A 144,179-nucleotide genomic window follows, 5' to 3' on the forward strand; every position below is an offset into this window, starting at 1 on the left:
ATCAACCCATACTGAATCTTTGTCATTGGATTGATGCTGGTTGAACAATGACACTTTGGGTGACCGTGCCAGAAACAACCTAGAAATTCATAGACCGTGCTAAAACCATCGCGTTCAGCATAACCATCAACGTAGTAGGGACCGATTTTCACTTCACTCCTGTTCAGGGCGTGCTGTATTGATATATTCTTATCGGAGGCCACATATTCAAGCCACTGTATTGAGCTGTTTGAGAATGTCTTCTGACAACGGTTGTAGTTGTCTGAGGGGACCAATGCAATGGTGTCCTTGGTGAGGAATCTGTTGCAAGACTTTCATGCAAGCCGAAGCAATCGTAATTGACCGGAATGGGTCGACACCACCACACTCCAGGAACTCGAGTCTGTAGCGCATACAACCCTCTCTCAAGATGACCACATCATTCACGCAGTAAGCCTTTATTTCATCCTGCATGACAAAGGGGTCTGCGGAAACAGTTGCATACCATTGCAAAAACTCATCTTTTTCTTTAGCCATCATGGTATTCACACCATAGTAAGCGGTTCCGGATGGGGGCCAACATAGTTCTCATTCTCCTTGATGTTAAATTTGTAAGGAAAGTAGCCTTTTTTCGAATCCTTAAAACCCATAGCACGTGGCAAGGCTGACAGCTTCATAGGTAGAAAGCAATGACTATCAATGTATCTCTGATTGAATGTGCTGTCTGTAAAAATCATGAGCTTGCTACCATTAGCAATAAGTGTCGTGCCAATACCATTGTTAGCAAGGTACTGCATCAAGATGTAACCATCGAAAACTTTAGAGTTGTGTGCTATAAATGTGTAGTCATTATATTTCGGTTGCCTAAACTTTTGAAAAAAAGCAGTGACACAACCATCTCCGGCTGAACACCACGTCTTGTTATCAAAGCTTATTGCACACACAAAATTTGCAGTGTGTACACCATTCACCGGATTGGCAATAGTCTCAAAATCATAAAATATGTAGCGCTCACTGGGGTCCTCGGGCTTGGAGGGTTTTATAAAACACTGATGATTCATTTCAAAAGCCAGATCCACATTACAATTGGGGCACATGTTAGCAATGCACCGGTGTGCTTTATAGTTGGTAATACTGACATTGTAATAGCGACCACAATCGAAACAGTATTTCTTCTGGTCACACCTGCTAACCCAACGATCCACACTTTTGTGGTGCTTCAAACGTTTATGCTGGCTATAACAAAAATCTGAATAACATATCCGTTTACAGTCAAGGCACTGCTTTGTGTTACGGGGTTGTGTATGACAATCTTCATGAAGACAGACACTACAGCTATGTTTACAACCATGATCACCACGTGTGTTGAAACCGGTATAGCACCAGTCACAAACATAAGACACCCAGAAAACCCTTCAGATTCATGATACCGTAGAAATGGTTATCGTGTAAGTACATAAAGACAGTTCTAGGGTGGGTTTCCTCGCTGCTTTGAAACTTGGTAAAGTGACCATCCCGTGTTCGGTGAAAGACAACAATTTTACACCCTGTCATTTCTTCAAACCGAACAATATCTGTGAATGACACACATTCATCTAACGCTAAACCAGCCCCCTTATGTAGCTCACGACCACTAACCAGGGCCTCAGGATATGTGTACTGCGGGTTCAACATACCCATCAAACAGAAAAACACGTAGAATCATTATTCACAGCCACATATAAATGTCTTCTTTTTTTATTGATAATCTGATCTATCAACAATGTTTGAGCTTTACGTCGCGGGGCACCACCCTCACGGTTTTTGACTATTTGTACCACCAGTTCTAGTGATTCATCAATCATAATCTCTGCATTACTCTGCATAACACTTTCAAGTAAATTACCAAACGTGCGTTCATTATATTCATCCGCTCTCATGGTCACATGTACGGGATCTATCAGAGATTCACCAATCAACTCAATCTGCAGACGATCACCAGGCCCTTGTACAAAGTCTGAGGCTCTAACAATCAAAGTATCCAAGCCTGCCATAATACTTGCGTAGAATGTGCCAAAATCACCAACTTCACCAGTATTTTGTAAATTTATCAACTGTCGTAATTCAACATTGTCAAACGCATTACGCTGTATAACTCTAACATCGCCATCACTGCACTGAGTTTGCATCAGAGAGCTCGAAGGAGTGTCAACTAGATTGTGTGAAAAATGGGGGGTACTAAGCTCGGTTAACAAGCCTTGTATCTGAGGATTATTGTGCGCATCGCTGTGTAACAAAGTAGCGGTTGGTTCATTTGTATTTTGGGGTATGGTCGATTGATTATTTGTAGAGGTTGTTGGCTGTTCCGTGTCTGGACTGTCGTTAGCATTATCTTTCGCCATTTCTCTGGTTTAACGTGTAAATAACAATCCACTTTTCAGATTTGAATATTCTAACTCAAACATACATTTACATACAGCACAGTTTTGAAGAGTTGGCTGTATTACCTTCAGCTTTCAAGCCTGAAAGAAAACAAAAACCCCCTCACGCTGTGCAGCCACAAGGGTGTCCGTAACTGACCCCATTGTGGTAATGTACTTTGTCTCATCACCCGGCTGTCCTCAATCTGTTGGAATATAGAATGTTGTACCAAGGGTCAGTATACATAGTCATAATTGTTAATAACACTTTAGAACATGACTAAAAATGTCTGTAAATAATTAAACTTACACAAAGTATCTGCTCAGGTTGTGTAAGATCACAGTCTGACCACCCAGTCCAACTGACGCAGATGCCGGTCACTTGAACTAAATACAAATAGGATTAACAAGCGTATACAGGTAATTAAAGCTGATTAACAATAATGTCAAAAGTCTACTTACCAAGATTTGGAGGTCCAAAAATGTGTTTACCAAACACGGTCGGTGTTCAAATCCGCTCAACCTAAACCAGAGATTTAAACAGGCAATATGAAAGACAGCTAAAAATGAATGGATTGCGCAATTGTAAAATTGATTTACAAATTCTTAAAAAGTTGCATCACAATTAAAATAAATTACTTCAAATAAAATAACTTGTACTTTCATCAGAAACGATATACTCCACGCTTGAAACACCAGCTGTCTTTTGCGGATGCTGCGGGGTTTAATTACTGTTTTCACATCGCAGCCGGGGCTCCTCCAGCAAGTCACGCCTCTTAACTTTGTCATTGGTTACATGTCATCGTTCTTCACGTTAGATTCAAATTGTGTTAGAACTATACATGCTGCAATGATACAAATTCAGGATAAAACTTAACTATTTAGTTCTGATTTTTGTAGCCACTTGGCAACCAAATATATTGCTATATCACGTCTGGTAGAACAGCCGTTCTCGTTAATTTTCGCGGCTCAGCCGTGACACACGTCATAGAATTGTATATATTAACGATAAACTCATCTGCTTACATATAAACGCTTGCTATTGTCACCATATCGCCATTAATCAGTTCAACATTTAACAAACACAGGACCATAATACAGCAATACAAAATCAGATTTCACGAGTTGTTCATTAAGAGAATGCAACACATCTTCACCCGGAAGTGACAGCATAACCCCATACTAACACAAATACTATAGTATTTTTTTAACCAACGTTGCCTATTATTAAACATATCTACCAATGTGTAGAAAACAATCTTGCGTTGATCTCTGTTGTACAATTTCAAAAGACGCCTTTACGAATGTTTTAATTACCTGAAATAACCTATCCTTACCTGTCAACGATTCCCCGTTGTTCATGCAAATTTATACGCGACCTTGCTGGTAACTTTGTAACGTTTTGCCTTATAATGCAACTTAGAAGTTAATGCTGACATAAACAACCATTTTTATTACAAAACTCAACATTGCTCATACATACACTTGTTTTTATTTATAACAATATTTTAAACCCCCCCCCCCCCAACCACGACATAATCCACCTTTGCGAAATGTGTGGTTGGCCTGGGGCCATGGAACCTCCTTCAAAATAATAGCATTGCTCATGCGATGTTAGTTTGCTGTAATGCTGTGTTGGACTTCAAACCGTGAGACACGGGATGGTTTCTAACCTGCATATACTACAGTTTGTATTAGTGGTTATTTAGGGACCATTACTACTGGGCAGATATAACCTTGAAGCCCATCTCTTGTTAAAATGAATGTTGGGCTGAAAACTATCCGAACTCGTAAGTCCCGTCCCATCCCCTTCTTTATATCTTATAGAAAAACAAGTCTCTCACGTGTAACTCCGTGTTTGTGGAAAAACACCACATTGCAAAACATGGAAGTTTACATCTGTACCACAACGCATTGGAACCCTGGCCCCCTTTTGTTTAACACCAAACACCTTACCGCTGACACAACACTTATTTACTGCCTGGGAATTTAACATTCCGGAACCCTAAGCCCCATTTGTTAATCATCAAACATAACCCACCTGTTGTAACACTAGTCTGGTTTGCTCATCAGGCGTTGTAAAACATCAAACACTGACACATCAATGTAATCATAAATCACAAAGTCACATACGTCACTCCTGAAGTCCCACCCTAACATACGTCATACCGGAAGTCCCACCCTAGCATACGTCATACAGGAAGTCCCACCCTAACATACGTCATACCGGAAGTCCCACCCTACAAACCGGATGTCCCACCCACCTGTCACATCAATATGGAAGTCCCGCCCCCCAGGGCCATAAATCACCATTCTGACACAATATACCCTACACTAACTACTGTTGTTCAACATCCAAAGGGCCAATGACTCAAACATGTATGTCCAGGAAGTTGGCTTGTGTCTTGATCATCCTCCTGACTTGTAGAGGGATGTATATGAAAGCGTTTTCCCAGGGTTCTGTCCTTCAACCCCAGAGATGTGAGGAAGCCTAATAGATCCAAAATTGGATGCAACACCGTCTCTGTAAACACAGAAAAAACATGTTTATGTAATTGATTAATTAGGTGGCATTTCTATACATTAGGAATATTTGTTATTGTTAAGTGTTTGTAATAAATCTGACAATGAAATGCATGCATGTGAGTTGGGAATTCTTACTTTAGAACAATGCATAGGAAATGGTGTAATGTACAGTAACAGGTGAGTCAGACCAACTAAACTGGGATGTCAAAAATGGCACAAACTGAAGAGACTACAGATAGAGACAACAGTAGGGTAGAGAGATCACGTGACTGTAAGGGAAAAAACTTATTTCACGAAATTCTAAAACAGGCAGTTTTTTGCTGGGTGTTTAGTTACCAGGCCATACACACAACCATGTTTGCTAAAACCATGTAACATGGGTACTATTGCAACTAAGACAGTAAACCAACAAAAAATACATTGTGATGTATTAGGCTTCACAACTAAAGGCATAACCGTTATCTAGCTAGTAGCTAGCTAAAGCCAGATTTACCTAGTTCATGAATGTAACAATCTTAACACAGAACGTTCTGCACAACACCTAAAACCAAGAGTAGGGAAGAGATGTTAAAAGACTGTCAAGAAAAACCTTGCATCACTGAATTCTAAAACTGACCTTTTGCTGTTACCAGGCTATACACAACCACGTTCCCTAAAGCCTTGTAACATGGCTAGTATTCCAACCAAGACAGAAAAGCCATTGGCAATAACTTTCAGTCATAACTAAAGGCACTATTTATCTAGCTAGCTAATGCCAGCTTTCCCCAGTTTATGAAGGTGACAAACACTAAATTTAACACAGAACGTTCTGTTTAGCATACAAGTGAGAGCAAACCAGACAATCTAGCTACTTGATTATAAAACGATTAAAGCCACTTGCAGTAATCATCACGCTAGTGAGCTAACCAGCTGTAGTTAGATAAATGTTGCAGCAGTTCAATGTAGTGCTTCAGAATGAAAATACATTTTTAGCTTCCCCACACAGCAGTAGACGCCTACGCGGATCCGCATCCAAGTCGCGAAACCCGCGTGACTGTCACATTCGTTTTGGCACCGCCCAGAGGATCCGCTCCGCCTCCGGGCAGCGCGGTGAATTCTACTGTCCCACACTGGACCCGTGTCGGATCCGCTCCGCCTCCGGGCAGCGCGGTGAATTCTACTGTCCGACACTGGATCCGTGTCGGATCTGCAGAAGTGGACGCGCCTTTACTGTAAAGGTTGAACTACAACCTCTTGGTGTGCTCTTGCTACGCCGAGACAAGAGTCATATCAGTGGAGATTTTCTTTCCTGGGACACGGTTACGCTGAACTATCTGAGTAAGTGTATTGATTTATTGCGACATTCACAGCAAACATAGGCCTTTGTGTTTTTTTGCTCATCATGTATAATGATTGTAATGACGTTGTTTGATATTAGGACTTTTGTGCAACATGCTATTGCTAGCTGAGAGATTTTTATGATATTGTAGCCCATTTGATTTAAAATGGGATAGTCATTTCGGCAGAATATGTTATGGTAGTGTGATAAAGACTGGTTTGGTCTGTTTTAATGTGTCGCTGCTATTCATATGTAGCTTATGCTATGTTAGCAGCATGTAGCTGCTAGCTAGCATGCTGCTAGGCGCGATTGCATCATTTCGCAAGTATTGATAATGCCTATATATAGCTATATGTTTGAGTTCACGTTTGCGATGCAAACCTATAGCTGATAAATTGGCACTGGTATTTCAGTCAATGAAGTGGGGTCAATATTACAGCCAGTGAAGCACTTGTCTGCTATGATAGCTAGCAGGTACAATTTTAGCATGTTTAGTTTCTAGCTAGCTGTGCATTAAGTTTGCATTTTGTCAAGTTTGGTCTCATGTGTAGTGTCTATCTGCCATCCTCTTTATAATGAAAAATCAAGCTTCGGTATTTTTAATCACTGTTTAAGTCGGTTCAGACAACTAATGGGTATTGGCGCCTGTTTGAACGTCAAGAAGTACGGGCTTTTCTGCTAATGGTTGCTACCGACCATTACTTTGAAACCATTCAGCAAATACACAGTACAAATGGAGATTTAACATCACCGCTCATTTTACACACCGTTTAAAATGAGCGGCTAGTAATGAGTGAACATTACTAGCTAGCTAGCTAGCTACGTTTTTCATGTTGGTTTTGAGCGGTAGGCTCCCCCACTAACCTAGAAAATAGTTTTTAAAACAGTAAAATTAGCTAGCTAGCTAATACGGAGGAATTACTCCATGCAGCGGGGGAGTCAGAGGCAGAGGGACAGTCACCGCAGCGTTAGCTAACGTTAGCTTCTTGTTCCTTTGGGGTCTAATAAACAGTCTAGTACCTTCCTTATACTTCTTCCCACCTTGGGGCACCATTCAGGTTAACTTTCAGCCCATCTAACTTGCTTTATTTGTATACATTGTAGGCCTATACTTGTGCATGCTTTAGTCCATGTTATTCCTTTTTTGATGATGAATAAATACCCTTTTTCTTTCTTTCTACATTAAGGATGCCTTTTATCATCATAATTGAATTTCAGGCAAGCGAGGACATTGCTTTTGTGCCAGTTGACTGGTATGATGACGTGATGGTGTACTGGCCCAGGTGAACGTGTGAAACGGGCAGCTGCTAACGAGGAGAAGCATGAGCCAAACTGGCCAAGATATGACGTAAAGGTCGTCAGAACTTGTGGTATGCAAATTCATAAAATTATTGTTTAAAAATAATTTCATGGTTGCTTCTCCTTATGCTTGGAATAACAAACCCTTTTATTTTCTGAAAATGGACATGAAATTGTCTTTGCCTTGCAATTTTTAAAATGTTCAATTTATATCTGTTGATGATATTCTTGGCCAGGTCTCTCTTGTAAGAGATATTGTGTTCTCAACGAGACCAACGTGGTTAAATAAAGAATAATAATGATACTAACAATTATCATCATCAATAATAATATTCTGTGCAGCTCTACAGCTAATTTGAAACTCATGTTCATTTTAACATATTTCATTTTAGACAACTACAAAGACGCCATCAGGCTAATGAATCAATTTCAGACCGGCTGCAACGCCTCTGAGCTACAGTCTGAGGCAGAGCAGGAGGGATAGCTGCCAGAGAAATGATTCAGGAAGCCAATGTAAGTCGGTTCGGTCTTGTTTTTGTTATGTTTCTACAGTAATAGGAAGGTTATTTCCTGTAGCATTCAAAAATACTATATGTATTATATGTATATTTGGCAATTTTGGGATTGCAATAACCAAAATGATATGGTTACTTAACAGCCATCGTTTTGGGGACTCTGATGAGAGTGAAGAAGAGCCAGAAAATTCGGCTGGTGTATCAGTTGGAGCCTCAAGCCCAAACCAATTACACTGGCAGAAAAGGAATAATCTCTTAACATCAAAATAACAAAATCATAATATTAATAATATAGATATGGTTTACCTGTTAGTGCTAAAGATATTCCCCTCTCCCTTGTATCCATTCCTTCCAGCTCCACCATCTCACTGAGTGCCATGCAGCAGAGTCACTACTCCTCAACCTGGAGGAAACTGTCTAGTAAAGGGGCCCCGTCTAGATTAATTGTTTTTCACTGGCACTGCACCTGTATTTAACATGATGGAGAGTTACTCAAGGTAGGGACTGATTTCTGAAATATTAGTGAATTGGAAGGCCCCAAGTGTATTATAAGTCATGGTTAACAGATGACTACCATTTAATTAAAAAATAATTCCCACTCTCTCACACCACCCAACTCACTATGGGCCAGGAACGGCTGTCCCTCCTCAACTCCCTCCACCTCCCGCACCGGCCCTCAACATGAGGCGAACAGAGGAGCCCTCTTCAAGCCTGGCCTACAGACCAACATGGCGAGGGGGAGGAATGACCGATACCATTCCCTGCTCTGGTGAGCACTAAACTGACAAATCCATAGGGCATTCTGTGCACAGATTTTGGAAAAAACATCCCACAACCATCACATATTTTCAAAACTTTTATCATTAACTATTGTCAATAACTAAGGTTAGTATTATGAGTAATGAGGATAAACACTGAAACGTGATATATTTTATCCACTACATTTTAGCTATATTTCTTGTGTGTCAACAGCGGCTGAGTTCCACATCCTTAGCCTGCTGGAGACCATTAAACAGCAACAAGACCAGCTTGTGGTAAAGGTGAACTACCTCAGCAGCAGGCTGAACAGCAACCCGGGGCCAGATGTTGAGATGCCGGACAATATCCAGTTTCCCCTGGAACAATTGGAGGCAGTGGAGGCATTTGAAATGTTTTTAAAGGAACCGTCAAATGGCCCAGCTCGACAGAGCGTGGTGAGTTTTCTTACTTAATATGAATCTTGCCTTTAGGTTTATTGATTGTCCATGATTATTGCAAATGTTCTATTGAACAGCCCTGAACAGGCCTGTCCTGATCCGCCTTTTCCCAGTGGTTAGATTCTGTCAGTGAGTGACAATCTCCCTCGTGGAGATGCTAATTTCCGGCACAGTCTTGGGCAAGACAGTGGCATACCTGTATTTGTGCGTAAGAGCGCAACTACGGTCGAAATTTGGGGGTTGGAATCACAGTGGATTGTCATGTTATCGAAGTAAATGCACGCAAATGTATTGGCTGCCTGGTGGTTGTGATAGCTTTGCTCGCGTACATTTGTCTTGGCTCTCCATAATAATAATAAACACTGATGGAATGCAGTTGTGTGGTTTGTAAATGACCATGTGAGTTGTATTTTAATTTAGTGTTGCTTTTGGAATGGTTAATCTAACACTAAGGTCTCTGCTGCAACATATAGCTTGAATGTTAAGTTGCTTTGGATAAAAGCATCTGCTAACTGACGTAATGTTAACCAGGGCTGTAATAGAGACTAAACGCAAGTAAATGGAGTTTACCCACCGCTCAAATGTCAGAAATAGAGTTTATCCATCTGTTAAGAGTTTACCTCCAAATAGAATCTATGTAGGACCCTACCAAACTTAAAACATTACACAACCACACTGATCTATCCACATACAATTGTGCTCTGATCAAAAACCATTTAATACCACTGATATTGTTTGAACATTTTGGATGTCTTTTTTAAACATCCGATAGCGAAAGGTGTGGCAAGCCTTCGTTGCGGATCCGTCACTGAGCTCTAACAGACACCGATACAGTTCCGCTTCGCGAGTCCGTTCCGAAAGCCGCAATACCTCCGCAGCGGTTCCACCGCGGAGTCCTTTTGCTGTGTGGGTCATTACTAACACAACATCTAGCTAGGAATACACAGCTCTAAAACAATCTTAATACATGTTGTAAGCCAAAGTCATGAGAACATGTCCAACATACTTACAGATGGCTTGCAGTTTGGCCAGCAGTTTTACTTGCTGCTGTTCTTGTTGTTTTTCCGTGTTTCAAAGTTGTTCTCCTCAACGATTGGTTGGAATCTAGCCATGTGATTGATGCAATACAAGGAATTGAAACCAAACAGATGTTAATAACGGCGTTAAGTGATACTGAACGCTGTAAATTATGTCGCTTATTGACATCAACAACTGCCCCGCAAACGCTGTGTAGAACCAGGGAAAAGGCATTTTGGACGTGTTGAGATAAATGTAGTTTAAATAATGCTGATTTAATAACCATGTATTCTTATGTTTTTGTTTTATTAAATTGTATGCTGCAGCCAGGTTAGGGAAATATGATTGAATACAATAACCATAAAGTTTAGAACTCCTTAAATTACACTCAGCCACACTCACTCAGACTTTACACCTGGCTCTGATAGAGAGACAGGATTAAAACCCCACAATTAACATACAAATGAAACTGCCCCCTATACAGCACAAAAAGACCTTCTGTCTCCAGCCCCCTGATGTTCTAGTCTAGGTTAGGACAATAGAATGTAAATTACTGTAACCTGGTTAAGATTTCACACCTGTATGCAAAGAACCTGTTGATCTATGACCGAGAGTTAGAGCATGTCCGTCTTCATTGGATTGGATTCGTCCAACATATCACCATGTCAACAAAGAACCAATAAGGATGGGTTTTACTCACGAGAGTGAAAAGTAACCGCCCCTGTGGCGGGAGTATTAAAACCAATGTTCGATCTTTGTTCGGCGCGAATATTTTGTGGAAGCTTGAGGGTTGAGCAAATATTTGACCGCTGCAGTGTATTTCATGTATTTTGACTTATCAATTCTTATTAATAAATCTTTGTGCTAAATTTCAATTTGGACCGGAGCCTCGTCCTTCTTCAGAAACTCTGATACACGTAAAATTCTTAACAATTGGTGACCCCGTACACGTGATTTCTGATAGGAGGACGGAGGAACGAGTAGATTCATAGGACTGAAAGGTTGATTCTGCCGCTTGACTCTTGCATGGGCCCATCTAAAAAAGGTAAGCCATTCCTGTTTAATCTAATTTGGCGTAGGATTATGTAGAAATATTAGATGTAAGAGTCAACGGCCATCAACCCGTAAGTCTATTCAAATCTGTAAAAGTTATTGATAAAAGTAATATCCAATTGAAAACTTTGTTGAAAATGATAAGTCAAAAGCAATGTCTGTGAATTGTGTGTGATTGTTTGTGATTGCCTTAAAAGCCAGAGGAAGGGTGCCTGGTAAGTGCGCATTAGAAGTCCGAGAGAGAACGGCCAGGGTACATGCTTAAGTTTGGATGTATGAGATCTTGAAAGAAATAGGCCTTGTTCAACATACATAGACCCTAATTTCATGTGATACGACCAGGGTAAACCTGTGGGGATTCCTGATTTTGGGTGGGCTACTCTGTTGAACATGTATACATTTTGAAAACTTATGAGATCTCGAAGAGGAGGCCTTGGGATGCCTGGAAAATTTCAGTAAATGTTAAAGGTCCGGATTGGGTCGGCCGAGTTTAGACTCAGTGAAATTTTAAATAAAAAAGACCGCGGGGCGGCAACAGAGTAATAGTCTCTGTTAGGCACGAAGATAAAACATTAAGACTTTTTTAAAAGCGAGCTGAAAAATAGTTGTAGGTAATCTACTTATTACAGCTGTGGAAGTAAGGACTTGGTAACGCTGACGTTGGCGTGACGACGGACGTAGATGCGCCATTGGAAGTGCTTTCAGTTTTTTCTCTCGTACTTAATAGCCAGAAATAGGAATCAATTTGAACATAGGTATAGTCGAATTGTGTGAATATACACTTAGGAAATGTACAGAGGCCTACTGTAAATATTTTGAAATAGAATGGTGTTGATAATTTGAGTCCGTGGCAGCGACTCGTGCAGGGTGTGTTTTGTGATAAACTGTAAATAACTAATTGCATAAATAAGATTGGGTTGTTGAATTGGGAGCGAGCGAGCTCAAGCAGTGTGGTTTTAAACAGGAGAAAGCGTCCATTAGCGCCAATTCTGTAGTGACTGGGGAATGTGGGGAGGATTTTTAAACTGGAAAAACTTATCAGAAAGGTCTGTTTGAAGTAACACATTCACGAAGTGAATTAAGTGTAAGAAAACAAACAGATCTTTGAGTTTTACTCTGTGGCAAAGGGGGTGGGGAAGTGTGTGTAAACTAATTGTGTATCGTGATTGGACTGGAGCAGCAGACTGCGTCTAGACCTGTGTGAGGAAGGTGTTTCCTCTTATGAACAAAAAGTAACACTGGGAACAGAGTGGAATTGGCTTAATTTACTCGATCCAAACCAACTAAAATAAATATTACAATCCAAATAGGAAATACTCTAATGTTAAAACAACTAGCAGTTAAAGGAGCAAACATTTAATAAATCTCCCTTGGGATTTACAGACAGAATCCCCTGATCCCCATTAGTGTGAACATTAGAACATCAGACCTGGAAAAGTAACAGAAAGAGGTGAAATCAGGCACCAAACTAAGATTTGCATAAAGTTAGAATCCTCCTTGAATTAGTACATGGCCTTTAGCTTCCTTTCCTTATTTACATAAATGTTCTAGTTTCTATCATTTCTTTAAGCAAATTTTTATCTAAACATAGATTAATGCTCGTTTAAATATCCAAGTTAGATCAATTTTACGTTTTGTTTTAAATTTCTTTTCTAGATTTCCACAATAGGTTAATTTCTTCTGCTTCTGTTTAGAATTTATTTGTATTTTTTAGAACTCCCTAGTTTCATTTATTTCATTTTATTTAGCAACTTCGAAAAAGAAAAGAGAAATCATAATAAAACTCACAATAGATTCATTTTACATTTTTGTTTAAAATTTTGTTTTGTTATTCCAAGAACTTTCTGGCCTCATTGACTTTTATTATCTTTAGTTTCAAAACACTTACTGGTCACAGTCTAGGATAGCACAATGGTGGACAAACAGCCCCTAGAGTTATTCCCAAACAAAATGACAGAAGACTGGAAGAATAGGATTTCCAAAAAATTTAAGAGGAATATAGGGAAAATAGTAACTTCAGCCATAACCAGTTTCAATACTAGTGTTGGGGTGTACTTGGAGTGTAAATTGTATAAATATGTTTGATGTGTTTGATGTTGGGAACGCGTTGTGGTACGTCTTTGGCGACAAAGTAAGTGTTTATTTGTTTGGACATGTGAACAAGTGTTCTTTTGAGTTTTATCAGGGTTTCCGGTGACTGGTGTTTCCTTTCGGTGACGGATGCGCGGCCTGGCAGGCTGTTTGGAGGCAGATGGACGTGGTAACGTATGAAAGTTGCAGAAGGCACAATATTAAGTTGTTTGGAAGGCGTAGGCTACGGTATGTAGAAAGTGGTGACTGATGGAAGCTTTGGGAAAGTACAATTTTCATATGCTTTAGCAAATTATGTGGTTGGGTTTAGTATGTCAGATTTGAGGGTTTTGTGGAAGTTGATAGAGGGATTTGAGAAAGTGTGGAAACTATAGGTTATTTTTGGAGTATTTTAGTTATAAGCACCTGTAATTAGAATGATGTCGTTTTGTTCCATGTCCTGACAACCATTCCCTTGCAGCTAGCCTATTGCGTTGCGATTAGTACAGGATTTTAGGCAGTTGGACTGCGAGATGGAGAAGTTGAGTGCTCCTGTATATAGTTAAACTTTATCTACCTCAACATGAAGCTGGAACTTATCAAGGAAACCTGATCACCTTCCTCGGTAATAGCCAAGCTTATTTAATTAAATATTACATGTAGTTCAAGAAACATTTGAATGTTATATAGGCGTTGATGATAATGTGTAAAACCGTAAGGCCCCAAGGGGGGTCTCACGGAAAAGTAGGTCTGCCTTAATCAAGGCCTACCACGTGGTACCTGACTGTTGCGTGCGGAGCTATTCGCTAGCACAAGTGGGTACGTCTGAAACCTAGTGATGAATTAGAATTTGGTACAATGATTTTCTAATCTGGTAAAATAGTCTCATGGTTAACGTATTATTTTCACTCTCCTCATATATTGAATAGGTGGTAGAATGAAGTTTATCCACATGGGGATAAACTTGAACATTAAGGAGACACGCTGTGTCCCAAGAGGACTGAATTTGAATCCAATATAGTCATAAATCTTAAAAGGGTAATAAACCTAAAGCGAGTTTACTCCCCACAATCAAAAGTAGATGTATTTTAAATGCTGAATTGAGTTTGGTTAATTAATATAGTTTCACTTTGTTTTTATTTACAATTATATCTGGGATAATACTGGTGTTTTCAAACCAATGCCTGATACTCGTTAATGGAGTAAATTCTAAAATGGTAAATTGACAAATGCACATATGGGGTATAGATGTGGAGGGGTTTAAGGCCTACATTGAGTTTCCTTTGGATTACTTATTGTACCTTGATTTTAGTGATGTCATGCATCTGGTTTCTGCCTACATTACCATTCTTACGAGTTTTCTTAATTTCCACCCTAATGTTTAATTGTTGTGTAGAAAATGATTAGCACATTTTTACAATCTGCAAAAATACAAGATGGGTTGGACACTAACTCAAAATCATCAGTTAACGAACATTGTAGGCTAAATTGATAGTATAGACTGAGGACCATAAACAAACAGTTGGCCTTTTTAATGACAATAATAAATGTGTGGAGCCCAGAGCTTCAGGAAGGGGGGTTAAATCAAAATCGCCTATTACTAAGGGTTACATTCAAGTGTTCAGTCTGGTCTCATCTATGGTCATTTCACCAACACAAGTACATTCAGTTTTGGGATAATCAAACAATAAGTGGAAGCTAAATACATTTTCCTCTCAGTAGCTTTAATGTTGACATTTATGATTTCGAATCAAATTGAAATAAGGGTGGAGACCTTAAGTCATCCAACATTGTTAATTGCTAGTACAAATTTGATGTCTTTGCATGACATATACATGAAAGTAGCGATTTTGGCTGTCCGCCACTAATTTGAATAACATAGACATACATCTGGAGTTGAGAAAATGCCCTAGACGTTAGGAGGTAAATTGAGTCATGATGTTTGTTTAGTCTCAAATTCGTTTGGCCGTTGCCTATGGAAATGCAAAATGTGTATATGCTAATTTGGCCTATAGGTTTTCTGGGTTCCTTCACACGAGCGAACATGTGGCATATTTGTTTTATTTTCTGATTTACATAAAGTTTTTGTCATTTTCATTTGTTTTTGTTACATTTTCGATCAGAAAATTTTTACTGAATGATTGTTGCTTTCACTTGGATCGTAAAAGCAAAGGGGGGAAGATATGAAATAATTGTCTATAATGAAAAAGAGTTTAACTTAAAGTTCAAAGGGATTTAAATAGGTATTTAGAGAGTTACATGAAGAATTTTGTTTTTTGTTTCATAGTTATAGCAGATAATTGGTTGCTGAAAAAACCTACATCCCTTAATGTCCGTTCACAATTTATCTAATTCGGTTTTCTGAAAAGTTTGTTTTATACAAAATCTAACATGGTTATGGTTGAGTAGAATACATCTTACCATTTTGAAATGGTTTAGCAAGAATAACTAATTTGATGGGATTGTTCAGGTATTTGATATTTGATTAGAAGTAATCCTTTTAATCTCATCCACTAGGGAATAAGTGGGTAAAAAGGTGCAGGGAGCACATTTGGTTATTCGTTACAGGTTTATACTGAGAAAGTAATTCTGCTTAATGAGAGGTACAGACCCCATGGCGTGCCCAACTCACTGACACAAAACCAGTGAAATGGGTGGGGGGCTGTTCAAAATAGGTCTTTGTCTTGTTTGAGCTATTAAGGAGAGAAACACACTCAATGGGGACATCAAATTTGGTATTCTAACTCCAGGTTTATTTACATATTCAATACCTCTTCATTATTTTTATTTTTATCATTTAAGTGAAACAATGGTGAATTCGAACACAATCAGATGTAAATTATATAGGTGAACTGAGAATTGTCCATGAACTACTCTTTGAGAGTGATACTTCAATGTAAACAAACTATCTTAGCTGATGAGTAATTGAAACAGTGACGGGAAATGAGAAATGATGTACTGTTATTATTTGTTGGTTGGTAAACTAACTATAGAAAAGAGTGGAATTGTTGTTTTGCTACACTAGCAGAACAAGAAGCACCAGAAATGTTAATGTTTTAATGATACTGTTACTGTTTACAACGGATCTAATCTATTTAGTCAAAGGAAGAAGAAAGACATTGGGAATACGGTTTTGAGTTTTTGATGGAACTGGGTTACAAGCTAATGTCATGGACCTATTGGTGATGGTGTACTGTGCAGTTACAACTAATCTTCTCAAGGATGATTCACACTTCAGGTACCGGACATTTGAAAACAATTCGACTGGTTGGAGCCCACAGAGACTGAGCTTGGCTTAAAGGACAAGAGGCAGGTGGGCAGAGATAAGATGGACACACAAACAAACACACACTCACATACACACAGACTGGTCTACAGCTGCAAGCAGAGTCTACACTGAGGCGCCGCACATCTACAGAGAGGTCCCGGGTTCCTGTGAGCTGGACTAATCCTAGTCCTGACGATTCTGCCGTGAGATGGAGAAGGCAGCATCCAACCGAGCAGATGGGGGCTGAAGGAAAGCGCCGGTTCTGAACAACATCTACAGGGGCGCGGAAAAGATCTACTGCACAACATCATGCTACGCTGGTTGGGTCCATACCAGGTAACATCTCATCTGCTGTCCAGGTAGCTAAGAGAGGAACCTGGGGACGACGACACACTCTACAGGAGGGCTTCGGTGTTTAAAGATAAGGCACTGTGAATTAAAGTAATTACTTCCGACCTGGCCTGCACCTATAGAGCCCTTAGATAAAACTGGTCATCTTGGCATTCACAAAGGACAACACACAGATTCTCCTGGCCTGGCTGATAAAGCAGCTGGAATGAAGACAACAACAGCTGCATTGGAGCTATGAAGGACAACACCTTGGAATATACATCAGATTTTTATGTCCTGTTACACCGGTCTACAAAGAAATGGTTCACAACTGACTATCTGACATTTGGAGGAGCAGTACATTTGGGATGATCTAATTGGAGTCCAGAGAGAGACTGAGTACTTAGTTGACCATGCGGTGAACAAGTAGGTTTTGATTGAGATAATGGTGAATTTGGATTAGACACAGCAGAACCAGAAAACCTTTGTCTCTCTTTCTGGTCACATTGGATGCAGGATGAGGAGTCAGATAACGAGGTCGGAGAAGAAACTGAATCTCTTGTATAAATCATGGTGTACTCTATTCTTTATAACTTGTTTACATTCCTTTCCAGCAATCTACCATTAAGTATTTTTACAACTGGTCTACAATAATTGATGTTTACATTTGTCATATTTCTGTTTAGGTAATGATCTTATTCTCAGTGACATTTATAGTTATTTTCACACCATAAATGGTGTGAAACGGGGGATTGTTGAGATAAATGTAGTTTAAATAATGCTGATTTAATAACCATGTATTCTTATGTTTTTGTTTTATTAAATTGTATGCTGCAGCCAGGTTAGGGAAATATGATTGAATACAATAACCATAAAGTTTAGAACTCCTTAAATTACACTCAGCCACACTCACTCAGACTTTACACCTGGCTCTGATAGAGAGACAGGATTAAAACCCCACAATTAACATACAAATGAAACTGCCCCCTATACAGCACAAAAAGACCTTCTGTCTCCAGCCCCCTGATGTTCTAGTCTAGGTTAGGACAATAGAATGTAAATTACTGTAACCTGGTTAAGATTTCACACCTGTATGCAAAGAACCTGTTGATCTATGACCGAGAGTTAGAGCATGTCCGTCTTCATTGGATTGGATTCGTCCAACATATCACCATGTCAACAAAGAACCAATAAGGATGGGTTTTACTCACGAGAGTGAAAAGTAACCGCCCCTGTGGCGGGAGTATTAAAACCAATGTTCGATCTTTGTTCGGCGCGAATATTTTGTGGAAGCTTGAGGGTTGAGCAAATATTTGACCGCTGCAGTGTATTTCATGTATTTTGACTTATCAATTCTTATTAATAAATCTTTGTGCTAAATTTCAATTTGGACCGGAGCCTCGTCCTTCTTCAGAAACTCTGATACACGTAAAATTCTTAACAGACGGCGACATGAGTGAGTGAAGAATGACGCACTTTACAAATGCCGTTTTACAACAGCGGAAACAACGTTTTGGATGGCGGTTTACTGGGGAACGGCGTATTTTGTGTGTCATTGGACGACGTGGGACGCCGTAATGTCTCGTTTTTCATGGGGGGGTGGATTCTGCCACAGAGATCTAGATAAGCGACCTACCGTCTACCTGCTGGCCTTGAACGTCGCCGTGAGCAAATCTCTTTGGCTTAACGTCGCCGTCAGTGATTACCTTTGGCTTTACGTCGCCGTGAGTGAATCTCTTATGCTTTAGGTTGCCGTTAAAAGTTTCGTTTGTGCTGATGCAGTGTTTAATATATTAGACATTTAATTTTAGCTGTCACCAGCCCCACAACCTGCTCCAAACTGCCTCAAAATAGGCTCAATCACTTATGCTTGTGCCGCTGAAAGGTTAGTTTGTGCTGCTACAGTTTTTGTACATACCTATTCCTACTGGATAGCGCACTGGCTTTACTCTCTTTCCACTATAGCTCTGTAACTATCCGTAAGAAAGCAGTTGCAGTCGAGTCTGACTCGAGTCACAATTTTCAGGACTTGTGACTTGCTTGATTAAAGTATGAAAATGACTTGACTTGACTTTGACTTGAGAACAAGTTACTTGAGACTTGACTTGAAGTGGAATACTCGACAATGACTTGAACTTATAATAAACAAACAGCAATAAAATTATTTTATATGTTGTGACATCAGCACCACTAATCAGCGTATGTGCCTTTAACGCTAAAAATTCAAACCGCACCAAACATGGCAGACAGTAACGTTAGTCGAGCTCCACAAATAGTATCGTTTGGATACAAGGACTTTTAACTGGACCGTGTGAATAAAAAATATTTGCCAGATGCAAAATATGCAACAACGTCAAATTTCATTCGTCATTTTAAGAACCACAAGGAAAGGTAAGAAAGTACTCTCTTATATATTCAGTTTCACTAAGATCTATAACGATTTTTCTTGTTAGAAATGTGACCATTATCATTACTGAATACGTCTGGTAAATAGATGTAAGGGAATTTGACTATAACAGTGGCATAGCCTGAATTTTAATGTTGATGGGCATCTTAAAATGAGCGGGCATGTATATTATTACACGTAGGCTATAATGTCTGTATTAAATGTGCGCATTTTCAAGTGTTTGTGGACTGCGTGTGGAAACTAAAAAGCATTGTGCTTACACCATAACAGTTAACTTTACTGCATGGAAGGCTAACATGGAGGCGCCGATGTGATTACTAGCACCTAAACTTTTCGAAAAGGTTTTTTTTTTTACTCATACAGACAAGAATAATGACAGCGTAATTACATATTAGGCAGTTTTTCAGTCACAGTAATTAGTTTATAAGGTTGTTATTATTAGCCCTTATTACATGGATTGGCTGAATTCCAGTGCAGAATGCTTGTTATTTCTTGATAACAGACCGTTGCCATGAAAAACAGCGCGTTGCTATGGACGCAGCAGGATTCTAACCTGAGACGGAACAGACTATTTTCTTCAGAGGAAGCAATACACTCGTTTTTAAATCAATAAATTCCTTTTGAAATCAATATTTTGCCATGTAATAAGCGGGATAAGGTATAGCAAGGCGGTTGTTATAGCGAATACAACCCATTCAGGCTGATTCAAGATCCCTCCGCTTCGTCCCCCCAAAAAATTGTACCGCGGAGGAGAAAAATATTTGATTTTGAAATCGAGCTTCGCACAGAGCGCACGTCAGAAACAGAGGACAGTGTGTGTGTGTGTGTTCATCTCTTTAGTACTGTGACTTGACTTGAAACTTATAAGGACTCGACTTGCTTAGGGTGAACCTTTGACTTGACTTGACTTGCTTGATTTATCTGAACTGTGACTTGAGACTTGACTCGAGACTTGATGGTTAAGACTTGAGACTTGCTTGGACTTGACCATGTGTGACTTGTCCCCATCTCTGGTGTGTTCCAACTATAGGGGGATCACACTTCTCAGCCTCCCCGGGTAAGTCTATGCCAGGGTACTGGAGAGGAGAATACGGCCGATAGTAGAACCTTGGATTCAGGAGGAACATTGTGGTTTTCGTCCGGGCCGTGGAACACTGGACCAGCTCTATACCCTCTACGGGGTGCTGGAGGGTTCATGGGAGTTTGCCCAACCAATCCACCTGTGTTTTGTGGATTTGGAGAAGGCATTAGACTGTGTCCCTCGCGGCATCCTGTGGAGAGTGTTTCGGGAATGTGGGGTCCTGGGTCCTTTGCTAAGGGCTGTCAGGTCCCTGTACAACCGAAGCTGGAGCTTGGTCCGGATTGCCGGCAGTAATTCAGACTTGTTCCCGGTGCATGTTGGACTCCGGCAGGGCTGCCCTGTGTCGCCGGTTCTGTTCTTAATTTTTATGGACAGAATTTCTAGGCGCAGCCAGGGGCCGGAGGGTGTCAGGTTTGGGGACCACACGATTTCGTCTCTGCTCTTTGCGGATGATGTTGTCGTGTTGGCGCCATCAAACCAGGACCTTCAGCATGCACTGGGACGGTTTGCAGCCGAGTGTGAAGCGGTGGGGATGAGAATCAGTACCTCCAAATCCGAGGCCATGGTCCTCAGTCGGAAAAGGGAGGAGACCCCGGTGAAGACCTAGGACACGCTGGCCTAATTAAGGAGTAACACAAACTATCCTTTATTTGAGAAGGACAAGAAAATGAAAACACTCATCTCATTTTTAAATGTGTAAGGATTTAAAAAGATCTACTTACTAGTAAAGTTAAACACTGTTTTAATTGCCTTTAATATGCTTGTTTCGTGTGTTGGTTTCAGTGCTGTATCTTGTTGTGTGCTAAATGTGCTGGTTGTACTGTAACGTGTCTTTGAGTAGTCTAACATGTAAAGCACAATATAAATAACATTTTATTTAGCCTACTTTGCCATGAGTGAGCAGAGGGAATTAATGTTCCTCGGGAAGTTTACCCTAAAGACTGCACATCAAACACAATCAACCATATGTGGACTGTCTGACCTTGTGTCTTGCAGTGTCCGGCGACACAGTCACTCACCGGCCACCAGACGATGATCCAGTGAGTATTATTTATTAAAAGCATATGGCTTGGCACATCCTGTCAATACATTCTATTTAATATGGCAGGGGGAAGGGGCCTCTGCATCACGGGAAGGGGCTGCTGCAGCTGATGATGAGGAGACTGTGTCTCTGGACTCCGGAAGGCCTGAGGTATCATGTCAATCTTACAGAAATGCATATTTAGCCCTAATGGATGAGAATTCAGTGATGTAGCAATCAGAAATGTATGTATGTAACAGGATCCATATGCAGTACAGTCTGACAGCCAGCCTGGCGACATAGTAAGTATGGGCTAATGGAAATCTAAATTATGCACAATTTCTGCTGTGCTAATCAATGGGTGGTTTACAGAAATCACAAACTGTAAGATATCTGTATACACGACATCTGAAAAATCAAATAGAGCTGGCAGATGCACAGATTGCTGTAAGCAAAAGGACTCCCAAGGATCTGGACCTTGGTATAGAAATCAAAAAGAAAACACTGAGGAAACTGAATCTGGAGGTACAGAAACTAGAAAATGTTAGTGACTTCAATCCACACTGTAAGCATATCTGTAAAACAATGTATTAATCATGTTTTTCTTTCTCACCTCCCAAGCTCCAAACTGACAAGTGACAGCACTAAAATAAAAAGCTTAAGAAACATTGTGGTGTTCCCAGGGTGATGAATGTACACTACACTACACTATGCAAAGTTATTGGTTCAGTGAGGTGAGAAGAAAATTGAGGTTATGAAACCAAAGTAAGCTACTATAATATCGAATAAAACATTAGGCCTAATTAAGGAGTAACACAAACTATCCTTTATTAGAGAAGGACAAGAAAATGAAAACACTCATCTGAAATAATTAATGTATTGGTCTCTGACCAGCCTGCCATTAATGTCATCTGGGAATATAGCTGCATTGTCCCAGTCAATCTCCGGTGCCACTGCTGGAACCCTTTCCTTCCTCAGACAGGCAATATTATGTAGGACCGTGCAGGCTACAGTAATGTCACAGGCCCTGTCTGGGGTGACCCTCAGGTGGTGGAGACACTGAAATCGTGACTTGAGAAGGCCAAATGCCATCTCAATTTGGGCCCTTGTTCTTGCATGGGCAAGATTGTATCCTTGCTGTGTTGCTGTCTGAGGGTCTGCAAGGGGAGTGAGAAGGTATGTCTCACAGGCATAACGCTTGTCTCCCAGCAGAACGCCAGAGAATTCACCTGAGAATACAAAATGTAATCATTACAACTACACTTAAGTAAAACCTTTGACGCAATTGTGTTTATCAGTGAAATGTGTGTGGCCTACCTTGTGATAGTCGCTGGGAAATGGTACTGGACCTAAAAACTCGGGAGTCATGGACGGACCCAGGCCACTTTGCCTCCACATTGGTAATGATGCAGGCAGCATCACAGATCATCTGAAACAATGCAATGTTTCCTATTCAGTATACATGTCATGCACAGAATACATTTGGGCTAGTTGACAGTAACTACATTTTTACCTGAACATTGATACTGTGGAAGGATTTTCTGTTGACATAAATAATATAAATACATGCCGCACCACGCAGTGCCACACAGACCATCTGTGGGATGATGAGAGCATGGCTTTGCGCTGTGCAGTGCTGAATTTTGGGACCCAGCAGTCTGCACAAATAACAGATTCCAAGCTGTAACACAAAATAGTCTGAGTATATCCTGTGACTGTTGTAGTGTAACACGTTTTTGTAATCTGTAATTCATGTTACCTGCAATCTTGTAGAAATCTCTTTGATGAAGCACATTCTTCTGTGGCCAGCAAAGGTAATAAAGATGTGTGCCAAGGTTTTCAGAGCCAAACACACTTCTGATACAACGGCAAATAGTGCCTTTATTTAGAATTTCGGCATGTCCCACGGCATATAAAAACATGCCGCTTCTAAAAAAACGCAGTGCCACACAATAACGGATTCCATCTCCAGTAAATCGATACCTCTCATGCAGGTACTCGTCGGAAAAAGCTAAAGGGTCTGATATGTCCCGAAACACCCTCTCACGTCTGAAAGCACGTCTCAATATCAGCGCTTCTTCATCCAAAACGTAATTCAGAAATGGACATGCCATGCTGCAGGGAGAAACACAGGTGAATGGGATTTTATATATTGCCCTCATCACTGACTTCATTGAAATCACTGTTGCAAATTCATCAACCATTTCAAGCCATCTAAACTGCAATAGCAGGATTTAAATCAAACTCGTCACAGCAATAGTGACAAGTAATGCATGTTAACAATAAAGCAGAAAACATTCAGAAGACAACGGAACGACTGTTAAAAACGTTAATTTCGGATCAGAGCAGCAGCTGATTTAACACATAGGACTCCAGGATTAATCTTAGCTGCAAAGAATAAATCTCCATGGTTACTTGGCTGGGTTTAATTCAACCTGCTTTTGTGCAACCAAGTCAAAGCTAAATTCATCCAGGATAACCTGAATATCCCGGCTTAATCCCTTATCCTGGTTTTGTGCAACAGGCCCCTGATCCACGCAGTCAAAACTCTTCTCTGTCCTGGTTCCTCAATTTCAGGAAACATTTCTGAAAACCTTCCTCTTCAATGAGTATTAGACAACGTCCACAATCTATGTTGTGTTAAAAAGCTGTGTTATGCCTATTTGTATGATCTTTTTTTCCAGCACTACTTTTGCCCATTCAGTGTCCAAATATTGAATGCTTTTACTACTGATTTGTCATTGTTTCACCTAGAATCTCTTAAATATATGCACCTATTGTAAGTCGCTCTGGATAGGAGCATCTGCTAAAGGACCAAAATGTTAATGTAAATTGTGCTATGCTGCTGCTACTAAGAAAGGTCCCCTCGGGGATCAATGAAGTTCCATTCTATTCTAAATGTGACCATTAAAACCCATGATACCAAATACCCACCCCAACTAAAATCCCCAAGAAATGGGATGTAATGTGAAAGATAAAACATACTTTAAGGCCTTGTTCAACCTGTGGACATCCTATCATTGTTGACATGACAGATTTTACAGTCTGGAAAGTTTTTATTACAATGTAACAGTTGATATTTGGTGGCATGACAAACTTGGTTGGTGCATGCATCATCTGTGCAGAGGACCAAGTAGTGTAGGCTTTGCCAGTGAATGAATGACAGCTGCCTGAAGACATATAATTCTGTCAGTTCTATCATGTTTTGGGACAGTAGGGAAACCAAAACTGTTATAAAGATAGAACTGAATTCAGCAATAAGGCCTGCAGTGTAAACTAGTCTTCCAATCATTACGGTGGACAAACTAAGTCATGTATTCTTGCGATCTTACCCGGCACAGCCAGAAGAGGACTGGCCACACCCCTATGAGTCTGTCCCTACTCTAGGTTTCTTCCTAGGGTTCTACCCACTAAGGAGTTTTTCCTAGCCACGGTGCATCAACCTGTTGTTGCTTGCTCCATGGGGTTTCAGGCCGAGTATCTGTATAAGCACCATGTAACATACTAGCCATGTAACATGGATAGTATTGCAATCAAGACAGAAAAGCCATTGGCAATAACATAACAGTCACAACTAAAGGCACTATTTATCTAGCTAGCTAAAGCCAGCTTTCCCCAGTTCATGAAGGTGACAGACACTAAATTTAACACAGAACGTTCTGCACAACACCTAAAACCAGTGTATGCTAAAATGTAAACGCAAATTAGGTACTTAACTATAAAACGACTACAGCCACTTACAGTAACCATCAAGCTAGCAGACTAACCAGCTCCCTTTAGATAAAAGTTGCTGCCGTTTAATGCAGAGAAAACGTCATTTTAGCTTCATTACTAACACAACATCTAGCTAGTAATACACAGCACTAAAACAATCTTATTACATCTTGTAACCAAAGTCATAAGGATGTCTAACCAACTTACAGTACAGAGTGCAGTTTGGCCAGCAGTTTTACTTGCTGCTGTTCTTATTTTTCCGTGTTTCAAAGTTGTTCTCCTCAGCGATTGGTGGAAATCTAGCCATGTGATTGATGCAAAATCCAAATAAGGAATTGAAACCAAACAGATGTTAATAACAGTATTAAGTGATCCTGAACGCTGTAAGTTATGGTGCTTATTGTCATCAACAACGGCCTCGCAAACGCCGTGTATAACAGGGGAAATGGCGTTTTGGACGGCGACATAAGTGAGTGAAGACACCATAAATGACGGCGCTTATTGCAGCACTTGGACGGCGTCACAAACGCCGTTTTATAACAGCGAAAACGCAGTTTTGGAACAGCAGTTTACTGGGGAATGGCATATTTTGCGTCTCACTGGACGAAGTTGTTCAAACAGCCAGTGGCAAAAGCTATCAGTTCATAGACACATTTGTGGTGGAGGTAAACTTAGTAAGAAACGTTAGTCAGTTTAACTGTATCAATATCATTCACGAATGGCCAGTTAGCTGTTAAAACGGCCAGTGGCAAAAGAGGATTTGTTCATAGACACAAGGCTATACTGACACCTGTTGAATATAGATCTATGCTCGAGCTCTGTGGTGTAGTGATTAGTGACACAGCCTTTCACGTGGGTGACTTGGGTTTGAGTCTCAAGAGGGCAATACTCTCTATTGCGGTCTAATACTTCTCATTAAATGTATTTAGATGGTATGTGTGCTGTATTGTATTAGCTATTTATTATAGATATAAAATATATAAAGAACAATAATATGTATATTATTGTGCCTCCTCCGGGTAGGGAATGAGGCGTTACCCCAAGTAAAGGAGTTCAAGTATCTCGGGGTCTTGTTCGCAAGTGACGGGACAATGGAGCGGGAGATTGGCCAGAGAATCGGAGCAGCAGGGGTGGTATTGCATTCGCTTTACCGCACAGTTGTGACAAAAAGAGAGCTGAGCCAGAAGGCAAAGCTCTCAATATACCGGTCAATTTTCCGTCCTACCCTCACCTATGGTAATGAAGGCTGGGTCATGAAAGAACCGAAAGAACAGTTTAGACCAAAAGAACAAGATTGCGAGTACAAGCGGCTGAAATGGGTTTTCTCACAAGGGTGGCTGGCTTCTCCCTTAGGGATTGGGTGAGAAGCTCAGCCATCCGTGAGGAACTAGGAGTAGAGCTGCTGCTCCTTTGCGTCGAAAGGAGCCAGTTGAGGTGGTTCGGGCATCTGGTAAGGATGCCCGCAGGCGTCTCCCTAGGGAGGTGTTCCAGGCACGTCCAGCTGGTGGAGAGGTTATATTTCGACACTGGCCTGGGAACACCTCGGGATCCCCCAGTCAGAGCTGGCAAATGTGGCTCGGGAAAGGGAAGTTTGGGGTCCCCTGCTGGAGCTGCTGCCCCCGCGACCCGATACCGGATAAGCGGATGAAGATGAGATGTATACAATATTAATATACAACCTTTTAGACAGTATAATTATCAATGTAATATGAAGTCAAAAGACCCTTAATGTTAATTCAAACGTCCTGGCACTGGGACACCAAACGTTTATGCCACAAAGTGTGCAAAGTGTTGTAAATGTAATTTTTCTAACATCATATTATATATGTGCAGAAAGCTTAGAATCTCGTGAATCTAACCGCAGTACACAATTTAAAGTAACTATTACGGCGATTAACTCCTATGCAAGGTTTTGAGTATAGTCAACATCCACAAAAATGGCACCAGGTTTTTGCTAGTTTGGTGTCTGATGGTAAATTGTGTACTTACAATTAACCGTCTTCTTCTGATTTCTTATCTTGATGGTCCCAGAGATATAGCCAAGCATTGTTTTGTTTGATAAATTCTGTTTTTATAATCCAAGACGATTCATGTTCTCCACAAATTCCAACTCGGAGCAAAATTATTCATGATATTCAAACCTTACTAGGTTTTAACACAGCAATAATTGGTATTCCTGAAAAGAACAGAGTCTCTAGCATTTAACCAGACATAGTTTATCCTTCTGCGTTGCCTATATGCTTCGCACCACGTAAGCAAAGACATGCAGTCTGGCACCGGTTATGCGCGAGCGCATGTCTTTGGTAGCATGTAGCTCCCTCAAATGACGACCAATGGATTTGAAACTCGCTAGGTTGAGAGCACACAATCCACACTTTACGGACATTTTTGAACGATCACTGTCAGACACACACACAGGACACACCAACAGTGCGAACCATAGACATCATATATAAAGGCTAGATGTCTCATGGCGCAGTCACTTCCGGCATCACCGGTGGCCATCTTGTCACAGGCAGGCTTCCTGGCGGGCTCTGTGGTACCTGATGTAAGGTGAGTGATCAGCACTAACACAAATACTCTTATCTCGCTGAAACCTTGACGGATTTACAAACGGTTTGGTTTCTTATAAACTTTATTAACGTGGCTATAATTCTGAATGCTTGAAAATGTTGAAATTGCAGCTTTTCGTTTCTAAAAACGTCTAAATCGTGCATCATAGATCACGGCAACTTGCGCAGATATCAAGGCAGATATCACAAACGAGCTGTTCGATTATAAAGGTTTTACTGACACCAATAACGATTTTATGCCAACTAATCTTTTGTCTAAATTACAATATTTGCGGATGTGGTTGTAGTTATTTGCTGGCTAATAACAATAAGCTTTGAGTGAGACCTATGGCAGCTAACGTTACAGTTTAGCTGCTAACCAGCAAAGTTGCACATGATTTACAATCCGGTTGGTTCCTGTACTGCTTGAAGGACAGCAATATGTCCTGACCTACAGGTTCAGCCAGGACCACTAGGAGCTTCTCTTCAACTCCATCAGAGCATCTGGTAGGGTTCATAATTTATATTTACCAGCCGCAACACTAAGTGACATAGTGTCCGCAAATGCTTGTATTGTTTTCAGTTTGTCGGTCCATATGTTTTTTTACTTTTGGTAACATGTTTTCTGAAGACACACCCTAACCCTAATACACAATACCTGGAAGTGTCACAAACCATTTTGAGTATTTAGAAAAATGCCTGTGTTTGACTATTTGTTTGCAGAACTTATCATCACTTATACAGTCTGAATTGTATGATAATGTCATTCAACCTATTTTATGTGGAAAGATCATTCAGGGGTGGCTAGTTCTAATTAGTCTTTTTGTGTAAAAACGTTTTAAGCATAAAACATTTTAAAGCATGTATTGAATATCTGTGTACTATACTTGTATATCTTTTTAAAAATGTATTCTTTTATTTTTAAACAATGGCTGGAATAACAACCCTAATGCCAGCCAGTTCAAGTACATCTTTAGGATGTAAAGCTGATGGCCCAGTGTGGGGTTGTTAAACCATGCAGAGGCAATGTGACAGCACAGGGTGACACAGAGTCCCTACCAGCTGTCATCAACACCTCTACAAGCCTGTCAGCTGTAGATGTGTCCTCTGCAGCAGGAGGAGAAGATCTTCCATCCCCGTTTGCTGACATTCCTGCCCTAGTACATGATCACAGCTACCTTCCCGTCCACTTCGATGGTCTTGTGGACAACTCTCATGTACATTTCAGGTGAAGGCTAACTGAAAGTAGATTTTTCCCTATAACCAAAAGTGCCAATAGTCACAATCTGGGGAAAAACAATCTCACGATTGTCCAAAAAGAGAAGTGTTCCCTTCATTTCCCCATGCTTATTAATGATTATTGTTATAATTTATGATATTACTAACTCAAATTTAAGGATTTGTTGTGAGACAGGCTCTGAAGAAGCTGTCGTGTGATGTCTGCCATGCCAGCCTGGTGACATGCTGCATCTGCCATCAAGGACCAGAGCTACCACCTGCTGACTTTTAAAAACATTGGAGATCTGGTGATTCCATCAGAGGGAACCGTGAGGGTCGTCAGGGCAGCACAGTGGGTCATTCGGCAGTCATCAGGCAGTACAAAGACGATCACAGTCCATCAAACTGCTTGAGGTTGTTTACATTGTCTGAAAAAGGATCGGTTCAGAGGATGTTTGTGTTGGGATAGACAGCCACCACTATAGGCTGTTAAAAATAATTCTGTCCCTGTTTTTTAAATTAAGGTTGCACCACATCGCCAGAATTACAATCCTCCGCTTACAGAGCAACAACATGCAACAGAAACCTAATAAAACTGTCCTTTTCAAAGGGCATTAGCCCAAGGTATGTGTTTTCAAGGTACTGTCCTCTTTTACTTCAACAGTAGTGTAGTTCTCTCTACAGCATTTCTTTTTTGGATATTTTTAAAGGGGAATCATGTACCTATTTTTTCTTTTTGTGTGCAAATAAATGTCACTTTTATAATAGTTTAAAAATAGAGACTTGTGTAATGATTCCATATTTTTTGTAGTCATTCTATATCAGAACTCCTGACATACAATCCAAATAGTCTACAAGTAACATCAGTGTTACCTTTCATTTGATTTCATTTCATTATGCTTCTACACGAAGAGGTTGCCACACAGTAAGCCTTTTATTGTCAGCATTTTGTCTGACAAAGTCCTATGGGGAGTTTCCATTGGGCATTTTACTATACGTATGACCATACCTTGGCAAATAATGGTCTAAAGTACTCAATTTAATTCTATATTTATCTGCTTTTGCACACAGCTTCACAAGACCTGGTGCTAGGGCTCAGTTGTATTTCTAAAGTCATATCAAGTGACCTAGAGGGCTGAAATGTGGTCAGTTGAGAGATGCCTGTAGTAATTAAAATTAATTTAAATTTTATTATAATAGTACAAAAGTGTATATGTCTTGTTGCCATTCTGTAGCCTATTTATTGATTTAACATAAATTCCTTGTGTTTGTATATTCATTACACCTATCTGGTTCTGTTCAAGGATATTTTCATATGGAAGTCTGTGGTTTTAATGGTTCATATGTATGCCGTGTCATAACTTCATCTCTGACGTTTATAACAAACCAAACCGTTTGAAAATCGGTAGAAATATTTTAAAGTTATGGTTATTTAAAAAGTACATGCACCATAAAACACGATGTTACGAGTGAGCGAGCGGCCCGTGGCAAGATGGCCGCCATGTGCGGACGTTGACCTCCATTGGCCAACAGCGCGGACAAGGTATCTAGCCTTTATATATGATGTCTATGGTGCGAACCACCCCCACAAATCTTCAACCAAACTTGACTATTGCGCAAGACGCATAGCTGTCGTTGCTCACGACATTATACTCGGCATTTAAAGTTTAAATGGCTACTCCTAAGTGGAAAAGCAACATAGGAGACCAATTTGGACTTGATTTTTAGAAGAAATCATGGACTGTGAGTCAAGCAACTTGGTGAGTACAATAAGATAGATTACCCAAGACATACAGTGTATTACCATTAGCATATTTGGCTATGATAGGCAATGTTAGGCTATGTCATATAGTTTCTGAGCATTTACTGTCAATTGGGTCATGTCATTATAGTAGATTTCAGTTCATAATGTCCTTATATGTAAACAATTGTCTGTGATTTGGCAATTGCATTTTGTGGCTGTTTCTTATGGCCTATTCATCCCCATATTTCTCCCTGAATAACCAACAGTGATTCAGGAGGTCCCTCTGGCTCTTGACCCTCACCCCACTGTGACACCATCATCTCACTGGCCATTTCAGAGATTTCCCAGAAGTCGATAAGTCTCCCCCTTCTTTCTCCTATTCCCTTCTACACTTTTCCTTTCTACTCCTGCCAACTGTTTGCTTACTATCTATGTGTGTAAGGAGGCATAGATACCAGATATGATCTAACATCATATGTGGTGATCTAACATATGATGCAAACACCACATATGATGTTAGATCACATATGACGCAAAAACCGCATATGATGCAAACACCAATTATGCTGTTAGATCACCAAATATGATGCAAACACCACGAGTTAGATCATTGGACCCGCCTTCTTGTGGCGCCTCCTGTTAGTACCTTTATGAAGGAAAGCTAATTTTCCATCATGTGTAACATTCCTGGGAGTGTGTAACCCTTATATTAATCACTTTTGCACTGTTGTATATTCTGGGTATGTATGAACTTGAAAATTCATAATGTGTCCAAATTGTCCAATTTGGCACAAAGTCTGGAATCCGGAAAGGACACTTTGGCCTTGCTTTACAAAAGAGTAAGTAGATCACTGAATCTTATATCAAATGGCCATGAAACTCTAACCAGATCCTGCTGACATCTAGTAGATCAAGTGGAAAGTACCTCCAGATTACTAATCCATGTTTGGCCTTCTCCACTGCAACTCAAACATGATGAGGAATTTAGTTTTGTACAAAAAAATGCATGTTTTTGGTTTGTTTTATCTTCTGCCAAATCTATTGTGTTATACGTTCCTGCATTCATTTATAATTCCTGCAAACAAGAGTGTCTCCTTTCAAATGGTACCAAGAAAATGTTTCTACTATATTCAGGTTATGAGCTACAAGCATTTAGATTTGGGTACATCATTTTAGGTGGAAATGTGTGCCCTTCAACTAACAGGTTAAATATTAAATAAAGATGTTATCTAGCATTTTTATATGTTCTTAAATAGGAAAATTGCGAAAGAAAGGGGGGAGAACAATAGACAGTGGGCCCTATTCGCTGCAGCTGGAACACCAAGTCTGCCGATCACGAATCTCTATGGAATTATGGAATTGTATACAATTAACTGTATATTTTAGAGTACTCATTAAATATAGAATACTTGTATTTCAGACATAATGGGATTTGTTTATATCATTTATTTTGCCTGAATGATCAACATGTTTTTGTGTGCGTTTGTACTATACCATTATAGGTAAAATTCGATACTGGATCATCCATGACTGGTGCTTTTTACTCTGGGCCATTAGCTTGCCATGGATACTGTGGTATGAATATAGCGCTTCACATGAATGGTTGTGGTAACTGAATAGTTTGACATTGTTTAGACCAAGGAGGAATGTCATTGTTATATTAAAATAATTTATATGAGGACATTACCAATTTCATTTTAAAGTTAACAAATCCAGCTCTTGGATTAGCTTCATCAACACTTCAGATTTTCAGCTAAAAAAGATGCAAAAACTCAGGAACTTCTGAATCTAAAATAGACTTTAATGAAGATTAAAAAATGCAGAGTTGGTCTGCAGAACAACAGACTTCCAAACCTTAAACACACATTTTTATAAAGTATGGTTATACAATGATATTAGGTCCTCCCATAATGCTAATTTCTGGATGGATCCTTTTAGAATCTTCCATCAATGTTTTTCACAACCCTCTGGAATTCGCTCCCCCAGCCACTACTCAGCATATTCTCTGAAGTCGAAGGATTTCCCTATATATTGGCTCACTCATCCTCCCAAGCCATTCAAGGACAAGCAACAGGTCAATCTGACATCAAGATTAAATAAACCGTTGCTCCTTAGTCACATCAGTATAGTAAGAAAAAGAACTGAGCACAGCTGTTGACCTTGACACACATAGAAATCCAAACTGTGTACCTTATTCTTCATCAGTCTCTCTTAACAATTAAATGTGGAAAAATCTAAGACAATTGGACTGTTTGGGAAAATTATATGAGCCCTGGTTAAATGTTTCATTAACACCCAATTGATATGCAAGAAATCACATGAGACGTTCTGTCTACTCTTCATTAGGTTAATGATGACTGAAAACCACTTCAGCTATGATTACTTTTCTTGGTCAATGATGCTTTTGTTTCTCAAAAAAGGATTGGAAAAATCCCCAAACAGATCACTGTTTGAGAATTGGGGAGGTAGTACATGTCCTCAACTATCAGCTTTATTAAATAGTACTCGCAAAACACCAGTCTCAACTTCTACAGTGAAAAGGCGACTCCGGGATGCTGGCCTTCTTGTAAGTGTTCCAAAGAAAAAGCCATATCTCAGACTGGCTAATAAAAATAAAAGATTGATATGGTCAAAAAAACACAGACACTGGACAAAGAAGATTGGAAAAATGTGTTATGGACAGACAAATCTACATTTGAGGTGTTTTTTTGTGAGACGTAGACCAAATGAAGAACATTTGTGAGACGAAGACCAAATGTAAAGCTGCTGGAGGAGTGGAGGCAATATGATGGTCTGGGAGTGCCGTTGTGGTGGTAAAGTGAGAGTTTTGTACAGGGTAAAAGGGATCTTGAAGAAGGCCATCACTCCATTTTGCAACGCCGTGCCATACCCTGTGGACAGCGATTGATTGGAGCCAATTTCCTCCAACAACAGGACAATGACCCAAAGCACAGCTCCAAACTATGCAAAGACTATTTAGGAAAAAAACTGTCAGCTGGTATTCTGTCTATAATGGAATGGCCAGCACATTCACCAGATTTCAACCCTTTTGAGCTGTTGTGGAAGCAGCTTGACCGTAAGTGCCCATCAAGTCAATCCAACTTGTGGAAGGTGCTTGAGGAACCATGGGGTGAAATCTCCAGAAAAACTAGAATGCCAAAGGCCTGCAACTATATTTCCTATTCCTTTTGCTACATTTCCTATTTAAACTCTTCATGTATGTTTTCATGGAAAACAAAGACATTTTTAAGTGACCCCAACATCTTGAACAGTAGTGTAAAAATTTATTAAATACATTTGATTGATTGTTTGTTTGAAATGCAGTCTAAGTGGTGGACACCTGTAACATGACAGTTGTTTCCTAATTTAAGGCTCAAGGCCAGCAATTCAAATTCTTTAGGAACTGAGGTGTTTTGGTAAAAATAAATCGTAACACTTTACGCTTTACCCAGCCTATCTGTTTTTAAAACATTGTAATAATCAACATCAGTGATTGTCTTTGATGACCCACCTGGCTAAAGGTTACTGAACCGAACTCACAGACACACTTAACAACCATGACCATGCAAGGCATTGAAGGCACAAAGAAGGCAACTGATAATACCGAAGGAGCTAGAGTTCTAAAGCCAGGGTGGGAAAAACTGTCAAATATAGCCTAAAATAATCGACATGTCATAATCCCCATAAAACCTAGCAGCAAAGTAAGACACTAGTTGTTTTCCCCATTCATTTATCGAATAAGGAATTTTAGATTTGCATCAAACATGGTATTTCTTTAAAGTTTACCTAGGCTCCCGAATTTTAATAACCATGTTAATCTTGTCAGGACAAGGTGACATTTGTCAACATATTTGTATCAATTAATTCTACAAAACAATGATTGACTAAATACAGGTGAAGATAATGAAAAGTAAGCCTACACAAAACAGACCATATTTGAAGTGGTTCTAAAAATCACATTTTGATATATTTTTTTGTTTAATGGGAAATACAGGATATTATGTTTTGTGGCTATGTTTCATGGGGATTATGACTCATTATTTCAGTTAGTTAGCTGGGTGCTCGACAAAGATGTGCTTCAAGGAATAACGACAAGGAAAAAAACATTGATGAAAACAGATTCCATAAAACCACTGTAGTGTTTTTAGTTTATATTTAGTATCTACTTAGTATAGTATCTAGTGCAAATAAAGAAATAAACAGAACACTCCAGTCAGATAAATAGCATCATTATAACGATGAACTTTATAAAGATTCTACCAATCACATATTCATCTAAATAAAATTGATTGTATATTGTATATCATTTTTATTGCATGCACCTTGTAGCACTTTCTTACTAAAACAGATCCATAAAAAAATTATAACACAGCCAAAAGTTTATAAAGACAGTTTATTCAAAATGTCACATTTCTATACATATTATGACAGGAGGAAAAACCCAAGCTCCACGGAACTAAAACAGCATTCTAAGGCAAGGACAGTAAGCTGCAAGACACAACAGTTTATCATCCACTGACAGGGTAAGGTTATCTTGAAAGAGCGTGGGTAATGCAGTTAGGGAATAATGCCCTCTCCCCCTCAGTCAGAATCACTCCTTTCTTCCTTCACCAGTAATTTCTTCCCTTTCTTCGGTCCCACTCTGAAGTCCTGCTTGGCAACGCGCTTGGTGAGAGGATCCCTGTAGGCGATTTAATGATGACATTTTGTGAGATTCAAAAAGAGAATTAGAGAAACGACACACAAATTTGGCGTACTCACAAAAGAGTTCTACGTTTAGGGGTAAGCTAGGGGGATAGATATCAGCAGTGTTAGAGAGACCAAAGAAAACTCACTGTTTCTGACGGTATTTGTCAGCATCTGCAGTTGGCACTAGGTCACTGAGTTCCAAGCCATCGTTAATCTTTTTCAGCATTTCATACCTCTCCTTTCCTCTAATCTGGAGGAGCAGATGAGCCTGGTTACACACAGTACACAGTGTATACCCATCCACCTGGGATGCAACGGTACAGTGGTCCATGGTTTGGTTATTATCACGGTTTTGGGTAACGGTACGGTTTCCCTATGAATGACGTCATCATGTTAGAAGTGTTTCCACTCGAGTTGACAGAGGCAAAGTGATGCTTGCAGACTACTTTGGTCACTGTCTTCTGCCCCTCATCAATGCCCCTTCTACTACATAGCAAATCTGAAAGACTGCAGTGCCTCTTCAATTTGCTTCTCTCTGTCTCACTAGCACTCGCCATTGGCCCACTGGAGGTGAGAGAATATTTGTTTAAGTTTTCCCACTCTTCATGGGTCGCTTTTAAGGAAGTTTCCCACAGAAATTTCATTGCAAATCATCCATTGGTGGTTTAAGGGTGAGGGGGTTGCAGTCACTGCAATTGCCACATTGTTGTGAAGTAAAGTTTGTCAGCCCTCAGGAGCCCCCTAACAGCTTGGGCCCAAAGCAGTTGCCAGCCTTACCTGTTCACAAGCGACATGTTCTGTTGATCAGAAATCTATAACATGCGTGTAGTCTGTAGTGCAAAAAGCATATTTCAGAAATTCTAAGAAAATTACTGGCATATCGTAACTCTGCGTTTCACGTGCGCGTATTGAACTGAAGGGGGCGGACCAAATGGTTGGATATCATACCGTGTACCATTGCATCAGTACAACACACCCAACAACACACCGTATACTAGTAAACACATATCAAGGGACATATCCAGATTTAAATATTGTCATCCCATAGGACAAATTGCAGATGGAATAATTAGTTTGCATAATTAACATTAACTTAAAATATTACTTTCAGATGTCTTTTGGTCATTTATACTCAGAGTACAGTAAGAATCTTAAATTGCTTTTAAATATGAGCCAAAGCAAAATCCCCATAGAGAAAAGCCACACGTTATGGTAATGTCCATGCAATTAATAAATAAAACAAAATGGACAAGTGAGAAAAAAAGCATCCTTTATAAAGCTTGGGCAAAATTCATCTTTTTTAAAAAAGCTAAATACACTGCTCAAAAAAATGGAAAGCAAAATCACCAACATATTGAGGGCTGGATTTAACTCACACCAAAACATCGAAGTTAAAAATTCAAATCACAGGCTGTTCCAAGTTGGGTGAATTTCATCTGTGACTCAGTAGTGTGTATGGCCCCCACGTGTCTGCATGCCATCCCGACAATGTCTTTGCATGCTCCTGATGAGATGGAGGATGGTGTCCTGGGGGATCTCCTCCCAGACCTGAAACAGGGCATCAGTAAGCTCATGGACAGTCTTTGGTGCTACTTGGCGGTGTCGGATGCACCGATATGTAACGTCCCAAAGGTTCTCAGTTGGATTAAGGTCTGGGGAACGTGAGGGCCAGTCAATAGCATCAAAGCTTTCGTTATCCAGGAACTGCCTACACACTCTGGCCACATGAGGTCGGGCACTGTCCTGCACCAGGAGGAACCCAGGGCCCACTGCATCAGAGAAAATTCTGACGGGGGGGGTCTGATTTCATCCCAGGACCTAACTGCAGTCAGGGTACCATTTGCTAGCAAGTGGAGGTCTGGGGGACCATCCAAGGATATGCCTCCCCAGAACCATCACTCACCCACTGCCAAACCGGTCATGCTGGATGATGTTGCAGGCAGCATAACGGTCACCATGTGCTCAGTGTGAACCTGTTCTCATCTGTGAAGAGAACAGGGCGCCAATGGTGGACCTACCAATTCTGGTGTTTTCAGGTGAATGCCAATCGAGCTGTACAGTGTTGGGCTGTGAGCATAGGTCCCACTAGAGGATGTCAGGCCCTAATGCCACCCTCATGGAGTCTGTTTCTAACAGTTTGGTCAGAAACATGCACACCAGTAGCCCGCTGGATGTCATTTTGTAGGGTTCTGTCAGTGCTCCTCCTGTTCCTCCTCACACAGAGGAGCAGATACTGGTCCTGCTGCTGGATTGATGCCCTTCTACGGCCTTGCCCAGCACTCTTTGTGATAAGGCCCATCTCCTGGTATCTCCTCCATGCTCTTGAGACAGTACTGGGAGACTCAGCAAACCTTCTTGCAACGGCACGTATGGATGACACTTTCATTTGCACCAAAACAGGTGACATTGATTCACAATCGCTTATGCTTCCTAACTGTGGACAGATTAATATCCCTGAAGTTTAATAAATTTTTCAGGGCAAGATATTACAAATTGTTAAAATATTTTTGAACAATTATAAAAAACCAGGGCCAGAGGTTCTGAAGATCGCCACATGGGAAACTCATGCAAAACATATGTACATATACAGTGGGGAGAACAAGTATTCGATACACTGCCGATTTTGCAGGTTTTCCCACTTACAAAGCATGTAGAAGTCTGTAATTTTTATCATAGGTACTCTTCAAAGGTGTGACGGAATCTAAAACAAAATCCAGAAAATCACATTATATGATTTTTAAATAATTAATTTGCATTTTAAGTATTTGATACATCAGAAAAGCAGAACTTAATATTTGGTACAGAAACCTTTGTTTGCAATTACAGAGATAATACGTTTCCTGTAGTTCTTGACAAGGTTTGCAAACACTGCAGCAGGGATTTTGGCCCACTCCTCCATACAGACCTTCTCCAGATCCTTCAGGTTTCGGGGCTGTTGCTGGGCAATACAGACTTTCAGCTCCCTCCAAAGATCTTCTATTGGGTTCAGGTCTGGAGACTGGCTAGGCCACTCCAGGACCTTGAGATGCTTCTTACGGAACCACTCCGTAGTTGCCCGGGCTGTATGTTTCGGGTCGTTGTCATGCTGGAAGACCCAGCCACGACCCATCTTCAATGCCCTTACTGAGGGAAGGAGGTTGTTGGCCAAGATCTCGCGATACATGGCCCCATCCATCCTCCCCTCAATACGGTGCAGTCGTCCTGTCCCCTTTGCAGAAAAGCATCCCCAAAGAATGATGTTTCCACCTCCATGCTTCACAGTTGGGATGGTGTTCTTGGGGTTGTACTCATCCTTCTTCTTCCTCCAAACACGGCGAGTGGAGTTTAGACCAAAAAGCTCTATTTTTGTCTCATCAGACCACATGACCTTCTCCCATTCCTCCTCTGGATCATCAAGATGGTCATTGGCATACTTCAGACAGGCCTGGACATGCACTGGCTTGAGCAAGGGGACCTTGTGTGCCCTGCAGGATTTTAATCCATGACGGCGTAGTGTGTTACTAATGGTTTTCTTTGAGACTGTGGTCCCAGCTCTCTTCAGGTCATTGACCAGGTCCTGCCGTGTAGTTCTGGGCTGGTCCCTCACCTTCCTCATGATCATTGATGCCTCACGAGGTGAGATCTTGCATGGAACCCTAGACAGAGGGAGATTGACCGTCATCTTGAACTTCTTCCATTTTCTAATAATTGCGCCAACAGTTGTTGCCTTCTCACCAAGCTGCTTGCCTATTGTCCTGTAGCCCATCCCAGCCTTGAGCAGGTCTACAATTTTATCTCTGATGTTCTTACACTGCTCTCTGACAAGATAACATAATAAACACATGACAGGAAAACAATACAAATATGCAAATATATCAGATGTAAATGCATATTACCAACAATAATTTTGTCATTTATGTAAATAATTATACATTTGAATATATAACATTTGAAAATGGCCAGAATCTAACATGTAAATATATGTATGACATATGACTATAAACTAGTAATACATATATTAGTATATGTTTAGAAAAAAACATATAAAAACATGTTTTCGAATGTCAATATATAGTACTTCCGTGTGGGTGCCGACAGGACAAATCTGAAAACATCAAAGTTGATGATCTAAGAGGTTGCAGTGCTCAATCATTAATTTAAAAAGTATTCTAAGGTTACTTTTCTCTGGGTGTAGGTACCTGAAGAGTGTAGATCTCATCATCACTCACTACAGGGGAGGACACCTTGGTCTTCTTACTGACCTCAGGGCGAGGGACCAGCAGGGAGGCCTCCTTCACAGCTGAAAAGAACAAAAACAAGTCACATGAGGGAAAGATCAGACACTGGGGTCAGAGGTCAATATTTAAGCAGATGAGGAGCTCAGGAGGGGAGGAATAAACTATCAACACGATTTGGTTTTCTGGTTACGAAAAATAAAAGGCGATGTTTTTCTGCTAGTAAAATAAAATAATTAATAACATTATCCTCAGTTGGTTTACAATATGGCGTTTGAACTCACATTTTTTCCTCAAACTCCTGTGACCAGCTCCTTCTCGACCTACACTTCTGATAATAAGCCAGTGTATTCATTATTTAGTTTAATAAGTATTTTGTCAGAACTATCTACCTTTAATAGAAGGATTTGGGAGAATTCTGAGGTAATTTTGTATCGTTATAGGTTCTGCAGGCTACGTCTGTCTCAGCGCTCCATTTTTCTATTGAGTCAATGGCATTGTACCACCTTCAGTCGTTCCAACTCTTTACGTTTTGAGTCTTTGCTTCCCTGTAATTTTGCTTTATTTTCTTTATTTTATCAGGGTTAGATCAGATCAAAACCATTACGAGAAGCCTAAAGCAAATGATACACATCACTATTCCCATAGCACAACATGCAGCGTTTTCAACCTGCAAACCCGCCTTTCATCAAGTCCGGGGCTTGGCACCAAGTAAAAGCTGGGCTACTCTGCCACGGGCTAGGGGCGCCTGGCGTTGGCCCATGTCAACGGAAACAGAAACGTTTCTGGAATTTAGGGTACAACACCAGTGTTTGGCACCAGTGGAAACGAGGCATTATTCTCTAACTCCCAACCCCATTAGGAGCCCTAATAAGATTGTCAAGGTCTCTTACGTCGTTTGGTTCCCTGGGCAGGCTTGCTCTTGGTCTCCAGAGCCACCTCCTGCTGCTTCTTCAGGTTGATCTCCTCAGTCTTCCTATCTCGACCTGGACAGGCACACACACGCACCTCAAAGGAACACCGGCCCAGGAGCTGACCGCTGCCAGAAAGGAAGTTCACATAAGCAACGTGACATGGTTTGATGTCCGGCCAGGACCAGGGTTGGGGTTGATTTCCATTTTAACGTTGTCAAATACTGTCCTCATTGCAAAGCAACAGCTGCTTCCAGAATAGCCACAATTAAAACAGAAAGGATCCTAACCATAGAAAGGACAGACAGGCTGACCTACAACATGTAAAGCACTTTGTGACAACTGCTGTTGTAAAAAGGGCTTTATATATAAATTTGATTGATTGATTGAACATTTGTTTCGAGTAACAAACCCAGCCCATAATTCAACACGTTAAGACGGATGACACCAGATTATATTTAACATTAAACAAGACAGTGAAGTGACCATTGTAAATAACAATATAAATACAGCTCCTGAAAAAATGAGTGAGGAACAGACGCGTTCAATTTGCAGTGGTCTCTTAATTTTAATCCTTTTGTTCCTCACACAAAAACTTTTCATCCTTTTTGTTGAAATCATCTCAGGCAATGAGAGGACAGATCCAAGTTTTTTGTTCTTCAGTTACATACCGACAAAAATAAAAGCTTGGCCTGCTTTTTAAATGAGCTTTAACTCTTCCACTCTGATAATACTCACTCTAACGTCTCCAGGGTGATGATGGTGAGTATGGGTCTGCGGTTCATCCCTCCCATACAGGAACTGTTACACATAAAGTTGTAGAGCACGGTGGTACACTCAGATCCCACCTGTGAGGCCACATACAGGTAGCAAGCTAATTTATTTATATAGCACAATTCATACATAGAAGCAATTCAATGTGCTTTACAAAGAAGAATGTTAAAAAAATTACAATCAATAGAATAAAAACAGGCAGATTGTTACAATTCTCTAACCACCACCCAGGGGAATTCTCCGCCTCCATCTCAATCCTTGCACTCCAGCGCTTGGATGAACCAGTCAGTCCCTTCGTGAGATAATCTCTGCATCAATATTTTACCCGATGTCTGTACATGCATTTTATATTCATCCTCGATGAATTACAGTTCCCAAAACTGTTTACTGCACCACTCAATCCTAGCACTCCAGTTCTTGGATAAACTAAATCTGTCCTTTCTGAGATAATACCCAGTATCGATGTTTAAATTACAGCAGCAGCACAATAACTTGAATTATCCATCATCAACAGATTGTTACATTTACACAAGATAGCACCAGAACCTGCATTACAGAAAAATAATTTTATGGTAGACAGCTGAGACTGACTTTTCCCCCTCTTCATACACAAACATTTCAGTGACAGGCTACTGAAAACTACCTGGATTCTGTGAGATATACTATCAGTGACCTTTAGTATTTTGGGGGGGGGTGTTACAGCACTGTAGTGCGAACTATGTCAGCACGCACATCATCATCTGTAAGAGATGAAAAAACCCAAAATGGGTAGAAGTGACTGTGGTGAGTCAGGGAGGAGGCTTGAAGAGCATCTTTTCATCATATTTGCAAGCTATTTTAACTCTGGCCTCTGCGTCTCTAACCACTACGCTATTTAACAATACGTAGTCAGTCAGCCACCTACCCACCCACTCAGTCAGAGACATTCCCTCTTCTTGGCCGGCTCCACTTACACGGTCCGGCAAAAAAGAAAATTGCAATAACATAGTATTACAAACAAGCTAGCCTGCTAACCCTGTTGCCCCAAAGCTAAACAGCTAACATCAATAGCTATAGCCTGTGTTGAATGGACCCGGTACAAACATGACCAACAACAGAATGTAATAAAAATGTTAATTGGTTCCATCCAACATCAGCTAGCTTTTTTTCTGACCAGATTTCCCAGTTAAAACAATTTTGTATCAATAACTATATGTTGGCTAAGTCAGAACATGTTTTGCATCCATGAACTAGCTTTTTAGTAAAACAATACTCTGGCCAGCAGTCTCTTCTAGCAATGACTGAAGTACTTTAGGATGGCTTTCATGTAATGAAAGGTGTGCAACACAACTTTCCTGGCATCATTATATATCTACTGATGAATCAATGTGATGTATGCATTATGAATGATGGTGTACCAATAACAAAGAGAGAGAACAAGTATTACCGATTTTAAAGACTACACTGGCTGCCTGTGAATTTCAGAATGTATTATACAATTGCCCTATTGATTTTTAAAGCACTAAGCCTTGCACCTGAATACTTGCCTGAAATGGTTTTTAGATAAAGTGTGCCCAGTTGGTCCCTCCGATGATCTGTTACTGGTTTATTGGTTGTCCCAAGGATCAGAACCAAAACTTCTGTTGAAGCTTCGTTCAACCACTATGGATGTTTCCTTTGGAATTATGAGGGACGCAGATACAATAGACATTTCTTTTTTTTAAAACAAGAAACCAGGCAAGCCTATTTCAGCCGGCCAACAATGGAAAGAGTTGATTGTGACTGCCCTCTCGAGATTTTAACCCGGGTCACCCACATAAAAGGCTGAGCTGTGAACCACTACACCACAGAGCTTTACATTTGCCGGGGGTCAGCATATATTAATATTTCATTATATACTATTAATAGGGTGACCAAACATCCCAGTTTCAAGCAGGGTGTCACAGGTTCTGACAAATATCTGTACAACCGGGTGTCCCAGTTTCCGACATTCACTACCAAATTGTCCCAGTTTTCACCACAATAATAATAATAGGCCAATAATAACACTAATGTTTCCACATACGCGTGCATTAACGTGCGGTTACACAAGGGTCACGGTTTGGGGGTTTGAAAATGTTGTCACCCTAACCAATAACCATTGTGTTAAACTGAATAGTTTCTTATTAAGTTTACCTCCACCACAAATAGTATCTATAAATTGTATGGCTTTTGCCACTGGCCATTTAACAGCATATTAGCCATTAGTGAATTACATTGATACAGTAACTACTGTATCAATACAGGTGACGATAATACTTTTTCATCAAGTGAAAAGACGAGAGAATATTGCGGTCAACATAGCCGACACTTAAATACTAATCGTTCGTAAAAATTGTGTGCGCGGCTATACCATTACATACATGGGAGTGCACAGAAAGTCGCTAGACATACGTTTGTCTTGTTCAATCGGTTGAATATTTAGTATTTCGAGATATATTAATGCATTAAACATTTCTGAAGATGCAATGTAATAAGAAAATGTGCTTATAGATCTGATCCGGACATCTTTTGAGAAGAAAAATGAATGTCCTCTTGGGGAGTCTATTACATTACTTTTATTTGATGCTAAACCACAGACTAATTTGTAACTATTAGTCATTCATTTCAGTTGATCTGTGTTCAGTCAGATCTCCTCTATATACACGCACACACACAGACATTTCACTCTATGTTCATATTTAAAGATATAATAAATCTCTATGGAGATGTTAATGTTGTCACACTTAAAGCTACATTAAAGGCACAATTCCTATAATTACTTAATGAATACACACGATTTCTGTTAAGGAAGGTCTCCTTTATATGTACACCACATATGAAGAATCTTTACTGTAGCATTTTTGAGAAAGTTAAATTCAAGGTATTGTGCATCTCTACAATATGGAGACGTGGATGCTGCCACACGTAAAACTACCTTACAGGCTCAATTCCTATAATTAGTTGATGATTCTACTTGATTTGAGTTAAAGTAGGTCCGCTCTTTATGTACACCAGATAGAGATTTCTTACTGTATCATTGTTGAGAAATGTATATTGAAAGGTATAATCCCAAATCAAATCCTATAATTAGTTAATGATTTACATTATTATAATTTACACCATATAGAATAAATAATAGAAATTCTTATTGTGTACATTGTGTACTTAATGTATGGGGCGCCGCCATGTTGGAATGACATATACAACTGACGTCACTAGAATGGTAGCTCTCTTATATCCACCCTGTCAAACTGCAGAAACAATGGAAGACCAACCCATCGTAAATGTTCCTGTTCATCCCTTGCCATTTGCTTTTGAACCAATACGTAAATGTGTTCCCGTAGTTGTTTTATATGAGGCAGAACATTTAGTTGTGTCAGAATACATATAGATAACAGGATGAACCACACCAAGTGTAACTGCACGGCAATGCCAACAAAGACAGAATATATTTGCTGCAAAGAGGGAGACCTGCACGACCTGGGTATTGGTGGTTCACGAAAACTGTCATGCATCATTTACCACAGGCTCTTCCCCCAGTCTCAGTTCCAAGGTCTTACGCTGCTATACTATTGTGCTGGGGGATTGGGTCAGTTCTCCTTCCCCACTAAGTTCTCCTTCTCCACTATAAATCGTTGTTGATATGAGAAATGCATTTTCTGAATCCAGTCTCCTCCCATTTTAAACTTTAGGAGGACATGAGGTCCTGGTCCACACCTGCGGGAGTACCTGGTTTGGGGGACCCGTTGCTGTCCCTGTCCTTGTCCATCTGGTCATACTTCTGACCTAGTCTAAATTTAACTAGACTCTGGATTTAGCCCACATGCACTTATTAAATATTCCAATTGGACTCTTAATATCTAACCCGGCACAGCCAGAAGAGGACTGGTCACCCCTCTGAGCCTGGGTCCTCTCTAGGTTTCTTCCTAAAATTCGGCCTTCTTAGGGAGTTTTTCCTAGCCACTGAAATTCAACACTACTGTTGTTTGCTCCTTGGGGTTTAAGGCCGGGTGTCTGTGAAAGCACTTTGTGACAACTGCTGTTGTAAAAAGGGCTTTATAAATACATTTGATTGATGCTCTGTGAAGAGAGAGACCTTTTCGAGCTCAGTTTATTAGACATTTTTGTAAGTGAATTCATGTCGAGGCTGTAGCTCCACAACTGACCACATGACAAATGAATAAATTACAATAAAGTGTTCCAGACAAATCAATATTAATGTTTCAGACTTTACACGTTGACTGCCTATCGACAATTCACCCTGTGGGCAAGGGGGCACTTGGGAAGAAGGAACAGAGTGCCTTAACCTGCCAGTGTACTACAATATTCAGCTGTGGATGTTGTAAATAAGTTGCATATGAGTTCATAAGAAATAGCCATTTATGGGAAACTTACAGATCAACTTTTATAAAAATATGAATGTCACTCCCTTTAACCAAGTTTACATAAACACAAACAAAAACATAAAAAGTACCTAAAAAGGTGTTTCAGGAAACCATTTACAGTTTCTGCCCTACCTTTTACTTATGGAAGCGGCCGAGATGCTTAGCAATAGATAATCCCTTTCTCAATCCCCCTGTGTTGCCCTAGTGCAACTCTCAGACATTCTTTGTTCTCAATCTACTCCCTCAGTACTTCCTGGATGGTCTTCTCTCTGCACCGGTTAGCTATTCCAACCATGATCTCCTGCCTGAAGTTGTATGTCTTCTCTTTCCTGTCCTAGACAACAACTTACTACTTTGCTGCCTTGGATTGGTCCCTGAACTGCAGTTTCCTGTCCCTTGTAACTGCACGATCCCGTGCCACATTGCTGTTGGGTCTACGGCAATCACACAGACGTGCCTGAAAGCTTTCCTGGCAATTGTTTTTTTTCTATCAGTAGTGTATTTTGTATAAATGTACTCTCCCTAACTATCCTGTGTGGATGCCTGCAGTGTTTTTTTATTACCTGATAGCTGACTACACTTACCTGATGTATCTATACATACTGGTCCCAAAATAATAAGGATGTGAAAACCTGAAATGGTATAGGCCATCAAGGCTTTTTGCAAAATGCCAAGTGATTGGTTAAAATTACACTCACCTAAAGGATTATTAGGAACACCATACTAATACGGTGTTTGACCCCCTTTCGCCTTCAGAACTGCCTTAATTCTATGTGGCATTGATTCAACAAGGTGCTGAAAGCATTCTTTAGAAATGTTGGCCCATATTGTTAGGATAGCATCTTGCAGTTGATGGAGATTTGTGGGAAGCACATCCAGGGCACGAAGATCCCGTTCCACCACATCTCTATTGGGTTGAGATCTGGTGACTGTGGGGGCCATTTCAGTACAGTGAACTCATTGTCATGTTCAAGAAACCAATTTGAAATGATTCGAGCTTTGTGACATGGTGCATTATCCTGCTGGAAGTAGCCATTAGAGGATGGGTACATGGTGGTCATAAAGGGATGGACATGGTCAGAAACAATGCTCAGGTAGGCCATGGCAATTAAACGATGCCCAATTGGAACTAAGGGGCCTAAAGTGTGCCAAGAAAACATCCCCCACCCCATTACACCACCACCACCAGCCTGCACAGTGGTAACAAGGCATGATGGATCCATGTTCTCATTCTGTTTACGCCAAATTCTGACTCTACCATCTGAATGTCTCAACAGAAATCGAGACTCATCCGACCAGGCAACATTCTTCCAGTCTTCAACTGTCCAATTTTGGTGAACTTGTGCAAATTGTAGCCTTTTTTTCCAATTTGTAGTGGAGATGAGTGGTACCCGGGGGGGGGGGGGGGTCTTCTGCTGTTGTAGCCCATCTGCCTCAAGGTTGTGCGTGTTGTGGCTTCACAAATGCTTTGCTGCATACCTCGGTTGTAACGAGTGGTTATTTCAGTCAAAGTTGCTCTTCTATCAGCTTGAATCAGTCGGCCCATTCTCCTCTGACCTCTAGCATCAACAAGGCATTTTTGCCTACAGGACTGCCGCATACTGGATGTTTTTCCCGTTCCACACCATTCTTTGTAAACCCTAGAAATGGTTGTGCGTGAAATTCCCAGTAACTGAGCAAGACATGGGTTTCAGCTGTCACATTCCTTGTGTCAAGCCACTCTTGAACAAGACACAGCGTCAGAAGCGTCTCGCCTGGGCTAAAGACAAAAAGGACTGGACTGCTGCTGAGTTATGTTCTCTGATTAAAGTAAATGTAACATTTCCTTTGGAAATCAAGGTCCCAGGGTCTGGAGGAAGAGAGGAGAGGCACAGAATCCACGTTGCTTGAAGTCCAGTGTAAAGTTTCCACAGTCAGTGATGGTTTGGGGTGCCAGGTCATCTGCTGGTGTTGGTCCACTGTGTTTTCTGAGGTCCAAGGTCAATGCAGCTGTCTGCCAGGTAGTTTTAGAGCACTTCATGCTTCCTGGTGCTGACCAAATTTATGGAGATGCAGATTTCATTTTCCAACAGGACTTGGCACCTGCACACAGTGCCAAAGCTACCAGTACCTGGTTTAAGGACCATGATATCCCTGTTCTTAATTGGCCAGCAAACCCGCCTGACCTTAACCCTATAGAAAATCTATGGGGTATTGTGAAGATGAAGATGCGATACACCAGACCCAACAATGCAGAAGAGCTGAAGGACACTATCAGAGCAACCTGGGCTCTCAAAACACCTGAGCAGTGCCACAGACTGATCGACTCCATGCCACGCCATATTGATGCAGTAATTCAGGCAAAAGGAGCCCCAACTAAGTATTGAGTGCTGTACATGCTCATACTTTTCATGTTCATACTTTTCAGTTGGCCAACATTTCTAAAAATATTTTTTTTGTATTGGTCTTAAGTAATATTCAAATTTTCGGAGATACTGAATTTGGGATTTTCATTAGTTGTCAGTTATAATCATCACAATTAAAATAAATAAACATTTGAAATATCTGTCTGTGTGTAATGAATGAATATAATATAGAAGTTTCACTTTTTGAATGGAATTACTGAAATAGTACTGAAATACTGAAAACTTTTTGATGATATTCAAATTTTATGACCAGCACCTGTGTATGAGTGTGCACAATTATTAGGCAACAATTGTTGTGCAGAATTATTAGGCAACTAAATTAAAGTGTAACAAATAAGTAACACAAAATGAAAATTCATTAAAATGATTCAATCCAATGAGCATTGAAGTTTAAAAGGTTTGGAGTTTGAAAATGTGTATAGAAATAATGATACGATCAGAATACCCACTTGCCTAATAATTGTGCATGCAGTATAGGCTCAATGCCCTTAATTAGTTAACAGTTCTTATTGATTTAAGTTATGGTATAGGTGACCTCTGTGTGTACACAACATATAGAGCAATTCTTCTGTAGCATTTTGGAAAAGTTCACATTTAATGCATCTCTGTGGAAAGTTGAATGCTGCTAAATTTAAAGCTACAATACAGCTCCGGAAAAAATTAAGAGACCACTGCACCTTTTTCTTTCCTTTCTAAAAAAGTCAAAAAGGAAACTTTTGAGTGAGGTACAAGGATTAAAATTAAGAGACCACTGCAAATTGAACACTTCTGTCCCTTACTCAAAACTTTTCTTTTCAGCTCAAATCCCATAATTAGTTAATGATTCCATAAGATATGAGTTGAGGTAGGTCTGTATATGTACACCACAAATAAAGACATGTTACTGTAGCATTTTAGAGAAATTCACATTGAAAGGCATGATTAATCTCTATGCGACTTGAATGCTGCTACACTTAAATCTACATTACATGCTCAATTCCCATAATAAGTAAAAGATTCTACTGAATGAGTTAGGATACATACCCTCAATGTGTACACCACCTATGAAGACATTTTACTATAGCATTTTTGATACATTTACACTGAAAGTTATAAGGTGTCTCTATGGAAACGAGAATGCTGCTATTTTTAAAGTTGTTGGAAAAGTGTGTTTCCCAAAAACTGAATGCCTTCCTATTGATCACTCCCTTCTCTTATCTGAAAGACATCAGTTTGTTAGTGTGGATGGCATATCAAGTCAAAGGTATGCTTTGTTGTTCCTCAAGGCTCGGTTCTGGGCCCATTATTGTTCTCACTATATATGCTCCCTCTGGGCGATGTAATCTGAAATCACAACCATGCTTCACGGTTGGGATGGTGTTCTTGGGGTTGTACTCATCCTTCTTCTTCCTCCAAACACGGCGAGTGGAGTTTAGACCAAAAAGCTCTATTTTAGTCTCATCAGACCACATGACCTTCTCCCATTCCTCCTCTGGATCATTCAGATGGTCATTGGCAAACTCCATGACGGCGTAGTGTGTTACTAATGGTTTTCTTTGAGACTGTGTTCCCAGCTCTCTTCAGATCATTGACCAGGTCCTGCCGTGTAGTTCTGGGCTGATCCCTCACCTTCCTCATGATCATTGATGCCCCACAAGGTGAGATCTTGTATGGAGCCCCAGACCGAGGGAAATTGACCATCATCTTGAACTTCTTCCATTTTCTAATAAATGCGCCAACAGTTGTTGCCTTCTCACCAAGCTGCTTGTCTATTGTCCTGTAGCCCATCCCAGCTTGTGCAGGTCTACAATTGTATCCCTGATGTCCTTACACACCTCTCTGGTCCTGGCCATTGTGGAGAGGTTGGAGTCTGTTTGAGTGTGTGGACAGGTGTCTTTTATACAGATAATGAGTTCAAACAGGTGCAGTTAATACAGGAAATGAGTGGAGAACAGGAGGGCTACTAACAGGTCTGTGAGAGCCGGAATTCTTACTGGTTGGTAGGTGATCAAATACTTATGTCATGCAATAATATGCAAATTAATTATTTATAAAATCATACAATGTGATTTTCTGGATTTTGTTTTAGATTCTGACTCTCACAGTTGAAGTGTACCTATGATAAAAATTACAGACCTCTACATGCTTTGTAAGTAGGAAAACCTGCAAATCGGCAGTGTATCAAATACTTGTTCTCTCCACTGTATGTGGTGGACACAGATGGGAACTACTTAAACTCAAATCAAGTGGAATGGTTAACATTTGGGTGCCAGGGAGGACAGATCAGTCCAGAAAATGATGTCATCTGTCATAAAAATGAAATATCTTCATAACAGTTTATGATAGCGAGAATCGATTCTTTGTTGTTTTCCTGAGATTCCGCTGAAAAGAGCCGTATGTGTTGTGTTTATGTGGGGCATTTCCTGGTTGTCGTCATCCAGTCTAAATGCAACCTACCCCTAGTGCACCTGACCAATGGATGGACTGTTGCTTGGCAGTATCAAATGCACAATCGAAGGATGTTGCTATGCAAAATATTTTATTTTACCTAATCAGGGGAAGGTAACTTATGTATTCTAGTAAATAAAAAGGTTGGGGAGTGGGACATAATGAATTTTTTTTCCTGATAGTGCTCAGTGACTAGAACATAGAGGCAAACACAATCAGCAAGCTAACGTAGCATGCTAACAGAGCACGCTAACGCAGTGCACAGACAAAGAAAGGATACGTGTTTTCAACAGCTTTATAAGCATTATTATTAGTATAAAATGGTGAAAAAAATACTTTTACTCAATGTAGCCCTAGTGCTTTTCGGGAGTGCTTTTTGAATGGGAGAACTGTTCCACAGGGTTGTTTGGTCTGATTCAATGATAAATAGAAAAATGGGTGTCAAAAACGTATTGGAATGCTAGCACAGAAGGTGAATTATTTCATTGTTCATAAGAAAATATGCATAAAAAATGCACAATAAAGTAAATAATTGTTTTAAGCAAAATCAGATTTTTCTATAACACAACAATTCAGAACATTTCTCCCAATACAAATTGAGCCAGCTCTGCTCTGTCTGTTTAGCTAGCCACATTAACACCAATTGGGCAATTACTAATAAAAGTGTAAGGCTAGCTAGGTAGCTAGCGTTTTAGCTAACTTTACTTACTTATTTAACAGAAGAATTACCACATCAGCAAGTTTAATGCATTTTGCTCCATGAAGAGTTCCATCCATCATTTATAGGTAGCTGCATCCATGTTCACTCCGAACAGCGTCTATCTGCCTCTCTTTTACCAGAGTTGCTAACCGTATTTTCCTAGGTACCATTACATTCTTCCATTTTTGTAATAAAATTGCCTAATATCTCTCGCTGCTTGATCCACAAAATGAGAGTAGCCATGTCCTTATTTTGTCCAGCCTCAGCTCTTTGTTTGACACGTCAAACACATCACTTCCTGTGTGCAAGATAACATTTCCCGGCACTGCGAGAGCCGACCACTTTTTTCCAGACACCGTATACAGAGGTTTTTCAGATGCGGGCCTACGACCATCTTATATGGTAGGAATTCATCCACGATCCAGATTAACAGAATAGCAATGTGTTAATACAAAAAACTTACATACTTCAGCTTTAAATAGCTCTGTCCTAATAAGAGGGAAAATATGTAATAATATAATGAAGCAAAACAGTGTACTCGTTTTCATCTAGCTTTCTTTTTTGGGCCTTGCCCATCAAAAATGCGTTATTTTTATTTACTACATAATGGATGGACTAATCAGGCCAATTGGTGAATACAATATTATTGCACATACTTGAGAACTGTCATCATTACGTCAGAACCGACCCAGATCGGGGAAAAAAAGCTAAAATGTTGGACCCAGACCTGCTCAGGTCCCAGGTCAGATCTTGGAATTTTGGGTCTGGTGGACCTGTGTCGGAATACTTATTGAAATGTGATATTTCTGTTTGTTTTTTTAACCAAATGCACACCAATTACCTTAAGGGGTGTGGAGAAAAAAAATTAAAAGAATAAGGCTATAATATGGAAAAGGTTAAGGGGTCTGAATACTTTCCAGATGCACTGTAGGTCTACTACTAGCAGCACATTAAATCACGTAAAATTAGGAGTATGAATGCTAACAAAACATTTCTTATTCCTCATGTATTCAAGAGTTTCCTTTAATTTGGCATTTAACACAAAGTAGAAGCAGAGACATTTCACATCACTTAGCAGGTGCTCACATCCAGAGCAACTGAAAGTAACATACCTTTTCATTGCATTTTCTTCCCTGTGTGAATAAAACCCAGAACACCGGCATTGCAAGAGCCACGCTTCTTCTCTTCAGAAATTAGCTACACAGGACAGAGACACAGAGGACCTACCTGAGGCGGCTCATAAGGGACCACTACGCTTTGTCTCTGAGTGCTTCGGTCCTCAATGTACTCTGCCCGCTGGTTGCCCTCAACCCTGATCAGGTGACCTCGTGGAGCAGGACCTATGACAGTGGAAATACTGTTCAGTGCTGGGGTCAAGGGTAAACAACTCTGATTCTGGGGGTCCCAATCAGTTTGGGTTTTGCTTCAACCATGGACAAGCAGTCTTCCCGCTGTTTCAGATACCTTCATTGTTTTCGCTAGTGCTCTGGTGGTGAGGGCAGCGTCTAACTACGTCGGCCACGTCACTCAGCTTCTTATAGATGGCCAGGGCTCGTACCACTGCCCCCGGGGGAGGCGGGTGGTCCACCACCATCTGGATGGGGCAAGTCTTAGCCAACTGGCAGAACAACTTGTTCAGACATGAAGAGTACTGCAAAAAAAAACAGATGTTGTTCTTTTAGCCAAACTTTGATAAAAACAAATTTTCACTTTTATAATCTCTGTGGAAGAGATGATGATAATAATAACTGTATTTGTATAGCAGAAAAAAATATAGGTAAGATTTAAAAGAATGCACAACTCTGACATTCTGTAGTAGGCTGTTGAATCTGAGCATTAACAATTACAATATGAATGTATGTTTCATTGGCAGTGAATGTGCCTAGATAATGAGAACATTTGGCATGGGGGGTTAGGGTTAGGAAACCTGATCTTTGCTATGTAAAAACACCCTTAATGTATAGGCTATCTGGCAACCAACATTACAGTGAGAAGATAAGGGAATGTTCACCGAATGACATCTGTGTTGCAATTTTCCAATTAACGTGAGCGAACTTCTCCCTCGATTTGATACGGGTTCTACATTATTTGACCACTATACGAAATCGCAGATTTCTAACAAGGCTGTTCCAGAGTCTAGGGGCCCATACAGTAAAGGCCCAGTTCTCTTTAGTTTTCAGTCTAGACTCGGGGACAGCCAGAAGTCCTTTTTCAGCTGATCTGAGAGGCTTAACAGTGCAGTATGGGTTGAGCATGTCACTAATGTAATCAGGTGCCAGACCACGTAGTGATAAGTAGAATTTTTAAATATACTCAAATTCACTGGTAATCAATGTAGAGCTGCTAACACTGGAGTTATATGAGACCTTGATTAAGTCCTTGTAAGAAGTCTGGGCAGCTGTATTCTGCACAACTTGGATTTTACCTAGGGACGTATTGTTGAGGCATGTAAACAAAGCATTACAGTAGTCTAGGTGAGATTAAATGAAAGCATGTATCATTTTCTCAGTGTCCTCAAAAGATAAAACAGATCTTGATTTGGCAATGTTTCTAAGTTGGTAAACCAGGATTGCACCAGTTTTTTTGTGTTATATTCAAACTAAGTCTGGATCAAAGAAAACTCCCAGATATCTGGCCAAAGGCACAATATTTTTTGCTAGCGATCCTAGAGCCAAATGAACTTCGTCCCAAATAGTTTGGGGCCCAATAATTAACAACTTGCTCAAGTAATTTGGCTTAACCGACAAATAGAACTGCGTATCATCTACAGTGAGGGAAAAAAAGTATTTGATCCCCTGCTGATTTTGTACATTTGCCCACTGGCAAAGTAATTCAGTCTATAATTTTAATGGTAGGTTAATTTGAACAGTGAGAGGCAGAATAACAAAAAAATCAATAAAAACATGTCAAAAATGTTATAAATTGATTTGCATTTTAATGAGTGAAATAAGTATTTGATCCCCTCTCAATCAGAAAGATTTCTGGCTTCCAGGTGTCTTTTATACAGGTAACAAGCTGAGATTAGGAGCACACTCTTAGAGGGAGTGCTCCTACTCTGAGTTTGTTACCTGTATAAAAGACTCCTGTCCACTGAAGCAATCAATCAATCAATAAAATTCCACACTCTCCACCACGGCCAAGACCAAAGAGCTGTCCAAGGATGTCAGGGACAAGATTGTAGACCTACACAAGGCTGGAATGGGCTACAAGACCATCGCCAAGCAGCTTGGTGAGGTGACAACAGTTGGTGCGATTATTCCCCAAAGGGTCCCATAGAACATCTATGGAGGGAACTCAAGGTTTGAGTTGCCAAACCTCAGTCTCAAACCTTAATGACTTGGAGAAGATCTGCAAAGAGTGGGAAAAAATCCCTCCTGAAGTGCAAACCTGGTGGTCAACTACAAGAAACGTCTGACTTCTGTGATTGCCAACAAGGGTTTTGCCACCAAGTACTAAGTCATGTTTTGCAGAGGGGTCGAATACTTATTTCTCTCATTAAAATGCAAATCAATTTATAACATTTTTGACATGTTTTTTTCAGTCTCACTGTTCAAATAAACCTACCATTAAAATTATAGACTGATAATTTCTTTGTCAGTGGGCAAACGTACAAAATCAGCAGGGGATCAAATACTTTTTTCCCTCACTGTAAAAACAATGAAAATAAATTTCATGCTGATCACCCGTAACATTACGGGCACCTGTCAGTGGGTGGGATTTCACGCAGCAAGTGAACATTCTGTCCTCAAAGTTGATGTGTTAGAAGCAGGAAAAATGGGCATGTGTTAGGACCTATCAAAAGTGGTCCAAGGCAGGAAAACCGGTGAACCGGCAACACCGGCAACATCATTGATGCATGTGGGGAGCGAAGGATGGCCCATGTGTTTCGATCGAACAGACAAGCTACTGTAGCTCAAATTGCTGAAAAAGTAAATGCTGGTACTGATAAAAAGGTGTCAGAACACACAGTGCATTGCAGTTTGTTGTGTATGGGGCTGCGTAACCAAAGACCCCTGTCCACTGCCGAAAGCGCCTACAATGGGCACGTAAGCATCAGAACAGGACCATGGAACAATGGAAGAAGGTGGCCTGGTCTTCAAGAATAAGGTTTTCTTTTACATCACGTGGATGGTCAGTGTGTGTGTGTGTGTGTGTGTGTGTGTGTGTGTGTCGCTTACCTGGAAAACACATGGCACCAGGATGCACTATGGGAAGAAGTCAAGCCAGTGGAGGCAGTGTGATGCTTTGGGCAAAGTTCTGCTGGGAAACTTGGGTACTGACATTCATGTGGATGTTACTTTGACACGTACCAACTACCTGAGCATTGTTGCAAACCCTTATGTGCACCCTTTAATGGCAACGGTATTCCCTGATGGCATTGGCCTCTTTCAGCAGGATAATGTGCCCTGCCACAAAGCAAAAATGGTTCAGGAATGGTTTGAGGAAGACAACGAGTTCAGGGTGATGACTTGGCCTCTAAATTCCCCAGATCTTAATCCAATGGAGCATCAGTGTGATGTGCAGTACAAACAGGTCTGATCAATGGAGGCCCCACCTGGCAAATTACAGGACTTGAAGGATCTGCTGCTAACATCTTGGTGTCAGGTACCACAGCACACCTTCAGAAATCTACTTGAGTCTATGCCTCAATGGGTCACAGGGCTGTTTTAGCAACAAAAGGGAGACCTACACAATATTAGGCAGGTGGTCATAATGTTATGGCTGATCGGTGTATACCACTTAATGGAAGCATATACAGAAAACAGGATTGGCCCCAGGATGAAACACCTGTAAAAATTGCTTTGCTACAACTTTCTGAAGATTTTTGGATGAGAAGGGCAGCTTGGAAATTGGGCTGTTGTTACTGAAAACAGAGGTATCAAGATTATGATTTTTAAGTAGAGGCTGAACATGCGGACTTAAAAAAGTCAGGGACACAACCTGTGTGAAGATAACGGTTTATAATGAGAGTAGTTCAGGGCCTACTGTTCCAATCATTTCTTTAAGCACTCTGGGTGGTATAATGTCTAGAGGGCAAAAGCAGGGTTTTAAATTAGATGTGATATCTAAAAGGTCTTCTAGACCTTTAAATCAGTTAAATACACTCACCTAAAATATTATTAGGAATACCATACTAATACTGTGTTTGACCCCCTTTCGCCTTCAGAACTGCCTTAATTCTATGTGGCATTGATTCAACAAGGTGCTGAAAGCATTCTTTAGAAATGTTGGCCCATATTGATAGGATAGCATCTTGCAGTTGATGGAGATTTGTGGGACGCACATCCAGGGCACGAAGCTCCCGTTCCACCACATCCCAAAGATGCTCTATTGGGTTAAGATCTGGTGACTGTGGGGGCCATTTCAGTACAGTGAACTCATTGTCATGTTCAAGAAACCAATTTGAAATGATTCGAGCTTTGTGACATGGTGCATTATCCTGCTGGAAGTAGCCATCAGAGGATGGGTACATGGTGGTCATAAAGGGATGGGCATGGTCAGAAACAATGTTAAGGTAGGCCGTGGCATTTAAACTATGCCCAATTGGCACTAAGGGGCCTAAAGTGTGCCAAGAAAACATCCCCCACACCATTATACCACCAGCACCAGCCTGCACAGTGGTAACAAGGCATGATGGATCCATGTTCTCATTCTGTTTACGCCAATTTCTGACTCCACCATCTGAATGTCTCAACAGAAATCGAGGCTCATCAGACCAGGCAACATTCTTCCAGTATTCAACTGTCCAATTTTGGTGAGCTCATGCAAATTGTAGCCTTTTTTTCTTATTTGTAGTGGAGATGAGTGGTACCCTGGGGGGGGGGGGGGGGTCTTCTGCTGTTGTAGCCCATCTGCCTCAAGGTTGTGCGTGTTGTGGCTTCACAAATGCTTTGCTGCATACCTCGGTTGTAACAAGTGGTTATTTCAGTCAAAGTTGCTCTTCTATCAGCTTGAATCAGTCGGCCCATTCTCCTCTGACCTCTAGCATCAACAAGGCATTTTCGCCCACAGGACTGCCGCATACTGGATGTTTTTCCCGTTCCACACCATTCTTTGTAAACCCTAGAAATGATTGTGCGTGAAAATCCCAGTAACTGAGCAGATTGTGAAATACTCAGACCGGCCCGTCTGGCACCAACAACCATGCCACGCTCAAAATTGCCCATTCTTTCCCATTCTGACATTCAGTTTGGAGTTCATGAGATTGTCTTGACCAGGACCACACCCCTAAATGCATTGAAGCAACTGCCATGTGATTGGTTGATTAGATAATTGCATTAATGAGAAATTGAACAGGTGTTCCTAATAATCCTTTAGGTGAATGTAAGTTTAAATGGGGTAAAGAACTTCAATGCAGAGCACAGTGTGGTTAATCATAGATCTAATATTAGCAATATTCTGATTTAAAAAAGGGTAAGAACTTTTCACAGTCTGCAGCAGTTGAGAGCATGGCCCTGACAAGTGCTGGATTAACAACATGGTCAATAGTTCTAAATAAGAACCTTGGGTTATGACAGTTTGCTGACAGATATGACGCCAATTAAATGGTAAACACATTACTTTGGTCACAGAATTACTTTGGACAGACAAAATGTGTCAAAGTTGGGCCAATATATTATTCTCTTACCTGCTCTATAAAGCAGACTTCTGTTGATCCTTATAAACTCTACTGAAACTAAAAGCTGTACTACCAGCACAGCATTCTACAACACAAACACTTTTCAACATCACTCTGAAAATAAGGTCCAGATTACGGATGTCCAGGTTAAAATATTCTGTGATAATTGACTGCTCCTTCCCTCATACAGCCAGCACTGAAACCCCTCCACCCACCCTGCTCAGGGGCAAGTCAAGACATGCCCTCACAGATATTTGTCAAGTTACTGTAATCACAGACAATATACAAACACAAAAAGTGAGAGAATACATTTACAAAAGTAAATGTGGGGTTCTTGCTAGCTTGTTTGATGGGATAGTCAAAATGTGAAAAATCTTGGTTTGGTATCTTTAGCTTGAACAGTAAAAGAGATACTTTTTATGGTTAATTAACATGAATTATTCCGCAGATGTTAGGCTAATTAACAGTATACCTAATAAGACTATTAAAGAAATCTACTTGTGCTTTGCATCATTGCATTAACATCTGTGCAATCTGGACTTTTTAATAAAAAAGCCAACTCCTTTACTTGAACCATCCACTATCAGTTGCATGGATATTGTGGAGGTGGTAACAGCTGGCCACAATCAAAGATGTGCGGTCACTTAATAACAGAATCGCAAACTCTTTAAATTTCACAGTTTGAAATCGAACCTAATCATTTTTGATTTTCGAACTAGAATTTAAATCATTACACCCCTATAGTTAACTCTTGACATCAATGCCTCCATGGATGACTATTCTCCACCTGCAATAGTAAAGTGAAATGACATAAAAAAGTATAAATGCTGGTAAGTGTCCACAAAGCTTACTATACCTAGGCAATATAAAAAAAAAAGTAGTCTTTGCCGAAGGACACCTCTAAAAATGTATCCATTATCACACTTTTATCCTCATAACCCTCATTTCCTCCACTGTCAGCGACATATCTAGGGTTTTAACAACAATTACCAATATTTTAAAAAAGCACTGTTAGAAAGTATAAGGAGTAGGATTTCATAGTTACACAGCAAACAAGGAAAGCATTGATTTATTGTAAAACATAAAATAATTTGTTTTGTCTTTCAGTGTGTTTCCACATGGTATAATCATTTCAACCCAATAGAACCAGTGATTATGGATTTAAAAATAATGGGAAACCGGATCATTTCATTCTTTTTGAGTTTCGTAGAACAAATATTTTTTATATATTTTACAATGTAATACAATAACAATCAGTCAGTAGCTCAAAACTGAATTCACTGTTGTCTGTGATTCAAATATACAAGTTCATTTGTGGGAAAAAGACTGATAAGATTCATTGATAAGATTAATGAAATTAGTATATTTTCACAAATATGGAGATGGCCCATTCAAACATGTGTGCTTCGATAACATCACCTGACTTGTCTTTTGCCAAAGCGTGTTTCCATAACATCATGTGTCATGTTGTCTGCCAAAGCATGTTTCCATAAACATGATGTCTGCCAAAATGTGGTCTTACGGCGTCTTGCGCTAATGATTGTGACTCACTTGGCCTGCCATATCGTGATTCTCATTTCACAAATCATCAAGATAAAATTGCCACAATGACACTTGCTGCTTGGCATAGTTTTTCAAAGATTTGGGTAAAATCTAGTAATACATTTCAGCAATCACAAGTGAATAATTTGATCCATCCCTGCTATGATATAGTAAGGCAAGTCTTCTGCTACACTGCACTCAACAAAGGAGGACTGGATCCAATTTGGCTTTCCGTAGTGGCCAAGGTAATTTATTCTGCCCATTCAATGGATGCTTATTGAATGTGTTTATGACTAGATAATTCTGCTTGCCTATTAATGAAAAACAGGGAAGATTACATTTGCATGAGAAACCTTTTAGACAAAGTCTACATTAATGATAGTCAGGTTGACATATTTTTTGTGGCTTTGTATAGATTATAGCTTGACAGGAGCCTACTTCCTTGTCAACCTATGTTCACATTTACAAAGGTGGGGTTTTCAAAACTTGGATTTTGACAGATAATTGGGTTCTCACTAGTTATCTGTTCTTTTTTAGATAATAAAACATTGGCTTCTACTGATGATCAGTAGGACTACAGGATTTTAGTATTTGATTTACAACCACCAGAAAATATAGATAACTCGTTTCTACCAGTGAAATGCAGAAACAATTGTATTTGTGGTTAGAATTTTTTTTTTAATCCATTTGTAGTTGATCCATTGGACAGTGGATGATTACTTCGAATGGCTTGGAAATGACTTTGTAACCTCATGGGCATCAAGAATATTTTTTCTGAGGGCCTTGGATATATCTTTTGATCTTGGCATGATGTGTTAACACAGTGTTTCTCAACGCTGCAGGGAGAGGTCTAAAACATGCAGGGCAGGGGGGCGCCCATGAGCAAGGTTGAGAAACACTGTTAACACATCCATATGCTCAAGACAACATCAGACCAAGTTTCTAATCTTTATTGAATGCCTTGTTACCACAAGTTATTTCCTAATGATTTTCAAATAATTTGCACCTCTTTTGGTCCATCTGATTCTAATTGTAGCCATGTAAAGGTGGGGCTGTACTAACTTATGTATAAGGAAATGTAACTTCTGTTTATTGCCGGACCGTGTAAGCAGAGCCGGCCAAGAAGACCGAATGTCTCTTACTGAGTGAGTGACTGACTGCCCACCCCTTGTTAAATAGCTTAGTGGTTAGAGACACGGACCTGCGACCAATAGGTCCCGCGTTTGAATCTAGTTACAGTCAAAACAAATTATGCATTAGGATTTGTTCCGGATAGATAAAAACTTTGCTGGCTACAACCTTCAGTAGCTGCGTTATAGTAAGCCTAAAATCAAACTGTTCAGGGTTATATTGTGACCATTTCTGGTGGATTTTAAAAGTACATATCCGTGCATGCTATTTAAATCAGGATAGACAAAAACTTCACTGGCTACAACCTTCAGTAGTTACGTAAAATAAAACAGTTTATATTGCGACTATTTCTGGTGGTTTTTCGAAGTATGCGTCTGTACATGATTTTTGGGGTAATATTGGCTAGATAGAAACCCTTGGGCAGTAAAAGTGTAGGGGTTTCCGCGATTCTCTCGTCTTTTCACTTGACAAAAAAAGTCAGTTATCGTCACCTATACTGACTGACATTGATACAATAACTTTCACAACATTTTGTGCCATGAAATTGCTTTGGCTGTTTTAAGTTCATATTCAGTCACATTAGCAATTGCTCAAATCTTATATTTTCCAATCTAATATTTTACTATTCCAAGTAGTAAGTTAGATAATAGACTATTACTGGCTAATAAGCTGTTAAAACAGCCAGTGGGAAAAGCCATACAGTTCATACATGCTGTTTGTGGTGGAGGTAAACATAATAAGAAATGTTTCAAACGTGGTGTGATGTTAATGCGTGACAAAATTATCTTATGTCGAGATGCTATACCGACACTGGGCAAACATATAGCATCATAGTGTAGTGGTTAAAGACACAGCCATTCACGTGGGAGACCCAGGTTTGAATCCAATAAGGGCAATAACATGTATTGCTTTTAATTGCAAGCTGGCTAAACTAGGCTTGCCTTTACTGAGAACATCAAATGTTGCTGTTTTTCAAAGAAAGTGTGACATTGAGAGTGAAAACCTTGGGGGGAAAGAAATCTATAGAACAAACCAAAGAAATCAAAAGTGGATGGGAAAAAGAAACCGAATAACATGCACTTGTTCCTGCAAAGCTAGATCCTTTGCAGGGCTGGTGCATGAGTGTGTGACTCACCGTGCATGTGACAGACTTGGCTGTGCTGGACTGAAGGAAGCGTAGCTGGAAGCCATGGGTCCCAGGGTAGTCTGAGGTGGTTGGTACACTGGAGGTAGGTGAGGAGCAAGTGTCCCGGGTGGAGATGGAGGGCTGGGGGGCAGGCACGCAATACTGGCTGGCATCAAATTCTCCCTGGAGAGGGGTGTCCATAATGAACTGTGCAGCAGAAAGATTTCCTTCAGCAAGAACACTAGTAGCACATTAGTAGTAAAACCATGCAAAATGACACACTAAATGTTACACGTCCTAAAAGTCATGCATGTGTAATAAGGAACAATAAGCTGCAGTGAAACCTACATCGTTGTATCCTGACCAAGGCTCACTTATAGTTGGTGGTTGACCTCCCCTGGTAGATGGATGAGAGAGAAAGAGCAAGAAAGAAAGAGACATGAATTCAACATAGCAAATTTAAATTCAGATACTGGAATTATAGCGAGACTAAAGGAGTGCAGGTCATAAATCGTCAAATGTTGATATTTCATTGTAATTGTAAACATTTCACTATTCACTGTCTGAAACTGTATAAAACACTTATGTTGGGCAAAAATACAAAGAATAAACACTTAACTGATCAATGCAACTTTATTTAATGCCTTAAATCGACAACAACAAAGATCAATCAAAAACATATATTGCTAATTTAGTGCCATTTCATATTCTACAGTTTGGTCCAAAAGTTTCTGTCAGCTGGTAGTAAACCCTGATGAAAACAGCTCATCTGTGTAAACGTTGGTAATACTTTTAGTTTTGGAGCATCTAGAGTGTGGCTATTCTTTTTTATTTTCTAAAAGAGTCAGTTTTTCTACTGAAGGTAGGTTAAGAAACCACCAAATGCATAATTTTGAGTTTACTATTTGTCCAGTTCTTTAACTTTGATGGGGGGGGGGGAGACTATGACCCGCATAGGAGATACAATTTTGAAGGGAAGTAAAAAAATAACTCACCAGCATACTCCTATACATCTGAATGTGTATTGAAATTAATTAGACATTATAATGGACCTACTGTATAAATGTTTTAATTACTGCCCTTTTCAGGCCCGCAAATCATTTATGATCAACTAAATAAAAGATAATCCTGTTCACTCTCCCCTGCCCTAGGCCCATGTATTATGTATTTTAGTTTAACACTGGGTTAATTTGAATCAGTAGCTATGGCATCAGTATCATTGATATTTTAGCAATAAAATGGTTATGCCATTTGCACTGTTAAAGCTACCCTTTTGAAACAATGACGCCATTTAGTTAAGCGCTTTATCAATATATTTATAATTCAAGACACTGGTAGCAGTCAACATTTTTTTTTAAACTAAGCAGGATAAGCATGGTAAAAAGTCTAAATAGGAGAACTAACAGATAAGCTGAGAGCAAAAATGAATACACTGAAGGCACTGGTCGTGTTGATGGTGAAAGGAATATTTTCTTTGTTTATAGCTACACATCGAATGCATTTGTCATTAACATACTGCCAACTTTGCTTACATCAGGTTCAAATTCATGTTCCAAAGATCCTCAAAAGACTCCTGGCTAAGAGGAAGAGAGACATTCTCCGACAACTCAGCCATGGTCGCGTTCTCTAGAAGCTCCAAGCCCCACAATGGGAAGAGAAGCCCCTCTGACCTGAAAAATTATAAGAAATATGCGAAATAATCAGAATAAAGATATAATACTTTTTATAACATCACTTTATGGACATACGATACAAAGTGTCAAGACCAATCAACAATGTTTATATCGTAGTAAGACCACACAGGCTCAACAGTCAACATAATGAATTCCAAACGTTTCAGCGACGTTTTCGTTTCTTACACAAGATCCAGGACCACTTCCGTGGTCAAATAAAAGGTAAATCTACATATTTTCAACACTAACTATGAAATTATAATCACATCTGCTTAATTACATTCAAGACACTCTAATAGATTGCTCTTGAAAAACAGTCATCTCGATGGTAGGGCGACGTAGCTAGCTACATCGACAGCACACAGAATTATGATTATTAACAAAACAAGTAATGTAATGTTGTTCGCTAACTAACATGAAACTAACAAATAATAATTCTCATAATTTTCATAAATCTGGTAACTTACCTTATCTGATTTGATCCTCGTACCCTGAAAGTCCTGAATGCACTGTAGAGCCTTTTAAGTTTCGCTAACTCAGCAAGTAAATTCACCGTAACGCTCCGTGCCGAGAGCCGCAGAGTGTGTGGCTAAAACGCCAGAAACAATATTGTTCTTCCTTGTCCACGCTTTAGGAAATCCCCAACATCTGACCGGCCTCATCCAATCAAATCCAATCAATAAAATATACATTATTTATAAACAAGACATTGCCGAATGAATGTTTTTATATACTTTTATATTATATGTTTCAAATGTGTGGTATTTATTTTAGTACAGTGAAAATCAAATAATGTTTTTTACTGTATTTAGTATAGTTGGAACTTTGGGTGCTTTTCTCTCCACTAGGCAGACGGTTTTGGGCTTCATTCATCAAGTGTACGCAGCAGTGTGGGATTTATCAATATGAACGAATGTTTCAATGTAATTATTTTTCCAATGAGGATTTATCCAGCAGTACTCAACACCGGTACCGTATTTCGTGTAATTTGAAGTCAGGCAATTTCTAACAATAACAATAGTGCAAAGTAAAATTATAAAGAAAGTGTATTAACGTTGAATTATTACAACAGACCTAGGTAATGGGAAATTGAAACAAACTTTAGAGGCAAACAAGACGAATGTCATGCGTTCATGAAAACGATTAGTGGAATAGATGACACCCAGATCAACGTTAAAGTATTATCCCAAAATAAGTACTCGAACTAAACGGGCGTCTACTCCGCAGGTGATAGCCAATGTGATGTGTAAAACATACAGATGAATGTGGTGGCAGATGGAACGCATTACCCAATTTGCAGAACCCCACATAAAACATTTGTTCATAGGCTATGTTAGGGAGCTGTTAAGGATGAGGGCTATTAGTTATTGCTGAATAGGCACATTTGAACAGCAAAGTAGTAGTAGTATTTCCCATTGCTGAAGACACTTTAGAAATGGAGGCCCTTTTTTACAGGCCAAGCAGGCAACAACGGAGTGAGGCAAATACCTTTTTCACTATAGCACCTACTATAACTCTATGGTAATCTCAGATAAATATTTGTATTGGATTTTTGGCTTGCATTGTTCTATTTCCCTCTACCACCTTTTGTTTCCAATAGACTTAAAAAGATGATTTTGACCATAGGGCGGATTACAGGTGTGTCGAAATACAAAGAGTTATGGTCGTGCGTAAGCACAGTGACTAAGAACAAGTCCTATTTATCAGTGATCTCCTACTGGTGTCCATATAATGGTTCTAGTGTGATTTATTAAATGGTCCTTTTTCTATGCATGTGAAAATTCTAATCTTAGTTTTTAAGTACACATTTCAAATGTGTAATTAAGGTCCCTGGATCAGATTCCCTACCCTTAAACCCATTCTGACCCATAATATAAATTAAATACCAACAGATGTTTTCATTGTATAGCCTCAATTAGTCTTCGTATGCACAGTTCTAGCATATTATTTTAACTGAATTATTGGGAAGTACCTACAGTAAACCCTAAACCTAACCCTTACTCAACCCAATATCTAACCCTGTTAGACATTATATAAAACACAGTGGAAATGATTCTTAGAAAAATATTTAGCAGGCATATCAAAAATCTTAGGGACTGTTGTTTGGAAAGCTTTAGCATATTTGTGTGACTTTGCTGAAACATCAGAAAGGAATGTTGATAAATGTAGACATTTTAAATGGATCAACAAGACATCTTATCAAGTAGCACAGATTCCCCATTCCATAGCTTTCTGATGAATAATTCTCTGCCTTCCTTCCATACAGATATGTGTTGTTTGCGAATTTTGACTACTACCTCTTCCCGGATACTTTTTCATTACATTTAATATGGCACTCATAAGGTTTGTACACTGTACACTCAATCTAAAGAATTAAAACCAGTGCATGTTAGCATAAAATCATCACATGCATAATCTGGAATGCACCTGAATTATGCACTGGCCTGAACTTAATAATGAATACAAAAGTTACAACCAATTAAGTACATATGAAAAATGTAAACCTCCACTTAACCAATATCATTCATACTGAATTACAAAACAAAAACAGCCTTAAGCAGGGTGCAAAGTATCTGCAAGTTCAGGTAAAAATATGCTATGTAGAACCAACAGGACTCTCCAACACACACACACACAAGTTTGTATGGCTATCCCTAACCTTAACCTAACCCTAACCTTAAACTCAATAAAGTAACATTTATGCCTAACCTTAACCCACAACGCCTGGACTTTAAAGAAACCCCAATTCTTACTCTAAAATGAATTGCAAGTTTGGCCCTAAACCTAAACCCTGAGCCGGAAATTGACTTTTGCCTCATGGGACCAGGCAAAAGGTCCCCATGAGTCAAATTTTTTCTGGTTAGACCTAAAACACACACACAGAATAAGGAATCACATTAGGTCTATTCATTACTTTTCTATCAGCAACACCAGAGAACACTTGCAAGAAAATGTTGCCCAGCAAGAGTAATGGCAAGGGGATTTCAGAACCTCCATTTCATTTATTACAGATATAGATTTCCTGTTTTGAAGTGGATGTTTCATAATTTTCCTAAACGTCTTATGGTAAAACGACATAGTTCTAAAAACCATTTATGTTTTCAATATATTAATCAGTTAATTACATACAAATACTGTATGGAAAAAAATAAGATTCTCTGCGCATCCCTTTCTGCTTTCAACCACATGGGACACACAAAATGGCTATCTGCTACAGTCACATGCTGGACAGGATGAACAAGACTGACAAAAATAAGTAACTTAAATAAAATAAATGCAAGAAAATACATCCATAATTGACTTAATTTCTCAAATGCTTAAAAAGCTTGAGCTCTAATGTATCAGTCCACTCCTTTCATAGAAAATGCATATGCATTTTTTTTTTCTTATACATGAAATTAAAATACATCGAAAAAATACACGATTAATTGCTTGCCTTTACAGCATTTATTTCTAAATAATATCTGTGGCAAACTGAAATTGAACCACCCACCTGTTATTGGCGATGCCTGGTGAAGCAGAGAGAGAGAGGTCTCTATTAACAGTGAGACTGTGGGGAGATGGAGAGATTGAGGGTTTTGTATAGCTATCCATGATAAACAACTGTGAACCAAACGGGAAAAATTACGTCTGTATTTCTAACTGACTAAATCCGGAAATTGAGATTTGTATGTCTTTGGTCTGGAAATGGTCAAATAGAAGGTCGAAACGTCAGGAAAACAGCACCATTGGTAACCAATTGTATTGCTTGAACAATTCGGAAGTAGGAATACTTATTTTTTTAAACATAATGGAACGCCCTCGTTAGACCCCGAAATCTGCACAGAAAATATATAAACTGGAAGTATATTAACCACAGGATGAAGACACAAATACAGCAAAAGCCAAATGTAGCAAAAATACTGAGCAGTTCACTTGAAATATTTTTTTTATAAAAAGATGTAGTAAACGGGTATAATATGTAATATATATATATCAATCCAAAATCAAAGGTACATAATTCCGCCCTAGATACATCACCCACAGAAAGTCAAGCCATCCCAGAGCTTTGAAGTCTAAGCAGACTCACTAATTCACTCAAACACGCTGGTTTCAGTTTCATCAGCATTGTCAAAACGAGTCAAATCCAGAAACAGTGATAGCATCCAAAAACAGCAGGCTATATTTTGATATCACAACAAGTATAATTTTCAATTCAGTAGAAAACCGAAGAATGATGAGTCACTAAAGAGACTAGGCCATTTGTTCTTCTTTCGCGCTCTCCTGCTCTTCCTTCAAACCACTCTGAAGTGCCTCGTCAACTTCCGCCCCTCCCATCCCACACAGACTGGCACCTACTCAAAACTCTACATTTTTGATTACTCGTTATTAGTTTGTTTATTTCTTGTGAATGACATTTCCTTAGACTCATTGTTCTATGAATTAATGTTTCTATTCCAAGCCCTCATCTTACAGTTCTTTCTTTCGTTTTTACAAACACCAACACATTCACTTCCCTCCCACAGACAGTATCTTGTAACATGTTGCTTTCTAATACGTCACCATATGTCTCCACATGACAAAATAAAAGCAAGTCCTTGTTTTCAAGTGCAATTTAATAACATTCATTTGTTAACTTTTTAATTAACTTTTTATTTTAAAGTTTAGGAAAATATGGCTTCCACAAATATGGTTATGCAAATGGAAGAAGAGTGCCCTTCCTTTCGGAAGATAATTTCTTCCATGTGCCCTGAGAAGGGTTTGCATTTATTCATTCAAAATTAGTTAAATAAGATTTAAAATGGCAAGATATAAAAAGTAATAATTGAGGATATTAAGAGGTGTTCATTATAAGTAAAAAGTTAGTAGCATACAGGTTGGGTTCATTTGGTAACAAATCAACAATGAAAACAGCACCGTAATTTTGGAATACAAATATCATCATCATTCCAAACCTAATGTGGTGATTGAGACATAATACTGTAAAAAAAAGAAAGCAATTGACATAAAGGTGCTTATGCATTCTGACACAAATCAATATACGCATTCTGGCAGCATAAACTACACATGATCTACTGTCAGCAATCAAAATAATGTTGAAAACGAAATCTGTGTGGAGAATAGATGGTGGGTGTGGTCCATTTACTTGGTGTGGTAGAACCGCTGTCCCTGTTGGCTGTGGGAAAGGTATGTATGTCGAGTAGCCGGCTGAGGAGAGCTCTGAAATGTTGCCTGTGAACAACAAACAACAGCACACAAACAGGTAGTTAAGAAACATTCTGCAATACAGTAATCTTAGTCATCTGGTTTGAAGGCATCACATCCTAGTCCAACTAAACACGAGAATAAGACTATTTCCATATGAGTCAGTCAAATCAAAGCTAGGGTTGCCCCAGCCTGACATAGTTATGAATACCCTAATCCACATTACTACGCACTACTGGTGTTTTTTTCTCATCTTGTACAACCCATGAAAATGTATGCACTCCCTACTGTAAGTCATCCAGGATAAGTGTCTGCAGAAATATTAAAATGTAAATTTGGTGGATGTCAGTTTTTATTTTATATTCATTTAATTTGTGAAGTTTATTAACATTGGCCAGACGGTCTATCTGGCAGCTGTGCGGGGTGTTCTGCTGCCCAAGTGTCAGTCATGTAATGGGACAGAACACTCACAGGGTGAGCCTGCTGTGGGGGCGTTCCATGAGTAAAGCTCCCTGGAGAGGCCGGCCGAGGGGGATGGGCGTATGGCAAGCCAGACTATTCACACAGAACACAAGGAGCACAGTGCCATGAACGAATAAGGACCACTAAGTAACTATCTAGTGTGATGTTTCATTGTACTAAAGAGAGTGCATTTGGTTAAATGTCTCAAAAACAGAAGAAAACGGAATGCAACAGACAAGAGTCTGTATTGTATTGGCTTTATTGCCAAACGGACCTCAATAGGCAGGTACGGATGCTTAGCCTTACTTTGGCAGGAGGGATCTGCACAGCTAGAGAAGGGGTGGGAAGCAGGCCGGCAGCACTGGCATGAAGACCCTGTGGGTGCATGGACCTTAGAGCACTCTGAAAACCACAACAAGAACACAAGCAGACCAAGCAGCCAGTTATGTGTGATGTCACAGATACAATTTTAATACTATATTTAATAATCATTGTTTTAATACCCTATGGTTAATGATCATTGTTTTAACACTCCACAGTTGATAATCACTGTTTTAGGACTGTGAAGTCAGTTAGTAGCCAGAAATGTCCTAGTAGGTGCCATTCTTGGGAGGAATGTATGAAGGAATTTGACACTTAAGATAGCATGCTTTACAACATTACATTGTGCCGGCACTATTTTGCCGGTCTTGAAAGAGGTCCAATAAACGTACGGAGTCAGTGAAACCGGATTGTTGATTGGCATGTTCCAGCTGCTTCTGTAGAGGGATCCCAGCACTAGGGAGAAATCCTACTGGCAAGAGAAAAAAGTGTAAAAGAAAAAAAGAAATAGAGTGAGTCAGTCAGCACATCCAGTCACCTCACAGTCGATATGAATAAAACTTAGCATAGCATAGCATAGCATAGCATCATAGCATAGCATCATCTTCCGCTTATCCGGGGCCGGGTCGCGGGGGCAGCAGTCTAAGCAGGGATGCCCAGACTTCCCTCTCCCCAGACACTTCCTCCAGCTCTTCCGGGGGGACACCGAGGCGTTCCCAGGCCAGCCGGGAGACATAGTCCCTCCAGCGTGTCCTAGGTCTTCCCCGGGGTCTCCTCCCGGTGGGACGGGACCGGAACACCTTCCCAGGAAGGCGTTCCGGAGGCATCCGAAACAGATGCCCAAGCCACCTCAGCTGACCCCTCTCGATGTGGAGGAGCAGCGGCTCTACTCTGAGCTCCTCCCGGGTGACCGAGCTTCTCACCCTATCTCTAAGGGATCGCCCAGCCACCCTGCGGAGAAAGCTCATTTCGGCCGCCTGTATCCGGGATCTTGTCCTTTCGGTCATGACCCAAAGCTCATGACCATAGGTGAGAGTAGGAACGTAGATTGACCGGTAAATCGAGAGCTTCGCCTTGCGGCTCAGCTCTTTCTTCACCACGACAGACCGATACATCGACCGCATTACTGCAGAAGCTGCACCGATCCGTCTGTCAATCTCCCGTTCCATCCTTCCCTCACTCGTGAACAGGACCCCTAGATACTTAAACTCCTCCACTTGAGGCAGGCACTCTCCACCAACCTGAAGTGGGCAAGCCACCCTTTTCCGACTGAGGACCATGGCCTCGGATTTGGAGGTACTGATTTTCATCCCCACCGCTTCACACTCGGCTGCAAACCGTCCAAGTGCATGCTGAAGGTCCTGGCTTGAAGGGGCCAACACGACAACATCATCCGCAAAGAGCAGAGACGAAATCGTGTGGTCCCCAAACCTGACACCCTCCGGCCCCTGGCTGCGCCTAGAAATTCGGTCCATAAAAATTACGAACAGAACCGGTGACAAAGGGCAGCCCTGCCGGAGTCCAACATGCACAGGGAACTAGTCTGACTTACTGCCGGCAATGCGGACCAAGCTCCTGCTTCGGTCGTACAGGGACCTGACAGCCCTTAGCAAAGGACCCAGGACCCCATATTCCCGAAGCACTCTCCACAGGATGCCGCGTGGGACACAGTCGAATGCCTTCTCCAAATCCACAAAACACATGTGGACTGGTTGGGCAAACTCCCATGAACCCTCCATCACCCTGTAGAGGGTATAGAGCTGGTCCAGTGTTCCACGGCCTGGACGAAAACCACTGAATAAAACTTGATATTCATTTTATACGCATCCTTTTCTCCCCCAATTTCGTCAAATACAAATTTTAAAGTACCTGGCTGGGAGGTGAAGTGGCTGTGCACAGCGTAGCCCTGAGGCTGCTGGGGCAGGTACTGCATGGCCTGGAATGCCGAGGCACCTGAAGACAAAGAGGGACCGTGGGTATGATAATGAAGTGCAAATACAAACACTTGTGGTCAAAAGAAATAACACAAGACAGATTGTGAATGCCTCATTACATGATAATCTTACAAAATGAAATCCAGTTTTGATTTAATGTCGTAACACAATAAAATGTGGAAAAGTTCAAGGGGGTGAATACTTTTGAGAGCCACTGTAGATATAAAATGAACAATTGTGCACAAATTCCAAACTGATTTAGACCATCTGGTTCATTCATGGCTGCTGCAAATTATGTCAAATGATCCAGCATTCGCTGCCAGTGATTCTTTGCAAAATTGCAGTATTGAATTTGAAATACGCCATTCTTGTTAACATCTCGTTACCCCTTTCCTCTGTGTCTCTCATTACCTCTGAGCTGCGAGCTGCTGGCATAGCTGACAGGGACCGGCTGGCTGGGGACGAAGGGCGATGTGTGTTGTGCCTGTGTAAGCTGGCCGTAGGGGCCATGGGCAGGCTGGCTGGCGGCGTACTGCCCATGCTCAGAGCCCCCAGAGCTCATCCCAGGCTGGCTCTGGTAGTGACGCCCCTGTCCAACCAACAAGACATTTTAAAAAGGCAAAAAAAGCATACCACACTAAATCACACCAAATCTAAAGTATAGAACACATTGTAAAATCCAGAGGATCTTGGTTTCCCAGTCCTCCACCCACCAAAGTCGCATATGACAGACACAAAAGTTTGCCTGTTGCATATGCTGACCGATTGCGTATTTAGGCCAAATGCTGGGAAACCCTCTGAAAACAAGTTCTGTGAAGTGTGCTCGCTCACCGGGTGGACAGGGGACTGGAAGAGCTGTTTACTGCGTTCTCCTAGCAGAGCGGCGGAGCGGCCAAGAGTAACCGGACCAGCTAGATAGCAATGTAGAGAAAGGGGAAGTAGAGCAGAAGGAGTGAACAGGGCCTGTAAATGCACAGCCCCAATAACAGTATGCAAAAGTAACATTTGCTCGAGCTTGCATTGAATTCTGAAATCGGTGGAAATTACCTTGCATGCTGAGAAGGTGTTGTCCTGAATGCGAGTGGATCGCCATGCCAGGCTGATACGTAGCTGATGTCAGGGATGTCATGTCACTATAAAACAGTGGGGAAAGAAAGTCAAATTTTTTCTATAGTCACAATACGATAAGCTTTTCTCGACAGGTTCCAGAATGGCCTTCCATCTCAGATGCCAGTTAGGTAACCAGGGTAGGAATTGAACACATGCAACCTGCCATATGCAGGTCATTTTTTGCTTTGGTGCATAGATATGCCGCATAGATTTGGCAGGTAGACATTAGACAAAAAAGACAGTTCAGAAAAGACCTCCCAAAACATGTTAATCCTAAAGAAGTTCAGTGAAGTGTGTACAGTGAATATAAAGTCAACACACCCCTGTTAAAATGCCAGGTTCTTGTGATGTAAAAGAATGAGACAAAGATAAATCATGTCAGAACTTTTTCCACTTTTAATGTGACCTAAAATGTGAACAATTAAATAAAAAAATATGTGCAATTTCAGTTTGAATTGTTCACATTATAGGTCACATTAAAAGTGGAAAAATTCTGACATGATTAACTTTGTCTCATTATTTTACATCACAAAAACCTGGCATTTTAACAGGGGTGTGTAGACTTTTTATTTCCACTGTATATCATGAGCGTATGGTTTGGTTGGATGGCAAGAGTGTTGGATCAAAATATGTTTGTGCATTGCAAAACAAGTGGTGTTGCTCCACATACAGGTGGAGATAAAAAAAAAAAGTATTTCTAGATAAAAAAAAAAAAGTATTTCTAGCGATCTTGATAGCAGAAAAAAAGTCCAGCAGCAGTAAAAATAACATCAGCCAAAGAAAACTAACCCTGTCAAAGAAAATAATTGTTTATTTTCTGAGAAGTGGCAACATGATGACACTGGAAAGGTGCGGGATTGTCTAGTGTATGAAAAACAAAAAGAGCAAAATAACTGTTTGCACTGCTATCAGCATTCATTGGATAAACAGCAGACAAGTTCTATATATCTTGTTTTAAGATTTTGAAACACATCTATGTGTTTTGTTCTGTCATTTTGTGGTGAATGTTGAACACATTTCGTACCCTGCAGTTAATAAGACAAGAGTTCCTCCGACAACTCCATGTGAGCAAAACAGACCAGCAAGATGAATGCATTTGTAGAATCAACAAATTGCAGATCTACTTTCACTGGACACCTTCATTAGACTCCTCCATGAACTGCCACGTTAACGTGGTGGAGGGGATTGAGTACCCGAGTGACCCTAGGAGCAATGTTGTCTGGGGCTCTATGCCCCTGGTAGGGTCTCCCAAGGCAAACAGATCCTAGGTGACGGGTCAGACTAAGAGCGGTTCAAAACCCTTTAATGACGGAAAACATTTTGAGGACCGTGACGTCGCCCGGCATGGCGCAGCCGGGGCCCCACCCTGGAGCCAGGCCCGGGGTTGGGGCTCGTATGCGAGCGCCTGGTGGCCGGGCCTTTCCCCAGGAGGGACCATAAGGGGTCGGTGCGTAGAGGATCGGGCTGCAGTCGAAGGCGGGGGCCTCAACAACCCGATCCCTGGACACGGAAACTAGTTCTATGGACATGGAACATCACCTCGCTGGCGGGGAAGGAGCCTGAGATTGTGCGTGAGGTTGAGAGGTTCTGACTAGAGATAGTCGGGATAACCTCCACGCACGGCTTGGGCTCTGGAACCACACTCCTTGAGAGAGCATGGACTCTTCACCACTCTGGAGTTGTCCATGGTGAGAGGCGGCGGGCTGGTGTGGGTTTGCTTATAGCTCCCCAGCTCTGCTGCCACGTGTTGGAGTTTACCTTGGTGAACGAGAGGGTTGTTTCCCTGCGCCTAGTCTCTCACTGTTGTTTGTGCCTACGGGCCGAACGGCAGTGCAGAGTAACCAACCTTCTTGGAGTCTCTGGGAGGGGTGCTGGAAAGTGCTCCAACTGAGGACTCCATCGTTCTACTGGGGGACTTAAACGCCCACGTGGGCAACGACAGTGACACCTGGAGGGGCGTGATTGGGAGGAACGGCCCCCCTGATCTGAACCCGAGCTGTGTTCAGTTATTGGACTTCTGTGCTAGTCACAGTTTGTCCATAACGAACACCATGTTCAAGCATAAGGGTGTCCATCAGTGCACGTGGCACCAGGACAACCTAGGCCGTAGGTCGATGATCGACCATGGACTCATCCATCACCCAGGCTGAAGTCACAGAGGTAGTCAAGAAACTCCTCCGTGGCAAGGCACCGGGGGTGGATGAGATCCGCCCTGAGTACCTCAAGTCTCTGGATGTTGTGGGGCTTTCTTAATTGACACGCCTGTGCAACATCGCGTGGCGGTCGGGGACAGTGCCTCTGGGGGTGGTGGTCCCTCTTTTTAAGAAGGGGGACCGGAGGGTGTGTTCCAACTACAGGGGGATCACACTTCTCAGCCTCCCTGGGAAAGTCTATGCCAGGGTACTGGAGAGGAGAATATGGCCGATAGTAGAACCTCGGATTCAGGAGGAACAGTGTGGTTTTTGTCCGCGCTGTGGATTTGGAGAAGGCATTCGACTGTGTCCCTTGCGGCATCCTGTGGAGGGTGCTTCACGAATATGGGGTCCTGGGTCCTTTGCTAAGGGCTGTCAGGTCCCCGGACGACCGAAGCAGGAGCTTGGTCCGCATTGCCGGCAGTAAGTCAGACTTGTTCCCAGTGCACATTGGACTCCGGCAGGGCTGCCCTTTGTCGCCGGATCTGTTTTTTCTAGGCGCAGCCAGGGGCTGAAGGGTGTCAGGTTTGGGGACCACACGATTTCTGCTCTTTGCGGATGATGTTGTCGTGTTGGCCCCTTCAAACCAGGACCTTCAGCATGCACTGGGAAGGTTTGCAGCCGAGTGTGATGCGGTGGGGATGAGAATCAGTACCTCCAAATCCGAGGCCATGGTCCTCAGTCGGAAAAGGGTGGCTTGCCCACTTCAGGTTGGTGGAGAGTGCCTGCCTCAAGTGGAGGAGTTTAAGTATCTAGGGGTCTTGTTCATGAGTGAGGGAAGGATGGAATGGGAGATTGACAGACGGATCGGTGCAGCTTCTGCAGTAATGCGGTTGATCTATCGGTCTGTTGTGGTGAAGAAAGAGCTGAGCCGCAAGGTGAAGCTCTCGATTTACAGGTCAATCTACGTTCCTACACTCACCTATGGTCATGCGCTTTGGGTCATGACCGAAAGGACAAGATCCCGGATACAGGCGGCCAAAATGAGCTTTCTCTGCAGGGTGGCTGGGCGATCCTTTAGAGATAGGGTCAAAAGCTTGGTCACCCGGGAGGAGCTCAGAGTAGAGCCGCTGCTCCTCCACATCGAGAGGGGTCAGCTGAGGTGGCTTGGGCATCTGTTCCGGATGCCTCCGGACAACTTCCCGGGAAGGTGTTTCGGGCCCGTCCCACCGGGAGGAGACCCTGGGGAAGACCTAGGACACGCTGGAGGGACTATGTCTCCCAGCTGGCCTGGGAACACCTCAGTGTCTCCCCGGAAGAGCTGGAGGAAGTGTCTAGGGAGAGGGAAGTCTGGGCATCCCTGCTTAGACTGCTGCCCCTGCGACCCGGCCCCGGATAAGCGGAAGAAGATGGATGGACCTTCATTAGATCTGGAACTTAGCGAAAATAAAAAAGCAGAACCTGGGAGTGTGAATGGTCACTAAGCACCAGCTAGGGAGGCGAAAGTTATGCTCTTGCACCAGGAGGACCACTTTCACCACTACAGCTGCTCACAAGGGCCGCTAAGTGATTTTTTACCTCTGTTCTTTCCGACGTCTCTTTTCCTCCTCGTGGAGTACTTTCTTCAGCTGCAGGAAGAGCTGGTGTTTCTCTTCCTGAAGACCCTGCAACTTTTCCCCCATCTTCATGATCTAGACAGGAACAAGGACCAGTGGTAAACTATCAAATTGGTAAAGCCGGTCCACCATGTGGTGCGGTGCCCCTATAACATTATTTTGGGAGAAGTCTGTAGACAGAAAGTTTAGTAAAAGACAAAAATAGGGTTAATGTAAAGACGTCAATAACTCACCTGCTCTTTTGTCTCATCCAAAGACATTCTCTCCTCCACTTCTTTCTTCCTCTTCCTTTCCTCCTCCTCCTTCTGCTTTTGTTCCATCATTTTGTCTACTTCTTCCTCCTCTGTGCCAAGTGGTTGGATGAAAGGGTTACAGAACAGGACTTGGTATCAGTGTAGCTGCAAGTCTGTTCAAGTTTGCAAACTTCCATTGACATTGGGGAGATTCCTACCTTGCCTCTTGCGGTCTCGCTCCCTCATGATGTGCTTGTGCAGGGCGCGTGCCATGGCATTGGACAGTTTGGGCCTCTCTAGTAGAGCAGGCATAATGGTAGGGATTGGTGGGGCCAGCTAAACAGACAGGTTAACACAGGAAAAAGTTAGCACAATAACCACCATGAGCATTATTGGAATTTGTTCATATTTATTTTCCAACCACAGCAAATTATTTATCATACCATGCACGACAAAATCAAGCTATCAGGGTGCAGTCCCACCGTTACTAAATGCTTTTACAATGTGTCAATACACACTGTAATAGCATTTATTTATGTTAAAGCTACGTTCTGGAACCAGTTCAACTGTCAGGCTATCTCAAATACCAGCTGTAGACTATAGTTATACCACAAAATGATATGAACACATTCGCCACTGTAACATACAACTTCTGGAATAACTATCGTCTAAACTATTGTCAACGACGTGTTTACTGTAACAAACCAGTAAATATACAGCTATCTACGATTTAGTTAAAGTATCTAGGGGTGTCTTTCACGTTACAGTAGATTACTAATGTACGCATGTAATTACAGTTAAGTACAGTTCAGCTGAGCTAGCTAGGTACTATTGACAGTAATGCTTTAACTAGCTAAATAGAATTTAAAGTCAAAAAACTTCACTAAATTTACTTTGGGTGGTTAGCATACTTAACTAGCAGCTACCGTTACTACCTAACTAGCTACATTAGTCATTAAGCCCCAAAACTATCCCGATTTGGTATCCAGAAATAACCTAGCTAGTTGGTTGGCTACAGTACCAGCTAAACTAGCTACCCACTTTCGAATATAGAAGACTTGCAATAGAATTGCGTAGAATCCTCTCAAAACGAACCTTTATACGAGTCAGAAAATATGTCTTTGTTATACTGGTTTGCAGTTGAAATGTTATAAAAACCCAGTGTGTACACCACAGCTGATATAGTTGGGTGTGACGTTGGCGCCTGGCAGATGTTGCCAAAATCTAAAATGTACAGCAAATTTTAAACTTCCGGAAACTTTACGACAGTCAGAAATCGTCATGTTGTAGTTCTTGCTGATACTGACTAATTATTCTGTGAAGTAGTCATGTTACCGTTTCAATGTGATAATATGTGATAGACTGCAGGCTACAACCTTCGCAGCCTATTATTAAAAGACATAAATGTAATATACAAATAGAATCACGTATATTTTGCAAATGAACATTTGTTAAATCAATTTCCACATGTAGTGTGTGACCAGTAGCAGCACCAACAGTAATCATCCCATGCAAACATTTGTGCATTTATTAAGTGGTTACATGTGCAATATTTCAGAGGTACAGCTGTATAGTAAAAGTAATTCAAACACAGAAACTAGACCAACAAGCAAATAGCAAATATTTTAAATCTATTCATTGATTAAAAAGCATGGCCCACAGAGAATCTTCTTTTAATTGCTTTTTAATCCCAAATATGTAAACAAAACTGTTTAGATTTTTCATGCAAGTTACAAAGATAAATTAAAAGCAAGGATATAGTTGAGACTAATTTATAGACAATATCTCTGGGTGTTTACAGCAAATGTACATTACATTTCCTTACACATACATACAAAGTATCCTTAATGAGTTATATTCAGCTACAGTAAGGTGAATCACCAAATGTCTACAAAAAAGTTAAAAATATATAATTGCTAGCAATAGAATACAAGGGTATATTTTTAAGGTCCTGTTTCTCTGCCTAGTCCTAGACTAAAACACATGCTGAACAATGAAACTATGGAAAATCCTTTTTCCCCCCAGAAGTAAGCCTAAAACGTACCCAGAAAACTGTTCCCAAGTGTGGTGTAAGCTGAAGCGATGAGACATAGCTTTGTTTAGATTTGGTAGTCTGAAGGGTAAAAGGGCAAGAGGATTTGAAAGTGCATTAAAGATTTCTCTGGTGGCCAACTAAATAGCTTTTATTTGTTTGCCTCTTTGTGACGGTGTGGACTCAAGCAGGCTGAAGCTGAACTGAAAGGTGGTTAGCTAGACTTCTGTTTGGCAGTCTTCTCCATAGACACTCTCATCACTGTAGGCTATGTACAGGAAGAAGTCTTCTTCATGGTGCTCCTATTGCAGAAATTCAAAAGTAATGTGTTTCAGACACCATAGGGAAGATCTTAATTGCCCTTATCCCATTGGATATTGAGGAGAGATGGAAGGGCATGCAATTAATTATTGAACAAAGACCAATATTTTCCTTTTAAAATGATTACATTTAAATTAATATGCCAAATGTAGGATAATGTGGGCAACAGAAATTATTAGTAATAAGGAAGCACCACTAAATGTTGAGGAGGGAATAAAAAAATACCCTGGATGAATAAACTCAGTACCTGGTAAAGTAATCCCATGGTGGCTGAGGTGGGAGGAATGACATTGTTGACAAAAAAGAAAAGGGCGTCCTCTGCCCTTAGGTGTATCCTCTTCCGGATCAGGAAGTAGAACTGTCCCACTTAAATAGTAACATTTAGTCATTTAAATTTAAATCAAAATGTCAAAATAGACCCAGTGTGAATAAAAATGTATGTCCTGTGACATTCTCACCTGTAAGATCAGAAGGTACAAGATATTTCTTCTTATCCAAATCACCTATTCTGGCTTTAGGAGCTTTCTCCACTATTACCTGCAAATTAAAGAAATGCCTTAGTCAGTCAGCAAAAATCTATGTATTAAATACTTAACAACTTTCAAGTAATAATTATTTATGAAAGGATAAAAAGCTAACTGCTACTGTTAACGTACTAAGCTAGGCAGTTAGTAAAAAAAACAACTGTTCGATTGCTGGCTAGAATAACAGGATTATGTATAACGTTACAAGATAAGATAAACAATCTTTGGCAGATTCCGTGAAAGCTATTTCCAAAGTCTATAGTCTATAAATGTTATTAGCTCCTGAATATCCTTTGTTTGATGTCATGGCTTAGGTTGGTTTACTGCTTTGCAAGCAAAGTTAGCTAGCTAGCTACATTAGCTAACGTGAAGAAGCAATTCCTAAGCCCTAGCTAACAGCGGTTAACTCACTGGCACTCTATCTGGGTATTTCTTTCTGATCTTTTCCCCCTCAGATCTCCTCTTCTCAAATGGGTGTTCCTCTTTATACATGAATTTCATTATCACGGTTTATGAGACCAAAAACCCTTGTCTAGATGATTTAATCGAGGCTCTGAATATCCACTGTATGACAGCAAACGAATAGCTTTGTTGCTATGGCTGATTTAGTGACGTCGAATTGTTTTGACGCGGAGGGATCACTGCAACGGAGAAATAGCAAATGTCAAATCAAACAACTCGTAAATGAGCTCTGACCGAGTTAATTTTTTATTCCAAGCGACATACAAAATTGCAAACTCGTGAATGATAAAGAATATAATTCTGGACATTATTGACATACTATTTTTATGAAGAATTCGCGGTCTTGAAAACACCGCTAAAACGAAACATAAGTTTATTTAGGTTGTCAGAAAAGTAATACAAGTACAGCGAAATGTATATTCAGTCTTCATTTAATAATAAATAAATGTACAATCATTTATTGTGTTCAACAAACCTAGGTGTCATCCATGTCAACCAAAGCTTTTTCAGATAATTCTAAAATACTTAAAAGAATCACGTGGAATGCAGCGTAATAAAGGAAATGTGGGACAACAATAATGAACTAAATGTCTGTAAAAGAGGAGTATGAAGCAAATCATTTTATTGGAGACACTGACCGACTTGTCTGGCTGACGGAGAATCCCACTAAAGCCTTAGCATTTAGTTGTCAATATGGCCGGATGTTGAGGTTACAGTGACAAAAATCATACAGTGTACATGGTTGAAAGAAAAAGGGTTTTAATCAATCTATAAAAGTCTAAGAAGAACATTGTTCATGAATATAAAAGCTTAATGAGGTAATGAAAAGAAACCCAAACCAACTGTTCTTTGGTTGGTTAAGAGTTTCAAATCATACTTCCCTATCCACTGTTTTTCACTTCTACTGGTAGATCACAAAACAATACATTATTTGGGGAGAATAAATGGACGCAATTTCCATTATATCACATAACCTTGTAAAAAGCCACACATTTTAACAACTTAAAGAAATTGCCAACCTGAATTACCTAATTCATCTCTTTCCAATGTGAATGTTCAGAAATATTTAGGCTTGATGATTGGTTATTTAGTTGCTTTTCTATCTTTACCGAACCTCCAGAACCAAAGAAAAAAGAAAGTTACCTGAGATGGTAAAAGGAAAAAGCAAGAAATGTAGACATGTAAAGAAATTATTCTAGACAGGTCAAGATCATTGTATTTGAAAAAGTGGAGTTCTACATGCATAAACCATAATATGATTTTATGGCGGAAAGGGAGATTTGTTTCTTCAGTCTAATTTCGTCAGTATTTCCATAGTCAATAGTTAAAAAGATTTCATATTTGATCTCAATAAAAAAGAAAAAAAATACTAATACAAGCATACTCTCACACACACTTACACAAACACTCCAGACATGCACTTCCAGAATACAAGGACCGTAAGGCAAGTTTCCATTTCAGGAAAAAGTAAAAGAAAGATGTCCCTCTCTTCTTTGTTTTCCTGTTTTCTTTATCTGCAGCCCACCCATCTCCTCCAAGCATTTTGTGACCCCCAGTCTTTATCCTCCCCCTTCTGAAAAAGGGTAACTCCATTGAGATAGGGAAGACGTGGGCAGAGCAGAAGGGGGCAGGAGGGGTCGTGCAACAACCAGCAGAAAAGGCATTCTAAAAAAAAGGAAGTGGAACTGCTGTGGCTAGCCCCAATGTACAATTCACCATAGTCGGTGCTGGTGTAGGTTTCGACTGAGGACGGACCGGACATCAGAGGTGAACCTGAGAGAAATAAAAATACAAAAAATATCAGACTCGCAAACTTCTCACAGGTATCTTACACGTGTAACATCTTTGAGACATACCTCAGCGCGTCTAGCATGGGTAGCAAGTTTAGAAGGGCTGTGTCGCTTGGGTCGCTGAACCACGATTTGATGGGTATTGCATTGTCTGTGAGGTTGAACACAAAAATGTTTGACGAGAGTGTGCGGAGACAGGACAGACCCATGTTCACAGACAAAATGACACTAACACTCCAATAGCCCCTTAGAGGTACAAGCTGAATGCCAGGTAAATGGCACTTGGCACCAAACAACATTCTTTTGGAATAATAGTGTGGCAGATAATTAAATACACTGTCGTAATTAAAACAAAAATATATCAGTTGCTTACCAGGATGGCTGCGGTAAGCTCCGGGTGAGTTGTCCAGGATAACTATACTAGACAAATCGTTGTGTACCACAGATAGATCTTTAATATAGCTACCCAGATCCAACGTGCAGTGCTAGACAAAGAAAAGAGAAAATAATTTGATTTCTATGCAGTAGTTGGTCTGAGTGATTGATCAAACATTATATTAAGTTTGAATATTTGAGGCTCTGTAGAGAAATAACTTTTTTTGTTTTGTTAGTAATTCCTTTTTTACTCCTGAGGTCTAAAATATAAATTTACTCTCAAACATATCACTGAGTTTCATTCTTTTGAAGTTTTACTAATGAAAGTTAACCAGGCCGATGAATCGTTTTACATAGCTACTATTTATCAGAGGTGGGGGACTCGAGTCACATGACTTGACTCGAGTCTGACTCGAGTCACAATTTTCAGGACTTGTGACTTGCTTGATTAAAGTATGAAAATTACTTGACTTGACTCTGACTTGAGAACAAGTTACTTGAGACTTGACGTGGAAGACTCGACAATGACTTGAACTTATAATAAACAAACAGCAATACAATTATTTTATATGTTGTGACATCAGCACCACTAATCAGCGTATGTGCCTTTAACGCTGCACAATTCAAACCGCGCCAAACATGGCAGACAGTAATGTTAGTCGAGCTCCACAAATAGTATTGTTTGGATACAAGGACTTTGAACTAGACCGTGTGAATAAAAAAAGATTTGCCAGATGCAAAATATGGAACAACGTCAAATTTAATTCGTTATTTTAAGAAACCACAAGGAAAGGTAAGAAAGTAATCTCTTTATATTCAGTTTCACTAAGATCTATAACGATTAAGTTACTAATGTAATGAATTCATCTTTTGTTTGTCATAATTTGGCCTTGGTTGCATATTATTATTATTTTTTTCTTGTTAGAAATGTGACCATTATCATTACTGAATACGTCTGGTAAATAGATGTAAGGGAATTTGACTATAACAGTGGCATAGCCTGAATTTTAATGTTGATGGGCATCTTAAAATGAGCGGGCATGTATATTATTACACGTAGGCTATAATGTCTGTGTTAAATGTGGGCATTTTCAAGTGTTTGTGGACTGCGTGTGGAAACTAAAAAGCATTGTGCTTACACCATAACCGTTAACTTTACTGCATGAAAGACTAACATGGAGGCGCCGATGTGATTACTAGCACCTAAACATTTCGAAGAGTTTATTTTTTTACTCATACAGACAAGAATAATTACAGCGTAATTACATATTAGGCAGTTTTTCAGTCACAATAATTAGTTTACAAGGTTGTTATTATTAGCCCTTATTACATGGATTGGCTGAATTCCAGTGCAGAATGTGTGTTATTTCTTGATAACAGCCCGTTGCCATGAAAAACAGCGCGTTGCTATGGACGCAGCAGGATTCTAACCAGAGACGATACGGACTATTTTCTTTAGAGGAAGCAATACAATCGTTTTTAAATCAATAAATCCCTTTTGAAATCAATATTTTGTGTCAAATTATAGATTTATTAGGTGGGTAGCCCTGTAATAAGCGGGATAAGGTATAGCGAGGCGGTTGTTATAGCGAATACAACCCCTTCAGGCTGATTCAAGATCCCTCTGCTTCGTCCTCCCAAAAAATTGTACCGCAGAGGAGAAAAATATTTGATTTTGAAATCGAGCTTCGCACGTCAGAAACAGAGGACAGTGTGTGTGTTCATCTCTTTAGTACTGTGACTTGACTTGCTTAGGGTGAACCCTTGACTTGCTTGATTTATCTGAACTGTGACTTGAGACTTGACTCAAGACTTGATGGTTAAGACTTGAGACTTGCTTGGACTTGACAATGTGTGACTTGTCCCCATCTCTGCTATTTATAGGCCCCCCGGGCCATACAAAATGTTCTTCACTGAGTTTCCAGAATTCTTGTCTAACCTTGTTGTCATGGCAGATAGTATTCAAATTTTTGGCGATTTCAATTTTCATATGGAAAAGTCAAATGATCCTCTTCAAAAAGCCTTTGAAGCCATAATTGACTCAATGGGTTTCATCCAACATGTCTCAGGTCCAACACATTGCAACAATCACACCTTAGATTTAGTCCTGTCACGAGAAATAGATATTGTAGATCTAATAATTTCCCCCCAAATCCTGGATTATCGGATCACTGTCTTATTACATTTACCGTTAAAACAAGAAATCCTCTTGCTCCGCAAACAATGAGTTTCAAAAGCCGTACTATAAATTCTCGGACTACAAATAAATTCCTTGATATTCTTACAAGTTCGCTCATTAACGACAGAGTAAATAAATCTGTAAACGATCAAATCGAGGATCTAAACTCAACACTGCGAAATACATTAGACACAGTTGCACCACTAAAAACTAAAGAAATACGTAACAAGAGACTCCTTAAATGGTTATGGTCCTCACAATCTCAGTTGTCCTAAAAATGTCCTGAACCTCCCTGACCAGGTGTCAATGGGGACACTTGAATTTTCTGAAACCATATCACTCGACACATTTACTAAATTTGTAATGAGTTCTAAACCCACAAACTCTCAGCTAGACCCGATTCCAACAAAATTACTTAAGGAGCTATTTCCTGTGTTAGCTCAGTCAATGCTGAACATAATAAATTGCTCCCTTTCCTCCGGATGTGTACCAAACTCACTAAAAATAGCAGAAATTAAGCCTCTAATCTAATCTGGATCCCGGCATATTAAACAATTATAGGCCAATATCGAACCTCCCGTTCCTCTCAAGAATCTTAGAAAAATGTGTTTCCCAACAACTGAATGCCTTCCTAAAGACAAATAACATTTATGAAATACTTGGTGTTCCTCAAGGCTCGGTTCTGGGCCCATTATTGTTCTCACTATATATGCTCCCTCTGGGCGATGTAATCTGAAATCACAATGTAAACTTTCACTGTTACGCTGATGACACACAGTTATATATTTCAATGAAGCATGGAGAAGCCCCTAAATTAGCTACTTTGGAAGCATGCGTTTCAGATATTAGGAAGTGGATGACAGAGAATTTCTTGCTCTTAAACTCAAGGAAAACAGAAATGCTCGTTTTAGGACCCAAGAAACAAAGAGCGTTGTTAGCAGATCTCACTGTGAACCTCGACGGCTGCATGGTCGTATCCCAAAAAACAGTAAAAACCCTTGGCGTTACCCTTGACCCTGACCTCTCCTTTGAAGAACATATATAAAATGTCTCAAAAGTAGCTTATTTTCATCTTCGAAACATTGCAAAAATTTGAAACTTTCTATCAGAAACTGATGCAGAAAAATTAATCCATGCTTTCGTTACTTCTAGACTAGATTACTGCAATGCTCTTCTCTCTGGTTATCCAGACAAATTAATAAATAAACTTCAATTAGTGCTGCACACGGCTGCTAGAATCTAGAACAAAAAAATTTGAACACATTACTCCTGTCCTAGCGTCCTTACACTCGCTGCCTGTTAGGGTTAGGGCTGATTTTAAGGTTTTACACTTAACCTATAAATCAATACATGGACTTGCTCCTGAAGAGTCCATCCTCTCTCAAGGAGTGTGGTTCCAGGTTGGTGGAGAGTGCCTGCCTCAAGTGGAGGAGTTTAAGTATCTAGGGGTCTTGTTCACGAGTGAGGGAAGGATGGAACGGGAGATTGACAGACGGATCGGTGCAGCTTCTGCAGTAATGCGGTCGATGTATCGGTCTGTCGTGTTGATGTATCGGTCTGTCGATTTACCGGTCAATCTACGTTCCTACTCTCACCCATGGTCATGAGCTTTGGGTCATGACCGAAAGGACAAGATCCCGGATACAGGCGGCCGAAATGAGCTTTCTCCGCAGGGTGGCTGGGCGATCCCTTAGAGATAGGGTGAGAAGCTCGGTCACCCGGGAGGAGCTCAGAGTAGAGCCGCTGCTCCTCCACATCGAGAGGGGTCAGCTGAGGTGGCTTGGGCATCTGTTTCGGATGCCTCCGGAACGCCTTCCTGGGAAGGTGTTCCGGTCCCGTCCCACCGGGAGGAAACCCCGGGGAAGACCTAGGACACGCTGGAGGGACTATGTCTCCCGGCTGGCCTGGGAACACCTCGGTGTCCCCCCGGAAGAGCTGGAGGAAGTGTCTGGGGAGAGGGAAGTCTGGGCATCCCTGCTTAGACTGCTGCCCCCGCGACCCGGCCCCGGATAAGCGGAAGATGATGGATCGATGGACTTGCTCCTACTTACCTTGCCGAAATGATCCAGCCATACATACCTACACGTAACCTACGATCGCAAGATGCAGGCCTTTTAATTGTACCTAGAATTTCTAAACAAACAGCTGGCAGCAGGGCCTTTTCTCATAGAGCTCCACTACTGTGGAATGATCTGCCAATTAAGGTTAGAAATGCAAATTCAGTGCAAACTTTCAAGTGTCTACTAAAACACATCTCTACAGCACGGTTTATAATTAGGTGTAGCCTGGCCCGGGGACGTGAAGGTGACCAGTAGGCTTTATACTGTCCACCCTTGCTGTCTTGCCAGATGGGCTCTCGTCGCCACTGGGATGCCCTCCCTCCAATGCCTTTCGGGGGAAAAGTCACTGGCTTGTTGTTGTCTCTCTGTTGCACACCTGTGCAATTGGGCTGTACGCTGCTGGCAATACTCAGTCCTCTTTCAGGGGGGTTGCGGTTGGTGTGTGTCCCTTTGGTTGATGCCTGGCAATGTGGGTGGATTGATTTCCTGCCTGTTGGGCCCTGTCCGGGGCCTCCCCTGGGTAGGGCCACAGTGTCGCCGGACCCCCCCGTCTCAGTTCCAAGGTGTTACGCTGCTATATTATTGTGCTGGGGGATATGAGGAATGCACTTTTCTCAGTCTCTTCCAGTTTAAAATTTTAGGAGGAAATTAGGTCCTGGTCCACACCTGCGGAGTACCTGGTTTGGGGGAGCCCGTTGCTGTCCCTGTCCTTGTCCACCTGGTCATACTTTTGACCTAGTATAGAATCAAATAGACTCTGGATTTAGCCCAGAGAAATGTATTTATTATTCTAATTGGACTCTTAATATATCTCACCCGGCACAGCCAGAAGAGGACTGGTCACCCCTCTGAGCCTGGGTCCTCTCTAGGTTTCTTCCTAAGATTCGGCCTTCTTAGGGAGTTTTTCCTAGCCACTGAAATCCAACACTACTGTTGTTTGCTCCTTGGGGTTTAAGGCCGGGTGTCTCTGTAAAGCACTTTGTGACAACTGCTGTTGTAAAAAGGGCTTTATAAATACATTTGATTGAAATTTGATTGAACATTGGACATATCAAAAGTCTGTCAGATATTCCTGCAGATATTTTAATGTTGCCACTGGTCTCTTGTTTGCATCCCTAATGAGATTTCTCCTGGCCCTGTCAATTTGAGAAGGATGTCCTGATCTTTGCAATATCCTGGTGTTGCCATCTTGCCTCAATGTTTTTCAGTGTTTTATGATACAGTGCTATTTTAGCAGTACACTCAAGGCATATGAAAATACAATAAAAAGATGTATATGTGGCAAAAGTACAGAATGTTTTTCTGTCCTTACACTTATGTTTTACCCATTAAAAACAACAGCACTATTTGAGTTCCATCTCAACATTATATGCAAGCATAGGTGTTGGGGCTATTCAACTTAAAGCTAATGTAAAATGTATGAAACTTAGTATTTAGTCACAAATCCATTGCATGCAATAACAGCAGGAAGTCTGTGACTGCATATTGTTATGGGGAGTTTCTGACCTCAGTGTCTTCTTCAGCAAGTGAAATAGGTTTTAAATCAGGTGACTTGCCCAGTCTAAAATGTTAAATTATTTCCCTTGGTTGCATTGGCAGTGTATTGTGGGACATTGTCCTGTTGCATTGTGAAGCCCAATCCTGCACATTGGTAGCCAAGATGCTACTGTTCACATCTAAATTAATTCTGCTTCTGCCATCATGTGTTACATCCTCAATAAAGATGACTGAGCCAGAGTCACGTAAGACAGAGATTACTCCTTGAAAGTTGAGCTCAAGGAGTCTTGTGGCAAGCATAAATATCCTAGTTATATTTGTCTAAAAACTACATTTTGTTCTGTGTAATAAATTGCAAATGTGAAAAGGGCCAGATCCACACAAAAACCTGAGCTCCCCCATGAAAACCTCCCTCTCAGACTATCCATCACAGATGTGTTGTCTGCACTGAGCAGGTTGAATGCACACAAGGCTGCTGGTCCTGATGGCGTCCCTGGGCGTGTGCTCAGAACATGTGCAGGGCAGCTGGCCGAGGTCTTCACTGACATTTTCAACCTGTCACTGGCCCATGTGCTTCAAGACTTCGTTGACCCCATGTGCTTCAAGACTGCAACCATTGTGCCAGTGCCAAAGCAGTCGACTGCGTGTAGCCTGAATGACTTCTGGCCTGACGCACTCACCCCACTGATCATGAAGTGCTTCGTAAGACAGGTCCTGGCCCACCTTAAGTCCTGCCTCCCCCAACAATGGATCCCTACCAATCAAACAGGTCTAGAGAGGAGGCCTTTCCACAGCTTTACACTCTGCCCTGACCGACCTGATCAAAACCAACACCTATGTGAGAATGGTGTTCATAGACTTTAGCTCAGCATACAACACGGTCATCCCCTCTAGGCAGGTCAACAAAATCCACAACCTAGGTATCAGCCCCTCTCTCTGGAATTTGGACTTCTTAACCAACAGACCCAGTCTGTCAGGTTAGACAACTTCACCTCCTCCACCCTGATCCTGAAAACTGGTGTTCCACAAGGCTGCGTGGTATGCCCCCTCATGTACTCCCTCTTCACCTACCACTGCGTTCCTGTACACAGTTCAACAACATTGTCAAGTTTGCAGTTGACACCATAGTGGTAGGCCTGATCAGTGACAATGACGAGACAATAAGGAGGTCAAGTGCCTGGCGGCATGGTGTGCTGACAACAATCTGGCCCTCAATGCAAAGAAAACCAAGGATCTCATTGTGGATTACTTCGTGGGCACTGAGGTGGAGCATGTGCCCAGCAACAAATTCCTGGGTGTTTCCAAGGACCTCTCCTGGACCCTCAACACCTCAACCCTGGTCAAAAATGCAAAGAAGCACCTGTACTTTGTGAGGAAGCTGAAGAAGACCTGCCTGTCTTCAAAGAACCTTGTGAACTTTTACTGCTGCACAATCGAGAGCATCCTAACTGTGCCACAGTGTGTTTTGGCGGATGCTCTGTGGCCGACCGGAAGGCCCTGCAATGGGTGGTGTTTACAGCACAGCACATCAATGGTGCCCAGCTCCCAACCATCGTAGACCTCCAGAACAAGTTTCTGCATAGGGTGTGCAGCATCATGAGGGACCTTTCACATCCATGCCAAAAAAATTTTGCCCTCCTACCATCAGGCAGGCGGTACAGGTCTATTCATTCCCGCACCAACAGGCTCAAGAACAGTTTCTTCCCTACTACTGTAACCCTGCTGTAACCTCCCGCTTAGTACTGCCTCTCAGGGACCTTGTTGCACTACTCTCCTTGCACTACTGGACTCTGACACTGCTTTGCCAAGTCTGATAAGGATGTTCTCAGTTGCTACATGTACTCATCTACTTCGGGAACCCCATTGCTGCTATCCTTAAATTTCAGTTGCACATGCACCTTCAATATGCCTTCATTGCACATTTAGAATTGCCATTTGTACTTGCATTTGCCTTCACTGCACATCTATACATCCCACTTGTAACATACATTATACTTACTTGTACATTTTCTGCCCTCTTCCATTTGCACTTCTATTTAGATGATAACTGCATTTTGTTGTACTGTACTTGTAATGTTCAATGACAAAGTTGAATCTAATGCAATAACAAGAAACCAGCCAAGCCTAGTTCAGCCAGCCAGCGCTAAAAAGCATTGATCATTCTTGCCCTCCCGAGATTCAAACCCGGATGGCCCACGTGAAAGGCTGTGTCTTTAACCACTACGGCACCAAGCTATACAGCTGCCGAGTCTCTGTATAGCCTCTTGACATTAAAGAATATTGAGAATATTTCTTTAGACACCATTAACCACTGTGTAATACTGAGTAACATTTCTTATTAAGTTTTCCTCCACCACAAATAGCATCTATGAACTGTATGGCTTTCGCCACTGGCCGTATTAACAGCTTATTAGCCATTTGTGAATGACAATGATACAATAACTGCTGTATCAATATAGGTGAAGATAACAGACTTTTTCGTCAAGTGAAAAGACGAAACAATCTTGTAGTCAGCAAAGTGTTTGTCTATCCTGAACAAATCCTAAGACATAATTCGAAAATCCATGAGAAATATAGTTGCAATATAACAGTAAACGGTTTCATTTTAGGCTTATAATGTAGCTACTGAAGGTTTTAGCCAGCAACGTTTTTGTCTATCCTGAACAAATCCTCTTTTGCCACTGGCTGTTTTAACAGCTAATTAGCCATTCGTGAATGACATTGATACAGTATCCATCAATATAGGTGACGATAGTGATGGCCATTCGAGGCTTCATTACTGTAGCTACATACAGGTGCTGGTCATAAAATTTGAATATCATCAAAAAGATGATTTATTTCAGTATTTCCATTCAAAAAGTGAAACTTGTATATTATATTCATTCATTACCCACAGACAGATACACCTCACCTAAAGGATTTTAAGAACACCAGTTCAATTTCTCATTAATGCAATTATCTAATCAACCAATCACATGGCAGTTGCTTCAATGCATTTAGGGGTGTGGTCCTGGTCAAGACAATCTCATGAACTCCAAACTGAATGTCAAAATGGGAAAGAAAGGTAATTTAAGCAATTTTGAGCGTGGCATGGTTGTTGGTGCCAGACGGGCCGGTCTGAGTATTTCACAATCTGCTCAGTTACTGGGATTTTCACGCACATTTCTAGGGTTTACAAAGAATGGTGTGAAAAGGGAAAAACATCCAGTATGTGGCAGTCCTGTGGGCGAAAATGCCTTGTTGATGCTAGAGGTCAGAGGAGAATGGGCCGACTGATTCAAGCTGATAGAAGAGCAACTTTGACTGAAATAACCACTCGTTACAACCGAGGTATGCAGCAAAGCATTTGTGAAGCCACAACACGCACAACCTTGAGGCGGATGGGCTACAGCAGCAGAAGACCCCACCGGGTACCACTCATCTCCACTACAAATAGGAAAAAGAGGCTACAAGCTCACCAAAATTGGACAGTTGAAGACTGGAAGAATGTTGCCTGGTCTGATGAGTCTCAATTTCTGTTGAGACATTCAGATGTTAGAGTCAGAATTTGGCGTAAACAGAATGAGAACATGGATCCATCCTGCCTTGTTACCACTGTGCAGGCTGGTGGTGGTGGTGTAATGGTGTGGGGGATGTTTTCTTGGCACACTTTAGGCCCCTTAGTGCCAATTGGGCATAGTTTAAATGCCATGGCCTACCTGAGCATTGTTTCTGACCATGTCCCCATCCTCTGATGGCTTCTTCCAGCAGGATAATGCACCATGTCACAAAGCTCGAATCATTTGAAATTGGTTTCTTGAAGATGACAATGAGTTCACTGTACTGAAATGGCCCCCACAGTCACCAGATCTCAACCCAATAGAGCATCTTTGGGATGTGGTGGAACGGGAGCTTCGTGCCCTGGATGTGCATCCCACAAATCTCCATAAACTGCAAGATGCTATCCTATCAATATGGGCCAACATTTCTAATGAATGCTTTCAGCACCTTGTTGAATCAATGCCACGTAGAATTAAGGCAGTTCTGAAGGCGAAATGGAGTCAAACACAGTATTAGTGTGGTGTTCCTAATAATCCTTTAGGTGAGTGTATATTTCAAATGTTTATTTCTTTTAATTGTGATGATTATAACTGACAACTAATGAAAATCCCAAATTCAATATCTCAGAAAATTACAATATTACTTAAGACCGATACAAAAAAATGATTTTTAGAAATGTTGGCCAACTGAAAAGTATGAACATGAAAAGTATGAGCATGTACAGCACTCAATACTTAGTTGGGGCTCCTTTTGTCTGAATTACTGCAGCAATGCGGCGTGGCATGGAGTCGATCAGTCTGTGGCACTGCTCAGGTGTTATGAGAGCCCAGGTTGCTCTGATAGTGGCCTTTAGCTCTTCTGCATTGTTGGGTCTGTCATATCGCATCTTCATCTTCACAATACCCCATAGATTTTCTATAGGGTTAAGGTCAGGCGGGTTTGCTGGCCAATTAAGAACAGCGATACCATGGTCCTTAAACCAGGTACTAGTAGCTTTGGCACTGTGTGCAGGTGCCAAGTCCTTTTGGAAAATGAAATCTGCATCTCCATAAAGTCGGTCAGCAGCAGGAAGCATGAAGTGCTCTAAAACTTCCTGGTAGATGGCTGCGTTGACCTTGGACCTCAGAAAACACAGTGGACCAACACCAGCAGATGACATGGCACCCCAAACCATCACTGACTGTGGACAGTTTACACTGGACTTCAAGCAACGTGGATTCTGTGCCTCTCCTCTCTACCTCCAGACACTGGGACCTTGATTTCCAAATTTACTTTCATCAGAGAACATAACTCAGCAGCAGTTCAGTCCTTTTTGTCTTTCAGCCCAGGCGAGATGCTTCTGACGCTGTGTCTTGTTCAAGAGTGGCTTGACATAAGGAATGTGACAGCTGAAACCCATGTCTTTCATACGTCTGTGCGTGGTGGTTCTTGAAGCACTGATTCCAGCTGCAGTCCACTCTTTGTGAATCTACCCCACATTTTTGAATGGGTTTTGTTTCACAATCCTCTCCAGGGTGTGGTTATCCCTATTGCTTGTACACTTTTTTCTACCACATCTTTTCCTTCCCTTCACCTCTCTATTAATGTGTTTGGACACAGAGCACTGTGAACACCCAGCCTCTTTAGCTATGACCTTTTGTGTCTTGCCCTCCTTGTGCAAGGTGTCAATGGTCATCTTTTGGACAGCTGTCAAGTCAGCAGTATTCCCCATGATTGTGTTGCCTACAGAACTGGACTGAGAGACCATTTAAAGGCCTTTGCAGGTGTTTTGGGTTAATTAGCTGATTAGAGTGTGGCACCAGGTGTCTACAATATTGAACAATATTCAAATTTTCTGAGATACTGAATTTGGGGTTTTCATTAGTTGTCAGTTATAATCATCACAATTAAAAGAAATAAACACTTGAAATATATCAGTCTGTGTGGAATGAATTTATACATTATACAAGTTTCACTTTTTGAATGGAATTACTGAAATAAATCAACTTTTTGATGATATTCTAATTTTATGACCAGCACCTGTATGTAGCCAACTAAATGTTTGTCTATCCTGACCCAAAAAGCATGCACATAATGTGTACTTCAAAAATCCCCAAGAAATAGTCAAATTGCTGTATAACAGTAAACAGTTTTATTTTAGGCTTACTATAATGTAGATACTAAAGGTTTTAGCCAACAAAGTTTGTGTCTATCTGGAACAAATCTAATTGCAGTCAGTCAGTCAGTCACTCACTCATTTAGTAAGAGACATTCGCTCTTCTAAGCTGGCTCCGCTTACGTGGTCCGGCAAAAACCTATTTAGAAATCAATGTGCCCCTAGTACTTTCAGCTGGTGTTGCCTGGGAGGCGATGAAAGCATATCTTAGAGACTTCATAATTTAAAATGTATCACATAAAAAGATGAACACTAAGGATTACCCAACTAAAAGAAAATATTGAAAGAGTTTAGAGGAATCTGAAGCAGAACATGTCTCCTGCTAATTTAACATAACCAGACTTCAAACAGTTTGACAGGATATGCAATAATTTCTTTGTGAAACGGAAAACGACCACAGATTTTAAAAAGCTCCAACTTCCAGTTCCTAAGGGGGCGACTAAGGCTGCCTAAGCTTTGTTTTACCATTACATTGACCCAGTGGTTACTTCTCCCAGAAAGAGCTCCACCATGGGAAGAAATAGAGTGGGACAAATGCTCGCCACTCCCTCTGACCTCCTTGTCCACAAACCTCCCACCCAGTTTCAGGTCCCACCCTATTATATTCCACATACAAGATAGAAGAAAATCTGTCAGACCATCTATACAAACCCTTGTCTCAACACAGAATCAAGCATATGGTTAAATCCAAAGTTACACAGAGGAGAAACGCCTTTCTTATGGAAAGAGTTGGTCGATAAAGGTATTCTCAAATTTCAATTCATGCCCTTTGGGACTGCTCGGGGGACACTGTTTAAATTCATGAATTTGGATGATGTTAGTAATGCTAACTGCAGGCTGGGACAGAGGTGAATAATGTTGTGAAAAATGACTCCATGGGCCTTCAAGAACAACTCACCCAAATATGTAGCTAGGTTAAACTATCCCTTTAAGATTGCCTGTTTGCGGCACCTAAGACTAGATCTTGAACAACATTATGGTGGGAAGGCAAATTTTAATGAGGGGGCGTAAATCTTCGGAGAGCCCATCAATTCAGGATTGGTTTGCAGAATTGGGGAAATGTTTGCTTCTGAGCAGATGTCATGTACAAGAGCTGACAGAATAAATAAATTTCTAGACAAATAGGGGAACTAAATAGTTTATTTAAGGGTGGGTAGTGCAGGCGGGAGGAGCAAAATAGTTGCAATTAAAGACTATAGTTCTGTAGATATGGTAACGTACTGCATCTTCTACTGTGGGAGATATGGTGATCCACTTCAGGTTCCCATCTTGGTGTATTGTTTTATAAAAAAAAAAATCCTATTTTGTATTTTGATTGTTTGGTTATATTATGTTTTTGCTGTATTTAAGTTTACATTTTTGTACAGTATGGAAAACTGAAAACCTTAAGAAACAAAAAATTATTTAAAAAAAAGATGTGAGCCCTTTCCAGAGGCAGCCTTGCATGCCCATACCATAAAACTACCTATTTTTATTCCTACCTACCTTTTTCGGATGAGGGGGTATGCTTTGGATCATCTGCAGTTTTTTCTCCACACTTTAGCCTTCCTATACAAATAAGGTTCACTTTTATCTTATCTGTCCATTAAACCGTTCCAAAACATATGGTCCAATCTCTGTTCAGTCTGATCTACATACTTTGTAGTAAATTGTAATCTGGCTTTCAGTTTTCATGCTGATCAGATGTTTGCATCTTGCTGTGTAGCCTTTGTAATTCTGCCACGGATGTCTTCTTCAAAAAGAACACTTTCACCCCAGCATTCTGGTTGACACTCATTTTAGGGTCGTTTTTCACAGCTTTGTTTTCTTTTCATTGGCCGACCTGGTTTTTGCTAATTGCCAAAGACATTCCATACTACTGATTTGAATATGCCCAACCTTTGTGCTATGGTCCTAATAGAGTTCCTCTTTTCTTTTAGTATGAAACTGCTTGCTTTTCTTCCATAGACCGATGAGTAGTATTCATGTTGGATTATTCTTACAGACACCAAAAAGACTCCAAAAGCTAAAGCAAAGAATAGAACTGAGATTACACATTCAATGCTCTTTTGTGTAAATAATCAATGCAACAGGAAACCACCTGTGAGTTAAATTTCCCAATGCTAATGTTCACATGTAACGGGGGGATGAAACTCGGGTGAAAGTGCGGTTATTCTTAATTCGCAAAACAAGTGATGAAGCAGACAGAAATAAAAGGTGACATTCTTTTCCCAACTATTTAACTTCTAATCGTATTTTCACATGCACATTTAGTGTACAGCAAAAAAAGCATTTAAAAAATTACTGTCCCCAACACTTATGGAATTCACTGTATACGTGCAGTGTAAAATCTTTTATATCCATGGCATGATTTGTTTAAATACTAGCCTTTACATAAACAATAAGGATGAGCAGACTTATAATATCAGGACTTTCTTCATAGTTGAATGCCTTGTACTACGTTTTTGCATACATTTTTTTTGCAAGAATAAAAGATGTAATACTTCTACTGGAGTGCTGTTATATCTTCACTTTCCATATTATAAATGAGGATTCATCACACAATTTATTGAGTGTATATACAGCTCTGGAAAAAACTAAGAGACCACTACCAATTTTCCCTAAATCAGCATTTCTGATGTATGGCAGCCATTCCATTCCAGTGTCTGTTAAATTCCAACACAGGCACAACCTCATTTTACTTAATGAGGTACTGATTAGGTGGTTACCTGAACCAAATCTCATTTAATGAGGAAAAGTATAAAAACCTGCGCTCATCACTATCCTCCTGCAATAGGACAAGCTGGATGACAAAAACAGTGCAAGTAGTATGTCAAAAGTAATTTGAATAGAAAAAGTACTATTCAGCATTACAAAAGAGTTGAAAAGAAAAACTTTGATTGAGGAAAAGAAGGGATCAATTCTGGCTTTACTGGCAGAGGGATACAGTGAGCATCAGGTTGCTTCCATCCTGAAAATTTCAAAGACGGCGTTTATTAAGAACAAGGGCAAGCAACAGGCATTGGGGACAACAAATCTACAGACATGCAGAGGGCAAAAATGACTGTCCACTGACCGAGATGACCGTCAACTCATTTGAATGTCACTCAACAACTGTAGGTTGTGAAATTTGGTGAGGGATCGGTGACGATCTGGGGATGTTTCAGCAAGGCTGGAATCGGGCATATTGGTCGTTGTGAAGGACGCATGAATCAAGCCAAGTACAAGGTTATCATAGAAGAACACCTGCTTCCTTCTACTCAGACAATGTTTCCCAACTCTGACAATTGGTTTTTCCAGCAGGACAATACTCCATGCCACACACCCAGGTCAATCAAGGTGTGGCAGGAGGACCACCAGATCAAGACCCTGTCATGGCCATCCCAATTTCCAGACCTGAACCCCATTGAAAAACTCTGGAATTTAATCAAGGGGAATATGGATGGTCACAAGCCATCAAACACAGTCGAGCTACTTGAATTTATGTTCCAGGAGAGGCATAAACTCACTCAACAGCAATGGGACAGACTGATGGAGAGCATGCCAAGACGCATTGAAAGCTGTGATAAAAATCAGGGTTATTCCACCAAATATTGATTTCTGAACAATATTTGGTGGAATTTTCCTAAGTTAAAACATTAGTTATTTGTTGTTGAAAAATGTATATGAATTTGTTTTCTTTGCATTATTTGAGGTCTGAAAACAATGCATATTTTTGGTTATTATGACCAGTTGTTATTTTATACAAATAAATACTCTAAATGACAATATTTTTATTTGGAATTTGCACATAATGTTGTCAGTAGTTCATTGAATCAAACAAAACTGTTCATTTTACCAAAACACATACCTCACCATCACATCACATCATCTTCCGCTTATCCGGGGCCGGGTCGCGGGGGCAGCAGTCTAAGCAGGGATGCCCAGACTTCCCTCTCCCCAGACACTTCCTCCAGCTCTTCCGGGGGGACACCGAGGCGTTCCCAGGCCAGCCGGGAGACATAGTCCCTCCAGCGTGTCCTAGGTCTTCCCCGGGGTCTCCTCCCGGTGGGACGGGACCGGAACACCTTCCCAGGAAGGCGTTCCGGAGGCATCCGAAACAGATGCCCAAGCCACCTCAGCTGACCCCTCTCGATGTGGAGGAGCAGCGGCTCTACTCTGAGCTCCTCCCGGGTGACCGAGCTTCTCACCCTATCTCTAAGGGATCGCCCAGCCACCCTGCGGAGAAAGCTCATTTCGGCCGCCTGTATCCGGGATCTTGTCCTTTCGGTCATGACCCAAAGCTCATGACCATAGGTGAGAGTAGGAACGTAGATTGACCGGTAAATCGAGAGCTTCGCCTTACGGCTCAGCTCTTTCTTCACCACGACAGACCGATACATCGACCGCATTACTGCAGAAGCTGCACCGATCCGTCTGTCAATCTCCCGTTCCATCCTTCCCTCACTCGTGAACAGGACCCCTAGATACTTAAACTCCTCCACTTGAGGCAGGCACTCTCCACCAACCTGAAGTGGGCAAGCCACCCTTTTCCGACTGAGGACCATGGCCTCGGATTTGGAGGTACTGATTTTCATCCCCACCGCTTCACACTCGGCTGCAAACCGTCCAAGTGCATGCTGAAGGTCCTGGCTTGAAGGGGCCAACACGACAACATCATCCGCAAAGAGCAGAGACGAAATCGCGTGGTCCCCAAACCTGACACCCTCCGGCCCCTGGCTGCGCCTAGAAATTCTGTCCATAAAAATTACGAACAGAACCGGTGACAAAGGGCAGCCCTGCCGGAGTCCAACATGCACAGAACACATACCTATGAATAGTAAAACCAGAGTAAAAAAATTTTCCAGAGCTGTATAAGCACAGTGGTAATTTGAGCATGCTACATAGATCTTTCATCTAATGAAGAGGACTGCTCCCAGAGCCAGGCACCACTCTACTACGAAGTGTTTTCCATCCACTTACCTTCAACATCTTATTGCTTGCTCTTCATGGTTTTAGGCTGGTTTTAAGTATACCCATTTTCTTACAACAGCTGATATGGCTTTGAAAGAAATATGTGAAATGTTATGGATTCTAGGGTTGACCGCTTAAGATCGACAAGTCAACTGTACGTAGGGCCCTACAATTTCCGTGTTGCGGAGATAGCGAACACAATCACGGAATCGTGACATGAGCAAGACATTCAACAAAATAAAAATACACTTATTCTAATATAGTCCTGTAAAAAAAAAACGTATCACCTATTTGATTGTTGCATATTCTAAAAGTGCCGCAAATCTGGAAGAATATATGTTTATTACTGCTCAAGGGTTGTGTGGCAGTGTTACTTGGACCTTGTTATCACTCCATAACATTACTGTTGTGAAAAATTGTGTGTAGAGGCTGATATTATACAAAAAGTGCACATACACTGCAGCCAGAGGTCAAACACATGCTCCAACTGATCTACCTGCCTAGTGGGGCACAGGTTTACCCACAGTCCCAGCAGTTATATCCACCATGCATGCCGATATAAAGTCATAAATGATGAGTGTATTGAATTTAGAATGACATTGCTAGTCCTAACACATTTGTTTGCAATAATGTATGAGAATTAGGCCACAGTATGCCTCTTAAAGTAAGCAAGGCTTCTGCTGCCAGTCAGCGCTGAAATGGCCTGAAGCGATTGATAAACAACACTAAATAATTTTTTTCTTACTGCAGCATTTTCTATATATGTGGGTTTATGGGTGGGTTGCAGACTTCAGAATTTCACTCTATCCATATAGTCTGGTGGTTGTTGGAGGCTTATTTGTAATTACTGGCCTGTGTGGGTTAAAATAAACATCTAACCCACACAACACATGTGCAGGGATTCTCCTACATGTAAAACTAAAAGGTGACCGCCTTCCCAAAAATTTGCACCACTTATGTGTCGGCATGGTAAAACAGTTGCGTACATGCGCTAAATACCATTGAAAAACTGCAGCGAACATAACCGTAGAAGGAAAAGTTTTTTATATTAGCTGCTCAAGTGATCAACATTTGACTTTTTGCTGGACCGCGTAAGCAGAGCCGGCCAAGAAAAGTGAATGTCTCAGAGTGACAGAGTAACTGACTGAGTGACTGAATAACTGACTCAGTGAATGACTGAATGACTGACAGACAGAGTGAGCGAGTGACTGACAGACAGAGTGAGCGAGTGACTGACAGACAGAGTGAGCGAGTGACTGACAGACAGAGTGAGCGAGTGACTGACAGACAGAGTGAGCGAGTGACTGACAGACAGAGTGAGCGAGTGACTGACAGACAGAGTGAGCGAGTGACTGACTGACAGAGTGAGCGAGTGACTGACAGAGTGAGCGAGTGACTGACAGAGTGAGCGAGTGACTGACAGAGTGAGCGAGTGACTGACAGAGTGAGTGACGGAGTGAGTGACGGAGCGCGCGACGGAGCGAGCGGCCGAGCAAGTGAACGACTGAGTGAACGACCGAGTGACTGACCGAGTGAGTGAGTCACTGACCGAGTGAACGACCGAGTGACTGACCGAGTGAGTGAGTCACTGACCGAGTGAGCGCCCGACAGTGACAAGAGCGACTGAGTGACAAGAGCGACTGAGTGACAAGAGCGACTGAGTGACAAGAGCGACTGAGTGACAAGAGCGACTGAGTGACAAGAGCGACTGAGTGACAAGAGCGACTGAGTGACAGAGCGACTGAGTGACAGAGCGACTGAGTGACAGAGCGCCCGACAGAGCGCCCGACAGAGCGCCCGACAGAGCGCCCGACAGAGCGCCCGACAGAGCGCCCGACAGAGCGCCCGACAGAGCGCCCGACAGAGCGCCCGACAGAGCGCCCGACAGAGTGACTGAGTGAAGGAGTGACTGAGTGAAGGAGTGACTGAGTGAAGGAGTGACTGAGTGAGGGAGTGACTGAGTGAATGGATGAATGAGCGAGCGACCGAGTGCCCGAGCGAGCGACCGAGCAAGTGAACGACCGAGTGAGTGAGTCACTGACCGAGTGAGTGACCGACCGTGTGACCGAGAATTCGTCAGGGACCAAAAAGGACGTTATATCCATTGATCAAAATGTCTTCCTGTGTGCTGTATACATCCCCCCCATTAGAATCCCCATATTATAAAGAAGAGAGCTTCTCCACCCTAGAAGAGCAAATCAGTTATTTCCAGGCCCAGGGAAATGTTCTGATCTGTGGCGATCTAAATGCAAGGACTGGAGAAGCAGCAGATACCATCAGCACACAGGGAGACAAACACAACAACTAACACAAGCATTTCCCCTCCCTCATGCCCTCCTAAGAGGAATTTTGACAAAACCACAAACAAAAATGGGAACCAACTTAGACAACTGTGTCGAATGCTGGGTCTGTATATAGTCAATGGAAGGCTACTAGGGGAATCTTTTGGGAGATATACATACAGCTCACCTCTTGGGAATAGCACAGTAGACTGTCATCACAGACATAGATCCAGAGTCTTTCAGAGCATTCACAGTTAGCCCAATAACACCCCTATTAGACCACAGAAAAATCACAGTTTTTCTAAAAATAACACATTCAAACCACATTGGTAAAAACCCAGAAAAACTACAAGAAATGAATAAATCCTCTAAATGGATTGAAAATGATAGTGAAAACTATAAAAATGGAATTAGGAATGAAACAATTCTAACCCTCCTAGACAACTTCCTGGACACAACATTTACTCACAATGCTGATGGTGCGGAATCAATATAGGAAAACCCTAAAAGAATACAAACAGACCATCAGAATCAAACAACAACAAAATAGACACAAACTGACACAAATTGAAGAATCTATTGATACAAACTATTTCTGGGAAAAGTGGAACTCCCTTTATAAACCAAACAAAGAAGAACTGGCCATCCATCATTGTGACACATGGAGTAATCATTTTGAAGAATTATATAGAAATATTACAATTAACTCAACAAGATTTATGTAAAAAACTTCAAACACTCGAATCAGCGATCAAAGATAATCAGAACCCACTAGATTTCTCAATTACAGAAAAGGCAAGACCTACAGAGAAAAAAGGCCTGCGGTACAGATGGAATATTGAATTAAATGATGAAGTATGCAGACCATAAACTAATCACTGCCATTCTCAAACTTTTCTAAAAAGTTCTGAGTGTATTTTATTTCCCTGACATCTGGAACCACTGATTAATAAAAATAAAAAAATTAAATGGAGACAAATCTGACCCAAACAATTATTGTGGGATCTGTGTCAACAGCAACCTGGGGAATTTATTCTGTGCCATCATGAACAGCAGATTAATACATTTGGATTAATTGCCAAATTGGATTCCTACCAAACTATCATACATCTGACCACATCTAAGCCCTAATTGACAAAAATGTAAACCAAAACAAAACAAAAATGTTGTAAATTTCCAAAATGCCTTTGATTCAATTTGGCATTAAGGCATAGCATAGCATAGCATCATCTTCCGCTTATCCGGGGCCGGGTCGCGGGGGCAGCAGTCTAAGCAGGGATGCCCAGACTTCCCTCTCCCCAGACACTTCCTCCAGCTCTTCCGGGGGGACACCGAGGCATTCCCAGGCCAGCCGGGAGACATAGTCCCTCCAGCGTGTCCTAGGTCTTCCCCGGGGTCTCTTCCCGGTGGGACGGGACCGGAACACCTTCCCAGGAAGGCGTTCCGGAGGCATCCGAAACAGATGCCCAAGCCACCTCAGCTGACCCCTCTCGATGTGGAGGAGCAGCGGCTCTACTCTGAGCTCCTCCCGGGTGACCGAGCTTCTCACCCTATCTCTAAGGGATCGCCCAGCCACCCTGCGGAGAAAGCTCATTTCGGCCGCCTGTATCCGGGATCTTGTCCTTTCGGTCATGACCCAAAGCTCATGACCATAGGTGAGAGTAGGAACGTAGATTGACCGGTAAATCGAGAGCTTCGCCTTACGGCTCAGCTCTTTCTTCACCACGACAGACCGATACATCGACCGCATTACTGCAGAAGCTGCACCGATCCGTCTGTCAATCTCCCGTTCCATCCTTCCCTCACTCGTGAACAAGACCCCTAGATACTTAAACTCCTCCACTTGAGGCAGGCACTCTCCACCAACCTGAAGTGGGCAAGCCACCCTTTTCCGACTGAGGACCATGGCCTCGGATTTGGAGGTACTGATTTTCATCCCCACCGCTTCACACTCGGCTGCAAACCGTCCAAGTGCATGCTGAAGGTCCTGGCTTGAAGGGGCCAACACGACAACATCATCCGCAAAGAGCAGAGACGAAATCGTGTGGTCCCCAAACCTGACACCCTCCGGCCCCTGGCTGCGCCTAGAAATTCTGTCCATAAAAATTACGAACAAAACCGGTGACAAAGGGCAGCCCTGCCGGAGTCCAACATGCACAGGGAACAAGTCTGACTTACTGCCGGCAATGCGGACCAAGCTCCTGCTTCGGTCGTACAGGGACCTGACAGCCCTTAGCAAAGGACCCAGGACCCCATATTCCCGAAGCACTCTCCACAGGATGCCGCGAGGGACACAGTCGAATGCCTTCTCCAAATCCACAAAACACATGTGGACTGGTTGGGCAAACTCCCATGAACCCTCCATCACCCTGTAGAGGGTATAGAGCTGGTCCAGTGTTCCACGGCCTGGACGAAAACCACACTGTTCCTCCTGAATCCGAGGTTCTACTATCGGCCGTATTCTCCTCTCCAGAACCCTGGCATAGACTTTCCCGGGGAGGCTGAGAAGTGTGATCCCCCTATAGTTGGAACACACCCTCCGGTCCCCCTTCTTATAAAGAGGGACCACCACCCCGGTCTGCCATCCCAGAGGCACTGTCCCCGACTGCCACGCGATGTTGCACAGGCGTGTCAGCCAAGACAGCCCCACAACATCCAGAGACTTGAGGTACTCAGGGCGGATCTCATCCACCCCCGGTGCCTTGCCACCGAGGAGTTTCTTAACCACCTCGGTGACTTCAGCCCGGGTGATGGACGAGTCCACCTCTGAGCCCTCATCCTCTGCTTCCTCAATGGAAGACGTGACGGCGGGATTGAGGAGATCCTCGAAGTACTCCTTCCACCGCCCGACGACATCCCCAGTTGAGGTCAGCAGCTGCCCACCTCTACTGTAAACAGCGTTGGTAGGGCACTGTTTCCCTCTCCTGAGGTGCCGGATGGTTTGCCAGAATCTCTTCGAGGCCAGCCGATAGTCCTTCTCCATGGCCTCACCGAACTCCTCCCAGGCCCGAGTTTTTGCCTCCACAACCACCCGGGCTGCAGTCCGCTTGGCCTGTCGGTACCCGTCAGCTGCCTCTGGAGTCCCACAAGCCAACCAGGCCTGATAGGACTCCTTCTTCAGCTTGACAGCATCCCTTACTTCCGGTGTCCACCACCGGGTTCGGGGATTGCCGCCTCGACAGGCACCGGAGACCTTACGGCCACAGCTCCGAGCGGCCGCTTCGACAATGGCGGTGGAGAACATGGTCCACTCGGACTCAATATCTCCAGCCTCCCTCGGGATCCAGTCAAAGCTCTGCCGGAGGTGGGAGTTAAAGATCTCTCTGACAGGAGACTCGGCCAGACGTTCCCAGCAGACCCTTACAGTACGCTTGGGCCTGCCGAGTCTGTCCAGCTTCCTCCCCCGCCATCGGATCCAACTCACAACCAGGTGGTGATCAGTTGACAGCTCCGCCCCTCTCTTCACCCGAGTGTCCAAGACATACGGCCGCAGGTCAGATGAAACGACAACAAAGTCGATCATCGACCTACGGCCTAGGGTGTCCTGGTGCCACGTGCACTGATGGACACCCTTATGCTTGAACATGGTGTTCGTTATTGACAAACTGTGACTAGCACAGAAGTCCAATAACTGAACACCGCTCGGGTTCAGATCAGGGGGGCCGTTCCTCCCAATCACGCCCCTCCAGGTGTCACTGTCGTTGCCCACGTGGGCGTTGAAGTCCCCCAGTAGAACGATAGAGTCCCCAGTCGGAGCACTTTCCAGCACCCCTCCCAGAGACTCCAAGAAGGTCGGGTACTCTGCACTGCCGTTCGGCCCGTAGGCACAAACAACAGTGAGAGACCTATCCCCGACCCGTAGGCGCAGGGAAACGACCCTCTCGTTCACCGGGGAAAAACATACGATAATATCAAATCAATGGACATGAACAATAAATGCGCTGTCAAAATTGGTAATAAAGATTTCCACATACACAGCGCAGTGGTTAGCTATTAAACTTATTGTATGGACGACCATATAGAGTAGTCTTTGCACAATACTTTAGTTCTGTTAATAAACGTTCTGTTGCCCACGTTACTTCAGCAAAAAATGGTATGGCCTGGATAAAAGTTGCATTTGGGGACTATACGGTGCTCATCAGCAAGCTCTGTGGTCTTGTGGGAAACATGCTCGATCTTTAACATTTTGACCCTGGTTCAATTCCCCTCTCAGCCGTTCCAATTTTTGTCTCTTAGAAATATTTATCCACTCTGTACTATTCAGGCGTTGCACAACAATATATATCCACTCTGTAATACCATATATTTAAGAGAATAACTGTATTACGTAAACCCATGTATACTGTAACTGTTTTCTAAAGAAATAAACTAGCCATGGAGTGAGAGTGGAGTCATTGTTTTTCATTATAGGTAGGCTGTATAGCTTTTAGCTAGCCATCTACAGTAATCTTCATACCAGAGTACACATTTCAACAAAATTGTAATGGCTGAGGTAAAAGTTGCATTTGGAGACTATACGGAGCTTGTCTGAGTACCAGCAAGCACTGTGGTTTTGTGGGAACATCCCCGACCTTGATGCACATCAAGGCCGTAATTATAATATACATTGGGGGGGGGGACATCCCCCTCAATATTCAAATATGCTCAAAATGTCCCCCTCAATATATTCATAAAAAATAATCATAAAATAAAAATGTGCTATGCTATGACAAGCAACCACTCATCACCATCCAAAATAATTATTAGCAAATGTAATCATAACTAGAACTAAACAAAAAAATGCCATTATTACCTAAAATTAGTATTATGGTGTACTGCAGTTCGGCATGTGGTTTGGCCAAGTGTAGTTGCCATACCCCAGAACAACAAGCCATTGCTGGAGTGCTGTGAGTAGGTACAATCAATAAATGTCAAACACTGTACTGTCTCGCTATTTCATTATTTTAAATTGTATTAAAATGTTTTATATTAAAATCTAATGTGTTACATTCGCTATATCACTGTCAATTTTGATAGTTTTAACGACAATGTCAATACGTCATTTTGCGCTGGAACTGTAGCCTAATTGTGGAAATACAATTACAGACAATTTTAACAAAATGTTAAGTGGAAACAAATGTTTTTGGAGAAAACGGGCTGATTTGCGAGTGCTAATCAATCAACCATCACTAATATTAGCTAACATAGCTAGGTTACCTGGAAAGTTAATTAGCCACACATTCACCCAGCGACCAACAAAGGTGCTCACTCAACGTTAATGTCTTTATTATGTTATATTTGTGAGAAAGCCCAAGTGTCAGTCATTTATATTGCACTGCATGTGTAATTTATGTAGACAGTAGTAGCTTTCATTTAGTGCATACTCGTATAGTCCTGTATAGCTGTATTTGCTTATGATAAATAGCATTATTGTTTGTTTGATTAAAGTGCAAGAAGTTTGATTAAAATCAGCTTTCATTCACACTGATAGTCATTATGAACAAGAGGAAGGGTGGCAGTGACATTTGTCAATTTTTTGGGCAACCTCATAAAAGCGAGCTGTGAGAAAATGAATGCCAATCAGATGACAGAACTATACAGTAGTACAAAAGGTGAGTCTATGTTTCTTGATATAATAATCATTGTCATTCAGATCAGAAATGGTTAGTAATCCATTCCTGAACTCCATGGCAAGAAACACCACTTGCTTATTGATAAGTGTGCAGCAAAACAAAGACAAAAACACAACTGATGTTACGGGATTCTGCCTTGGATTCTCTAGGGCTTTTGAAGGTTACAGCAAAGACAAAACACTTTTCTCCACACACAGTTGTCCACACAATAAAGCAGATCTTACATGTTCTAAAAATGACAATAACTAATTTCCGACCAAAATTGAAGTTACAGCCGTTTGCCTTTGCACGGCAGTAGACACTTATCACATACAACACTACCATCTGTTTAAATACCGTAATGGTTAAAGACAGAGTGCCCCATAGAAAACATACAGATCAAAACCAGCCAGGGACAACAACATTTATCCCTTCAAATCACATGCCAGAAGAACTAGGCTTGCCTGGATCAGTTTTTGGTTTCAATTGTACAGCCAGATATTCTCAGTGTTTTTCCTGCTTAATTTTTGGTGCCCCTGCAAAGAGGTTTTAGCGAGCGCCAAGAATTGGGGGGGAAAATTTGCTTTTCAAATCTTCTATGAATGTGTTTAATATCAATTTATCAAACCACTGTTTAACAAGAAGAACATAAACCAAAGACTGATGAGATCCTTTAAGCGACGTAATTTTCCCATGTCGTTTTGCCGGACAGCCTAAGAGGAGCCAGCCAAGAAGAGCAATTGTCTCTTACTGAGTGAGTGAGTGAGTGAGTGAGTGACTGACTACCCCTTGTTAAATAGCGTAGTGGTTGAGGTGCGTACCTGCAACCAATAGGTCCCGCGTTCAAATCTCATTACAGTCAAAGCAAATTATGCATTAGGATTTGTCCCAGATAAATAAAAACGTCGCTGGATACAAACCTTACGTCAAAACGTAAACACTGCAGAAGTCAAACGTAAACACTGCAGAAAAACTGTTTCAGTGACCAAAGGAAATACCACCAATCTGTTTCAACACTTGGAGGACAATCACGTTACCGAATATGAACAGTGCATGGCAAAAAAATAAAGAGATTGACAAGTGCCCAGCAACAATTGCCTCCACAAAGCAGGTGTCAATAACACAAACATTTACAAATGCTACACATTATGAAAAAGGATTCAAGAAGATGGAAAGAAATGACTGATGCAATTTGTCACATCGCAAAAGTTATGGCTCCCATAGCTACAGTGGGTTTAAAAACCTTGTTAAAACTCTTGACAGAAGATAATGTCATCGTGACCATATTTATCACGATGACACAATATAAAGTGGGGAGAACAAGTACACTGCCAATTTTGCAGGTTTTCCTACTTACAAAGCATGTAGATGTCTAATTTTTATCATAGGTATTCTTCAACTGTGAGTGACAGGCAACAAGGCAACAACTGTTGGTGCAATAATTAGAAAATGGAAGAAGTTCAAGATGACGGTCATTCTCCCTCGGTCTGGGGCTCCATCCAAGATCTCACCTCGTGCGGCATCAATGATCATGAGGAAGGTGAGGGATCCGCCCAGAACTACACGGCAGGACCTGGTCAATGACCTGAAGAGAGCTGGGACCACAGTCTCAAAGAAAACCATTAGTAACACACTACCCAGTCATGGATTAAAATACTGCAGCACACGCAAGGTCCCCCTGCTCAAACCAGCGCATGTCCAGGCCCATCTGAAATGATGGGCCCAAGAACACCATCCCAACCATGAAGCATGGAGGTGGAAACATCATTCTTTGGGGATGCTTTTCGGCAAAGGGGACAGGACGACTGCACCGTATTGAGGGGAGGATGGATGGGGCCATGTATTGCGAGATCTTGGCCAACAACCTCCTTCCCTCAGTAAGAGCATTGAAGATGGGTCGTGGCTGGGACTTCCAGCAACAACCCAAAACACACAGCCAGGGCAACTAAGGAGTGGCTCCGTAAGAAGCATCTCAAGGTCCTGGAGTGGCCTAGCCAGTCACCAGACATGAACCCAATAGAACATCTTTGGAGGGAGCTGAAAGTCCCTGCTGCAGTGTGTCCAAACCTGGTCAGGAACTACAAGAAACTCTGTAATTGCAAACAAAGGTTTCTGTACCAAATATTAAGTTCTGCTTCACTGATGTATCAAATACTTCTGTCATGCAATAAAATGCCCATTAATTAAAATCACACAGTGTGATTTTCTGGATTTTTGTTTTAGATTCCGTCACTCACAGTTGAAGAGTACCTATGATAAAAATTACAGACTTCTACATGCTTTATAAGTGGGAAAACCTGCAAAATCGGCAGTGTATCAAATACTTGTTCTCCCCACTGTATATATATTTGTTTTACCAGTTTTGTAAATGGGGTTTCATTTATTCAAACATGATAAGACATTTTTGTTTATCAAAGGGTCAGAAATAACATGAAAATGCATAGATTTCTAACATAAGGTGTCATTGCCTTTACTGTACACAGACCAATCATGCTTACTGTTGTGTGTAGTAACCCCCCAAAGGCCATTCTGAGCCTTGAAAAACCCTGATAATATGAAGTATTTCACAGAGGGGTGCCCAGTGGAGCATGAGGTAGCAGAGGCTGGAATACCACCTTTGCCGAACGGTGAGCCCTGTTGTGCCTAGAAGTTGTATAGGTTCAAGTTTTATATTACAATGAAATTTGACAAAAAATTTAAACTGATTTTTTTGGCCCTTATGTTATTCGGTAGGTCTGTCAATTGACTACGATTTTATTTGTATAATAGTCACATGGTCAAGCAACACCATATCCATCGCGCAGCTGTTTGCTGTGTATTTATCCTAAACAACACCAGAAATGTGTTTTTTTTAACAGATATACTGAGGAGGAAAAGGGAGACATGAAAAGAAGTCAGGTGTACTGGACATGAATTGTGAAATATTTTGTAATTTGCCTGGGCAAATCTATTTACTTTTCAGTGTTCAAGTAAGTTTAGGAGATCTTCACTGTTCAATGTTGATAGGCTCCTACCTCCAATCTGACTGTATAGCTAATGTAACAGCTGCTGTTGATCACACTATTGATTTTAATTGAACACAGTTTAATTGTTTATAATTCAATTCATGCTCTTAAAGATGGAAAAATAAAACCTTCACCCCTCTTGACTTATTTGTATGTTATTACTTAAACAACAAGTGGCTTTTAATAAAACATTGTTTGCTTGAAGATTACTACTAATTCACAGATAAAAAAAATCTTAATCAGGGACAGCATTAATTGATTCATTATTACTTTTTCAATCAACATTTTCAGTAAAGATCCATATTTTAGCCAGATTGCAAATTTTCAAGCCTAGACCCAGGAGATCTATACAGTCCCATCTCCTGTTAGACACTGTGGATATACAGTGGATATAAAAAGTCTACACACCCCTGTTAAAATGCCAGGTTCTTGTGATGTAAAAGAATGAGACAAAGATAAATCATGTCAGAACTTTTTCCAACTTTAATGTGACCTATAACGGTTCCAGCTGAAGAAAAACTGCTGCCACCACCATGCTTCACTGTGGGTATGGTGTTCTTTGGGTGGGGTGCAGTGTTGTTTTCGCACCAAACATACCTTTTGGAATTATAGCCAAAAGGTTCAACCTTGGTTTCATCACACCATAACACATTTTCCCACGTGCTTTTGGGGGACTTGATGATGATGACTACTTTTGCAAGCTTCAGCTGGGCTTGGATGTTTGTCACTGTAAGAAAAGGCTTCCGTCTTGCCACCCCACCCCATAACCCATTCATATGAAGATTTTTGTCACATGTAGCACAGAGCCAGTTCTCGCCAGAAATTCCTGCAGTTCCTTTAATGTTGCTGTAGGCCTCTTGGAAGCCTCCCTGACCAGTTTTCTTCTCGTCTTTTCATACATTTTGGAGGAACGTCCAGTTTTAGTTAATGTCTCTGTTGTGCCATATTTTCTCCACTTGATGATGACTGTCTTCACTGTGTTCCATGGTATATCTAATGCTTTGGAAATTATTCTGTACCCTTCTCCTGACTGATATCTTTCAACAACGAAAACCTGATGCTGATGCTTTGGAAGCTCTCTGCAGACCATGGCTTTTGTGCTGAGATGCAACTAAGAAAATGTCAGGAAAAACCTACTAAAACAGCTGAACTTTATTTGGAATTAATCAAAGTCACTTTAAATGATGGCAGGTGTGTAATGACATATTTAACATGGGTTTGTGATTGGTTATTTTGAACACAACCACATCCCCAGTTATAAGAGGGTGTGCAACCACACTTATGCAACCAGGTTATTGTAAGGTTTTTATTTTAAATGTTTCCCCCTCGAAGATTTCTGTTTGTTTTTCAATTGAATTGTTCACATTATAGGTCAAATTAAAAGTGGAAAAAGTTCTGACATGATTTCTTTGTCTCATTCTTTTACTTCACAAAAACCTGGCATTTTCACAAGGGTGTGTAGACTTTTTATATCCACTGTATAACAATACATTTTCTGTTTAATAATTACAAAAAAAAAAAAAAACACCAAGTGTGGGTGCGAAAACATTTAGGATGTGAAATACAAGTCCTTAGGTCATGGAGCTTATTGAAGATGCATTTTAGTCCACCAATAGGATACATTTGTGCATGGGAAACCAACCCTCAACCCTTCTCTGCTACACAGAGAAAGGAGTGTGCCCCTTAACAGAGCTAACATCAACCAGTCAGTGGGCCTATTTACCTGTCTGTAGTATCGTCGTTTCAGGATGTCCCTGTCCCTGTCTAGCTTGTCAGACACAGCAGAGCCATATATTTCCATACTGGCAGTGAAAACCACCAGCTCGTACCAATGACTAACCTGATGAATGAGAAAGAAGAGAGGTTACATCTCACAAACAAACAATTTACATTTAGATTTCAGCTTATTTATAGTGACATACATGAGCAATAAGGGTAAATTGACATTCTTCAGTAGTGGTTGGCCAGAGAATACAATCTTTTCCAAGCACATATGAATCAACAAAAAACATCCCGGTTGAGCGAGCAGTGTAATAAGAAGCACAAATGCTTGGTGAGGACAGCACCAGTGTGGCATTAAATCTGACCAGCTACTCTTTTAGCAAAATAACTCTCCGTATTTCACCACTTTCCTGTCCAGTAAAGCACATGATACCTAGAAAATATGTAATAAATATATAAAAAGGAGTGCTTGGCAAAATCTAAATCAGAAGACACTTCTTGATCTTTGACTCTCCTAAATCCTCTGGGGAGTTGCTGTGATAAGGCTAGCCCATAATCCTAAAATAGACCAAGAAATTGAAAGGGTAAAGACACTGGGAGCAAATTAAATACCAAACAAATAAAATCCAAAACAGGAGAGAACCACTAAATAAATTACATAAAACAATTACAAGTAATACATTAATTTACAAAGTAACCCCATTTGTCTAAAACACTACTAACCCTAACAGTTTTAATTGCTAGCTTTTCAAATACAAAAAAGTCCATACCTGCTCCTATTATTTGAATACTGACACAAAAGGCTTGTCACTTACCACTTCTAAGAAGAAGTCCACATGTGGCCTTTTATGTACAAAAAATCTGACAGGATGTTTGTCGATAACCACCTTCAAGAAAGAGAGAGAGAGCAAGCGAGAGAGGGAGACAGACTCTTTTATATAATAATATAATAAAAAATGCCTTCATCCTTAAATTGTTTTATTTACGTTTTTTTAAAGAAACTCTCTTATTGTAATTTGCTTCAGCAATGTAAACATGTTTCTCATGCCAAATAGAGAGTGGGACTTGGGTGAGAGATACAAGAAGCATTCCTGAAATAAGTGACGTACAAGTGAATCTGGTGTGTGTGTTACTGCTCATAAAATCCATAGTGCAGGAAACTGGTAGGCCAATACCTTTAGGATGAAGTCTGGCGGAGTGCCTGGTCTCACTGTGGGCCTCATTACACCGTCATGGTGGGAGTGGATTAGGGTCTCGTCCAAGTCCAGCACAAGAACCTTCTTCTTTACCGCGTCTGATGAGCACAAATCTAATCAAAATCTATAGGTCAGTTTTCCATTACAGTCAAAGCCATAGGTCCAAGATTTGATTGGCTTTAAAAAACAGGGGCAGAACATAGCTTAGAGCATCTGACCAGCAATTAAAAGTTTGCAAGATTGACTTCCCATACCAGCAATTAAAAAAAGTTTAAATGTTTGTTATGTTTGTCCTTGCGCGAAGTAGTTCAACGGCCTGTAAACATGACCAAATATTTTGGCCGATGCTCCGGGCACGCACTTAATCCTCAACAATATGAAAAACATTGATGTTACCCAAAGAAATCGTACTTGGGAAGTGTCAAAACAGTAACAGCAGTGAATCCTCATGCAGTGCAAAACGTAGCACAACCTTAAGTAGCCTTTTCCCCAAAGCAGAGCAATAATAGTTAGTCAGCTATGCAAAAACACAAATAAATACGTTTAAGATTGGCACAAACTACTTACATTCCTTCCAGACTCCCGGGTGTTTTGGAAAACTGAATAAAGACACATTGCTATAGCTCTATAGCAGACGAAACAACACCTGTGTCAGTGAAATAGTTATCAACTTAATCTGTGTAATGATACAGGAGATCATTTGCATTGGGAGAGTTCAATGAGCAAAATGTTTTCATTTGTGAGCAACACATTGTTCCATGTATGCAGGTGCATGTTTCAATCCAGCCAAGAAAAATCCCCATAATTGATTCCATGTGTTGTGTTTCCCACACCTTTAATGCAAATTGCTCCCCGGGCTCTAATCATTACAGATCTACATTGTAGTCATTTAGCAGATGCTCTTATCCAGAGTGCATGCTAGGTGAAAATACCACACAGTTTAGTAATGAGTGCATTCTATTCCATGAATTAGTTAATCGACAAAGGTCAGTGTTGGAAAGAAGACCATAAAAATAATAAACAAAAAAACAAGAAACCAGGCAAGCCTAGTTCAACTGGCCAGCAATAGAAAGTGTAGCCCTCTCGAATTTCAATCTCGGATCACCCACATGAAAGGCTATGTCGTTAACTACTACATCACAGAGCTGTACATTTGCCGAGTGTCAGTATAGCCATGTGTCTATCCTGAACAAATCCTCTTTTGCCATTTTAACAGTTAATTGGCCATTCATGAACGACTTACTAAGTTTACCCACCACAAATGGCGTCAATGTATGGCGTTTGCCACTGGCTGTTTTAACAGCGTATTAGCCAGTAATAAGCTTTACCGGTATCTACTAACTTACTGGAATAGTCATAAGAATTGAGCAATTGCTAGCGAGTCTGCCAAAGATATTTAATTTCCCTTTTTTTCTTTAATGGCAGAACAACATACATTTTTCTTTCATTCGTGAACGACATTGATACAATAACTATCAACAAAGGGTGACGATAACTAACCTTTTCATCAAGTGAGAACTCGAGAGAATCGTGGAATCTACCAGAAATAATAAATGTTGTTGCTCCCAATAGATTCAAACTTAGGTCTTCCACATGAGAGGCACTGTCTTTAACCACTACGCCACGGCATAACATGTTTCAGTAGTCGCTAGACTCCATTGATGATTGTGTTAAACTGACTAACGTTTCTTATTAAGTTTACTTCCACCATAGCGTTTATGAACTGTATGGCTTTTGTCACTGGCCGCTTTAGCTTATTAGCCAGTAATAGGCTTACTAGTAAGTTATCTACTAACTTCCTAGGAATAATCTGAAGAATTGAGCAATTGCTAGCGAGACTGAAGAGGAACTTTTCCATGCCAGAAACAGTCTCAATATAACCGTATACAGTTTCAGTTAAGGTTTACTATAATGTAAGTATGTATGTTGTTGCCAACAAATGTGTTTGTCTAACCTGACCCAAAACGCATGCACGGTTGCATACTTCAAAGATCCACCAGAAACAGTCGCAATATAACCGTAAACTGTTGTATTTCAGGCTTACTATAATGTAGATACTGAAGGTTTTAGCCAGCGAAGTTTTCGTGTAAATGGAATGATTCATAATGCGTACTTCGCTTCACCTGCGAGGAGATACAAATCGGGACCTATAGTTCACAGTTCTGCTTTTCTAAGCACTACGTATTTAACAAGCGTCAGTCAGTCCCATTCGCTCTTCTTGGCCGGCTCCGCTTACGCGGTCCGGCAAAAATTTTGATGTGTGTTCCACCACTTAAATAAAACAAATAGTCAGGAACACTTTGGTGACTGGCAAGAGATTTTTCAAGTAACTTATCAGAGGATCAGGGGCGAAAATAGATCTAAATTTCTTACCGGTACTGACCTGTGGATGCATGCACTTCCGTGCGCATTTTGTGCCTTATTAGCGAAGGATAGGCCAATTTGATGTGTTGATGGGTTTATAATAACTTTATAATTCTTTAATATAGCTCCCCGTTATGTTGTGCGCATCATGTATTGTGCAGATCATGCAGATAGACACTTATTTTGGGATGTGAAAATTATATTCCATTTGTCTTCTCTTGTCACTTTCAGTATGAAAGCGTTAACAATGAACAAAATTATAATTAGAATGACATATTTATAATAATGTATATCCCATTCATATTGTATACAATTTGAAGTTTAACAGTTTTTTTCTGCATGAATCTCTCGTAGCTGCATGTTTTCTAGGATAAATATAATTGGTTTGTTTGAGCGCAACATTGTTTCAACAGCTTATTTTCCACGGTAATGGAGTGGACAGGCATTTGCATATAGCAGGAAGTGAAGACGTGATTGGGAATCTTTTTTTGCTAAGCTACTAAGTGTAGTGGTTATACTAGCCTACTGTTGTGAATTTGAAAACTAGTTTACTCTTTGTATCATTGTCCATCGCAATGAATAGCCTAAAAACACTGTTGACTTTGTGTGTGAGGTTATGATAATATAGAAGCACTGTACTCTTAAGGGACGTTCATTTTAATAAGCCTACTATCAGACACGCACCTTTAAAGCCTACACATGTACACAGGCAAGGTTTGCTTAATTTGTACTCAAGCTCCTATTCAACAAATACATTTTAACGCACACATTAGAGGGTGAGCGAGAATTGGTTTGTTTGAGCTCAACATTGTTTCAACTGCTTCTTTTACGTGTTAATGGTATGGAGAGGTATTTGCATATAGTGGGAAGAGGAGATGTGATTGGAAGCTTTTTTGTAGACTAGTAAGTGTAGTGGTTAGACTAGTACTGTTGTAAAGGAATTGGAAAACTAGTTTATTCTTTTATATCATACAATCCCAACTCAAAACGACATTTAAGAATTGAATCTAAATTTTTATTGTAATTGACAATATTCTTATATTTTAGCTAGCAGAGCCATTCGGCTTCATTGATCATACATTGCAGAGGATGTTTAGTAGCGCATGAGATGAGATGTGCGCTCCACTTGTAAAATTAAACAGTCAGGGAAACTTCAGTGACTGGCAGAAAATTTTCAAGTCAATCGTGAGGATTGTCCCGATATACGAATATCCCGATTATGGATATCTCCATTTTTCATTGCGATTAGTATTAAAATCATCTATCGTCCCATCCCTACTAGAGACTCTGCTATCCTTAACGGATACCGTTTAAATTCGGAGGAGTTGGGTTAAAAGAAACCTTGGTTGGAACATGAGTAAAACTAGTAAGTAACCCATTTCATGACAGTAGGAGTTACCAGGACAGTGACTCATCACCATGCTAAGAAGCCAGGGACCTTATGACCTCATGAGGGGAACAGGATACTTACTGAGTCGGTTTCTGGACACAGGAGACAGAGGTAATGTGTCATATCGCACTGTCTGGTACTGTATTATCTGCAAAGGAAGAGACAGATGACAGTCATTTGTAATTTCTAAAATATGCAACAATCTACTGAGGTCTCGGCCATATGTCATACGCCCTGTGGCACAGTCAATGCTGGAAACTAGTCTGTGGTGGGCATCTATACGCTATGAGAGTATGCGTTAGACTGCTGCACTTCCAGGAAACCCCAACAGGCCAGGAGCTTCTTTATGCTTTTCTTTTATGCTACTGGAACTAAAATGTGTAAACTACACCTTTTTGTGTGAGCAACACTTTTTTGAATCAGTCCCTGGCATGTGACAAGGACACTCTCAGTCTGTCACGTTTTCTATCTCCTAATGTTAGATTAGAAACATATGCAACAGCCCTCCTCTAGGACTCACACTTCCATGTGCCCTCTGGACTGTGGCTATATTTAACAAAGACACACATACTCAGCTGTCAAAAAGGCCCAAGACAGGGAAGGCAATGGGCAGTTCAAACCATGTTAATGATACTAGTAGTGGCTTCTTAAGATATTTCAGCTTTTACTGTAATGCTGATTAAAAACACCTGCTCACCATATTTTGACAGAAGGTCAAGTGCCTTGCCACTAAATACTGTATAAAATCAGTAGTATGCAAGCTTGCTTTACAATTTTCTGTTACTACAACTATCGGTTTGATTGTGTGTTAAAACACAGTCTAAGGATCAGCTGAACAATGGAGTAAGCAGCTAATAAGGCTTACCGTGCTGATTATAGCTGGCTCATTGGAGAGAGAAAAAAACTCTTACTGAAGTTGTTACATAAAAAGGGTAAGGTCCTCATTATTGGTTGTTTCTTTGAGGGGCAATTATCAAATGTGAAAAGATGTCAAGCTTTAGGTTACACCATAGGGAGTGGGAATTTACAACCATCTTTCCGGAAAGCATTTCTAATAGGACACTAAACTAAACTGGTACTAAATTCTGTGAAAGTACTGTGTTAAAGTCTTGTAAAAGGAATGCGTCTTAAACATTGCAGTCAGACTTTGAGGTCAGTTTTGGTTTATGCACTGCTTTCCCTATTACTCTTGCAAACATATTTTGCATAAAAAAATTAATCTTGCAAAAGAATAACATTTCAAAGAGTGTATAGAGTTTGCGCTCAAAAACATCTACATATACACCCAAAGTCCAGAGTTCAACCATCACTACAGCAGTATCATAAACACAGCCCATGACAGACATAACAGAAAACAATCTGTGCGTTCCCTATTCAGCTTTCCAAGCCTCAACAAACCCAAGTAGTCTCCCAGTCAGTCATTAGTACACCAGTGACCGCCTGTCTAATAACAGTCATTACGGGGCATATTAGGATTCAGTGTTAGTGTTTATCTGCTGGCTAGGAATACATGGCCTGGTCAATGAAATTCTAGCAATAACACAAAAAATTTGTTCAGCTTATATAGTGCTTTTCATTACAGAAAAAAATCTGAAAGTGCTTGAATAATAAAAGTTAGTAGCTACTGTACATAGAGTAGGTCTGTACTGCTTTATAACAACCAATTGACATTAGGCTGTGTTCATCCTAATGTCAATTAGTTCATCCTACTGTCAATATAAGTGGCAATCCCTTAGCAGGGACATAAATACAACTGATAGTTTTGGAATACTCACCGTCCGTAAGTGTCTCCTGAGTATATAGAGAAAAAAACCCCATATTCTAGACGTCACTGCGAGGAAAGTGCGAAAACCAAGTAAGCACTGACGGGTTTTCAGCATGTTGACTGTCACTTAAACAGTCACAAATAGCGGTATAGGCTAAATCCCGAGCGAGTCGGGACCCCAGGTTTCTCCCTCCAGAACCTGAACCTGCAGGTCGGGCTAAAGACACAGGCCAATGGCAACCTTGATGTCAGTTTAAATCCCACGAACACCACAAAACCTTCCTGAAAATGAATGAAAAAATACCATTTAAAAAATAGCCTAGCTGCTAAACCGTGAATAAAAACGAAAGCGAAGAATCCATACGAGTAGCATTTGCTGGCAATCGGCCGCAAGTATAAGTTAGCCCTCACGTGAGGTAATTTGAGAACAATCGCATAAGGCTTAATAGTCCTTCTGGTAAATTTAAGTTGGTTGAAAAAATACGCCAAAAGTCCAAACTAGACGCTTTCAACACAGTCTTCAGACAAATCCGGAACTACACAGCGCGCCGCCATAAGTGTGTCGTCGTCACTTCCGTACAGCAAACATGCGCTTCTTTCAAATAGTTCCCGCCCGCGAATAAGTTACAACAATGATTCGTCGATAAAGAAAGACATGCTCAATACCGCCAGTGACCTACAGGCGGTTCTTTAAAATTGAAAACATAATGTACTGCATAATATTTAATGTACAGTAATATATGAGTCACAATCAATTACGGCGGGTTTAAACACTGTCAGAGACCGTAACTACTATTTATATTTATAACCATTACAGATAACCGCTAGGCGGCAACGCTACTCTAAAACTGCCAGCAGTCAACTTCAGTACTGTACAATCGATAGGAGGTAAATCAGAGTTGTGTCCTGGCGGTTTCATTTTGGTGATGGGTAAATAGTTGTGGAACCAAATGTGTGTATAGTAGCTGTTTGTGTAAATCTGAACTGGGGTAAATTTGGTTTTATGTTTGATAATCGGAGTTTGATCGTCAATACCTCTTCCAAAAAGAATCATACAAACACGACAGTGAAATATATACAGTTGGATGAGGGTAGAGAGAAAGGTACACCCTTTGATTTGATCGAAAATCGAACTTTTCCTTTAGCAGAGCCCAAAATGTTACAACACGCTGTCGAATGTCGGTTCAGTAGTTTAGGGACCGTCATGAAAGTGCAATACCGCTGATTGAATGTGATTAAAATATAATTTACTAACCAGATTTGGTTTTTGTCAGCCAAACCCCTGAAAAAAGAAAATCATAGGTATAGACACTTTTTGTGTTATTAAACAAACCTATCATTTTCTACATATATTTTGGTTGTTAAAGCTTATATATTTCAATTTGTAATACATTTTTAGATATGTAGAGATGACATATACATCTAAAACCACTTGTATTTTGGTCACTGACCTTTAAATTTGCCCTTTTACATTTTGGTGATTATATCAGAATTGATCCTTCTATACAATACTTTTTTGCTTCAAATCCAGATGTCATGGAACTCTAAAATAACTTTCATTTTGTTCACTGATGTTCCTTTTTTTTTTTTAACCTTTATTTAACCAGGAAAATACTCGTTGAGATAAAAAAAAATTTCAAGAGTGTCCTGGCCAAAACAGGCAGCAGTACAACCATACATACAACACAGAATACACAATAACATAAAATTAAATTAACTAAATTAGCAAAACCATCAACTACAAATCCTTAAAATATCATGCAGAACAACTACAGCCAGATGTGGCTTCTTCCAAGTCAATTAATATCCTCTTAAAAGCAACCAATGGGACAAGCTTATTAAGTTTCAAATGTTTCTGTAACTTGTTCCATGCAGAGGGAGGAACATTTGGTACAGACAGAAGGAAAAGATCCTGGGAACGAAGATTGTAATTCCCAATATTATTTGCACTGATGTAGGTCAGAAGGTAGGATGGAAGAAGACCTAAAATAGCCTTATATATGTCTAGAGTATGCCCCTTAGATCTTCCATTTTCAATTTCGGTAAATTTACAGGAAGTTATCTTTCTATACAACCTTTTTAATAGCTCACTATCCACAACTTAGAGATCCACACGAGTTAGAGATCTACAAATAAGTGTGTTGTGTTCCGATAACTCTCTTCTGAAAGGTACACCTCTTGTTTTTTCCAAATTCATTGTGTATTTCATTTCAAAATGACAGGCATTATTACAACTCTATAACCTAATTCACATTAACTATTTTTTTATAGTTTCCAATCCAGAGGATATGTACCTCTACAACCACTTGCATTTTAGTCACTGACCTTCCTTGGTCTAGAGTAGACCTCTTAGGTTTGCCGTTTTCAATATCAGTGATTTTACCATAATGTATCCTTCTATACACTCCTTTTTTAACAGCGCACTATCCATATGAGCTATAGATCTATGAACAAGTGTGATGTGGTCCTTTATCTCTGTTCTGAAAGGTACACCTCTTATTTTTTCCATTTTCGTTATCTGATTTTTATTTTAAAATAATGTATTATTGCAACTCTATTAAGGCCTGTTTTGAAATGACTCATTATCCTTTTAACCAAAAGTATTTTAGTGATACAGTTGTTTTATTTACCAATTTGGACTGCTTACTTCAAATACTTACTGAAATAATTGCTCAGGCTAAATGTGATAGGAATAGTATATTGATTGATCGATATACAATATTCGCTGTCACAATGTTTATACAGTTCAAAACATAAACTTGTCAACCTTTAATGATGGAACATTTTTACTTAATTAATATTATCAAGAATCAAAGTATTGAAACATAGTAGTAAAAACAGTATGTATACAAATTCCCATTAATTTCAGTGTTTTCCACATGTACACCAAAAATAATAAAAGAAACAAGTAAAGAAATGTTATGTCCAACGCTGTGGCTTTCAGTCTGTCAGAAGGCTAACATTCTTTAAAAATAAAAAAAAAAGTTAACAATATCAGCCCAAAAAATAAATAAATGTGTTCCCAAAGCCTGAAATGTTTTTAACAGTATGTGCAATTCCACTTCGTTGTTGCATCAGCAGTGTACCCTTGGTAGTTGTGCATCGTCATCCCCATGCAGTATTGATGAAATAACATTCTGCAGTCCTCACATTCTATCTACAGTGAATAATTAATTGCTTTAAATGGGCAATTATTCAAGTATGATCTTGACCTTTTTTTATTACTTACCCAGCACTTTGGTGTAGGACCTTTTGGAATGTCTTCCTCTCCACACAGAGAACATATGATGAGTATCGGCTCTTTCAAAAATAAAAACAATAAAATGTTATTGCTTATTAGGTAGTTATATTAAGCTGACAGCCATAGAGCACAGTAGCTATCACCACTTGTTTTGCTATCTGAAATATTTAATATATAGTGACTTTACTGTTTTGCTTGGTTACAGGGTTAATTTAATATTTTGTGCTAAAAAGAAAATATATATATTAAATATATTAATTAATATATAAATATTGTGAAAGTTGCAAACGATACCTTTATTTGCCTACCTCCATTACAAAAACTCCACAACTTGACCCATCTTTCTGAAGGCTATGTGGAATGGTTGTAGGCTGCCACTGTATGTCAACCCAATCATTTGCCCCAAAGTTTTCTCCTCTTATGACAGTATTTCCTGAAATATAGCATTAAAGGAATTAAATTAATTCCTCTTTTTTATCTAAAACTGAAAATGTCCAATTTCATTCATGCAACATATGTTCACTAATACTCAGTGCAAGTTTCTTTTTTATAACAGACTTCACAACGTCCGACTTAACAAATGACAGTTTTTGGCAGTTGGAATTTTGGGTGGTCTGGAGTATTAATTTCATTGGGATGGTATCTATTCTTGGCTCTCCCTCTTTGCCCACTGTTCCTCCTCCTGTTCAATTTCAATGGCTCCATGGATTAAGGTCCTCAGCAAAAGCTAGTATAAACATTTACCATGTTCCTTGTATCTTCCATGTAGCAATTTGTAAATTTCTCTGATAAATGCTGCTGGGCACAGAGATCTATTTTTTTGGAGGATTGGCCCTTTAACTATTCCCATCCAATTTTCAATGTGGCAGTTTGTGTCTCTGGTCATTTTTGGTTGCATATGCCTGGCTTTATTTGAAGTTTTCTTGTCCTATGCCTAGTGTTGTAGGTCTCTTAACATCACCCCACTCCACAATGGGAATAACCCCATGTAGTGTTGAAAAAGGAGTGTAAAGGCTTCAGGGAAGAAGAAACTGTTTCACTATTCTTGGCTAGAAAGGTCATTGGATGCTGAGTTTACCTGTTGCAATAATTTTTTTAAGAGAGCTGTGAAGGGTGACCCACCAATTACTGTTTTGAGGGTTAGAAGATGTTCTTCAATTTATAATGCTCCTGAGGGACAGCCACCCAAACCATCCAGAAGGTATGGGTCTGAAATATAAGTCTTCAAGATTTTCAGATTTTCTTTAACATCTCCTGAGGCAGTCTTTTCGTTGAACCTTGCACATGCAGTTGTACACATAAGTTTGCATATCCTGGCAGAAATTGTGAAATGTTGGCATTGATTTAGAAAATATTACTGATCATGCAAAAAATTTTCCTTTATTTAAGGATAGTGATCATATGAGGCAATTTATTATCTATTTTTAAGTCATAATGATAACAGATATCACCCAAATGGCCATGATCAAAAGTGTACATACCCCTGAATGTTTGAAACACACAGGTGAAAATGGCAATTAAATGTCAATTTCCCACACCTGTGGCTTTTTAAATTGCAATTAGTGTCTGTGTATAAGGGATGCCGTCAAGCTGAAGAAGGAATCCTATCAGGCCTGGTTGGCTTGTGGGACTCCTGACGCAGCTGACGGGTACCGACAGGCCAAGCGGGCTGCAGCCCGGGTGGTTGTGGAGGCAAAAACTCGGGCCTGGGAGGAGTTCGGTGAGTCCATGGAGAAGGACTATCGGCTGGCCTCGAAGAGATTCTGGCAAACCATCCGGCGCCTCAGGAGAGGGAAACAGTGCCCTACCAACGCTGTTTACAGTAGAGGTGGGCAGCTGTTGACCTCAACTGAGGATGTCGTCGGGCGGTGGAAGGAGTACTTCGAGGATCTCCTCAATCCCGCTGTCACTTCTTCCATTGAGGAAGCAGAGGATGAGGTATCAGAGGTGGACTCGTCCATCACCCGGGCTGAAGTCACTGAGGTGGTCAAGAAACTCCTCGGTGGCAAGGCACCGGGGGTGGATGAGATCCGCCCTGAGTACCTCAAGTCTCTGGATGTTGTGGGGCTGTCTTGGTTGACACGCCTGTGCAACATCGCGTGGCGGTCGGGGACAGTGCCTCTGGGATGGCAGACCGGGGTGGTGGTCCCTCTTTTTAAGAAGGGGGACCGGAGGGTGTGTTCCAACTATAGGGGGATCACACTTCTCAGCCTCCCCGGGAAAGTCTATGCCAGGGTTCTGGAGAGGAGAATACGGCCGATAGTAGAACCTCGGATTCAGGAGGAACAGTGTGGTTTTCGTCCGGGCCGTGGAACACTGGACCAGCTCTATACCCTCTACAGGGTGTTGGAGGGTTCATGGGAGTTTGCCCAACCAATCCACATGTGTTTTGTGGATTTGGAGAAGGCATTCGACTGTGTCCCTCGCGGCATCTTGTGGAGGGTGCTTGGGGAATATGGGGTCCTGGGTCCTTTGCTAAGGGCTGTCAGGTCCCTGTACAACCGAAGCAGGAGCTTGGTCCGCATTGCCGGCAGTAAGTCAGACTTGTTCCCAGTGCATGTTGGACTCCGGCAGGGCTGCCCTTTGTCACCGGTTCTGTTCGTAATTTTTATGGACAGAATTTCTAGGCGCAGCCAGGGGCCGGAGGGTGTCAGGTTTGGGGACCACACAATTTCGTCTCTGCTCTTTGCAGATGATGTTGTCGTGTTGGCCCCTTCTAACCAGGACCTTCAGCATGCGCTGGGACGGTTTGCAGCCGAGTGTGAAGCGGTGGGGATGAAAATCAGTACCTCCAAATCCGAGGCCATGGTCCTCAGTCGGAAAAGGGTGGCTTGCCCACTTCAGGTTGGTGGAGAGTGCCTGCCTCAAGTGGAGGAGTTTAAGTATCTAGGGGTCTTGTTCACGAGTGAGGGAAGGATGGAACGGGAGATTGACAGACGGATCGGTGCAGCTTCTGCAGTAATGCAGTCGATGTATCGGTCTGTCGTGGTGAAGAAAGAGCTGAGCCGCAAGGCGAAGCTCTCGATTTACCAGTCAATCTACGTTCCTACTCTCACCTATGGTCATGAGCTTTGGGTCATGACCGAAAGGACAAGATCCCGGATACAGGCGGCCGAAATGAGCTTTCTCCGCAGGGTGGCCGGGCGATCCCTTAGAGATAGGGTGAGAAGCTCGGTCACCCGGGAGGAGCTCAGAGTAGAGCCGCTGCTCCTCCACATCGAGAGGGGTCAGCTGAGGTGGCTTGGGCATCTTTTTCGGATGCCTCCGGAACGCCTTCCTGGGAAGGTGTTCCGGTCCCGTCCCACCGGGAGGAGACCCCGGGGAAGACCTAGGACACGCTGGAGGGACTATGTCTCCCGGCTGGCCTGGGAACGCCTCGGTGTCCCCCCGGAAGAGCTGGAGGAAGTGTCTGGGGAGAGGGAAGTCTGGGCATCCCTGCTTAGACTGCTGCCCCCGCGACCCGGCCCCGGATAAGCGGAAGAAGATGGTATGGTATGGTATGGTCTGTGTATAAATAGTCAATGAGTTTGTTTGTACTCACGTGGATGCACTGCGCAGGCTAGATACTGAGCCATGAGGAGCAGAAAATTACTGTCAAAAGACCTGCGTAGCAAGATAACTGAACTTTAGAAAGATGGAAAAGGATATAAAAAGATACCCAAAGCCTTGCAAATGCCAGTCTGTACTGTTCAGTCCCTTATTAAGAAGTGTAAAATTTGGGGATCTCTTGATACCAAGCCAAGGTCAGGTAGACCAAGAAAGATTTCAGCCAAAACTGCCCGAAGTATTGTTCGGGATATAAAGAAAAACCCACAGGTAATCTCAGGAGAAATACAGGCTGCTCTGGAAAAAGATGTGGTTGTTTCAAGGAGCACAATACGATGATACTTGAACAAAAATGAGCTGCATAGTCGATATGCCAGAAAGAAGCCTTTACTGCGCCAATGCCTCAAAAATGCCCGGTTACAATATGCCCGACAACACCTTGAAACGCCTCGCAGCTTCTGGGACTAATTTGGAGTGACAAGACCAAAATAGAGCTTTCTGGTCACAACCATAAGCTCAATGTTTGGAGAGGGGTCAACAAGGCCTATAGTGAACAGAATACCATCCCCACTGTCAGGCCCGGTGCAAGGATGAAGTGACCGAAAAATAGCGATTTTTCTATAGGTTAATTAAAACTTAAATTGGGGGTGCAAAAAATTCTACTAAGGGGGCTAAGCCCCCTCTTGCGGCCGGGTCTGTCCACTGTGAAGCATGGTAGTGGCTCACTGATGTTTTCGGGGTGTGTGAGCTCTAAAGGCACAGGGAATGTAGTGAAAATTGATAGCAAGATGAATGCAGCATGATATCAGAAAATACTGGCAGACAATTCTTGCATTCTTCTGCGCGAAAGCTACACATGGGACGAACTTGGACTTTCCAGCACGACAATGACCCTAAGCACAAGGCCAAGTTGACCCTCCAGTTATTACAGGAGAAAAAGGTGAAGGTTCTGGTGAGGCCATCACAGTCTCCTGACCTTAATATCATCAAGCCACTCTGGGGAGATCTCAAATATGTGGTTCATGGAAGATTACCAAAGATTGTGCATGACCTGGAGGCATCTTGCCAAGATGAATGGGCAGCTATACCACCTGCAAGAATTTGGGGCCTCATGGACTACTACTACAAAAGACTGCACGCTGTCATTGATGCTAAAGGGGGCAATACACAGTATTAAGGGTATGTTGTATTTCTTTCACCTACTGTAAATTAGAATGCAACATGTTTCTGGACACTTCTATGTGAGGTTCTCGCGTCATTCCAGATCTTGAACAGGTTTTCCCCACTGGAGTCGGAGTCAAGACCCGAGCCGTCTTCGGAGGGGAATGGTCGGCAGGCATGTTCTACCGGTGGACTTGAAAAACTGAAAACTTTAGTCATTGGCGATTCCATCACACGCAGTATTAGACTAAAGAATCAGCCGGCGATCGTACATTGTTTACCGGGGGGCAGAGCCACCGACGTAGCCGCAAATCTGGGGTTGGTGCTAGCGAAGTCTAAAACTGGCAAGTATAGAGAGTACAGAGATATTGTTATCCACGTTGGCACCAACGATGTTAGGATGAAACAGTCAGAGGTTACGAAGCAGAACATAGCATCAGCGTGTAAATTAGCTAGAAAGATGTGTCGGCATCGAGTAATTGTCTCTGGCCCCCTCCCAGCTAGGGGTGGTGACGAGCTCTACAGCAGACTTGCGCAACTCAATCGCTGGCTGAAAACGGAGTTCTGCCCGTCGCAGGAGGTAGAGTTTGTAGATAACTGGCCTTCTTTTTGGGACTCTCCCAGAAATAGGGCCAGGCCTGATCTGCTGAGGAGCGACGGACTCCATCCTAGCTGGAGTGGTGCTCTTCTTTTGTCTAGGAACATTGACAGGAGTCTCACTCCTATAGCTTTAACATGAGATAGGGTGCAGGTCAGGCTGCAGGCTGTTAGCCAGCCTGCTAGCATAGTGGAGTCTGTCAATAGCATAGCCAGAGTAGTTAGTACAGCTTTACCTATTGCCACTGTGACTCGTTCCAGGCTGAGAAAAGTTAAACAAGGTAGTGCTAACAAAAACAACCTTATTAAGATAAAGCCTTCCTCCACCTCGGTCAAAAATAAAAATAATTGTATCACTTCGCATCTCAAAATGGGACTCCTAAATATTAGATCTCTTGCTCCAAAGGCAGTTGCGGTAAATGAATTAATCTCTGATCATAAACTAGATGCTATTGGTTTATGTGAAACGTGGCTAAAGCCTAAAGAATTCACTGCCTTAAATGAGGCCTCTCCTCCTGGCTATACTAGTGATCATATCCCTCGTGCATCCCGAAAAGGAGGGGGTGTCGCTAATATTTATGACAGTAAATATAAACTTACTCTCAAACATATCACAGAGTTTCATTCTTTCGAAGTTTTACTCATGAAAGTTAACCAGGCCGATAAATCATTTTACATAGCTACTATTTATAGGCCCCCCGGGCCATACACATTGTTTCTCAATGAGTTTCCAGAATTCTTGTCTAACCTTGTAGTCATGTCAGATAGTATTCTAATTTTTGGCGATTTCAATATCCATATGGAAAACCCCCATGATCCTCTTCAAAAAGCCTTTCAAGCCATAATCGACTCAATGGGTTTCATCCAACATGTCTCAGGTCCAACACATTGCCACAATCATACCTTAGATTTAGTCCTGTCACGAGAAATAGATATTGTAGATCTAATAATTTACCCCCAAAATCCTGGATTATCGGATCACTGTCTTATTACATTTACCGTTAAAACAAGAAATTCACTTGCCCCCCAAACAATGAGTTTCAAAAGCCGTACTATAAATTCTCGGATTACAAATAAATTCCTTGATATTCTTACTAGTTCGCTCTTAAATGACAGAGTAAATAAATCTGTAAACGATCAAATCGAGGATCTAAACTCAATACTGCGAAATACATTAGACATAGTTGCACCACTAAAAACTAAAGAAATACGCAACAAGAAACTTGCTCCTTGGTACACCGACAATACTAGAGCCCTTAAGCAAGCCTCCAGAAAATTGGAGCGAAAGTGGCGCTCCACCAAGTTGGAAGTATTTAGACTAGCCTGGATAGACAGTACAGTACAATACCGAAAATCACTCACGTCTGCTCGATCAGCTTATTTCTCCAACCTGATTGAGGCGAACAAAAACAATCCAAAATTTATCTTTGATACAGTTGCAAAGTTAACAAAAAAGCAAAGCTTAGCATGTGAAGTGGGTCTTCACTTTAGTTGTAATGAATACATGAACTACTTTGATGAAAAGATCGTCACCATTAGAAAACAAATAACTGAATCCCTAAATAGTTATGGTCCTAAAAATCTCGGTTGTCCGGAAAATTTCCGGAGCCTCCCTGATCAGGTGTCAATGGGGACACTTGAGTTTTTTGATACCGTATCGCTCGACACATTTACAAAATTTGTAATGAGTTCTAAACCCACAAACTCTCAGCTAGACCCGATTCCTACAAAATTACTTAAGGAGTTATTTCCTGTGCTAGGTCAGCCAATGCTGAACATAATAAATTGCTCCCTTTCCTCCGGATGCGTACCAAACTCACTAAAAATTGCGGAAATTAAGCCTCTTCTAAAAAAAAATCTAATCTAGATCCCGACATATTAAACAATTATAGGACAATATCGAACCTCCCGTTCCTCTCAAAAATCTTAGAAAAATGTGTTTCCCAACAACTGAATGCCTTCCTAAAGACAAAAAACATTTATGAAATATTCCAGTCTGGTTTTAGATCCCATCATAGTACTGAGACTGCACTCGTGAAGGTAACAAATGACCTTCTAATGGCATCAGACAAAGGTTCCGCATCCGTCCTGTTGCTTCTTGATCTTAGTGCTGCTTTTGACACTATTGATCACTCCCTTCTCTTAGAGAGACTGGAAACCAATATTGGGCTACGTGGACATGTTCTAGCCTGGTTTAAATCTTATTTATCTGAAAGATATCAGTTCGTTAGTGTGGATGGCATATCCTCTGACAAGTCAAAGGTATGCTTTGGAGTTCCTCAAGGCTCGGTTCTGGGCCCATTACTTTTCTCACTATACATGCTCCCTCTGGGCGATGTAATCCGAAATCACAATATTAACTTTCACTGTTATGCTGATGACACACAGTTATATATTTCAATGAAGCATGGAGAAGCCCCTAAATTAGCTATTTTGGAAGCATGCGTTTCAGATATTAGGAAGTGGATGACAGAGAATTTCTTGCTCTTAAACTCAAATAAAACAGAAATGCTCCTTTTAGGACCCAAAAAACAAATAGCGTTGTTAGCAGATCTCACTGTGAACCTCGACGGCTGCATGGTCGTATCCCAAAAAACTGTAAAAAACCTTGGCGTTACCCTTGACCCTGACCTCTCCTTTGAAGAACATATAAAATATGTCTCAAGAGTTGCTTATTTTCATCTTCGAAACATTGCAAAAATTAGAAACTTCCTATCAAAAACTGATGCAGAAAAATTAATCCATGCTTTCGTTACTTCTAGATTAGATTACTGCAATGCTCTTATCTCTGGTTATCCAGACAAATTAATAAATAAACTTCAATTAGTGCTGCACACAGCTGCTAGAATCCTAACTAGAACAAAAAAAATTTGAACACATTACTCCTGTCCTGGCATCCTTACATTGGCTGCCTGTTAGGGTTAGGGCTGATTTTAAGGTTTTACTCTTAACCTATAAATCAATACATGGGCTTGCTCCTACTTACCTTGCTGAAATGATCCAGCCATATATACCTACACGTAACCTTAGATCGCAAGACGCAGGCCTTTTAATTGTACCTAGAATTTCTAAACAAACAATTGGCGGCAGGGCCTTTTCTCATAGAGCTCCACTCCTGTGGAATGATCTGCCAATTAAGGTTAGAAATGCAAACTCAGTGCAAACTTTCAAGTGTCTACTAAAAACTCATCTCTACAGCACGGTTTATAATTAGGTGTAGCCTGGCCCGGGGGCGTGAAGGTGACCAGTAGGCTTGATACTGTCCACCCTTGCTGTCTTGCCAGGTGGGCTCTCGTCGCCACTGGGATGCCCTCCCTCCAATGCCCTTCGGGGGAAGAGTCACTGGCTTGTTGTTGACTCTCTATTGCGCACTTGTGCGGTTGGGCTGTACGCTACTAGCAATACTCGGCCCTCATTCAGGGGGGTTGCGGTTGGTGGGTGTCCCTTTGGTTGATGCCTGGCAATGTGGTTGGATTGATTTCCTGCCTGTTGGGCCCTGTCCGGGGCCTCCCCCGGGTAGGGCCACAGTGTCACCGGACCCCCCCGTCTCAGTTTCCAAGGTGTTACGCTGCTATATTATTGTGCTGGGGGACATGAGGGATGTACTACTAACTTTTCTCAGTTTCCTCCAATTTTAAATTTTAGAAGGAGATGAGGTCCTGGTCCACACCTGCGGATTACCTGGTTTGGGGGGACCGTTGCTGTTCCTGTCCTTGTCCACTTGGTCATACTTCTGACCTAGTCTAAAATCAAATATACTCTGGATTTAGCCAAGAGAAATTTATTTATTATTCCAATTGGACTCTTAATATCTCACCCGGCACAGCCAGAAGAGGACTGGTCACCCCTCTGAGCCTGGGTCCTCTCTAGGTTTCTTCCTAAAATTCGACCTTCTTAGGGAGTTTTTCCTAGCCACTGAAATTCAACACTACTGTTGTTTGCTCCTTGGGGTTTAAGGCCGGGTGTCTCTGTAAAGCACTTTGTGACAACTGCTGTTGTAAAAAGCGCTTTATAAATAAATTTTGATTGATTGATTGATTGATCTAGCTCCTCCCCATCACGCTCCTCACCTGCCACCGTTACACTTTCACTTCCCGACACGGATGAATGCACCCAGCAATCCAGATCCCAATCACCAGAATACGGAACACCTGTGCCCTGTTTATCTCTCTATTTAGCCTGTGCTCTGCCTCCACTCCAGTGTGAGGTATTGTTCGTAGTGGACCTGCCAAGCCTTTGTATCGCTCATTGCCTTTGCCTTTTGATTCCCAGAGTGTTGTTCTCTCTCTTCCCATTCCCGTCCTCTCTCGTTATCCAGAAACCTGCGTCCTGACCTGCCTGCCCCTTGGATTCTCCTACTGCCTAGCCCTGCCTGTACTGTCGCTTTCGTGGACTGATCACCTGGTATTCCGACCTTCCTGCCTGTCCCTGGATTCTCCTACCGTCTGCCCCTCCCTGTACTGCTGCCTTCGCGGACTGATCACCCGGTATCGTGACCTGCCTGCCTGCTTCTGGTGTCTCCTCTCTGCCAATCCCTGCCTCTACCTTTGCCTACGTGGACTGATCTCCTGGTTTCTGAACCTTACTGCCTGTCTGTGCTGTTTTTGCTCCTGCCTGCTCCCCTGTACATCAATAAATCGACAGTTGCGTTTCTGCAATTGGAACCACACAACCCCGGTCTCTGTGTTCATTACATCTACATACATTTGTATACTGCCACAGCTATTAATTGGAAGCCACGCAGGTAGATCAGGGCGCCGACGATGGAAGTCGTCGAGGAGCTCTGGATCAAGAATATCCACCGCCGGCACCCAGCAACGCTCCTCTGGGCTGTAGCCCTCCCACTCCACCAGGTACTGCAGGCCCTTCCTGGAGGCGCCTCAAATCGAGGATGGAACGGACAGAGTACACCAGGCCCCCCTCGATGTCCAGAGGGGGCGGAGGGACCTCCTGCACCTCAGACTGCTTGAGGGGACCAGCCACCACTGGCCTGAGGAGAGACACACGGAACGAGGCGTTAATCCTGTAATCAGGGGGGAGTTGTAATTTATAAGTCACCTCATTCACTCTCCCCAGGACTTTGAACAGCCCCACAAACCACGGCCCCAGCTTCCGGCAGGGCAGGCGGAGAGGGAGGTTCCCGGGTCAAGAGCCAGACCCGGTCGCCCACAGCGTAGACTGGGGTGTCGCTACGCCGGCGGTCTGCAGCGGACTTCTGGCGTTCCCCGGCGCACTGGAGGGTCGATGTGCTGTGGACCAGGTGTCCTCGGCACGCCGGAACCAGTCGTCCACTGCCGGAGCCCCGGTCTCGGGCTGGCTCTGCCACAGTGCCAAGACCAGCTGGTACCCCAGGACACACTGAAAGGGGGTCAAGGAAGTGGAGGAGTGGCGGAGGTCAGGTACTCTGACCACTCCCCCGGCCGGTCCTGGCAATAAGACCGCAGGAACCTCCCTAGGGCTTTGTTCACACGCTCCACCTGCCCATTCGCTTCGGGGTGGAACACGGAGGTGAGGCTGACCGAGACCCCCAATCAGCCCATAAAGGCCTTCCAGACCCGAGACGTGAACTGAGGGCCCCGGTCAGATATAATGTCCTCCGGCACCACGTAGTGCCAGAAGACATGACTGAATAGAGCCTCCGTAGTCTGCAGAGCCGTCGGGAGACCGGGGAAGCGAAAGTATTGCCTAGTAAGGTTAGAAAATCAACATACAAGTAAGACCATGGTCGTTATGGAACGGGCAAAGGGAGTAACTTACCCGCCGGAAGGTGTCGAGGTGCCTTACACTGAGTGCACACCGAACAGGAGGACACGTACGCCCTCACAACCCTGGCCAGACTAGGCCACCAGAACTTATCAGTAAGGCAGCGCACGGTACGTTCTATGCCCGGGTGACCTGTGAAAGGGGACGTGTGGGCCCAGTAGATGAGAAAGTCACGAACAGGCGCGGCTCCAGATATGAGCTGAAAGGTGGGCCAAGTGATATTCCAGGTGGGCCTGGCGGATTTGAGGGGGGGGTCTCACATGTCTATTTAAATTTAAGGCAATTGTTTGGGTTGTTTGTTTGTTATTGTTGTGTTTGTTTGTGTTTTCTTCCTTTTTAATATTACATTTTTAATATTTTTATATGTTTAATTATTAACATGTTTATTTTCGCATTCTCTCTTTTTGCATATGTAATTTATTTCTTTCTTAACAGTGTATCAATTAAGTAACTTTAGATTTGATAAAAAGGTGCAGGTCTTTTAAAATAACTATTTACATCACTATACCATTTACAACATCAGCTTTTTGTTCATTTTAGAAAACTCAAACAAAAAAATAAAATGTTATCTGAAATGCTGTTTCTCTTAAGAATTATTCTCACATCTGTTAACAGATTTCCATTGTTTTTTTTTTTACATTTTAATGTTTTTATTCTTATATTTAGAATATATTTAGAATCTTTATTTTATATATATATTTTTTTATATTTAACACAACAGACCTTGTATCAATTAAGTAACTTTAGATTTAAAAAAGGTGTAGGTATTTTAAAATAACTATTTACAGTACATTACTATACCATTTAAAACATCAGCTTTTTGCTCATTTTAGAAAACTCTTTCAAAGAATTATTCTCACATCTGTTAATAAATACAACTACAGATTTTTGGCCATTGTAATTTTTTACAGTTTTATTTTTACATTCTTATGTAGACCTATATTTAGAGTCTTTTTTTTCAGTCTTTATTTTGTGTTAATATATTTTTTTAAACATTTTTTATATGAAATTCTTTACCACACAACAGATCTTGTATCAATTAAGTAACTTTAGATTTGAGGAAAACAGGGCATGTCTTGAAAAAGATCTTATATCACTATCACTATTTACAGCATTAGCTTTCTACTCATTTTAGAGAATTCTGTTACAAACTCATCCGTGTTGAGTGTTATTGCTTTTTCATGAGCTAAAAGCACAAGGTTTTTTTTCCTCTCATGAAGCATTATTCGGCGGAATGGTGTCAAAACTCTTGCCAGAGTAGAGAATGAGCTCTCACATGAAGCAGTAGAGACACCCATGACCATAGCAGATACATACAATTTATGAAGACCTGCAAATGCATCTTTGTATTCCTGCAAGAGTTTGCAAACAGCAGAACATTCAGCATCAGATGGAAGTTTTTTGGACAGCATTGGTCTGGCAACAAGAATTTCATTCTGGAGTTCATTTTTTGCAACCCCTGCAAGACTACAGAGAGGCTCGAGCAACTGGATGTAAAGAAATGTGTTGGATTTTGGCATTAAACCTGAGAGGGCTTGCATCAGCTGTAAATTCTTTGTAGAAAACCTGTTTTCTATCTCTGATATAGCTGTATCTAGTATGTTCAACATCTGTTGTCTTAGAACTTCAGAGGCACATTCAGAACCTGACTGCCCTTCTTGCCCTAAAGGTGAAAATACAGTCAGAGTCACCCATAGGACGGATTCACAGTCCTTAGCCGTTTTGGTGAGGGCTCAAACAGTAGACATGTCAGCGCAGTACTGATTAAATTCACTGTCATTTTCTCTGAGACTTTTCAGTGCATCAAGACATCCCTGCACAACTTCAGCTGCACTGCACAAATCAATATGCTGAGACCATAGGATGGCATTTCCTGGTTTTAAAATGCGGAGAAGATGTATCAGAAATGTGCCATTTTTTAAAAAAAATGGCGTCGCTTTAGCTGAGAGAGAAGCCCGGTGTCACGGTTAGGTGAGCAGCAGTGCCACCGTTCCGTGTACCTTCAGTTCCCATATCACACGAACACATCCCGGACTGTCACATGTTTCCAATCTTTCACACCAGGTCCCAATTGACATAATTTGTATGTGTTTAAATGTTTCCCCTCTGCTCCCCACATTGTGGATCATTGTTGCTGAGGTCCCCCCAGGACATTTTTAGGGGGGGGCTGAGTTGGTGCCCGAGGGAAGTCCCGACGGCGCCCCCTCTACGTCCGGTGCCTGCGCCACGGCGCTGACTGTTCCCTGCTGCCCGGGAGCTGCAGCCAGCACCCCCTGCTGCCCGGGAGCTGCAGCCGGCACCCCCTTTTACCTGCCAGCAGCGGCAGCCGGCGCCTCCTACCCGCCAGCAGCGGCATCCGGCGCCTCCTACCCGCCAGCAGCGGCATCCGGCGCCTCCTACCCGCCAGCAGCGGCATCCGGCGCCTCCTACCCGCCAGCAGCGGCATCCGGCGCCTCCTACCCGCCTGCAGCGGCATCCGGCACCTCCTACCCGCCTGCAGCGGCATCCGGCGCCTCCTACCCGCCTGCAGCGGCAGCCGGCGCCTCCTACCCGCCAGGAGCGGCAGCCGGCACCTCCTACCCGCCAGGAGCGGCAGCCGGCACCTCCTACCCGCCAGGAGCGGCAGCCGGCGCCTCCTGTCAGTCCAGGTGTAGTGGAGTGTGTAGAGAAGAACTGAGTCAAGCGCAGGGAGGAGATAAACGTTTCTAGATTTTTATTTATTTGAAAAAAGGCACGCTATAAACGGGCGCACAAGCGCTAAACAAGCATGCCAGCTCTCCAGTACATATGTAGGACATAGAACAATATCACACAAAGATGCCCAGAAACACAGGGACTAATATAGTATATTCCGACCTTCCTGCCTGTCCCTGGATTCTCCTACCGTCTGCCCCTCCCTGTACTGCTGCCTTCGCGGACTGATCACCCGGTATCGTGACCTGCCTGCCTGCTTCTGGTGTCTCCTCTCTGCCAATCCCTGCCTCTACCTTTGCCTACGTGGACTGATCTCCTGGTTTCTGAACCTTACTGCCTGTCTGTGCTGTTTTTGCTCCTGCCTGCTCCCCTGTACATCAATAAATCGACAGTTGCGTTTCTGCAATTGGAACCACACAACCCCGGTCTCTGTGTTCATTACATCTACATACATTTGTATACTGCCACAGCTATTAATTGGAAGCCACGCAGGTAGATCAGGGCGCCGACGATGGAAGTCGTCGAGGAGCTCTGGATCAAGAATATCCACCGCCGGCACCCAGCAACGCTCCTCTGGGCTGTAGCCCTCCCACTCCACCAGGTACTGCAGGCCCTTCCTGGAGGCGCCTCAAATCGAGGATGGAACGGACAGAGTACACCAGGCCCCCCTCGATGTCCAGAGGGGGCGGAGGGACCTCCTGCACCTCAGACTGCTTGAGGGGACCAGCCACCACTGGCCTGAGGAGAGACACACGGAACGAGGCGTTAATCCTGTAATCAGGGGGGAGTTGTAATTTATAAGTCACCTCATTCACTCTCCCCAGGACTTTGAACAGCCCCACAAACCACGGCCCCAGCTTCCGGCAGGGCAGGCGGAGAGGGAGGTTCCCGGGTCAAGAGCCAGACCCGGTCGCCCACAGCGTAGACTGGGGTGTCGCTACGCCGGCGGTCTGCAGCGGACTTCTGGCGTTCCCCGGCGCACTGGAGGGTCGATGTGCTGTGGACCAGGTGTCCTCGGCACGCCGGAACCAGTCGTCCACTGCCGGAGCCCCGGTCTCGGGCTGGCTCTGCCACAGTGCCAAGACCAGCTGGTACCCCAGGACACACTGAAAGGGGGTCAAGGAAGTGGAGGAGTGGCGGAGGTCAGGTACTCTGACCACTCCCCCGGCCGGTCCTGGCAATAAGACCGCAGGAACCTCCCTAGGGCTTTGTTCACACGCTCCACCTGCCCATTCGCTTCGGGGTGGAACACGGAGGTGAGGCTGACCGAGACCCCCAATCAGCCCATAAAGGCCTTCCAGACCCGAGACGTGAACTGAGGGCCCCGGTCAGATATAATGTCCTCCGGCACCACGTAGTGCCAGAAGACATGACTGAATAGAGCCTCCGTAGTCTGCAGAGCCGTCGGGAGACCGGGGAAGCGAAAGTATTGCCTAGTAAGGTTAGAAAATCAACATACAAGTAAGACCATGGTCGTTATGGAACGGGCAAAGGGAGTAACTTACCCGCCGGAAGGTGTCGAGGTGCCTTACACTGAGTGCACACCGAACAGGAGGACACGTACGCCCTCACAACCCTGGCCAGACTAGGCCACCAGAACTTATCAGTAAGGCAGCGCACGGTACGTTCTATGCCCGGGTGACCTGTGAAAGGGGACGTGTGGGCCCAGTAGATGAGAAAGTCACGAACAGGCGCGGCTCCAGATATGAGCTGAAAGGTGGGCCAAGTGATATTCCAGGTGGGCCTGGCGGATTTGAGGGGGGGGTCTCACATGTCTATTTAAATTTAAGGCAATTGTTTGGGTTGTTTGTTTGTTATTGTTGTGTTTGTTTGTGTTTTCTTCCTTTTTAATATTACATTTTTAATATTTTTATATGTTTAATTATTAACATGTTTATTTTCGCATTCTCTCTTTTTGCATATGTAATTTATTTCTTTCTTAACAGTGTATCAATTAAGTAACTTTAGATTTGATAAAAAGGTGCAGGTCTTTTAAAATAACTATTTACATCACTATACCATTTACAACATCAGCTTTTTGTTCATTTTAGAAAACTCAAACAAAAAAATAAAATGTTATCTGAAATGCTGTTTCTCTTAAGAATTATTCTCACATCTGTTAACAGATTTCCATTGTTTTTTTTTTTACATTTTAATGTTTTTATTCTTATATTTAGAATATATTTAGAATCTTTATTTTATATATATATTTTTTTATATTTAACACAACAGACCTTGTATCAATTAAGTAACTTTAGATTTAAAAAAGGTGTAGGTATTTTAAAATAACTATTTACAGTACATTACTATACCATTTAAAACATCAGCTTTTTGCTCATTTTAGAAAACTCTTTCAAAGAATTATTCTCACATCTGTTAATAAATACAACTACAGATTTTTGGCCATTGTAATTTTTTACAGTTTTATTTTTACATTCTTATGTAGACCTATATTTAGAGTCTTTTTTTTCAGTCTTTATTTTGTGTTAATATATTTTTTTAAACATTTTTTATATGAAATTCTTTACCACACAACAGATCTTGTATCAATTAAGTAACTTTAGATTTGAGGAAAACAGGGCATGTCTTGAAAAAGATCTTATATCACTATCACTATTTACAGCATTAGCTTTCTACTCATTTTAGAGAATTCTGTTACAAACTCATCCGTGTTGAGTGTTATTGCTTTTTCATGAGCTAAAAGCACAAGGTTTTTTTTCCTCTCATGAAGCATTATTCGGCGGAATGGTGTCAAAACTCTTGCCAGAGTAGAGAATGAGCTCTCACATGAAGCAGTAGAGACACCCATGACCATAGCAGATACATACAATTTATGAAGACCTGCAAATGCATCTTTGTATTCCTGCAAGAGTTTGCAAACAGCAGAACATTCAGCATCAGATGGAAGTTTTTTGGACAGCATTGGTCTGGCAACAAGAATTTCATTCTGGAGTTCATTTTTTGCAACCCCTGCAAGACTACAGAGAGGCTCGAGCAACTGGATGTAAAGAAATGTGTTGGATTTTGGCATTAAACCTGAGAGGGCTTGCATCAGCTGTAAATTCTTTGTAGAAAACCTGTTTTCTATCTCTGATATAGCTGTATCTAGTATGTTCAACATCTGTTGTCTTAGAACTTCAGAGGCACATTCAGAACCTGACTGCCCTTCTTGCCCTAAAGGTGAAAATACAGTCAGAGTCACCCATAGGACGGATTCACAGTCCTTAGCCGTTTTGGTGAGGGCTCAAACAGTAGACATGTCAGCGCAGTACTGATTAAATTCACTGTCATTTTCTCTGAGACTTTTCAGTGCATCAAGACATCCCTGCACAACTTCAGCTGCACTGCACAAATCAATATGCTGAGACCATAGGATGGCATTTCCTGGTTTTAAAATGCGGAGAAGATGTATCAGAAATGTGCCATTTTTTAAAAAAAATGGCGTCGCTTTAGCTGAGAGAGAAGCCCGGTGTCACGGTTAGGTGAGCAGCAGTGCCACCGTTCCGTGTACCTTCAGTTCCCATATCACACGAACACATCCCGGACTGTCACATGTTTCCAATCTTTCACACCAGGTCCCAATTGACATAATTTGTATGTGTTTAAATGTTTCCCCTCTGCTCCCCACATTGTGGATCATTGTTGCTGAGGTCCCCCCAGGACATTTTTAGGGGGGGGCTGAGTTGGTGCCCGAGGGAAGTCCCGACGGCGCCCCCTCTACGTCCGGTGCCTGCGCCACGGCGCTGACTGTTCCCTGCTGCCCGGGAGCTGCAGCCAGCACCCCCTGCTGCCCGGGAGCTGCAGCCGGCACCCCCTTTTACCTGCCAGCAGCGGCAGCCGGCGCCTCCTACCCGCCAGCAGCGGCATCCGGCGCCTCCTACCCGCCAGCAGCGGCATCCGGCGCCTCCTACCCGCCAGCAGCGGCATCCGGCGCCTCCTACCCGCCAGCAGCGGCATCCGGCGCCTCCTACCCGCCTGCAGCGGCATCCGGCACCTCCTACCCGCCTGCAGCGGCATCCGGCGCCTCCTACCCGCCTGCAGCGGCAGCCGGCGCCTCCTACCCGCCAGGAGCGGCAGCCGGCACCTCCTACCCGCCAGGAGCGGCAGCCGGCACCTCCTACCCGCCAGGAGCGGCAGCCGGCGCCTCCTGTCAGTCCAGGTGTAGTGGAGTGTGTAGAGAAGAACTGAGTCAAGCGCAGGGAGGAGATAAACGTTTCTAGATTTTTATTTATTTGAAAAAAGGCACGCTATAAACGGGCGCACAAGCGCTAAACAAGCATGCCAGCTCTCCAGTACATATGTAGGACATAGAACAATATCACACAAAGATGCCCAGAAACACAGGGACTAATATAGGCAACCTAATGAGGGAATGGACACCAGGTGCGTGCAATTACAATACATGACAGTGCCGTGGGAGGAGGAGCGGCGTGGCTAGAAGGCCGGCGATGACGCATGCCGAATTCCACGTCGGGGGGGAGGGCATCTTCGTTACATATACTAACAATGACTCTAACCATGATCTAACAAACTTAGATAACCATTATCAAAACATAACATATATGTTTGAGTAAATAAAAAATATGTGTCCGTATCATGTTTGAGTTATAGTGCGTAGATAAAAAAAAATATTGGCCCAAAAATGATTAACATTGAACTTATAGCAGCCCCAAATTCAGTCTGTACCTTTTCTTTAGAGAAAAACAAAAGATTGCTTTACCATGGAAATAATAGAATACACTGGTAAACTGTTTGGATAAGATGAGGCTTATTGAAGGTTAGAATGTGTTAATAATTATTGTTTGTTGATACTGTTTGTTTAATAACTTTTTAAAGGAAATGTGCTTGCTTTTACTCTTTAATAATTATTATGTGAAGTAATAAAAGAATAATTGCAACTTTACAGTTGAATTGCGTAAATGTAGAGGAAGATGCCAAAGTCAATAAACATTTCAGAATATTATATTGTGATTACATAAAAATGTTAAACTAAGGGGTTTTGGTCTCTCTATCTTGAATGGTTGAAGAGATACATTTATTATTGCCTTAAATACACTGAAGAAATACCATTGAATCCGATTACATTCAATGAAATGTTAAAAGTTTAATAGAAGTTAGATATTATTTATATTGAAGTTTCAATTGTATGTCAAAGTTAGATGTAAGCAACTTAATACAGACCAGTCTACCCATTTTAAAGTCTGAATGTGAATTCTAGTTTAAAGAGGATTTGTAGCCTTGATAAATATAAACTAATAGTAAAAACAATACATCCAAAATAATTCAAAGACTGTAACTGGGAACTATTGCTTTGCAAACCCCAGTAATTAACAGAATTACAATCAATATTTATATGAACCTGTGTTGAATTGGCTCCCCCAATGAGACCCTTATTTTGATAATTGAGACAAGAGTGCACAGAGCATTTTTCCCAGCCATGGGGATCAAGAGGATCCAAACAATGCTGACAGTATTAAGTTCACAATCTCTGTTAAACAAACATTTTAAATTCTCAAACAAATACGGATTTGTTTGAGAAAAACAAAGAAACCTGATTATCTTAAGACAGTTGTCACATTCCCAGCAACTATGACAATTATTCAATCAATGTAATGCAGTGTGTTTAAATTTACAATTTCACATCAAATGTTTGTCTTACATGTGTGGCCTATCACTCTGATCCTTGTTGTTTACCTAAATCAATGAATAACTACTTGTTGACTAAAAATGTATTATAGTTATGTCTATATCCTAAGCATGTCACAACCATGGATAAAAATGCGAGTTACTGATTAAAATCTTTGAGGATTAACCTTGTTGCATAAACTTTAAAATATATTAAATAACAAACTTTAATAAAGTAATAGATGAAATGTAAATAATCATAAATCTTCATAAGTCTTTTATGGGCACAGACAAGAATACTCCAATTGGCAGTCCCAGTGGCTGCTGGCTTAATGTTTTCAGCATAAATGTCTTCAGTTTTTGTCTTTGGAAGGGTAGAGGACACTAGACCAGTCTTTAGATTACTATTAAAGGGGTTTCTGAGCTTTCACAATTACATTCACAACTGGAATGACTAGCATGCAACAGGCTTTTAATGATTCAATTGTTACCTTGTTTGATGGTGACTGGGTCACCAGACAGCTGTTTACACATACAGAGGGACTGAGGTTAGATCTCATCTGACAGGTGTATTAAATTTAAAGAAACTGTGTCAGTGTAATTACATGATTTTAATGTGTTTTATTGCCATGTTTGGTCTTGTTGTATTTTCTATGAGGGTGATTAGTTTGATGGTGACTGGGTCACTTTGTCACTATTCAAATCAGTTTATATAACCTGAGGTACAGCTGTTTGACCTCTTGTAACGCTCTAATTTAATCTTGAATTTGAGCGGTATAACATACTTAATGTAAAGTGTGGTTTAACTTGGATTGACTTAATTGTATGGTCTTTATTTCTGTCCATGGTTGGTCAAACATATTTTGATGTTGATTAGGGCATGCTCCCATTCCTATACAGTATTAAAACGTTTTTAACTGTTAATATGTAGACGTCATGACAAAAGAATCCACCAAATGTAGCTGTATTGTCAAAATTGAATGAATAGAACAGCAACTGGAAAAATTGGTATGAATACTTACAGAAATTAAAATAACTTGAACAGAATTAAATACAGACAAAACATTTCCCAACTCCTCCTACTCAGATTGTTAAGTAATTTCTTACAGCTAAATTAGTTCCTTGGGTCCATCATCTCCCAAAATCTCAAGTGAGAGGACAACATTCCAGCGATCACAAACAAGGCAAAGCAAGAGATGCGGCATCTGAAAACAAAGTTAACTCTCACAGTCAATTCCGACTTGACTCTATACATCAATCTCAGGATCCATTCTCATTTTCCTCTGTAACCATTTGGATTGCGTCAGTGTCTGGCCACTGCAGAGGGAAACTGCAACACATTGTATTGTACACAGTAAGGGTCCTGAGATCCCACCTGCCGTCCGTCAAGTCCCCTGAATAACCCTTTGGCTAGAAATCAGACCATAAATATAATTAACTGAACTTTCCCACCCTTGTCATCCATTTTTGCTGCAAGGCAGTAGCAGGGTTCATTAACTCTGGCCCTCAAAGCCAGTTTCACTCAATTTTTTCATTGCAACCCTCTAATCAGGGACTTATTTAGACCTGAGACACCAGGTGTGTTCAATTAAGGATGAGGTAGACCAGAAAACCACCAGGCTCCATCCCTGGGAGGGTAAGAGTTGATTATCCCTGTGTACAGTTTCTAACTGGACAAGTATCAAAACAAATAGTAAACAATATGCTACTAACAATTATGTTTTAAAGTTTCACATTTACACTTACCAAGTCAAATGTGACAATAAACAAAAGCTGCAACAGGAAAATAATTTGTAGGTGAGGAATGTAAAAAGAATAGTGTTTTATTAATTATGTCAATATATTGCATTAACAGATGTAAGCTATTTCAAAGTTCTTGTTAATTAAGAAATAGAGTTGTAATTATACATGTAAATTGAAATACAGATAAAACATGTATAAAAACCATTATATGTACCTTTCAGAAGAGAGGTAAAGGAACACGCTACACTTGGTTGTAGATCAGATGGATAGTGAGCTATTAAAAAAATAGTTGTTAAGAAAGTTAAATTCCTGTAAATTTACCAAAATAAAAAATGGAACATCTTAGGGGCGTACTCTAGACAAGGAAGGTCAATGATCAAAATGCATGTGGTTTTAGAGGTACATGTCATCTGTATAGGAAGCTATAAAAAAAAGTTAATGTGAATTAGGAAATAGAGTTGTAATAATATATATATTTTTTTAATAAAACACAGATCATTAATTTTGAAAAATTAAGAGGTGTACCTTTCAGAAGAAAGGTAAAGGATCACACCACACTTGTTTGTAGATTTCTAACTCATATGGATAGTGAGCTATTAAAACATAGTCGTTTAGAATGATCAATTCCTGTAAATTCATCAATATTTGAAACTGGCAAATTTAAGGAGTGTACTCTAGACAAGGAACGTCAGTGACCAAAACATAACTAGTTTTAGAAGTACATATCTGGATGGGAAACTATTACAAATAGTTCATCTGAATTTGGTAATAGAGTTGTCATAATGCATTTCATTTTAAAATGAAATACAGATAATGAATACTGAAAAAATAAGAGGTCTACCTTTCACAACAGAGGTAAAGGAACAAGCCAATATTGTATAGATGGATCACTTCTGATAAAATCAACAAAATTGAGAATGGCAAATCTAAGAGACATACACTAGATAAGGAAGACTTTCAATTGGAGTAGGGCAATGGGTGGCAAACCGCACGCAGTTTTGGCGAAAATCGAGAATTCACTACCCAGATAATTGTTTGAATCTATTTTTTATGCGATTGAAGTAATTTTTTTCATACTATGAAATATTTCAGTTACGTTTTTATTTTCTTACAGTCAATAAATTTTGAGCTCAATTTGGCTCCATGGCTATCACGTGGTATTTCTTCTCCCAAGCAAGCCTCGGCCCTTTCGCGTCGAAATAGGCTCAGTGCACAAGCGTATGGACGAACTTCCGCTTTAGCCAGATGTCGGCATATCATTTTCCGGTTTACTTAAGGCGATCACCAGCGTCGCCCAAAATTTCAGTTTTTAGTAGATGTCTCCAAGACCTGCCTAAAATAAGCATTAGTGATGTCCATCGAATTGTTGATGCCTGGTCTCCTGCTCCAACAAGCAAGCGGAACAAGGGATTCAAACTCTATGTATCGAGTTATCTGCACAACTACGAGGGTAAGTAGTGTACTGTGGTGTGCCGGCCGGCTATCGGCTAAGCTAGTTAGCGAAGTGTTCCTTTTTAGTGTAGTATTAGGCAGGACAATAGAACGCATAAAAATTCACCCTAGCCTCAAAAACAGCAAAAGAACGCTGGCTTAGCTGGAAGGCTAGCCCGTCCCCATAACAAGTGAATCGAAACTAACCTTCGTTCAGCCTCTTCTAACCTGAATGAAGCTTAAAATTCCATAGCCTCAAAAAAGCACCAGAACAGATCTCCTCTTTTATTTTACTACTGTAACCTCATTTTACAACGAAACTGAAAAATAACTGGCATAGGAGGTTGGAAATAATATAAGTTGGAAATAATATTTTGTATTTAGCCACCAGAGAAGTGTAAGAGGACTGTGGAAGACTTCAACAAGTTCTGCAGTTTTGTTCTTGCATATGCAGGTTATATTCCTGCTCCAAAAGAAGTATGTCTATATTTTGCAGTTTACAATAACTTTTATCTTTGTTTGGTGGTGAAAGGAGTATTTGTCTTTTGCATTCAAGGTTGTGGTCAATTCCTTTTCGAATCAAAATGTAAAACAGTCAAATGTTTTTCAATGAAAATAATTTAGTAGATTTCCTGAACTGAAAATAAATTGACCTTAGTATTGCTAGCCTTGTAATTGCACATAAGAGAATATATCCACTGACAACTACATTTCTACACCTTAAATTATGTCTATTAAATTCATCTTGGTGTTTTCTGCGGAGGCTACTGAAAGCAGACTACCAAATTAAGGAACTATTTAATTTTATGCTTCGGCTGGTTAAATTTGCCAGTCCAAGTAAAAATGATTGCATTGCGGTTTTATATCGTCTAACTAGTTGCTAATATCATTTCATTTGAAA

General features: G+C 41.4%; 4 protein-coding genes and 1 long non-coding RNA gene across 13 annotated transcripts; 1 reads left to right on the forward strand and 4 right to left on the reverse strand.

Moving 5' to 3' along the window:
• Window positions 1–6,075: 6,075 nt before the first annotated feature.
• Window positions 6,076–8,271, forward strand: LOC117594697. Its single transcript, XR_004575905.1, has 4 exons — window positions 6,076–6,221; window positions 7,441–7,592; window positions 7,914–8,034; window positions 8,180–8,271. It is a non-coding gene; the product is annotated as an uncharacterized LOC117594697 (long non-coding RNA).
• A 26,811-nt stretch (window positions 8,272–35,082) lies between these two features.
• tp53 (tumor protein p53) lies at window positions 35,083–63,905 on the reverse strand. 2 transcript variants are annotated; one of them, XM_010867925.5, is made up of 11 exons: window positions 63,771–63,905; window positions 63,163–63,300; window positions 61,979–62,027; window positions 61,640–61,837; window positions 52,677–52,863; window positions 52,440–52,552; window positions 41,260–41,369; window positions 40,504–40,649; window positions 39,575–39,672; window positions 35,543–35,646; window positions 35,083–35,388 (listed from the first exon to the last, which is right to left on the reverse strand). In XM_010867925.5, the coding sequence occupies exons 2-11, from the start codon at window positions 63,243–63,245 to the stop codon at window positions 35,289–35,291; spliced, it is 1,188 nt and encodes a 395-aa protein (XP_010866227.1). In that variant the 5' UTR covers window positions 63,246–63,300; window positions 63,771–63,905; the 3' UTR covers window positions 35,083–35,288. The 2 variants fall into 2 exon arrangements, with proteins under 2 accessions (XP_010866227.1, XP_010866226.1); XM_010867924.5 differs by having other exon boundaries at window positions 39,575–39,675; window positions 63,771–63,904.
• Window positions 63,906–67,299: 3,394 nt separating this feature from the next.
• Window positions 67,300–77,719, reverse strand: gps2 (G protein pathway suppressor 2). 6 transcript variants are annotated; one of them, XM_010867928.5, is made up of 12 exons: window positions 77,391–77,719; window positions 76,514–76,631; window positions 76,296–76,405; window positions 76,025–76,137; window positions 72,252–72,337; window positions 72,036–72,115; window positions 71,616–71,793; window positions 71,140–71,223; window positions 69,663–69,742; window positions 69,256–69,351; window positions 68,959–69,042; window positions 67,307–68,514 (listed from the first exon to the last, which is right to left on the reverse strand). In XM_010867928.5, exons 2-12 carry the CDS (start codon window positions 76,605–76,607, stop codon window positions 68,425–68,427), a joined length of 1,095 nt encoding a protein of 364 aa, XP_010866230.1. In that variant the 5' UTR covers window positions 76,608–76,631; window positions 77,391–77,719; the 3' UTR covers window positions 67,307–68,424. The 6 variants fall into 6 exon arrangements, with proteins under 6 accessions (XP_010866233.1, XP_010866232.1, XP_010866230.1 ...); XM_010867929.5 differs by lacking the exon at window positions 77,391–77,719 and adding an exon at window positions 77,337–77,360; XM_010867926.5 differs by lacking the exon at window positions 77,391–77,719 and adding an exon at window positions 76,739–77,302.
• Window positions 77,720–77,810: 91 nt separating this feature from the next.
• LOC105008592 (gamma-aminobutyric acid receptor-associated protein) lies at window positions 77,811–79,770 on the reverse strand. Its single transcript, NM_001304143.1, is given in 4 exon segments — window positions 77,811–78,629; window positions 78,896–79,014; window positions 79,107–79,185; window positions 79,584–79,770. Coding segments are annotated over 4 exon segments (372 nt in total). The 5' UTR covers window positions 79,674–79,770; the 3' UTR covers window positions 77,811–78,545.
• A 279-nt stretch (window positions 79,771–80,049) lies between these two features.
• LOC105008702 (CTD nuclear envelope phosphatase 1A) lies at window positions 80,050–118,039 on the reverse strand. 3 transcript variants are annotated; one of them, XM_013133103.4, is made up of 9 exons: window positions 117,889–118,039; window positions 117,488–117,759; window positions 115,794–115,860; window positions 111,938–112,071; window positions 111,578–111,649; window positions 110,764–110,880; window positions 81,798–81,909; window positions 81,491–81,575; window positions 80,050–81,407 (listed from the first exon to the last, which is right to left on the reverse strand). In XM_013133103.4, exons 2-9 carry the CDS (start codon window positions 117,590–117,592, stop codon window positions 81,347–81,349), a joined length of 753 nt encoding a protein of 250 aa, XP_012988557.3. In that variant the 5' UTR covers window positions 117,593–117,759; window positions 117,889–118,039; the 3' UTR covers window positions 80,050–81,346. The 3 variants fall into 3 exon arrangements, with proteins under 3 accessions (XP_012988557.3, XP_012988558.3, XP_012988556.3); XM_013133104.4 differs by having other exon boundaries at window positions 111,938–112,056; window positions 117,488–118,039; XM_013133102.4 differs by having other exon boundaries at window positions 117,488–118,039.
• Between the last annotated feature and the right edge of the window lie 26,140 nt (window positions 118,040–144,179).

The sequence above is a fragment of the Esox lucius genome, chromosome 7, assembly GCF_011004845.1.
Source record: "Esox lucius isolate fEsoLuc1 chromosome 7, fEsoLuc1.pri, whole genome shotgun sequence".
NCBI classification, from domain to species: domain Eukaryota; kingdom Metazoa; phylum Chordata; class Actinopteri; order Esociformes; family Esocidae; genus Esox; species Esox lucius.

Coding starts and splice junctions, on each gene's coding strand:
- tp53 (XM_010867924.5), bottom strand. CDS start 63,245: ATGGCTGAGTTGTCGGAGAATGTCTCTCTTCCTCTTAGCCAGGAGTCT. Junction 61,838..61,978: donor CTTGGTCAGGATACAACGAT/GTAGGTTTCACT, acceptor TCTGCTGCACAG/TTCATTATGGACACCCCTCT. Junction 52,553..52,676: donor CACTAGCGAAAACAATGAAG/GTATCTGAAACA, acceptor CCACTGTCATAG/GTCCTGCTCCACGAGGTCAC.
- LOC105008702 (XM_013133103.4), bottom strand. CDS start 117,592: ATGCTGAAAACCCGTCAGTGCTTACTTGGTTTTCGCACTTTCCTCGCA. Junction 112,072..115,793: donor TGTGTCCAGAAACCGACTCA/GTAAGTATCCTG, acceptor GATTTTGATTAG/ATTTGTGCTCATCAGACGCG. Junction 81,910..110,763: donor AACGACGATACTACAGACAG/GTAAATAGGCCC, acceptor TTCTTTGTCTAG/CACTGCACGTTGGATCTGGG.
- gps2 (XM_010867926.5), bottom strand. Junction 76,138..76,295: donor TGGATGAGACAAAAGAGCAG/GTGAGTTATTGA, acceptor GTTCCTGTCTAG/ATCATGAAGATGGGGGAAAA. Junction 71,794..72,035: donor TCCAGTCCCCTGTCCACCCG/GTGAGCGAGCAC, acceptor TTGGTTGGACAG/GGGCGTCACTACCAGAGCCA.